This window comes from Crinia signifera, chromosome 4, assembly GCF_055691185.1.
Source record: "Crinia signifera chromosome 4, ASM5569118v1, whole genome shotgun sequence".
Classification (NCBI taxonomy): Eukaryota; Metazoa; Chordata; class Amphibia; order Anura; family Myobatrachidae; genus Crinia; species Crinia signifera.
Genome location: NC_139220.1, coordinates 19,094,452 through 19,238,630, shown reverse-complemented (window position 1 = coordinate 19,238,630; position 144,179 = coordinate 19,094,452). Strand labels below are relative to the sequence as shown.

At 46.0% G+C, this 144,179-nt stretch overlaps 6 protein-coding genes across 9 annotated transcripts; 2 read left to right on the top strand and 4 right to left on the bottom strand.

The window, feature by feature from the left end:
• Window positions 1–1,716: 1,716 nt before the first annotated feature.
• DNM1L (dynamin 1 like) lies at window positions 1,717–35,621 on the top strand. 4 transcript variants are annotated; one of them, XM_083181311.1, is made up of 20 exons: window positions 1,717–1,991; window positions 6,284–6,431; window positions 9,997–10,035; window positions 17,304–17,350; window positions 17,520–17,591; window positions 19,754–19,840; window positions 19,955–20,117; window positions 21,751–21,871; window positions 23,207–23,338; window positions 23,691–23,897; window positions 24,877–24,997; window positions 25,210–25,365; window positions 26,856–26,945; window positions 27,134–27,226; window positions 27,316–27,360; window positions 28,321–28,398; window positions 33,139–33,306; window positions 33,642–33,751; window positions 33,831–33,990; window positions 34,454–35,621. In XM_083181311.1, the coding sequence occupies exons 1-20, from the start codon at window positions 1,890–1,892 to the stop codon at window positions 34,508–34,510; spliced, it is 2,196 nt and encodes a 731-aa protein (XP_083037437.1). In that variant the 5' UTR covers window positions 1,717–1,889; the 3' UTR covers window positions 34,511–35,621. The 4 variants fall into 4 exon arrangements, with proteins under 4 accessions (XP_083037437.1, XP_083037438.1, XP_083037439.1 ...); XM_083181312.1 differs by lacking the exon at window positions 9,997–10,035; XM_083181313.1 differs by lacking the exon at window positions 28,321–28,398.
• A 25,327-nt stretch (window positions 35,622–60,948) lies between these two features.
• YARS2 (tyrosyl-tRNA synthetase 2) lies at window positions 60,949–67,020 on the bottom strand. Its single transcript, XM_083181309.1, has 5 exons — window positions 66,146–67,020; window positions 64,737–64,904; window positions 62,704–62,859; window positions 61,904–62,074; window positions 60,949–61,230 (listed from the first exon to the last, which is right to left on the bottom strand). Exons 1-5 carry the CDS (start codon window positions 66,970–66,972, stop codon window positions 61,071–61,073), a joined length of 1,482 nt encoding a protein of 493 aa, XP_083037435.1. The 5' UTR covers window positions 66,973–67,020; the 3' UTR covers window positions 60,949–61,070.
• Window positions 67,021–68,390: 1,370 nt separating this feature from the next.
• Window positions 68,391–96,495, bottom strand: TTC38 (tetratricopeptide repeat domain 38). The gene is made up of 14 exons (XM_083181307.1): window positions 96,342–96,495; window positions 85,996–86,073; window positions 84,118–84,199; window positions 83,108–83,279; window positions 81,540–81,713; window positions 79,040–79,115; window positions 76,964–77,083; window positions 76,210–76,269; window positions 75,413–75,451; window positions 71,494–71,575; window positions 71,200–71,365; window positions 70,880–71,039; window positions 70,347–70,420; window positions 68,391–68,914 (listed from the first exon to the last, which is right to left on the bottom strand). The coding sequence occupies exons 1-14, from the start codon at window positions 96,369–96,371 to the stop codon at window positions 68,821–68,823; spliced, it is 1,407 nt and encodes a 468-aa protein (XP_083037433.1). The 5' UTR covers window positions 96,372–96,495; the 3' UTR covers window positions 68,391–68,820.
• LOC146073820 (uncharacterized) lies at window positions 87,596–92,895 on the bottom strand. Its single transcript, XM_083181305.1, has 2 exons — window positions 89,982–92,895; window positions 87,596–89,129 (listed from the first exon to the last, which is right to left on the bottom strand). The coding sequence occupies exons 1-2, from the start codon at window positions 90,393–90,395 to the stop codon at window positions 88,557–88,559; spliced, it is 987 nt and encodes a 328-aa protein (XP_083037431.1). The 5' UTR covers window positions 90,396–92,895; the 3' UTR covers window positions 87,596–88,556.
• Window positions 96,496–96,555: 60 nt separating the features above from the next.
• On the top strand, window positions 96,556–99,401 carry CDPF1 (cysteine rich DPF motif domain containing 1). The gene is made up of 4 exons (XM_083181308.1): window positions 96,556–96,775; window positions 97,596–97,708; window positions 97,946–98,057; window positions 98,845–99,401. The coding sequence occupies exons 2-4, from the start codon at window positions 97,596–97,598 to the stop codon at window positions 98,959–98,961; spliced, it is 342 nt and encodes a 113-aa protein (XP_083037434.1). The 5' UTR covers window positions 96,556–96,775; the 3' UTR covers window positions 98,962–99,401.
• Window positions 99,402–104,100: 4,699 nt separating this feature from the next.
• Window positions 104,101–141,982, bottom strand: PPARA (peroxisome proliferator activated receptor alpha). The gene is made up of 8 exons (XM_083181306.1): window positions 141,797–141,982; window positions 127,920–128,023; window positions 123,448–123,702; window positions 121,906–122,066; window positions 120,156–120,294; window positions 119,287–119,486; window positions 115,699–116,146; window positions 104,101–108,177 (listed from the first exon to the last, which is right to left on the bottom strand). Exons 3-8 carry the CDS (start codon window positions 123,686–123,688, stop codon window positions 107,930–107,932), a joined length of 1,437 nt encoding a protein of 478 aa, XP_083037432.1. The 5' UTR covers window positions 123,689–123,702; window positions 127,920–128,023; window positions 141,797–141,982; the 3' UTR covers window positions 104,101–107,929.
• Between the last annotated feature and the right edge of the window lie 2,197 nt (window positions 141,983–144,179).

Genomic DNA, 144,179 nt, shown 5'->3' with positions numbered 1-144,179 from the left:
AAGAGATAAATGCAAGGGTGATAAAGAGAGATAAACATCCAGCCAATCACCTGCTAACTGCCATGTTACAGGCTTTGTTTGAAAAAAGTCATTAAGGAGCTGATTGGCTGGACGTTTATCTCTCCTTATCACCCTTGCATTTATCTCTTGTTAAGGCTTAATACATCTGCCCCTAAGACTGGTGTCCGGAGGGGTGGCATTCATGGACTATACAATGTCCGGGAATAGGCAGCTACTATTCCCGGACATTGTATAGTGCACCACCCCTCCGGACTCCATCTCATTTATCAGACTGTCCGGAGTAATCCCAAATGGAAGGTGGTAACCCTAATAATAATAATAATAGTTTTAGCAGCTCGATGTACAGTTCATAAAAATAAAATACAGTATAGTCAGAATTTTTTGGTGTATTATAGGAAAACATTATTTTTATAGAGGGCTAACTTTAATGGTGAATGGCAACTGCAAATGGAGGTAGACTACATCTTATATTTATAAGGCGGCACAAGTGGTACGCAGCGCAGTACATATAGAACACATTATGTACAGAACTAGACAAACAGTGACAGAAAACCAAAAATAGAGCACAAATATTGGTACACAATACAGCTGAGATATAGGGAAGTGAATGAGAATAGATGCAATTATAGATTGTAGGTGAGTAATGGTGTGTACACACGGTACTTTTTGCCTTCCGATGTTGACGATATAGTCAACATCGGATCGGAATCGGATGCAGATCGCAAGGGTTTTAACCCTTGCGATCCCGATCTGATTCCGATGCGCGTTCACGTATCGCAAGGCAGAAAGTCTTGTCTGCCTTGACTACATAGTGCAGATCTGCACTATATAGTCAGACTTGTATGCAAATTGGATGTGCCTTCAGATACTATCCACGATCCGATCTGATCGTGGATAGTATCTTAAGGCACATAAGAGAGCTGTAATTGAAAGGCAAGAAGAGTGCTGTGAGAACAGGAGGGCCCTGCTCTAAGGAGCTTACAATCTAGATGAGGAAGGGGGAGACAGACAGGCGACATGAGGCACAGGTAAGGAGACCTGAGGCAAGAAGTGAGCATGGCAGGGATGGGCAGGACATGAGGCAGCAGTTAAAGAGAATGGACAAAGTAGACCTCTCCCTCCTCCTATCCTCCTCTCCCCCCTCCTATCCTCCTCTCCCCCTCCACCTGCACCCTCGACCCCTAACAGCTTTGCACAGTGGCCCATGCCACAACAAACCCTGCTAGGGGGCAGAAAGCATGCAGATTGAATAGGTATTACATCTGTTAGTTTCAGTGGGTGAAACATTTTGAAGGGAGAGCAATAGGCACCCCAGGAGCATGCTCTGCTATCTACACTAGGTCCTTATCTTCCAATGTCACTGTCAGGGACCTTTCAAAATAAAAACAGAACTTCCTGGTTCACCTGACGTGTGAAGTACTTCCGGTCTCCTGTCTGCCACACAGCGGCAGACATACTTCTTGTGGGCAAAGAAACAAAATGTAGCCGCAGGACTGCTATGAAGCTCCACGTCTTTCTGTTCATTACAGTGTGCTATCACTCCATGCATCAGCACATACAAACAGAGCGGTGACTCCGTTTTGTTGCGTTACATTTCTACCCGCCTCAAATCTGTTTTCCCAAATGAAAGATGGCCGCCGGTCACGGATTCCCAGCGACGCATGGGTACTACATTACCCGGCAGCCGCCGCCGTCCTGCGCATGCGCGCCCGATCTTCCGCGCCCTCCCGCAGCAGCATCAGTCCTCCTCACTGCTGCAAGGGGCTGCGGGCCAGGTGAATGGTTGCTTAGTGGTGGTGCCGGCGGCAGAGAGAAGCGGCCGCTCCCCCCCAACCTCCTCCATCCATCGCCCGCCACAGGCCGGAGACATGGAGGCCCTCATACCGGTCATCAACAAGCTCCAGGACGTCTTCAACACCGTTGGAGCCGACGTCATCCAGCTCCCCCAGATCGTGGTGGTGGGGACCCAGGTGAGACTGGGGGGCTACTGTACCCCGACATCACGGGGTACATTAAGGTGGCATGTACATTGTGTGTGTGTGTATATGTATGTGTATATGTATGTGTATATATATATATATATATATATATATATATATATATATATATATATATATATATATATATATTCTGTATCTATAGCTCACACACCATTATGCTAATGTAGACATGTAAGTTGGTGTAGTTCCCACCCTTGTCTGCAAGGCACAATGATGCTGGGCACACACACAGGGCGATACATCGGTGGAGGAGTGTGTCAGCGATACGTTTGAATGACGCTGTTAACTGACGTATCGCGCCGGCCTTGCAGCTCAGCCAATAGCTGATATATTATTGTTACCAGTTATTTATTTAGCGCACACATATTCCACAGCGCTGTACAGAGAATATCTGAACATTCAGTCTCTGCCTCAGTGGAGCTTACAATCTATATTCCCTACCACATGTACACGCACACTAAGACATTCTAGGGTTAATTTGTTGGGAGCCAATTAACCTACCAGTATATTTTTGTATTGTGAGGAGTACCCTGAGGAAACCCACCCAGGAATGGGGAAAATATACAAACTGCACACAGTTATGGCCTTGGTGGGAATTGAACCAATGACCTCAGTGCTGTGAGGCGGTAATGCTGACCACTACACCGTCCATGCTGTACTTGAGGTTTTGGTCATCTGTTCTGAACACTTTGATATGTTATATTGAAAGCCCTGATGTCCCATTAATGGAATGAATGAAACTTCAGTTCTTATAGAATTATTATTAGTACTAGGTAGGCTGACACTGAAGAGGTGGACGTCCTAAGAGTAGCAGTGATTTCAGTGTTATGCATTTCCCTGTGTGTATTGTGTCTATATACTCCTATAGTAAAGGGGTGTGTGCTTTTTCCAAGTTGTAGTTACAGATACGCAGCGGCGTCTGGTACCTTATTCACGAGAATGTAGCCCATCCATTCCTTGCGTTCGCTAGACACCACTGAGGCATGAGGTACGAAGTGCCCCAGTGTTGTCCCGAATGAATGAGCAGAGTTATTCGCTTTGGTGGCTTGATTGGATGGATTTCAGGATTACCCATTTAAACCTGAATGTCCCAGGGTCCTGCTTTGGATAAACTAGTTGCTAATATGCGTCAGGCTTAGCAGTAGATGCCTGAGTACGAGAGGCTACAGAACACTTCTCCCTGGGAGCAGAGGAACTGCTGGGTCCTGCAGGCGAGGATTCCTCATTAGACACAGTGCTCATGACCCTCACAAGGTTATTCTGTCGCCCCATGTGTGCATAATCCTACAGTTGTTATTATTATTATGGCATTTGTAACGTTAGGTTTTGTCGTATTAGCTTTTTAACCTGAAATAGATTACTTTCAGTTTATACCATTAGTTCTCTCTTCCTTCCTTTATGCTGAAGTCCACATGGGAGCACATTGATCATAATCTGATAGTTATGGTTACAGATTACTTGCCTGTTACCCCGTACACCCGGTCTTGTGCCCCGCGCGACGGTCTTACTGGTTGTTGTAGTTGATATGCTCCATGTACAACGCTCTATAGCATGACTGCAGTTACAGAACAACATGTATTAATGCTAGAACTTCTCTCCTGTGTAGGGTCAGGAGTATCGTAGGACTGGGGGCAGGTGTGTAACAGCGTGTATACACCGGTATGCCGTGGGCACAGTCACCGCAATATCTCCGGACCAGCATTCATAGTGTTATGTATCGCACCCAGTGCAGGCTGTTTATTGTGTCGTCTTGTTTATAGTGGTGATCATGGGACTAGGAGCAAACGCAAGACACGTGTGATAATCTGTTTCTGGCCTGTCAGATTATCTGGTTCTTGTCAGATTGTAGCAGTGCGGTTCTAGGCTCATTCTTCATTTGTTATGTTTGTATCGCTGAGGGCCTGGACCTCTGCCAGCAGATCAATTCACTTTATTGTTTGCTCCACTTCCTATTTTCAAACCACCTGGACCTTTTGTATACAGTACTCCATTCCTTTCCTCACATCCTGACACGTGCAGCCCTGTCCTCACTGACACATCACTCATCTCCAGATATACTCTGTGCTGCTGGGGACTACTCCTCCCACTATATAACTCCCAGCCTGTGGCTTCCTGCTGCCTCCATTCCCCTCCTCACATCATGTCACATGCAGCCCTGTCCTCACTGACACATCACTCCTCTCCTGACATACTCTGTACTGCTGGGGGACCCTGCTCCTCCCACTATATAACTCTCAGCCTGTGGCTTCCTGCTGCCTCCATTCCCCTCCTCACATCATGTCACTGCCCCTGTCACATGCAGCCCTGTCCTCACTGACATATCACTCATCTGCTGATATACTCTGTGCTGCTGGGGACCCTGCACCTCCCACTATATAACTCTCAGTCTGTGGCTTCCTGCTGCCTCCATTCCCCTCCTCACATCATGTCACTGTCCCTGTCACATGCATCACTGTCCTCACTGACACATCACTCCTCTCCTGATATACTCTGTGCTGCTGGAGACTCTTCTCCATCCACTCATGTGAGATATAGCTATTTGACCGCACTAAGTTTAACAGTGCACAGACAGGGACATTATTGGAAACTGATGGAAAAGGAAAAGGCTATAGTTGCCAATGGCAGCCAGATATTTTCTAAACTGCATGTGATCATTATCCAGACTTCCGAAGCCTGAAATAGTTTAGATGGTTTCTGATCTGTGAGGAAACCTAGTCTCTGTCATACTGGATCACAACGGGGAGGGGGGCCTGACTGATAAAGTAGAGGGGGCTATCGGTTGGTAGAGGGCATGGTTTATAAAGGCTACTTGTTCCAGGAAGCCGGATCAGACCCAACATAGAGTATATTGCTGCCCAAGAATGAAGGTATTTTTCCCATTTGTATTTGCCATCTGTTAATGCGCAGTGTTACCGCCACCTCCCCATGTACGGGACTGACTGACTCCGCACTGATGGCTATTTCCCCTTTTGATGATGAATCTTTAGCTGATTTCATTCATCTCCACACCAGGCCCAGTATGGCTGAGGACTGGGGTCCCACTGGCTGCTGCCCTGTGACTCTGCTCAGCTGGTACTGGGATAATCTTCCCTGACATCACAACCCTCCTGTGAGCATCGGAAGGAGGAGAGTTTCAAAATCAAAACTGGCAGCCGGCTCTTGATGCACAGAGGATAGGTGTTGTTTCATTCTATTACGGTATTTCCCTCATCTTGTGTTAGTTTCCTCCTTCCCTTTTTTTGTCTTTTTAAACAGAAGTGTCAGCCAGACACGAGCATTTGTCCCCATACGATTCCTGCACCGATGTCACCGGCGACTCGCATCGCTTCTTTCCCATTGATTAGATGTAGATGCTCTAACTTGCCCCATTGTTGCTTAGCCATCCTCACCTCAAACTGTCCTACATGCTGACAATACTCTGTACTGCCTTCTAATGCTCTCATTGGCTGCAAATCGCTCCCGCCCAGACCTCAACTGTGCGGTGCACTGATACCAGATAATCTAACACAGCCTTTCTAATATTCGAGCTGATCAGCTGTGGAGAGTAAGGGCCAGAGGTATCAAGCTTCCACAGGTGTTAAACCCAGCCTGTAAAATGACAGTTAGGGGCTGATTGGCTGGCTGTTTGTCACTCTCCATTTTAACACCTTTCGAAGCTTGATGCGTCTGCCCCTATGAAAGTCTACAATCTGCTGTTCAATAAAATTATGTGAGTCGCACCGTGGTAAGTATCGCCACCTCACAGCGCTGGTTTCCAGAATTTAATTCAGTCTGTTCTGTGTGGAGTTTACATGTTCTTCCTGTACTTACATGGGTTTCATCTGGATGCTCCAGTTTCTTCAACGAACCCTAAAACAAAGCAGGATGTGTAATTGGTGTATGTTTTTATTGGGTGTGTGGTATGGCGGTCCGACTGGGGGATCCCAACGGTCAGTATCCCGATTTCGAAATCCCGACAGGGGGGCGTGCCCAAAGAAGCCCTTTGCTTGCAACAGGTTCTATTCTCCCTCTATAGGGGCCGTGGACCCCCACAAGAGAGAATATACCCTGTCAGTCGGGATCCCTTGTCGGGCAGTCATCCGGCATCCGTTTGTATTAGAGATTGTAGATCATATTCTCAAATGGGGATGGAATATTAAATATACTGTTAAATATTCTCTGTAACATATTCTCCCCATCGTATTTGGCTCAGTATGGCTGAAATACGCAGTTTCTCGCTGTATTGGTCTTGTGCTAAGTATCCTATGTTTCCTCTTCTATAGAGCAGCGGAAAGAGCTCCGTCCTGGAGCACTTAGTCGGCCGGGATCTTCTTCCTCGAGGCACTGGTATAGTGACAAGAAGACCTCTGATCCTACAGCTGGTGCACGTCGCCACGGATGACCGCCGTAAAACCTCCGGAGAAGAGAACGGTACGGTCACAAATATAACCAAACGTGAGATTTTCTTTCCTTTGCACCACTTTTCTGGATTGTGTCAGAAAAGTGGTACAATCCAGAAAATTGAATATTTAGAGTAGGGACCTGGTATGGACAATGATGCATGCAGTATGAATTTAATGTTTTCGTAGTACCGGTTGATCAGAAATTGTATTGTTGCCGTTCGTTACCTAGAGAACCGTTTAGATGACTAAAATATGCAACACGTGTCCCATACATATGATTCATTAAATGGAGAGGTCGCAGAACCTGAACAAGCCAATCTCAGACACTCATCATCCTCCGCATTCTGCATGATGGGAGGTGTAGTCTGAGCACTCTCGGGATGGACGTCTTCAGTATAACTCCTAGTATCAGGGCTCCTTGTTTGTGGTTTTCCTCTAATTGATGGAACATTTTTCAGCCTTAGAGCCAGTGTCGCAGCTGCAGAGAACACATCAGACTTCCAGTAAGTGCACCGCGCAGAAGTCATTATTCAGACATTGCTGGCAGCACGTCAGCATCTGTCCGAAATCTCCCCCCTGACGGAGACGAGGCGTTGTGTATTTGTGATCAGTGAGGGGACTGATACGTTCACACACTGCAGTGTTTTATTAAAGTGGTGGAATCAAACAATGCTCTGAGAAATTACTCACACAGATATAGAAATGTTGTAGACTTCGTTAAAGCGGTCTTGATGTCAGGTTGGTGCCTGCACTCTCTACAGAGTTGATTCCTCCTCGAGGTTTGGGATCTGATAATGGAACGCTGCTTTCACCAATGAAATGTTCTACGTTGGGTATATTGAAATATCGCCAATGATTAAAAAAGTTTCAGCCACTAAAGTCATTGCTTGGGATGTGGAAGTCAGGAACATTCTGACCGCATACCGGGTGACCAAGCGATAGGACTCCTAAAACTGTGACTCTATGGTCGGGATGAGTGCAGTTTTCTATGGTCCTTTGCCTCCTGTAAAAAGTCTCCTGGCCACCCATCAGTGTTACAATCCAAAGAGACAGCTGAAAGTAGCCACAGACCTGCGCCTTCCCTGGGGAGTATTTTGAAACATTGGCGTTCCCAATCACGGGTCTCAAGGCACTCTACAATCCAGGTATTAAGGATAGCCATACTTGAGCACAGGTGACATAATTAGTACCTCCCAATTATTTTGATTTAATCACCTGTTCTCAAGTATGGATATCTTTAAAACCTGATCTGTAGGTGTGTCTTGGGTACTGTGGTTGGGAACCTCTTCTCTACCCTCTTGCTTGCTTAGGTGTTACTTGATGGTCTGACTCCCTGTACCTGCCATCTACACCTCACCTGTGCACCCATGTTTGGTTCCTAGGAATTTGTGTCCCAAGACCAGGTTACCCCGGTGATCCACAGTTATGTCTTTGCCAAGTGCAAAACCAAGCTAACCATGGGACAGTTGTGCCTCCTTACAGCTAAAGATACTGGTGCCCAGCACACTGAGCCTGAGCAGTCAGCCCTTCTTATTGCAGGCACATTATGGAGCAGCGGCAGGCCAGGTTTGCAGGAAAGCAGTTTTTATATTTCGCCTTTGTCCGTGGCTGTAGGTGGGGTCGTTGAGATCTGAGGAAGCAGCAGGAGGTTAGAACACGGAGCAGCCAGTTCTCGCCTGTGCGCTAGGTTTGTGCTGATCGCATGGCTGTGGTTCCTCTCAGAATGGGAACCGCACACCTTGTCCTGAATGGTTCTCTGCTTACTCCAGTGCCTCCAAGCTATGTGCACACCGGCTGTAATCATTCCCTTTGTTCCATGATTGACAACTGAACAGAGGATTGCAGATCTCTATAGCAAATGCCGTTGCAGTGAACGTGACTGTCTTTCAGCGGCAAGGCGGGTGATGGAGCAGCACATACATAGAACATTCTCTGCTTTCCTCTATCCGCGTTTATTGTGTGAGGTTCTGCTTGTTCCCTGCTGCTGTTTAATGAGCAATCTGTGCGGACCAGTGCCCTCTGCTGAGAACACTGGCGATCTGACTAGATGACTGCACGCAGTCAAGATCTAGTCAGGCAATGGCGACATGTGGGACCACGCATCTCTGTCGCTATGGGGTGTATACACATGGGGTGATGTGTGCTTAATTTCTAAGCAATCTAGTCAGATTACTTAGAAAGAACACCTGAAAGCGCTCCGCGTGTGGGGCTTCAGTCCAACTGGTCCAGAGCTGCATTTCCTGACTGGTAACTCAACCCATGTTCACCGAAACTGGCTCTTCCCTTAAACTAAGACGACCAGTAGATGCTCATCTCCTGCTTATTGCGTAATATTGTCTTGCTCCAGTAAATAACAGTCTGCCCCACTTGTCTACTAACTCCCCTTACATCTGGGTGTCCCACCTAATATACCAAACTTGGCTGCTGTATCCCCTGGTAATTCTGATTCTGTAGCACAACCTAACTCGTAACTGCATCTTGAATCCACTCTGATTACACGTGGACACATCGGTATTACGAAGGCTCTCCCTCTCCAGTAGGGATAAAAACATTGGTACTCCAGAGGGGAAAACCTTGGAATGGGCACCTCCTAGGTCCTCATTAACTAAATACATTAACTGACCGATCCTAAATTTTGTACAGTAATGTTCAACATGTTGGTGGTTTTGTTCTAGAACCCTTAAATAACTTGTATTGCTATCTATATAAGTCTGTGTCCTTGTGTGTTGTAGCTGTACATATTTGTGTTTCCTTTCCTAAGGGGCTGATTGCCAGTTGCTGATCATCGGCGCCGATTACATTCAACACGGCGATAGAAATAACCGCTAAGCTGTCTGATTTCTATTGTCATTTTTGAAACCACTGGTGGCTTGGTCCCATGATCAGCAGCTCTTAGAACCTGCCCTTAGCAATTCTACCCCCTCGTGCTATTCTTTATAGCGTTAAAAACATAGTATGGTGTTGGAGTGTCGTGGTATATTCCATGATTGCTGCATTATAACCATACCGATCACTGGCATGGCCACATGCAATGAACGCGTTTCTCCGTATTTCCTGTATGCACCTTGTTCTCTGAACAGGGTTGGCCATTCATCAGTGATCTATGGGATTTGAAATAGCTGACAGGATGCTTAGTTTGGGCTTCGGCTCTACAGTCTGTTCCCATCACAACATCGTCCAGTTTAGCCACTGGCACAGGTGGGCAAATTAGAAAAGAGAACTTCAGGACTGAGGCATCATGACATCATCTGTAGTTGATCACACAAAAAATGGCGTCAGTTATCTTCTGCCCCCATTAACCCGGAGGTCACCTTATTTCCAAGAGAGTGTTGGGTGTTGTAGTCGGTATACAGCTGTATATGGCCAGTTGGCCATTATCCAACATGACTCAATCCAACGTACACATGTCCTGCACAGAACGTCCTATGCTATTACACATCTTCAGTATATGAATCTAATGATGTGTTCTAATAGTCTACATCTGTCTGACTTCTCTCTTATGAGGTTGATGGACCAGAAGACAATCTGCTGCTTAATAATTCTTTCTCTTCCTCTCTCCCACATTTGTTTTTTTCCTTTTTGTTTGCTTCCAGAACTGGACTCCTGGAAAAATCCAAGATCCTTAGCCAAAGGTCGCCTGTTTCCACATAACCCCTGTTCTCCTCTCACCTGCATGAGCTTTCAGACACTCCTGGGCTTTTCTATAGGTCACTGGCTGTCTCCTTCCTATCTTGTTGCTTCCAGCCCTCATGCCCTCCTCATGCCCTTTCTCACTGCTTACTGTAGCCTTGGTGTAATACGGCATTGGTTCACTCTTCTGCTTACGCTTTTCCTTGCATATAGGTTTCTTTGTACTTTACGTGCTTCTTTCTTCATTGTCAAACCAGCATAAAGTGTTTTTTTGTTTTGTTTGGGGCAGCGTTTTATAGAAAAAATGGGATTTTATTTTATTTGCACGTTTCATATTTGTTTAATGAGTGTCCGGTTTTGCTGGTTAATGATTATAGCAAGTATCGGTAAGTGGCATTGTATGTAATATTTGCTAATTATCCAGCGTTCTCAATATTTATACATAGTCTTTATGAATGGGAACATAGTCTACTTGTGTTAGATTCCTTTAGGAGAACTGCACATACCTGTTATATTTTTGGTATGATTATTACCAGTCATCGCTGTAATGTCCATCTCAATGTATAATGCATAACAACTTTTTTTTAGTAATTGGTAGGTTTTCTTTTACCGAGACCAGTTAGGCTGGATACAGACTACAGTGGCCAATAATGAAAGCATATATACTTACCGATCCACCGCTCGTTGTGTCAGTCCTGACATCCAACTGCATGGTCTGTGTATGGCGGTCAGAGGTCCGCTAATACACACAGATGTGTTTTTATATCTGCATGGCTGTGCGGCAGGACCGCCACAGTAGGTCTGTGAATTACGTTGTTCAAACATGTGTATGCTCCTGCAGATAATCTACAGATCTAGTGTGTGACGCTCGAACAAACCATATATGTCTAGAGCTTTGTTACAGCTAGTTCTTCAGATATGTATTGATACTTTTTATACATGGAATTATTGTTGGTTTCTATTGCTGCGTTGGCAGTACAGTTGTCCGATTATACACTGATAGGCATATCGGAACAGAACACTTTAATCTCTGATCAGTGGTCTATGACATCCAGTATACTTTCTTCCTACATGGGGTAATTCCTCTGATTGGGAGTACAGATGTGTCCTACACCAAGCTTTACTATGCTGTGTGTAGTGAGTGAGCTGTTACCAAGTGGTGCATCACAGGGACTTTGTTTAAGTGCGCGCCTTACAGCATAACACCGCTCCACCTGTACCAGTGGTGTGAGGCTGTAACTTAACACGGCTCATGTGATTAAGAGCAACGGAAGGAATACGGTCGAATTATCGACCACACTTAGGTCGATGGTCATTAGGCCGACACCGTTGGGTCGACATAGGTGAAGGTCAACCGGTGTCTAGGTAGACATGGGTATAGGTTGACATAGCGTTAGGTCGACATGGGTTATGTCGGAAGGTCGACATTTTTTTTTTTTTTTTTTTTGACTGTTTTTTGAGCCAACATGTGCCAACAGGCTGTATTTGATTCCCTACCATCTACTAGGGCGTGGTGGGAGTATAAAATAGTGTGCCCGAAGCATGGCGAGGCACCGACAGGCGGGATGTTGCAGCGAGTACGGATTCCTGTAGCATAATGAAGGGAAGTCTCTCAGTGAGCGGAGCTCTCCTTGCAGTTGGCTTCCTGAGCTGACTGAGCAGAGTTCTCGGGATCCCAGCGTGAGTGCGGCCACTGTCTGTAAAAGCTAGGAATTGCTTTTATGGTTGTGTGCTTGCGGCTAGGGATGCCAATCCCGGGGCATTTTTTCAATCCCGGGATCCGGGATTGAAAAATGCTCAATCCCGGGATTGGCATCCCTAATACAGTTCTGCTCCACCCATACCCACCCCCACACCGGCCGACCCGCACATTTACTTACATTGGCGGGCGGCCGGCCGGCCGGGAGTGGGTTCGGAGGTGCACGGTGCCTCCAGGCTCGTGCACCTCCTTAGCAGCCAGGCCGGAAAGGAAGCGGGCAGAGGCAGGCGGGCGACGTGCGGAGGAGACTGGAAGGGGGCGAGACTGGAAGGCTGCGCAGCGTGACCTCTACTGTCACGCTACGCATCGCCGCACGCAGGGGTCAGGATTCGGGAGCCGGGCAGCGTCTGAGCTAGTGCTCAGGCGCTGCCCGGCATTAGACTGCGCATGCGCAGTCTAATCCCGGGATTGGATAATCCAATCTCGGACTTTTTTAGGCCAAATCCCGGGATCCCGCCGATCCCGGGATTGGCCACCCTACTTGCGGCAATCCAGTGTGTGTGTGTTATGTAGAATATTGCACCAGATAATGTCCGCTGCTTGTTACTGGCCCAGTTCTGGGTATAACAGGAGGAATGGATGTTTCCTATAAGCTCCCAGTCCTGGTTATTACCAGCAGACTGATTCACAGCCTGACATGGGTGCTTTATACAGTAGCTTTACTGCAAATACGGCTTTATTCAGCTGTAATGTTTTATATTTCCCCAGCAAGCTCTGGTCTCCTTCCTCCTCATGGCACCGAGCACAGACTATAATGGCTGATAATGGTTTTCTCCTGTGCGGTCTAGCGTGGCTTTATCCACAATGCTATCCAAGAAGCCCATCTTACACTTGGCTAGTAGAAGTCCTAGGCCTGGTGGGAATTCTGCTGATGGTGTACTCGGGAGACCCAGGCTTGTGTCTTCCATTAGCGGTCATGGAAATATTGTTAGTGTAGGGGTTGTGGCCATTGTAAGGAAGGTGCTTCGAAGTGCTGGTGTCTAAAGGGTCCGGACTTCCTATTAGACAGCTTCGACCTGTCCCTAGAGTAAGCTCCATGTTCCGCAGATGGCTGAAGGAACAAAGGGGGCTTATTACTTCCCATTTACCCGACAGTGTTATGACACTTTGGGGCAGATTCACTTGCCCCTCAGATGCATCTGCCCCTTTATGTTCCGTTGAGGCTTATCTGCTCCGGTTTTCAGCTTTTATATTATCGCCTCTTCTATTTGATATGTGAGCTCACGCCGCATGGCTGTGGGAGGAGTTAAGGCAGGAGGCGGCATCCTATTAATATTCCCTGCATCCTCATGGCGGAATATAACCCCTGTATAGTGTCTGTGTCGCTCCCTTTAGTTGTGTCGGCTAGTTCCCTTTTTAGCTCACAGAATGTAGCAGAACAGTTGCTGACAAATTGCGGTACAAAAGCAATACTTATCCCCCCCCATAGGTAGAGCATAGAAACCCGCGCTGCATGCCATCTCCCTGGCATTGCTTCAGTCAGAGGCTGGGGAGAAGGGGGCTTCCTGTTGTGTGAACTTTAGACCCCGTTTCATTTGGTTTATTTTCTAGCACTACATAAGAGATGTATTGCCCAAGAGATGTTTTAACTCAGCGACTTCTCAAAGTACTGTGACTCCTAAAGCGGTTTCCATGTGTGGTCCTTTTACCTGAAGACAGGAAGTCTATTGCACATAGACAGAAAATCTTCCCCCGTCCTCTTTGTCCAGTCTCCCATTTCTGACCTCCTTACATCTACATACATGCGTGGTATTTGTACAGCATTGTCAGGCCTCTTAACTGGATCAGACACCAGAGTCCATTGTTTGGTATCCCCGTAGGTGTATTCCATTGTGGACCAGGTGGCGTTCCATGTTTAGATGCATCTGGCAGCCTACAGTCCCTTATCAAGACATATAAACCGCCAGTGACCCTGTGGCCTAGTGACGCTGCCTATATTTAAGAGTGGCAGGACGTCTGCTGCTGTGGCCTTCTGTAAGGTACATATATGATACAGCGAGTGCGGGTTGTTGCCTGCGAGCTTCTCCCTGGCACCTCCAGTCCATGTACGTGTATGATTGTGTCCTGCTGCTGCCTCGCTCACTCTGCCTGTGACTCAGCTCAGAGAGAAATGCCTGCGGCTGCTGGGATTAATGGCCGTGACTCATACTGTATTCCACTGCGTAACCCATCACCCGCACACCACGCTGCAGTCTCTTCCAGGCACTGGCAGCTCTCTGTTGCTAGTGTGTTTTCACCCTGGAAACTGCAGGGTGGGGATGCAGAACAGGAGTATCAATACCGATATAAAAGTAACTAGAAGGGCAATAAGTGAAGTGCGCAGTTTACGTACTTTTTCCGTAACCTGCTTACCCTTTAAACCTAGCTACGTGCGAACAAAGCGTAGCGCAGCGGACCTTTTCCGTGTATTATACACGCTTAATCGACACCAGTAATTGAGTATTCCTTCGCAGTACTTCGTACCTAAACTGCGAATACCCTTTAAGGACAATGTCCGTAATACACTTTATCGCTAGATGCAAATAATAGACGAGACCAGGATATAACTCAAAGTGAGGCGATAGATTCTCCAAATAGTGTATTTTAGTCCCTAGCGGACAGCAGGGGGTTACAGAAAGAGAGAACACAGTATAACACGTGATACAGTTAAATTAACAATACTAAGTACACTTTAAACTAACAGGGGAACAGAAACAGATACAGAATATAATCAGCCACATTACATAAACAGGAATACAAATGTTACCGTCATGGAATAGCGCAGCGCAGTCCGGTCGGAGCTCGCTATATTCAAATAGAACTATAGCCCGGTCAATGGTGAAGGGATAGATGCAGTGCCAAAGTGACCGAGCCAGCTCAGGGATAGCTAGCTTTATAGTGTCCAAACAAAGGGGGGTCAACGGCCGTTTCCATTGGTCAAGGGTTCAAATGTCAAGTCCTCAGGGATTGGAGCATGTACCAGTACTGCACCCAATAAGGATTGGTGCAGGGGGAGTGTCCTTTGTTTGTTGGCATCGTCGTCGGGGTTGTAAATCAGCAACAAGAACCGGTTATAGCCTGATTCCTTTGTCTTACACAGTTCTAACATGGAATATGGATTTTGTCCGTAATTATCGGACCTTATGATTTGCGAAGATTTCGCTACGACCGGAGTGGTGCGCATGAAAAACGGAACATACCGATACTAAACATGAACAGAAAGAATTGCATATTGTTAGTTAAACTATGTGTAGTGCACTAAACCTTTAAATAAACATCCTTTATTCTGTGTTAATGTGGGATATGAATTTGTGTCTTAGTATGGCGGCTCTTAAGGTTTGCTTCGCTACACAGAACCTGTGTATAATACTTTATTTGCACAACTCTGCGAACCAAAATGGCGGCCATACTATCCTAAAATGGCGTGTGTGCAACTCGACTTTAACAGGAGGCTGCTATTTGCAGGAACAATTTGGGGTAACAGCTGCGGGACACAATCACGCCTTGGGGCTGGTGATTGAAGTGTGCCCATTTGCGGTGCGGGTCTTGCGTGTTGTCGCACTATTACACGTGCGCCAGGATTTTTAGTAATCGAGTACAGGGTTCCGCGTCATTGTCGCTTATTTGCTAGTGAATGAAGGGGCGTAACTGGGCTTGGTCACGTAGGCATTTTCCAATAAGGCTGCGTTGGAGAAATCATAGGCTGGGCAAATGTGGCTAATTTAAATGTATATAGACTGTCCAATCAGAACACTTGGTCGGAAACCAATCAACTGACAAAGATGCGTATATGTACGGAAATATGTGACGGTTACCCTCGGAACTTTTGCACACAGAATTTTGAGCGTTTCCTGTCTCTTGCCTGATGCAGAGATATATTGGGTGACATTCGCACCAAATTGCACTTTTTAAAATCAAATTTTATGCCCGATATTCGCATATTTAATGAGAATTATTTTTTTTTGTCATGAAAATGTGCACATTTTCGGACATGTGCGATTTTGGGTAAAAAAAAAAAAAAGTGGGGGTCCAAGAGCCAGTCCTGGTTTCATAAAATCATGGGGAAAAACAAATATGGTTCCCCTAGATTTTATAAATCAGCACAGGCTCAAGGGCCGGTCCTGGTTTCCAAAATACGGGGGACAAAATGAGTAGGGTCTCCCACATTTCAAGAACCAGCACCGGGCCCAACCAGCCAGCAGGGTAATGCCACAGCCGGGGGGAGACTTTTTATACAAGTCACCCCCCCCTGACCGGTCAGCAGGGGGAGTGGGGACCCCCCGCAAAGAATGGTTCTCAACCAAACCCCCCCCCCCCCCCCCCCCCCCCAAAAAAAAACAAAAACTTACCAGTACATGCTGAAGCCTGGGGCTGTCCCCGATGCCCCTGGGCGGTGTGCATCGGGCTGATAAATGTGGTGTAAAAATAGAAAAACCTATTGTGTTTTGCTGCGGAACGATGAGTCCCAGCAAGCCTTTATACCCTACTTTATTCCTTTGTGCTTTGTCTCTGGATATACACTTTGGACTTTATTCTGGTTGATGGGCAAAGCTGCGAATTTCTCAGCATTGCGAGTCCACCAAACGTCACCCGCGCAGCCACCTGCCCCCACCCCCGAGTTTCTTTACACGTGTGTGAATGGATGTTTTGCATGTCTATTTGCATCTTGCATGCTTGCGTCGTCCATCGAAGGATTTTCTACAGCACTCACATATGTGAGACACCGCTATGGTATCTCACATCTACGAGCGCCCTGTGCAGGAAGCAGGTGGGCAGCTGCCCTACGCTGAGGCGTTCTCATGGGCGCAGCCCGTCGCTGACACCCCCACGCCCCCCCTGCCCGCACTGCTAGGTGCAAACGGGAGGACTAACAAGCAGTTTGCTTTGTCCACTCGCACCAAGCAGCTGCACGTGTGCATAAATCTCATGCACTCAACATCGCTCCCCTGCGTGCACACGCAGGGGAGCATATCAACTAGAATAACCCCCTTTTGTCTCTACGTAGAGCCGGCTTTTATTTCTCTGCCTGGAACATATTTGTACATTTCTGGGATGGACAGAATCTGTGTAATGTAGCATCCATCTTCGGTAACGATGATCTATATAAGATGACAACTTGTGGTACATTTACATAGAATATATTTTTTCCTTTTTTTTTCTTGCGTAATAATTCTGCACAATGTTGATCATGAAAGCCTAGTCCAGGGCTGGGCAATTGCGGCCCTCCAGATGTTGATGAACTACACATCCCAGCATGCCTTGCATCAGTTTCAGCATGGCCACATAGCAAAACTAATGCAAAGCATCATGGGATGTGTAGTTCATCAACATCTGGAGGGCCGCAATTGCCCAGCCCTGGCCTAGTCCCTCAGTGCGGTTGTGTCTGTGCGGTACCCAGCGCGTAGGCTGCAGGACTCTCCATCACTTTCTGTAGGAATGTCACGGCTGTACGTGTGTCCGGGGATCACCATCCCATACAGGGTTAGACGATTAAAAACTGTCATTGAAAACTTTTTTTCTTTTTTCTTCTAGGGGTCGATGTTGACGAATGGGGTAAATTCCTCCACACAAAAAACAAGGTATGACGCACTTGTGAATACCTAGGATTCCATGCCTGGTGCTTGTGCGCGAGTGTGTTGTACACAAGGCCGTTATGTATTCTACACTGTAACGAATGGGCGCTTGTCGCCAGCTCGCGTGGGAATCTCTATCGTCCTCCAGATGGATCTAATCTTTCATCTTTTTCAGATCTACTCAGACTTTGATGAGATCCGCCAAGAAATCGAGAATGAAACTGAGAGGATTTCTGGCAATAACAAAGTAAGAACAATATCTGTGCGGAGATGGAATGGGACAGGCGAGCCGCCTCTGTGGTGTCCCTGACGTGCATTGAGTCGACAGGGCTATGGTAGACAGGGTTGGAAGGTCAACACAAGCATTAGTTAGACAATGGGAATGTAGACAGTAAAAAGGTCAACGTTAATTTTTTACACTTTTTTTTTTTTTTTTTTTTGGTGCCGACAGAACCGAAGCGTACCCGTTACACTTTGACGGTGTTGACATTGGGGACAAAAGAAAAGTGAAAAAACACATGTCGACGTTAACTACACATTCGCAGTCCTTTTCCCCCAGTTATCACCATTTACAATACAGAGTGTTAATGACCCAAAAGATAATTCTTCTCAACTTCTCAACCCCCCCCCCCCGCATTTTAACATCCATGCGGCGTTACACAGGAGCGTCAGTTATACGCGTACATGTAAATATAGTCTGCTGTAAGGTGGATATGATTGCGCTACAAGTGTTCATGATCTATCCCTCTGATGCAACTGGTCCTACCCCTGTCGCTGGGGATATATGGATCGGTGACCCAATGTCTGGGTCATTGCAGGACACTGCCCTGTGGGGATATCACACATTTCTGAGTAGTGCATCATTTGCCTTATAGTAACGCGTCCCAGGCCGTCGCTAATGCCAGTGTGGAGTCACTGCGGAGAACACGCTTTGGAGCCAGGCCTAATGATTCCTGCAGAACGGCGCGTGCCCTCATTTATTCCCATTATTGCACTGTAATTTCTGAGCAGACTTCCTGCTCTGTTCTGGCATAATGACATTTGGTGCAGTCTGGATAATGTCATCTTGCCTTTCCCTAAGTGACTCCTAACTGCAACACAAAGGCTGTAAAAATGACTGGAGCCTTGGAGAGGAGGGATGAGCATCTTCAGCACTTCAGGGATCACACGGTGCTGCTATGTAGGGACTGAGTGATTGGTGTATCAGTGTCAGCGTTTGTATTCATGTTGTCACTGCTGAAATGTCTACAGCGGTTACAGTGATGACAATATGTTCCTTGTGATCCAGTGGTGACCTACCTGGTTCCCCGAGTATCCCTAACCCCTGATCTCTAATCCTCTGCATGCCACACTCTAACCTTCCCTCTCGTAACTGAACTCTAACCCCCCCCCCCCTCCCTGCAGGATATGAATATTTTCTATGTCGACATTTCAACAATGTCAACAAAACGGACATTTTAAGATTTTTGTCCTTTTATAGGTGGTTAAATGGATAAAAAACACGTGACTGTTGGTAGATTTGAAACCTCTCTAACATAGATCCAGAAAAAAATACTTTAGAAAAGTGAGACTCTAAAATCTATCACCCAGAATAAGAGGAGTATTTCTATTTGCAATAGGAGAGCAGGTGATGCACTGAACTCTTCCGTAGCCGAGGGCCTGGAATAAGTGTTGTTGTTTTTGTGCATATTGCACACGTGCAGGTACCAGCGTCCAGTTACAAGGAAGATGAAGACTCTGTAAATGTAACATTTTGTTTTTATACTTCCTTAATTTGAGAGTTACGGATCAATGCTGCAAAATCCAAATGACTTCATATCCGAATCTGCTGCACCAAAATCTGGTGTTCTGTAGGATCTGTGCATTGCCCAATAATTACTCTCGTGGGTGGATATGTGGTTCGTACATGGGTTTTGTAACATTTTTAGTTTGTATTTAGCATCCCTTTAACCCAGGGATGGGGAACCTACGGCCCTCCAGATATTGTTGGACTACACATCCCAGCATGTCCTGCAACCGTTTTAGTATGGCCAAATAGCAAAACTGGAGCAGGGCATGCTGGGATGTGCAGTTGAACAACAGCTGGAGGGTCAAAGGTTCCCCATCACTGCTTTCAACCCTTTGAGTGCCAAGGGAATTTGTCGAAATAGGTGTGACAATTGGCAAGCAAGCTTTTTTTTATTAAACCCTTTGAGTGCTAATGTTGCTCCGAGCAAAATATCTGTTAAAAATGCCAGCAACGTTGGAACACAAAGGGTTAAGGCTAGAATTTAGGAGCGATGTTCCCGCTGGTCACTATAGTTTGCCCTGATTGTGTCCTCTGTAGAATCCCGGTGTTTGCAGTGTTAGATCTGTCCCTTTTGCAGTGTGTATCTGAGATCTCTGCTGACGTCTCTATCCTCTTCCCAGGGCATCAGCTCAGAGCCCATCCACCTGAAGATATTCTCCCCGAACGTTGTCAACCTGACGCTGGTGGATCTGCCGGGAATGACCAAGGTAATGATCAGATAATCGTTACGTTTAGGATCATGCTATAATACCAGGCGGAAGGTACAGGTTATCCCTGGTGTGTGCTGTTAATATTTATACATACCCGTATTCCTTCGCCAGGTACCTGTGGGGGACCAGCCTAAAGATATTGAGCTACAGATCAGGGAACTTATTCTGCGGTATATTAGTAACCCCAATTCCATCATCCTGGCTGTTACTGCCGCCAACACTGATATGGCAACATCCGAGGCGCTGAAGATCGCCCGCGAGTGCGATCCGGACGGTGAGTGTGGAGGTTATGGGAGTGGCATATATTGGTTAAAGATTACCTATTGGTCTGAGCGATGTGTCATTAACCGTAACCGTTACGTGTTAATTGAGAGTATATAGCGATCGCTGGATTTGATCAGGTACAACATTATTACAGTATAGGAAACTGGGCACGCTCCGTGGATATTCTGTTCTGTAGTCATATAAGATTTTTCCGCAAATATTGTAATGATAATTGTATTTGTATAGCGCTCTTTCTCCAGTAAGACTCAAGACGTTTACCAGATAGTCTAAATGTAATAAAGTACAGGAACAATGAAGTACCGATTTTTTATTTTTTTTTTTAAATTTTTTATTTTTTTTAATAAACTATACTTAAGAGAATTACGGAAGTGCTTGAGTAAACAGGAAATGTTTTTGAAGGATTCTAGAGTGGGGGTTTCTCACACTGTGCGGCTAAATGAGTCCCATAGAGTCTGAGCCGCATGGGTAAAAGCTCTGCCCCCAGATGAATTACGGGAGGTTCTAGGTACTGCTAAAAGTCCATCTACCGATCGCAGTAATCGGTGGGACAGGAGCAGCATGGCGCATAATTAACACTTAAGCAGCCCATACACGCTGCTCTGTGGGCGTGCTGTACTAGCACGGATCACATTGCATTGCATGTGCATCCGTTGTGCATGCAATGCAATGTGATCCGTGCTAGTACAGCACGGAAAGCACGCCCTCATAGCAGCGTGTATGGGCTGCTTCAACCATAGCAGCCAATCGGATGCTTGCTGTAGGCGGAATAAAGTAGTTATTTGCTGATTGGTTGTTTCTCTTCAGTTCAAATCTTACGCCTACTGTACATAGTTAACCCCTGGAGTGGTTAGTTTTTCTGGGACAGGACAAACCTACCAGGGCAGGTTTGTCCTATCCCATAAATACCCACCACAGCATTTTGATGATGAGCGACAGGGTGTGTCTCTGCCTCTGACAGTGCAGTCTCGACTTACCACCCGGGTTTCTCCTGCCACTGCACCCGCCGCCATTCACAGACCGCAGTGACCAGGCGGCAGGCTCTTGAAGGTTCGGGGAACTTTCCGGAGCGGGACTTGCCGTCTGCTCACTGCTGTGAGTAGCGGTAGCGCCATGGGAGCCCCAGCATACAATCGCTGGGGTGGGGAGTCGGCACTGAGCAGGGGGAAGCGACAGGGGGGGTGCCCTTAGTGGTGGTGCACAGCTGGAGGCACCACTGGATTACACCAATTAATCAGTTGCCTGGCCGGAAATCTCTGACGCGCAGGCAGCGCAGCTCAGTCCGACTGATTTATATAGGCTATTTAGCACAGTGATCGTATATAGTCAAGAAGCTTTTCCAGTCAGCACTTTGCCCGTTTGGTTCTGGGATATGGCTCCAGCCAGTGCTGATCTTGTATCCCGCCTAGAGGAAAAACTGTTTGGTTTTGGTTTCTGCTAGAGCTCATTAGTGTAGGGTAGGGGTTTCCCACTCAGCAATATGACGTTCCGAAGCGTCTTACTAATGAATTGCAAATAAAAGTTGAACCATGAAATCTGCAAATAACCCACATCTGATACCCAGAAGCCAGGGCACCAATGAAGGAATTCCTTAACACTTGCATCCTATATCTCCTCCGGTGTAGGTCGCCGAACGCTCGCTGTCATCACCAAGTTGGACCTCATGGACGCAGGGACGGACGCCATGGATGTTCTGCTAGGGAGAGTCATTCCTGTTAAACTGGGCATCATTGGAGTGGTCAACAGGTAGGCATATCATGCAGCCTGGCAAAGCTTCTATGGGTTCTATAGAGATCATGTATCTGCAAGAAGGAGGCTATGGAGGACTGTGGTTGTTTTTTAAATACATATATCATAGAGTGCATTCATTTTGTGGCCATGTACTCGGCAGTTACATCTGTGTGTTATGCGGGCGTTGGCCAGTGACCAACTTAATGTGCTGGAAAAGAATATGGTCTGTAGTGAATCAAGGAATTGGCTGGATTTAATGCGCTGTAGTGTATCTGGTCTATTAGATGTAGCAGTGGTGTATTCCGAGGCATTAACGAGGATGTGTAAGAGAATATATATTAGTATGCAGGGGTGTAGGTTACAGTTATGCTCTGATCTGTGTTGCTAAAGAGATGTTGCACCCAGCTCGTTGTAAAATCCTTGCAGTTCCTCCTCCCTGCCTGGGGTGTCACTGTCTGCTGTGGTGTTTCTACAACAGTCAGGTTTGTATCTCAACATTAAAGGTGCCCATACACTAGTAAGATTTATCTTCACGATCTGGCTGGTTAGAACAAAAACACGGTTATGGATGAGTGACAGTTTTCCAGCATTTCCAAACATATGGCCAACTGTCATTCTCTCTCATCCATAACCATGTTTTTGTTCCAACCAGCCAGATCTGAAGATAAATCTGCGTGTGTATGGCCACCTTAAGATATAAACGAGACTGTTCTTGATATACCACAGCAGACAGCGACACCCCAGGCAGGAAGGAGGAACTGCAGGGATTTTACAAGCAGCAGGGTGCTAGAATGAACACTCTGTGGGATGATTTCCTCCATCGGTTTCACATATGACTGGTTCCAGAGCTTGCGTCCAGTATTTAGGAAGTGTGTATGGTGGGTTAGACAGTTAAATGTTCAAGTATATATCAAGTTCCGTAAGGGTTCTATCCATGGTCCCCAATGGGCCAGTTACTCGTGGGAATTGGCATTCCCGCATGTTTTCAGTAACTGTGCTATTCATCATTAGGAGCCTGATGTTGGCTGCCTTGTACTCGCATCCGAGTTTGTGAAGAGGGATCTGAGCAGATCCTCCTCCGCGGTGAGTGACCAGCGGCCATGCATGACCTCATGCCGCACAAGGCCAAACCGACCTTGGTAAGCATTGTTGCCTCTTCTGCAAGTGTTGTGGATCGCGGGGTACGCAGCCCCACCACCAGAGCGATATTAAATTCCACAACTCTCAGCCAGTTGAATTCTTAACCTCTTGGGAACCATGATAATTTTAGGCTTTCACATATGTATCCAGTGCTGAGGGCTAGCCACAACATGCACGTATCACAAGCTGAATGTTGTCTGTTATTTCCAGGAGTCAGCTGGATATTAATAACAAGAAGATCGTGGCAGACTCCATCCGGGACGAATACGCTTTTCTTCAGAAGAAATATCCATCTCTGGCCACTAGGAACGGAACCAAGTACCTAGCACGGACGCTGAACAGGCGAGTACCCCCCTGGCTTGTGTCTCTGGGTACCGATATGCTTTCAGTGGCTACAAAGTCTTATAATCAAATATTAATTGGTAGAACTATGGTTTTGTCCACTCATACCAAATCCTCTCCTAATCAGAGCTCCTCATTACGCTTGGCATAATATAGGAAATGTTTGGTACATTCCCTCCCCGATCGAGCTCGGTATAAGTTTTGTTCCTCATTGAAAGAGACAAGCGGCTTGGTCATAATCTGCACAAGCTCAGTCCGTGGTCTATCTTGGGTGGTATTCTATACCCTGTGCTCCTGAACGTGTCCTAAGTCAGTGTTCTTTATACATTGCGGTCCTTCTCTCTGTCTCCAGGCTCCTAATGCACCACATCAGGGACTGTTTGCCGGAGCTCAAGACCAGGATCAACGTTTTGGCGTCTCAATACCAGTCCCTGCTCAATAGCTACGGAGAACCGGTGGAGGACCAGAGCGCCACCCTGCTCCAGCTCATTACCAAGTTCGCCACAGAATATTGCAACACGATTGAGGGAACCGCCAAATACATTGAGACGTCGGAGCTGTAAGTGCGAATGAAATCTCTAATACTTCGTGGTGGTTTGTGATTGGTACAGATCATATTCAGAGTTTTTTTTTTTTTGTTTTGTTTTTTTAACTCTTATAATCTTGCAGAATTTTTTGAAACCGTACCGTGCCTTTAAACCGGGCCGCTCGTGAATTACGAAGGTTCTAGTGCTGATTAAAACCAAGTGAAATACATGCTTGAAATAAGACCGTCACGGAACCTGTGCAATTCGCTATGCAGTCAGTGTATAGACAATGTCTAGGTCGACATACCTTAGGTTGACACAAGCTTGTGGTTGACATAGGCAAGTTAAAAGGTCGTTATGAGTTTTTCAGGTTTTTTTTTTTTATTAAATGTAGGTGGTTTTTCATACTTTACTATACAAGTGGGCATAGAGTGAGAGTATAATAGTGTCCTGAGCGCAGCGAGACACCGCGCCCAAAGCACGGTGAGGAGACGCGGTACATATATACGGTGTCCATGTTGATGTACGATTACATAGACACCAAAAACTCATGTCAATCCTTTTGACTGTCAACCTTGCCTGTGTCAACCTTTTGGCAGTATCGACCTAAGGTACGTGGACTCTTTTGGTGTCTACCTAGTCACGGTTGAGAAGAAGAAAAATGGTTCAGAACGAAGTAAAATTAGTTATCTTCTTTTCCAGTTTATCGGGTACAACTAACCCGCTTTAGCAGCTCCTACTTAAAAACCACTCCTACTTTGCGCCCCTTGGTGAACACCCCCACACGGTGCTCACCAAACCCCTTGTTTTTTTTCCTAGTCACGGTTGACCATCAGTGGTTGACCTGGATATTGTCTATCATCTATACTGTAATCGTGTAATTCATACTAGTCCCAGTTTAGAGGGACAATATGGTAAGCCTAGTAATAACGGACTGTTACTCCCCACAGTAACTGACGGCAGCAGAATGTTTTGAATTGAACCATGTAGTAATTCTCTTTATCTGCCCAGGTGTGGAGGAGCTAGAATCTGCTACATCTTTCATGAAACCTTTGGGAGGACGTTGGAATCTGTAGATCCACTGGGTGGTCTGACCACAATCGACGTTCTCACAGCGATCAGAAACGCAACTGTGAGTTTTCTGTCACCTGTGTCTCCATAACCTCCCGTATATTCTTATGACGTTCCGTACTTTGATACATTATCAAGCAAATAGGCGGCAATTTGAGCAAAATATTAAATTGTTTTTATATAGCTATGAACCTCTTTATGATGGTTTTTCTGTAATGTGTTTATTGGATATAAGTTTGTCCTGAACTGACTGGTCACTGTCCCTGTGCTTAGGGACCACGGCCGGCCCTGTTTGTCCCAGAGGTTTCCTTTGAGTTGCTGGTAAAGAGACAAGTAAAACGGTTGGAGGAGCCGAGTCTGCGCTGCGTGGAACTTGTACACGAGGAGATGCAACGGATTATCCAGCACTGCAGTAATTATAGCACGCAGGTAATACACAGTATAGTACAGCACTGCAGTAATTATAGCACACAGGTAATACACAGTATAGTACAGCACTGCAGTAAATATAGCATGCAGGTAATACAAAGTATAGTACAGCACTGCAGTAAATATAGCATGCAGGTAATACACAGTATTGTACAGCACTGCAGTAAATATAGCATGCAGGTAATACACAGTATAGTACAGCACTGCAGTAATTATAGCACGCAGGTAATACACAGTATAGTACAGCACTGCAGTAATTATAGCACACAGGTAATACACAGTATAGTACAGCACTGCAGTAAATATAGCATGCAGGTAATACACAGTATAGTACAGCACTGCAGTAATTATAGCACGCAGGTAATACACAGTATAGTACAGCACTGCAGTAATTATAGCACACAGGTAATGCACAGTATAGTACAGCACTGCAGTAATTATAGCACACAGGTAATACACAGTATAGCACACAGGTAATGCACAGTATAGTACAGCACTGCAGTAATTATAGCACACAGGTAATACACAGTATAGTACAGCACTGCAGTAAATATAGCATGCAGGTAATACACAGTATAGTACAGCACTGCAGTAAATATAGCATGCAGGTAATACACAGTATAGTACAGCACTGCAGTAATTATAGCACGCAGGTAATACACAGTATAGTACAGCACTGCAGTAATCATAGCACACAGGTAATGCACAGTATAGTACAGCACTGCAGTAATTATAGCACACAGGTAATACACAGTATACTACAGCACTGCAGTAATTATAGCACTCAGGTAATATTACGCCGTGTAATACAGCTCTGCAGTGATTATAGCACGCAGGTAATACACAGTATAGTACAGCACTGCAGTAATTATAGCACACAGGTAATACACAGTATACTACAGCACTGCAGTAATTATAGCACTCAGGTAATATTACGCCGTGTAATACAGCTCTGCAGTGATTATAGCACGCAGGTAATACACAGTATAGTACAGCACTGCAGTAATTATAGCACACAGGTAATACTACTATACCCTATAATACAGGACTGCAGTAATTATAGCACACAGGTAATACAGAGTATAGTACAGCACTGCAGTAATTATAGCACACAGGTAATACTACACAGTATAGTACAGCACTGCATTAATTATAGCACTCAGGTAATACTACGCCGTATAATACAGCACTGCAGTGATTATAGCATGCAGGTAATATGCCGTATTTTACAGCACTGCAGTGATTATAGCATGCAGGTAATAATATGCCGTATTTTACAGCACTGCAGTGATAGCATGCAGGTAATAATATGCAGTGTAATACAGTACTTATTTTGTTTCCTTTGTAAAGTCTTGCTTGGGCTGTACATGAGCGTTCAGTGCCTATAATGCTTTATAACTACACGTTACATACAGCTAACCAGGCACGGTGTGTGTAACTTATCCTGTATATGTGCACTAATGGACCTTCTACACTATAACTTTCTGCAGGAGCTGATGAGGTTCCCAAAGCTACATGACGCCATAGTTGAGGTGGTCACAAGTCTCCTGCGCAAGCGCCTACCAGTGACTAACGAGATGGTAAGAGACCAGTCAGTCATAGTCGCACCCTCGTAGTTAGGGAATGTGGGGCGGTGTTGACCAATGCCTCCCTGGTGGGTTGGGCAGTGATTGTAGCAGCTGTTTTACTATAAATGACATCAATATATATATATCCGTACATGGAAATAGTGTATTCTAATGTCACTTGTGTATGGATTATCGCACAGGTACACAATCTGGTCGCCATTGAGCTGGCGTATATCAACACCAAGCATCCAGACTTTGCCGATGCCTGCGGAGTCATGAACAATAACATAGAGGTAAGAGACACTAGACTGTTAGAGACGCAGGTGCGACAAGTGCCATCCGTATGGGAGTGTAATGTGCTTTGTGTGTCTTGTGTACGCAGGAACACCGGCGGAACAGACTAGCGCCCTCCGCACCCAGGGAGAAGGTGAGTGAGACGGGCCTGTGTGTAACACATCACTGTACACAAGTAAAATGAGCATCTGTCCTGTAGTGAAGGGGTTAAGTGCTGCACTGATTGCACAAGTGTACGGATGGGATATCTGTACCATAACCCTTTCCGCAGCATCTTCATATAAATGGCGTCTGGATACGAAAGGGATTTGTTAGTGACTTTCTCCCGCTCTATAATCCAGTCTAAAATCCTATAATAAAAGATAACCTGTTGTTTATAGTAAGCTACAAGTAAGTGCAGCTCTTCAGAAGGCGTGCAGGATCCCGCGCTCCAGGTCAGCTGAGGTGACGGAGGGTGATCCTGGGTGTCTCCCACATTGAGGATTATCTATAAATGTCACTCCTCAATCTGTATTCTGTAGAACTCTTCACCTCTTTGGTTCCTCCTGCATCGTACATATTAACAATGAACACAATAACAAATCTGAGAGAGAGACGTCATGAAAGACAATGTTTATCGTAAAAAAGCCGTATAAGAGGCCGGCTTAGTCTTGTGGGAAGAAAGTCGAGCAAGTTGAGCTGCTGTTCTGTAAGATCTTGTTTGCCTACAGCTGCACCTATGTCATCCTCTGCTACCTTCCCGTCCTGCTGTTCATCCATAGGTCATGAACTTGTGACCTCCATTGGGGCATGAGACATTTTCCGCCTCAATGTCACTTTTTTCTAGCGGCATTTCTGTATTTCTTGCTGTAACTGCTAGATCGGACAGCAAGGACTACCCCACAAATCCCATTGTGACCTTGACGTCTGTCTCTCTCTTCATTCTCCAGTTACTTGGTAATTGGATGCGTGCTCCTGCTCTTATTCCCCCAGAATGCTAGGGGGCGCTGTGCATGTTTGCTAATCAGGACATCTCCTGCCGCTAGTCTGTGTGTATGGCGGAACCGAGTATTCTTAGTAATTTCTGCCTCTCTTGTGGTTCTTCTTCCTTTAGTCCACTAAAGCTCCAGGGCCTCTGCTACCTGACGCTCTGGAGCCTCCCTCTTCTGCTTCTGCTGAGACTGATGGCAAGGTCTGTGCCCGCTGTGATTTGCAACGCATGCCCACTACATCAGCATGAAATGACACTAGTGGCATCTAACCGCATGTCGTCTGGGGCTGTGTTTTCTTGCATGTTATATTTTTTATATATATTTTTATATATATATTTTAAAAATAAATTCTGCATGGCCAGTAAGGTTTTGGGGACCACGGTCTCTCATTACACTTTAGTAATAATATTATAATAAAAGTAATATTATGGTTTTAATGGTGTACAAGAACCGCTGCATGGCGTGAATGTGTGGGTGTAATGGATGTTACCGCTCAGCGCTGGAGGGGTTAAGACCTAATACATCACCATGCATGTTTGGTGGTGATGAGAATATGCAGGAGATGGAAGAAAGCAACAGGCAGTGCTCACAAGAGCTGGCAATCTGGAACTCTGCGCAGGGGAGGGTTGGTAAGCTGTGATGAACGGATGATTTATTTATTGGGGAGCTTTTGAGGTGGCCCTGATTACCAGGTGTGGGCCAAAAGTGAGCCTAGTTGGAATTGTGTTGAAGATATCTGAGAGAAGAGGAAATCTTGATCTTGGATTAGGCAGAGGGATGTCCGGGAGAGCAGGAGGGGGGGAGCGATTGGAGAGGAGCTGGGAGGCAGATGAGAGAGAATGGAGACTAGCTGGAGTGGGGAGAGACAGGTGAAAGAGAACGGAGACTAGCTGGAGCAGGGTGAGGGAGAGACAGGTGTGAGAGAATGGAGACCAGCTGGAGCAGGGTGAGGGAGAGACAGGTGTGAGAGAATGGAGACTAGCTGGAGCAGGGTGAGGGAGAGACAGGTGTGAGAACGGAGACTAGCTGGAGCAGGGTGAGGGAGAGACAGGTGTGAGAGAATGGAGACTAGCTGGAGCAGGGTGAGGGAGAGACAGGTGTGAGAACGGAGACCAGCTGAAGCAGGGTGAGGGAGAGACAGGTGTGAGAACGGAGACCAGCTGAAGCAGGGTGAGGGAGAGACAGGTGTGAGAGAACGGAGACCAGCTGGAGCAGGGTCAGTGAGAGAGAACAAAGACTAGCTGGAGCAGGGTGAGGGAGAGAGACAGGTGTGAGAGAACGAAGACTAGCTGGAGCAGGGTGAGAGAGAGACAGGTGTGAGAACGGAGACTAGCTGGAGCAGGGTGAGGGAGAGACAGGTGTGAGAGAACGGAGACTAGCTGGAGCAGGGTGAGGGAGAGGCAGGCGAGAGAGAACTAAGACTAGCTGGAGCAAAGTGAGGGAGAGGCAGGTGAGAGGAACTGGACAGAAGCTGGAGGCAGGTAAGAAAGGGACCGGAGACCAGCTGGAGCGGGGAGAGACAGGTGAGAGAGAACGGAGACTAGCTGGAGCAGAGTGAGGGAGAGGCAGGTGAGAGAGGAACTGGACAGAAGCTGGAGGCAGGTGATGGAAGGGCCAGAGAATAGCCGGCTGCGGGAGGTGAGCGTGAATGTGTTTTGGTTTGCGGAAGACTCAAATCCTGGCAGACTTATGAATGGGAAGTGACCGGATTTGGTAAGGGACGTGTGACTGGGAGGAGTCGGGGACAGCACTCTTACAGCGGTCATTTACCCTTTGAGTGCCAACATCTGTGAGATGTTCAAAATATCTGCTAAATATTCCAGCGTCGCCACATTTGTTATATAAATTCAAATAAAAAATGATGTGTAAACAAATATTGCTTCCTATATAAGGTAACATTACAGGTCATTATGATGAATACGAATGTTTGCTTGGCAATTTTCCCACCTATTTTGACAAATTCACCTGGCACTCAAAGGGTTAAGAATAGAGGAGAGCACGGTTCTGTCCAGGGGGAGAAGACCCTGCATACAGGGAGGATGACAAGTTCAGTGTTATGTAAAAATTAATTGTGGTCCAAACTTGTAATGTAGAAGAATATTAAGTGTTTGTTCCCCAGGGCTTATTAGATCTATTATGTAGTAATAGTGTATATGTAGAATGTGTTGTATTTGTAGTGCATCCATCCTCTGTAGCCAGAAGCGTCAGTCACTGCCCGTGTCCTCCACATGTCTCGCCTCAGCCAAATATGGACTTGGTTCTCATTAGAACGGATTAGTACAGTGATGGCTAACCTTGACACTCCAGCTGTTGTTGAACTACACATCCCAGCATGCCCTGCTGCAGTTTTACTATTTGGCTACGTGAAAACTGATGCAGGGCATGCTGGGATGTATAGTTCAAATACAGCTGGAGCGTCAAGGTTCGCCCCAGCTGGAGCCTCAAGGTTAGCCATCACTGGTGTAGCGTGTACCCTCGCAGTGATTGCGGGTAATAGTTAATCACCCTTATCCCGGATTGCGTATTATCTGTTCCCCACACCCGCGTACACTTACCCGAGGGCAGCCCTGGCTACAACCTTTTTTACCTATTGAGACTAAGACTGGGTTTGCATGCTGCGCGCTATATCGGAGTACTGAGCAGGACCCGTTTATCATCTGTACTTTACATGGATAAGAGAATGATGATAATTTCCCTGAATTCATCTGGGGGTCGAGCTTTCAGCGCTGCGGATCCAACTCTATGGAATTCGCTTCCCCGCTCAGTTCGAGAAGCTTCCACTCTGGAAGCATTCAAAAATAGACTCAAGACTTTCCTGTTCACCCAAGCATTTCACAAATGTCCCTTGTTAAGTTTGTTTTGTATTTTGTGCTGTGAAAGGCCAATGCAAGCACTTTGGGTCCTATTGGAAGAAAAGTGCTATATAAATAACAACATTATTATTAACGGTACTTGTTTCCTAGCACAGCGCCCGTCGGGGTACATCGCATGCCTTAAGTTAAGGTACTTAAGGCATGCGATGGACCCGATTTTCTGTCTTTAACTGGCTCAATTGCCGGTAAAAGTGAAAATCGCGTTCATCGCGGCCCCTTATTGGGCGATCAACGCGATTTCCCCATAGGGAACAATGTTAAAGTGAAAATCGGGTTGATCGCGTCCGTCGCGGGCCATTATAATGGCCCGCGATGCGATCAACCCGATTTCACATAGGTGACGATGTTAAATGGGCCAATATGGCCCATTTAACATTGAATATGTGTAAAAAGCATGGTTAATGGGGCGCCCCCCCCCCAATTTTAAACGCCACCCCGCTATTGACGCCAACCCGAAGCGTGGCGAGCGGCGGCGGTACGCGTCCTCCGACCTTTTCATAGTCGGCGTGGGGTTGAGAATAGAAAGTGTGGCGAGCCCGAAGCGTGGCGAGCGCAGCGGATACCTGTGAAGCCTGCGATGGGCTGCGATACCTGTGAAGGTATCAGTGTCCGCTCGCCACGCTTCGGGGTGGCGTTAAAATTGGGGGCCATTTCAAACATCAGGGGGGGTTTCTATTACAATGGGGTGTTTTTGGTCATTTCACGTTACAATTAATGAAAAATCGCGTCCATCGCATGCGATTTGGTTGGCATGCGATCGACGCGATTTTTTCCCAAGCAATGCTCACAATCAAAATCGGTGGTGCCGTGCTAGGAAACAAGTACCTTATTAACATTATTATGATAATGGTGACACTGTTTTGTATATTAAATCCACACCGGTTCCTCACACTAGTTATGTAGAAAGTAAGAAGGGGCGGTGTTGGCGTATTAAGAAGTTATAGGCATTTCTATTTAGCTGTAAGCTGAAGACTGAGGAAGCTCCTGGAGGTCTGGGATGAAGCTTTGCAGCGGTCTGGGATGACTCTCTGGGGGCTGAGATGAAGCGTCTGAGGGGTCTGAGATGAATCTATGGGGGAGGGGGGGGTGTATAGGATATTTAAAATTCAAAACACATTGTGCATAATTTCTATTTGTCTATTACAAATGGAAACTTTTTTTTTTTTTTTGTTACTTTCCTGGAATCTAACACCTAGGATCCGATATGTTTCTAGAACAGTGCGATGTCAAATGGAACCTAGGCTGCTGTGATTTCTAAGGAACATGGAATATGCCTTACCTGGACTGGAAGGGGTCTCCGCAGGTGGCATCTAGAACCTGATGCTATGTATTAAGCACCGTACAATGGTGCTATACCGAAGTGATCTGACTAGATCACTTAGAAAGTAAGCACACATCGCCCTGTGCACATCCCATAGGGACGGCGATGCGCAATTCCACACATCAATCGAGAAAACTTCTACTGCATGCACTCTCTATTTAGTCCTAACACCAGTGTTCTCACCAGAAAACACCGGTCCGCACAGATCGCCCGGCACACATCGCTGGTGCATGGCATGTGTGCTGAGCAATCTGTGCTCAAGCAGGACGCTCCCATCGCCCCGTGTGTATGGGGCTTATGCCTAGCTCGATAGGAACTTTGTCTACTCATTCTGTAAAATTCTGGGTGATTACTGTACTTGGTCTGTTGTGCTCCAGATTTAATTCTCATGATCTGATCAGTTTATTAGAATTCAGTTGAACCGCGCACCATGGTCAGCAGCGCAGTAGATGCACCGTTACCATAGCGACTAGTGAAGACCAGTTTACATTCCTGTTCTCACTTGCAATAAACAGATATAAGCTGACTGCCCTAAATGCAATGTTTATTGATGAGTAAATGGCAATTTATATATACTGTATTCCAAAATGCTTTTTGTTCAGAATTTTGTTCTGGGTTGTTTTTCAAGGAAACCTCATTTTCAGGCATTTGATCTTTTTATAACGCATTCATTTATCCTTTCACCATTTTCTTTTGTACCATTATTGTGCCTGGTATGCTATATTGGTGTTTGCTGTCATTTGCAGGCAGCCGCCGGTGCCGCGGACGGCGCCCCAGATGCTGGGACTGGGAACTGGAGGGGGATGCTGAAAGCCTCTAAAGGAGAGGACTCTTTATCAGATGAGAAGTACAGACCTGGCCCGCCGGGGCTGTCCAGCCCACAGCGAGGCCACGCTTTAAATCTACTAGATGTGGTGAGTCCACCGTTCTGATGCAGTCTCCGAGGTCTCAAGGGTAATAGGGTCTTAGCAACAAAACTGTGAGACGGAATCTTTATTCCAACAGCCGTTGGTCAGTCTTACTCATGTAGTGTTATTCTCTGACGTAAAGCAGAGTTGTGTGACCCGTTGGTAGGATGGTCTAGCACCATTGTGGGGGGAGATGTCTGCTTATAGCCATTATACAGCGATGAGATTGCTATGGATGTACAGGTTTTTACCTGTCTGGAATCAGGCCCTAATATAGGGGAATGTGTAACGTGATTATAATGCATCATTACCATGTATATTTCTCTCTCCTTTCCTTCCAGCCTGTGCCCGTTGCCAGAAAACTCTCTGCCCGTGAGCAGCGAGACTGCGAAGTGATAGAGCGCCTCATTAAATCCTACTTTCTTATAGTGCGGAAGAATATTCAGGACAGGTGAGATGAAGCCTCAGAGTCTTCTACCACGAAGCCATGCGGCCAGGGGCATAATGACCTGTATATTGTCTCCGTGCAGTGTGCCAAAGGCCGTCATGCATTTCCTAGTGAACCACGTAAAGGACACGTTACAGAGCGAGCTGGTGGGACAGCTGTATAAGTCCATGCTGCTGGAAGACCTTCTGACGGAGTCCGAGGACATGGCCCAGCGCAGGAAGGAGGCTGCAGATATGTTAAAGGTATTGTGTAGTAGTCTAGCACCTATGTTCTGTTCGGTTACACAGCGGAACGCCGATACTGCAAAAAGCTGTTCCGTAAAACCTAAAATAAGGTCTGTACATATCACTGATCTATGTAGATTAATTTAGCAAAATGTACAATATCCCAAAATGTCCCACTAGATACGTACCAGCCTGCATGGCTGCCCCCACATACGGCCCTAACTGTGTGGAGTTTGCATGTTCTCCCCATACTTGCGTGGGTTTACTTCCGGTTTTCTTTAACAATCCAAAAATATACTGGTAGGTTAATTGGCTCTCAGTGGTAGGGAATATAGATTGTAAGCTCCACTGGGGCAGGGACTGATGTGAATGTTCAAATAGTCTCTGTACAGCGCTGCGGAATATGTGTGCGCTATATAACTGCCGTTAATAAATAATTAATGTGTTACCCAATTGTGACTGTTGCTTTCTTCTCCTCCAGGCATTGCAGAGAGCGAGCCAGATTATCGCCGAGATTCGGGAGACGCACCTCTGGTGACCACCCGGCCATCTCACAGGCCCCATAAAAGCGCCAGACTTCACATCACTTGAGAACTGATAGGAGATTGCCAGTCAGTGTATGCTGGGTAGAATTTTATTTATATAAGAGACCTTCTAACCGTATACAATATGTGTGGGGAGAACAGATGTCCCGGAGGGAGCCTGCTGTATTTAGCAAGCAAAAGTTATATAATTCACAAAATAAATATTACGTCCAACTTATTTCCCCCACCCTGACGTCCTGTTGTGATTCAAGCTGACCAATCACCATGACGATGGAACAAAAGCATGCTGGGAAATCCTTAGTCATTCACCTTGGCTCACATTGACTATTCCTCGAGTATATATTTAAGTGAAGTATGTTTATGCAGCTCCCGTACAGTGACTTGGAAATGTGAGAAATGTACTATTGCACTTATGGATATATTTACACTTCACTTTCCTAAATAGGAGTAATTGGAGACTTGGGTTCGGCCCATAAATTGTCCTCGGCATGAGCGCCTTAAATTATCACCTGGGCCAATTTTTACACAATTCTATACAAAACTCTGTATTTTTGGCTTTAGGAAACGTCAGTTTTTTTGTTTGTTCAGTGCCTGCTGCAGAATTGGCCTATTTCTGTCAGATTTATAGCAGTGATTTCCCCCCCAATTTCAGTGCAAATTGTTCGGGCTTATTTTCAAGATGGCAGTTTCCTCCTGACAGATGTCTGCCATCTTGATTTACCCGCCACCTGCATTTGCAAAAAGATAAACAAACCTCTAGTTGCACCTGCAGTTTTTTTTTCTTTTGTGTATAGAATACTTTAAACGCATCATTTCTTATGAAACGTACCACTCGAGCAAGATGCAAGTTCTGTGTGTTTGTACATGTCCTGTTATTTTTCTACCTCCTGCGGTGTTGACAGAGTTGTGTAATATGATAAAGGGACCTGCACCAGATCCAGGAGCTTTGTCAATGTTTTGTAATCTGTCCGCTTCTGCACCCAGTCTCTGTGTGCTGGAGGGGAGCCCTGCTCGTCTTCAGCTGCCACCACCTGTCCGTACTGAGACATGATGTATGTTCTGAGATGTCTGTGTATCATTGTAAATAAACTGGTGCTGCAGAAAGGCTGTCTCCTGACTCGCTCGCTGGACTGGTAGAGACCTTCGTCTTGTTCCCTTAGGTGAAACGGTGGCTCTCTTGTCCTGGCATGACTGGTCACAGGGGTGGGCAAACTGTAGCACTCCTGCCACAGGTATATTGGGCCAGATTATGACTTTTTTGAAGCTTGATACACAACTCGCTAATCGGCTCCTACCTGTCATTTTTCAAACCCAGTCTGTAACATGGCAGGTAGGAGCTGATTGGCTGGCTGTTTATCACTCTCCATTGTATCACTTTTTGGAGCTTGATACATCTGGCCCAATGTGTCTTAAAAGAAAAAGCAGTGGCAAAGCAGTATGGGATGCAGAATTCCACATCATGCAGTGCCACAGGTTGTAACAGCATGGATTTGCTGACCAAGTGGGTATTCTAGATCAGTAATGTATTTCCTGGTCACAAATATAACCTTTTTCACTCTCTCTCCCCCCCCCCCCCTCCCCCCCCCCCCAAACACAAAATATTGACCTCAATTCTGGGTACTTATGTAGTATCTGGGCGCCCGATTTTAAGATCGGGTCGGAAAATCGCATGCGATTCGATTTTCCATAGGATTCAATGTTAACAAGGTCCTGTTCATTTCCCCACTATCCAAGTGGGCATAGAGTTGATGTTATATAGCGTGGCAAGCTCCGCGGATTACTTAATGTTTTCCGTGTCCCCACGCTATATAAAATCAACTCTATGATAGTGGGGAAATGAACAGGACCTTGTTAACATTGAATCCTATGGAAAATCGAATCGCATGCGATTTTGCCGAAAATCGTGTTGAATCGCATCTGATTGTATGCCTTAAGGTAAGGCATACAATCACAAAATCGGGCGCCCAGATACTACATAAGTACCCAATTCTGTTATTTTCTCTTTCAATGGTCCTGGTGACACAGCTCAACAATGGGATGTAGGAGCGTCCGTAGGAGCCAGGCACCTATCCTAAAGCTTTTGGAGGGTAGGCTCCTCCCCTACTGCATCCCAGATTCCTCAGTTCGTGTTAGGTGCCCACTGGAGTGGGTGCTATTCTAAAGGGCTGCCGGAGCAGCCGAAGGAGTAGAGTTAGTTAGGGTTTTTATTATTTTATTAACTTTTACACTAGCTAGGTAGGCACAGTGTGAGTATTCTCTCTAGTGAATCCTCACACTGACAGCGCAGCAGGAGCTGACAGAAGCGCGTCCTGTCAGCTCGCTGTGCACAGGGGAGACGCTGTCTGGCCTCCCTGTGCAGCGCTTACAGCTTCTTTTAAGAAGCTGCCTGGGCTCCGGAGCGCTCTGAAACCGGCTTCACGCTAGGTGGGGATCATAGGGGACAGGCGCTCCATGATGGCAGCGGCCATTTTCTGCGGAGCTTACACATGGAGCTCCTGTTATGAGAGGACAGCAGTGTGTTACAGGCATGTTCCGAGTGGTCCCCAGCTGAGGGGGAGATACTGGAACTAGGAGATCCTGCAATAGGAGCGGCTGTCTGGGGGTGGTTGGAGCCAAAAGTCACGGACCCCGCAGCAGCAGGGACTTGGTCTCTTCCCTCACTCTGTTTTTTTTTTTTAATTCGGTAATTTTTATTAAAGGTTTTGACAATAATAAAGAAAAATACCAACCAGACGTGGTACACATGGCACTGCATACATATGGGTTAGTTACACTGTCGTTAGATAACTACATACAAAGGAGCAAATCTATACCAGCAATGTACAGTGCAGCATGGGTAGCAATATGTCACGGTGTATTACATTCAGGTTGAAGATAAAACCAGCACCCGAAGGCGCCATTCGGGCAGGCAGTCTTGAAAAGGATGCAGCATAATGACAGAGTACCAAGTAGCATAGTTGGGGTATAACGACCGTTCCGTAACCAGTTGTAGTTAGAAGGAAATTGACACTTGCAGGCCCCAACATATAAGTAAAGTGGATTTTGAGCGTCTGGTTACTAACATCCTATATCCCTAACCTACCCTACCCTCTATTTGTCTAAATCTACCAAAAACAACCCACCCCTTAACCCCAACATAAACCTTCCCTTGAACCCCCCACCCTGTAATGCCCACCCCCAACTAAGGCGTACTTGGATCCCTTAACAGTTCCCAAACTATCTAGCACTAACACAAAAAGGAGTAAATTAGCAGCCACTAGCTATGTTTAGCTAGTCTAGCTTAGACAGAACTAATTTACCCCAACCTCCCATCCCGCCCACCCCCTAGTTCTATGCTACACTATCTATCTGATCCCCCCCCATATCCCCCCCTCCCACCCAGTCCATATAGAGGATATTAATAGAATGTGTTGACAGGGGCAGTGGCACAGCACATACAATATAGGAGAGGGTCCCGTAATATCCATTACTGGGCAGTATAGCAGAGTGAATAGCAATCATACAGTAAGATATATAGGTCTGGTAATCTAGTATAACGAAGAACATTTAAGTTTCGGGTGAGCAAAACAACAACCATGGTAGATCCAAACACCCCCCCCCCCCCCCCCCCCCCATCAAAGACAAAATGAGTAAAAAAGCAAAAGGAGTACCACAACTAAATTATGACAAAGTTCACTTAGTAGGATAAAACAAAGGAGATGTGCTTCAAGCGGGAATCGTCAAAAGGCATATAATGTTCCACATATTCCAATATAGAGCAAGTTAAAAAGTTAGTCTGGCCAAAGTGCATAGGTGAAATTTATGCCGGGCAAACATTTTTCTTTCCTATACAGTCCAGCATGTATTTCATCACGCATAGCAAAGCTAAGTGATGGAGCTTTTGAAAGAACCAGCAGAAACAAGGGTATTATTATTGGTAATCGTGCGGCCATCGCGTAGGATTGAGACATAGAGTTGGAGTTGCTGTAGGCCTGTAGATCAGGTGTAATCCCTGAAAGAAGATGGTCATCATCACACATAGGCACTGGCCTTTTGCGAATTGCAGAGTCACTACACGTAGCCATAGTGTATTCCTCGTCATATTTGGACACATCCAAGGTGAATGTAAGGCAGAGGGTATCCATTTTCACTACTGTAGGATTCATTGGAAACAGGGGTATAATTATCAAAGAAAGAAGTGCCCTTCCTGTCTTCCCCTGTCACAAAAGCACATGAGATGGAGGGCATTTTCAACAATGCATCTTCAGGATTTATAGGATGTATAGCATGCAGGTGCAACATCTGTAACACCCCCATCATCTTTACCAGAGTTAACTGCAGGGGGAAACTCATCCAAGTGTATCGCCTCAAGTTTGTAAAGGAGCCTCTGGGTTGATGCCTGGATATATTGGAGGAGATATGAGACATCCATAGTGCACACAATCTGCCACACACTTTGCACAGAAGGATTGATTGAGGAGGCCCCAAGATGGCCGCAACCGTTCCCCACCCACTGAGGCACCACAGCCGAGCGGCAAGGAAGCAATCAGGATCTGCTCTGTATCAACAGATAGTCTGCAGGTTCCGAGATCAGTCACACTACTCCGTTCAGAACCAAACTGGGGAACTCACCCACACAGCCCAGTGCTCCCGGATGACTGACAGTGCAGTCCGGAGTGACACGAGGAAGGGATAGCTACCGCCGACCAGGAGCCACCAGATACCGCAGGAGGAAGGTGGGCAGCCTCAGCGGCACCCCGGAGAGTGACCCGCAGGTGCGGCAGCAGCGCAGGAGCTGACTGGAGCCGCCGAGTGGAGAGGAGATCCAAGATGGCGCCCGCGACCAGAGCACGGAGCGCAACGGGACCCGGCAGACGCTGAAGCTCCCACAGGTTGTCTATGAGAGCCACAGATGGCACAGGAGGTGCAGGTAGGCCTCCAGAGGGCAGAGCGGTAAGGATTATGTGCCCACCGCCGCTAGGGTAGGATATTTAATCAGGATTTTATCGGAGCTCTCAACCCCAGCGTCCGCTCACACGTCTGGTCCCTCACTCTGTTTTGGCGCCATTCGGAACGCTTGCAGCGGAGCTGAGCTGGCTGACAGATCCTGGCAGAGTGTTTGGATTTCCTGGGCATCGCTTTCCCCACATCTGAAACCATCAGACAGATAAGTGACTGGGTGCATTGGCTCGGTATAAACGCTTGTACAGTGAATGTGCTGGGACTGTGTTAATTTACATCATGTCTGAGCATCAGTCTGTGGTTTTGGGGGAGGGAGCCCTTAGTACATTGAGCACTTGCAGTGTTTGTACACTGAAATTTGTCCCTGAGCAGATGGCCAAGGGGGGCTTGTGTATTACTTGCGCTGCTGTGAAACCCATGGGGAGTGAACCACAGAGGGTAGAGCAATTGGAACCTGCGTGGGCCAGTGCCCTTGGCAGGTCTGTGAATGCTTTATTGCAATTGCTGGACAGACAGAGTGATGTCTTGGTAGATTCTCAGAGACCTATGTCATCATCTCAGCAGTCCTCTGGCTCCTTGCCTCTGACCCAGGCAGATCCTGGCTTCCTTCAGGTCATGCAGGATACTGCAAAAGGAATTAGCAGGTTTAGTGAACTACTAGACAAAATAGATGTTGATTCTGTGGGGACCCCTAAAAGGTCTTATTCAGTGCCTTTGCTTGTTGCTGAAGAGGATGGAGAATATGCAGACATTCCCTGGGAGCAGGGAGATGAGTCTGAGGATTCCTCTGCCGCAGGGGTGGAGGATTTGATAACTGCTGTAAAACAGGCTTTAAATTTGTCTGTGGAAGATAAAACTCCTGCAAAAGGTGTGTTTAAACGGCAGCGTAAGGAAGCTGTTACCTTCCCTGCAGATAAAGGTTTACAGGATTTATTGGAAGGGGCTTGGAAAACGGCTGATAAAAGGCTGCAGATGCCAAAGAAATTTTTAAGTCTGTATCCCATGCCTGAGGCTCATGCAGACCTCTGGGAGAAAGTTCCAGTGGTAGATGCTTTTGTGGCACGCTTGTCAAAAGCCACTGTGCTACCAGTGCAGGGGGGAGCAGCCATTAAGGACCCCGTAGATAAAAAGCTGGAGGGTAACCTCAAGGCAATTTTTGAAGGGGTGGGCTACACACTCCGCCCTCTGATTGCTTCAGCCTGGGTCTCGAAGGCCATGATTGTGTGGGCCACTATTTTACATGCTGATCCTTGTGTGTTGTTACTTGCGGAGAAGCTTAAAGCAGCTGCAGAGTATGTGCTTGAGGCTGAGGAGGAAGCTCTCAAAATGGCTGCCAGAGTTTCCACAGTGTCTGTAAATGCCAGGAGAGTGCTCTGGCTTAAAGCTTGGGAGGCGGATAACGAGTCTAAGAAGGCCTTAGAGCAGGCATGTCCAACGTTGGCCCTCCAGATGTTGTGAAACTACACATCCCAGCATGCTCTGCCACAGTTTTGCTATTAGAGAATGCTAAAATTATTGCAAAGCATGTTGGGATGTGTAGTTTCACAACATCTGGAGGGCCAACGTTGGACATGCCTGCCTTAGAGGCATTGGCTTTTAAAGGAAAACTGTTGTTTGGTTCAAAACTAGAAGAAATTATTAAGCAGGCCACGGGTGGTAAAAGTACCTTCCTGCCGGCCCCTGCAGCCAAGCAGACATCAAGGTTTTCTGCCTTTAGGCCATCCTTTCGGCCCTCCCCAAGAGGAGGTGCGTCCGTTCGAGGACAATCCTTTAGGTGAAAGTTTCAGTCCTCCAGGGGCAAGGCCCCAAAGTCTAAATTTGGTTCCTTTCATAAGAAACCAAACACCAAAGGAGAGGACAAACCCGCCGCATGACTACCAGGGGATTTGCCAGGCGGTGGTCAAGGTGGGGGGGCGTCTGTCACAGTTCAGGGACGCATGGGCATTGTTAGACCAGGATTCCTGGGTATTAGACATTATATGCCAGGGTTACAGAATTTCCTTAAAAGGTCTTCCTCCGAGAAGATTCATTCCCACACCACTACCAAAGGAGGCTCGGCTCCGTACAGCTCTCTTGGGAGCGGCTCACTCTCTTTTAGAGAAGGGTGTGGTGATCCCGGTTCCCAGAGCGGAGTGGAAAAAAGGCTTTTATTCCACTCTGTTTCTGGTGCCCAAACCAGACGGGTCTTTCAGACCGATTCTCAATTTAAAGTAATTGAATATCCATTTGTGGGTAGACCATTTCAAAATGGATGAAAAAGAACAAAGGTTTTGGGATAAATCCACTATCAGCGCCACTACTGAGGAAGGGTAATATTAAAAGGAGATATACATTCCTTATAATCAAATACCGTTCCTCTTCTCCGTATGTGTCACTCGAGAATTCAATCGAAATGACAGGCAATTTTCAATATATCTTTCAGGATATCGTCCTGTCCCCGGGGTATTTCGTCCAGTGTATATGCAAGAAAATGTGCAAAGGAGATGCATATAGTGCAATGACCCTTTTTTATTTAAATGTAACACACATTGACATATACATGAACAATACACAAAGTGAGTAGTGGAGGGAAAGCTGTGAGAGAGAAGGTGGTCTGTAATTACCAGATCAAATTGAGAACTCCTTTTGGGGAAATTCTCAAATGAAGCGTGGATTGAAGGGATAGCGCTCTGTCCTGTCCGGATTCAGTCCAAGGCAGTGTCCCCCCTGCTGGTAGTCGCAGCCTCCGTTCTCCTCAGTGCCTCCACAGACCCCTACACCAACACGTTTCAATCGCTAACTGCGATCTTTTTCAAGGTTAAAAGTTTCTGGTTCTGTGCGGGTTTAAATCCCCCTCCCGATTACATTGCCCGCCCCCACGCCAGCCTCCTGGCGTCCCTGCGGCATGACGTCCTACGTTGACGTCCTCTAAGCATTCCCGGTTGCCAGGACGCGGCGTGACGTCTTCTGGGTATGTCCAGTAGTTAGGACGCAGCGTAACGTCCTCTCAGCGTCCCTAGTTACCAAGACGCGGCTTCCCAGCTTCTGAGAACGCGGTCACGTGTTCTCCTTACGTGGCCGCGTCATATGCCGGCGGAGGTTTATGAGTCTCTGGTTGCTAGGCGACCGCGTCTCCTGTTCCATACGCATTCTCTGTGCCCGTCCTCCAATACAATATGAAGGAATGCAGAATATATCTATTTCTCGGTTCCATGGGGACAATTCTTTATTCAAATTCTCTTTTGGTCCCGAGTAGTTTTGATCCTTTCTGCCTGGGGCTAAATTCTTTAGGGTAGTGACACTCGTACCCAGAAAATGAGAATGAAAATAAACACAGATGTTAAAAACCAAGTATAAAATCTTGTATTGTATATAAAATCGATAATGTGGTTTTATTTTAAAAATATGGTTTTTAGAAGGATGCTGAATAAAAATATATATAAAAATATGTACTTTACTGAATATATAGTTAAAATATATAGTACAAAATATATATAAAAAATATATATAAAAAAGTTTATGGTGTAAAGTGCGTATGACTAATCCTCCCCTAAACAGATATTGCACTTTCCCCACTCAGATAAAAGAGATGTAAACGTAGAAGAAGAAGGTGGAACATATAGGTCCCAAAAAAGTGCTGCAGGTAGGGTAGATGATTAAAAAAACAGAGATAAAAGTGGTTTTAAAAGGTGGTCTATAAGAACCATTTAAGCTCGAAATCAGAGTTTAGCCCCCCTGGCTTCAGAGTATTATGTTCATAGATGTAGCGCATCTCTTCTTTTGCCAGGGTACTTGTTAGATTTCTTTTTCTTGGGTCTAGAGTTACTGATTTGATTCCCATAAACCTTTTAATGTGTGCAGTGGAGCTGTTATGTTTAGTCTTGAAGTGGTGGGACAATGAGTGTGTCTCCAGACCTTTACGGATGTTGTTTAAGTGTTCACCCATTCTGGTTTTAAAAGGTCTGGTGGTCCGGCCTATATAGAATAAGTTGCACGAGCATTCTATGGCGTACACGATATTCTTGGTGTTACACGTTATAAAGTTTCTGATTTTACAGATTTTCCCTCCGATATTAACCTCTTCAATTTTCCTAATTCCACCGCTTTTAATCTCTCTACATCCCTTACAGTCCCCACACCTGTGAAAACCTTTGGTGGTGATGGTGCCTTTCTTAATTGATGGAAGGGCACTCCGTACTACATTGTTGCTGAGATTAGGAGCGCGTCTATATATGAAAGTGGGTTTGTCGGGGATGAAGTTCCCTATGGTGGTATCTTTCTTTAGGAGGTTCCAATGTTTTTTAAAAGATTGTTCAACTAGTTTGTGTTGTGAACTAAAACCTGTAATGAAGGCCCATTCTGTTTTCTTTTTATTTGAATTGATAGGATTTGGCTCTGTTTTATCTCGTAGCAAGTTACTTCTTTCTATATTTTCCACTTCTTCTGCTATTTGTTCTAAAGACTGTGGGTCATAACCACTGCTTTTGAATTTTAATATCATCTTTGAGGCTTGTTCTTTGTATATGTGATCCTCACTACAATTTCGTCTTATTCTTTTCAGTTGTCCACCCGGGATGGATTTGAGCCATGTATTATGGTGGCAGCTGTCTCTGCCTATGTAACTCTGTGAATCTGTAGGTTTTGTAAATGTCATAGTTTTTAGTTTGTTATCTTCAGGAATAATAACATTACGATTAAACCTGCTGACAAGGGGGGGGGAATAGTTCTGATGGATAGAGAATGGTATGTAAATGAAGTATTAAAGTATTAATAAAGTATTAAAGTACATAAGTATTAATGTAAATGAAGTATGTAAATGAAGTATTAAAGCAACTAAATGACACCACTACATATCAAAAACTTAGGATGGACCCAACCTCTAACACCCTAGAGAAATATAAGAACTTTCTGGGTAAATATAAAATGAATAATACAATAGAGGAAAGGGAATTTAAATTCCTTTTGATCACTGAACCAACTACTCCGGTGATTTACCTTTTACCAAAGGTCCACAAAAATCCAACCCACCCCCCCGGCAGACCAATCGTATCCGGCTTGAATTCCATTACATCAAATTTATCAGAATACATTGATCATCACCTTCAACCTTTGGTACTCACAAATAAATCCCATATAAGAGACACAAAAGATCTACTCAATTCTTTACTCACGGTCCCGTGGGAGAATGGGTATCTTATGGTGTCAGCAGATGTAAGGGCACTTTATACCATAATTAACCACATAGATGGTATAAGGGCGTGTGAACATTTCTTGAGAGAGCCAGATGGAAAAAGGCGTACAGGATTTACTCCTAGAAGGAATAGAATTTATTCTATCCCACAATTTTTTTACGTTTGAAGGCAATCACTACATACAGAAGGTCGGAACAGCCATGGGCACCAGATTCGCTCCTAGTTATGCCAACATATTTATGGGATATTGGGAATCCAACTATGTTTGGCAGAACAATCCCTTTGGAGCGAATCTGGTGTCCTGGTTTAGATATATAGATGATATCCTTTTCTTTTGGAAGGGAGATAGGGACACACTAAAAACATTCTGTGAATATCTAAATAACAATCCCTTTAACATCGAATTAACCTTCAATGTAAGTGAAGAAAGGATAGACTTTTTGGACATCAGCATCTATACCGAAGATAACAAACTAAAAACTATGACATTTACAAAACCTACAGATTCACAGAGTTACATAGGCAGAGACAGCTGCCACCATAATACATGGCTCAAATCCATCCCGGGTGGACAACTGAAAAGAATAAGACGAAATTGTAGTGAGGATCACATATACAAAGAACAAGCCTCAAAGATGATATTAAAATTCAAAAGCAGTGGTTATGACCCACAGTCTTTAGAACAAATAGCAGAAGAAGTGGAAAATATAGAAAGAAGTAACTTGCTACGAGATAAAACAGAGCCAAATCCTATCAATTCAAATAAAAAGAAAACAGAATGGGCCTTCATTACAGGTTTTAGTTCACAACACAAACTAGTTGAACAATCTTTTAAAAAACATTGGAACCTCCTAAAGAAAGATACCACCATAGGGAACTTCATCCCCGACAAACCCACTTTCATATATAGACGCGCTCCTAATCTCAGCAACAATGTAGTACGGAGTGCCCTTCCATCAATTAAGAAAGGCACCATCACCACCAAAGGTTTTCACAGGTGTGGGGACTGTAAGGGATGTAGAGAGATTAAAAGCGGTGGAATTAGGAAAATTGAAGAGGTAAATATCGGAGGGAAAATCTGTAAAATCAGAAACTTTATAACGTGTAACACCAAGAATATCGTGTACGCCATAGAATGCTCGTGCAACTTATTCTATATAGGCCGGACCACCAGACCTTTTAAAACCAGAATGGGTGAACACTTAAACAACATCCGTAAAGGTCTGGAGACACACTCATTGTCCCACCACTTCAAGACTAAACATAACAGCTCCACTGCACACATTAAAAGGTTTATGGGAATCAAATCAGTAACTCTAGACCCAAGAAAAAGAAATCTAACAAGTACCCTGGCAAAAGAAGAGATGCGCTACATCTATGAACATAATACTCTGAAGCCAGGGGGGCTAAACTCTGATTTCGAGCTTAAATGGTTCTTATAGACCACCTTTTAAAACCACTTTTCTCTCTGTTTTTTTAATCATCTACCCTACCTGCAGCACTTTTTTGGGACCTATATGTTCCACCTTCTTCTTCTACGTTTACATCTCTTTTATCTGAGTGGGGAAAGTGCAATATCTGTTTAGGGGAGGATTAGTCATACGCACTTTACACCATAAACTTTTTTATATATATTTTTTATATATATTTTGTACTATATATTTTAACTATATATTCAGTAAAGTACATATTTTTATATATATTTTTATTCAGCATCCTTCTAAAAACCATATTTTTAAAATAAAACCACATTATCGATTTTATATACAATACAAGATTTTATACTTGGTTTTTAACATCTGTGTTTATTTTCATTCTCATTTTCTGGGTACGAGTGTCACTACCCTAAAGAATTTAGCCCCAGGCAGAAAGGATCAAAACTACTCGGGACCAAAAGAGAATTTGAATAAAGAATTGTCCCCATGGAACCGAGAAATAGATATATTCTGCATTCCTTCATATTGTATTGGAGGACGGGCACAGAGAATGCGTATGGAACAGGAGACGCGGTCGCCTAGCAACCAGAGACTCATAAACCTCCGCCGGCATATGACGCGGCCACGTAAGGAGAACACGTGACCGCGTTCTCAGAAGCTGGGAAGCCGCGTCTTGGTAACTAGGGACGCTGAGAGGACGTTACGCTGCGTCCTAACTACTGGACATACCCAGAAGACGTCACGCCGCGTCCTGGCAACCGGGAATGCTTAGAGGACGTCAACGTAGGACGTCATGCCGCAGGGACGCCAGGAGGCTGGCGTGGGGGCGGGCAATGTAATCGGGAGGGGGATTTAAACCCGCACAGAACCAGAAACTTTTAACCTTGAAAAAGATCGCAGTTAGCGATTGAAACGTGTTGGTGTAGGGGTCTGTGGAGGCACTGAGGAGAACGGAGGCTGCGACTACCAGCAGGGGGGACACTGCCTTGGACTGAATCCGGACAGGACAGAGCGCTATCCCTTCAATCCACGCTTCATTTGAGAATTTCCCCAAAAGGAGTTCTCAATTTGATCTGGTAATTACAGACCACCTTCTCTCTCACAGCTTTTCCTCCACTACTCACTTTGTGTATTGTTCATGTATATGTCAATGTGTGTTACATTTAAATAAAAAAGGGTCATTGCACTATATGCATCTCCTTTGCACATTTTCTTGCATATACACTGGACGAAATACCCCGGGGACAGGACGATATCCTGAAAGATATATTGAAAATTGCCTGTCATTTCGATTGAATTCTCGAGTGACACATACGGAGAAGAGGAACGGTATTTGATTATAAGGAATGTATATCTCCTTTTAATATTACCCTTCCTCAGTAGTGGCGCTGATAGTGGATTTATCCCAAAACCTTTGTTCTTTTTCATCAATTTGTACAGGTGGGAGGGCACCTGAAGGGATATACCACATTGGCAGCCTAGTGCGCACTAGCAAAGTCACTTACACCAGTCTTTTTGCACTTCTGTACCTTTTCACCTCACCGTATCTGACTCACCTAGTGCAGCAAAATGTTCAACCATAGAGAACACAGAAAATCCATTATGGAGAAAATTTTCAAAGATGATGGAGAACATATTGATCTCTTAGACGAAAGTTTAGAGAACATTATGAAGAAAATAGAAAATCTACTCATCAAAGAAAATAAAATATGGTGGGAATCGGTCACCTTAGAAAAATATGTCACACATAAAATCATTCCCAAGGGTCTCAAAATTCAAAAAAGAGCCTCCTTTGAATCTGCTTCTGACCAATTTAGGGAAGATTGGGATAAAATAATAGATCAATGTTCATTTCGTTTAATGGATCTAATTATAGAGGAGCGACAGAGGGAATTAATTAGATTAGACAAAGAAATCACTAAATTTAAAGAATTAATTGCCCCACTATCAAATCAACCTGAGTATAAAGAATACGAGGAAAGAATTAACAACAATATGAAGAAATCAGAGAAAGTACTGATAGACAGAAAAATAAGGAAGTTTATGAGGGACAAACGGGAAATAGAGGAATTAGGGGAGGAAGAGAATGAAGACCCCCTAAATTACCATATACCTACCCCAGTCCCTATATTTAAAAAGAAACATTTCAATAGAAAATTGAGATTTACATCGGACGATGAGGGTAGATATACCCCAAGACCCACCCCAAGATGGAGAAGGGAACCCCAGAACAGAGAGGAAAGATATAGACACTCCCCCAGAAGAGGAGAGGGAAGTGGATATAGAGAGAGACAATGGGACAATAGGTCGTCAACCCATCCAGAAAAATATTTAGAATATAATCAAAGAAACAGACCAGAAAATAGAAAGGGACAAGAAATGGAATATAATGACCATAGAAATAACTATAGAAATGACTACAAAAGAGACCGAGAAAGAAATTTCCCATATAGACAGAGAGGATGGGAGGAGAATGTTCGCAATGGGGAACACTCACCCACCATGACTCAAAATAGATATACACCACTTCAAAATAGGCGGGATAGAATTCCTTTTTTAGGAAGAGGAAACAGATTCAACCACAGAAAATGACAAAAATTACACATAGGGGAAAGAGAGGATTTCTATCTAAAAAAAGATCAAATAGAAACAATAGAAAAAAGAAATCCAAAAAAAGGACAAGAAAGAAAGGGAATGAAATTGAAAAACACATAAACCCTGAACAAAACCTCGTCCAGGAGAAAGTTAAAATATTTAACATCAGTTCACATACCCTAACACCCTATGAAGAATCAGTCTTGGGCAAGGGTTTAAAGTATGCACCAACAGCATACATCAATAAATTCGATACATTCATCGATATTCATAAATTTACAAGAAAGCTTTGCTTAAAGAAGTTTTTTCTACAAAATCAAAACGATCAGTTAGATATGGATGAAGAAGTCCAACAATCAAGATTCAAACCTAAATCAATTTTTTACCCTGCCCACATAAAAGGTAATTTCATAGAAACATTCAGTGCCCTTGTACAGGAAGATGTCAAAAATATCTCTCAGCAAAATATGAAACATAATCTTACACTAAAGGAAAGGAAGGCCCTAAAAGACCTAAAAACGAATAATAACATTACGATTAAACCTGCTGACAAGGGGGGGGGAATAGTTCTGATGGATAGAGAATGGTATGTAAATGAAGTATTAAAGCAACTAAATGACACCACTACATATCAAAAACTTAGGATGGACCCAACCTCTAACACCCTAGAGAAATATAAGAACTTTCTGGGTAAATATAAAATGAATAATACAATAGAGGAAAGGGAATTTAAATTCCTTTTGATCACTGAACCAACTACTCCGGTGATTTACCTTTTACCAAAGGTCCACAAAAATCCAACCCACCCCCCCGGCAGACCAATCGTATCCGGCTTGAATTCCATTACATCAAATTTATCAGAATACATTGATCATCACCTTCAACCTTTGGTACTCACAAATAAATCCCATATAAGAGACACAAAAGATCTACTCAATTCTTTACTCACGGTCCCGTGGGAGAATGGGTATCTTATGGTGTCAGCAGATGTAAGGGCACTTTATACCATAATTAACCACATAGATGGTATAAGGGCGTGTGAACATTTCTTAAGAGAGAGCCAGATGGAAAAAGGCGTACAGGATTTACTCCTAGAAGGAATAGAATTTATTCTATCCCACAATTTTTTTACGTTTGAAGGCAATCACTACATACAGAAGGTCGGAACAGCCATGGGCACCAGATTCGCTCCTAGTTATGCCAACATATTTATGGGATATTGGGAATCCAACTATGTTTGGCAGAACAATCCCTTTGGAGCGAATCTGGTGTCCTGGTTTAGATATATAGATGATATCCTTTTCTTTTGGAAGGGAGATAGGGACACACTAAAAACATTCTGTGAATATCTAAATAACAATCCCTTTAACATCGAATTAACCTTCAATGTAAGTGAAGAAAGGATAGACTTTTTGGACATCAGCATCTATACCGAAGATAACAAACTAAAAACTATGACATTTACAAAACCTACAGATTCACAGAGTTACATAGGCAGAGACAGCTGCCACCATAATACATGGCTCAAATCCATCCCGGGTGGACAACTGAAAAGAATAAGACGAAATTGTAGTGAGGATCACATATACAAAGAACAAGCCTCAAAGATGATATTAAAATTCAAAAGCAGTGGTTATGACCCACAGTCTTTAGAACAAATAGCAGAAGAAGTGGAAAATATAGAAAGAAGTAACTTGCTACGAGATAAAACAGAGCCAAATCCTATCAATTCAAATAAAAAGAAAACAGAATGGGCCTTCATTACAGGTTTTAGTTCACAACACAAACTAGTTGAACAATCTTTTAAAAAACATTGGAACCTCCTAAAGAAAGATACCACCATAGGGAACTTCATCCCCGACAAACCCACTTTCATATATAGACGCGCTCCTAATCTCAGCAACAATGTAGTACGGAGTGCCCTTCCATCAATTAAGAAAGGCACCATCACCACCAAAGGTTTTCACAGGTGTGGGGACTGTAAGGGATGTAGAGAGATTAAAAGCGGTGGAATTAGGAAAATTGAAGAGGTTAATATCGGAGGGAAAATCTGTAAAATCAGAAACTTTATAACGTGTAACACCAAGAATATCGTGTACGCCATAGAATGCTCGTGCAACTTATTCTATATAGGCCGGACCACCAGACCTTTTAAAACCAGAATGGGTGAACACTTAAACAACATCCGTAAAGGTCTGGAGACACACTCATTGTCCCACCACTTCAAGACTAAACATAACAGCTCCACTGCACACATTAAAAGGTTTATGGGAATCAAATCAGTAACTCTAGACCCAAGAAAAAGAAATCTAACAAGTACCCTGGCAAAAGAAGAGATGCGCTACATCTATGAACATAATACTCTGAAGCCAGGGGGGCTAAACTCTGATTTCGAGCTTAAATGGTTCTTATAGACCACCTTTTAAAACCACTTTTCTCTCTGTTTTTTTAATCATCTACCCTACCTGCAGCACTTTTTTGGGACCTATATGTTCCACCTTCTTCTTCTACGTTTACATCTCTTTTATCTGAGTGGGGAAAGTGCAATATCTGTTTAGGGGAGGATTAGTCATACGCACTTTACACCATAAACTTTTTTATATATATTTTTTATATATATTTTGTACTATATATTTTAACTATATATTCAGTAAAGTACATATTTTTATATATATTTTTATTCAGCATCCTTCTAAAAACCATATTTTTAAAATAAAACCACATTATCGATTTTATATACAATACAAGATTTTATACTTGGTTTTTAACATCTGTGTTTATTTTCATTCTCATTTTCTGGGTACGAGTGTCACTACCCTAAAGAATTTAGCCCCAGGCAGAAAGGATCAAAACTACTCGGGACCAAAAGAGAATTTGAATAAAGAATTGTCCCCATGGAACCGAGAAATAGATATATTCTGCATTCCTTCATATTGTATTGGAGGACGGGCACAGAGAATGCGTATGGAACAGGAGACGCGGTCGCCTAGCAACCAGAGACTCATAAACCTCCGCCGGCATATGACGCGGCCACGTAAGGAGAACACGTGACCGCGTTCTCAGAAGCTGGGAAGCCGCGTCTTGGTAACTAGGGACGCTGAGAGGACGTTACGCTGCGTCCTAACTACTGGACATACCCAGAAGACGTCACGCCGCGTCCTGGCAACCGGGAATGCTTAGAGGACGTCAACGTAGGACGTCATGCCGCAGGGACGCCAGGAGGCTGGCGTGGGGGCGGGCAATGTAATCGGGAGGGGGATTTAAACCCGCACAGAACCAGAAACTTTTAACCTTGAAAAAGATCGCAGTTAGCGATTGAAACGTGTTGGTGTAGGGGTCTGTGGAGGCACTGAGGAGAACGGAGGCTGCGACTACCAGCAGGGGGGACACTGCCTTGGACTGAATCCGGACAGGACAGAGCGCTATCCCTTCAATCCACGCTTCATTTGAGAATTTCCCCAAAAGGAGTTCTCAATTTGATCTGGTAATTACAGACCACCTTCTCTCTCACAGCTTTTCCTCCACTACTCACTTTGTGTATTGTTCATGTATATGTCAATGTGTGTTACATTTAAATAAAAAAGGGTCATTGCACTATATGCATCTCCTTTGCACATTTTCTTGCATATACACTGGACGAAATACCCCGGGGACAGGACGATATCCTGAAAGATATATTGAAAATTGCCTGTCATTTCGATTGAATTCTCGAGTGACACATACGGAGAAGAGGAACGGTATTTGATTATAAGGAATGTATATCTCCTTTTAATATTACCCTTCCTCAGTAGTGGCGCTGATAGTGGATTTATCCCAAAACCTTTGTTCTTTTTCATCAATTTGTACAGGTGGGAGGGCACCTGAAGGGATATACCACATTGGCAGCCTAGTGCGCACTAGCAAAGTCACTTACACCAGTCTTTTTGCACTTCTGTACCTTTTCACCTCACCGTATCTGACTCACCTAGTGCAGCAAAATGTTCAACCATAGAGAACACAGAAAATCCATTATGGAGAAAATTTTCAAAGATGATGGAGAACATATTGATCTCTTAGACGAAAGTTTAGAGAACATTATGAAGAAAATAGAAAATCTACTCATCAAAGAAAATAAAATATGGTGGGAATCGGTCACCTTAGAAAAATATGTCACACATAAAATCATTCCCAAGGGTCTCAAAATTCAAAAAAGAGCCTCCTTTGAATCTGCTTCTGACCAATTTAGGGAAGATTGGGATAAAATAATAGATCAATGTTCATTTCGTTTAATGGATCTAATTATAGAGGAGCGACAGAGGGAATTAATTAGATTAGACAAAGAAATCACTAAATTTAAAGAATTAATTGCCCCACTATCAAATCAACCTGAGTATAAAGAATACGAGGAAAGAATTAACAACAATATGAAGAAATCAGAGAAAGTACTGATAGACAGAAAAATAAGGAAGTTTATGAGGGACAAACGGGAAATAGAGGAATTAGGGGAGGAAGAGAATGAAGACCCCCTAAATTACCATATACCTACCCCAGTCCCTATATTTAAAAAGAAACATTTCAATAGAAAATTGAGATTTACATCGGACGATGAGGGTAGATATACCCCAAGACCCACCCCAAGATGGAGAAGGGAACCCCAGAACAGAGAGGAAAGATATAGACACTCCCCCAGAAGAGGAGAGGGAAGTGGATATAGAGAGAGACAATGGGACAATAGGTCGTCAACCCATCCAGAAAAATATTTAGAATATAATCAAAGAAACAGACCAGAAAATAGAAAGGGACAAGAAATGGAATATAATGACCATAGAAATAACTATAGAAATGACTACAAAAGAGACCGAGAAAGAAATTTCCCATATAGACAGAGAGGATGGGAGGAGAATGTTCGCAATGGGGAACACTCACCCACCATGACTCAAAATAGATATACACCACTTCAAAATAGGCGGGATAGAATTCCTTTTTTAGGAAGAGGAAACAGATTCAACCACAGAAAATGACAAAAATTACACATAGGGGAAAGAGAGGATTTCTATCTAAAAAAAGATCAAATAGAAACAATAGAAAAAAGAAATCCAAAAAAAGGACAAGAAAGAAAGGGAATGAAATTGAAAAACACATAAACCCTGAACAAAACCTCGTCCAGGAGAAAGTTAAAATATTTAACATCAGTTCACATACCCTAACACCCTATGAAGAATCAGTCTTGGGCAAGGGTTTAAAGTATGCACCAACAGCATACATCAATAAATTCGATACATTCATCGATATTCATAAATTTACAAGAAAGCTTTGCTTAAAGAAGTTTTTTCTACAAAATCAAAACGATCAGTTAGATATGGATGAAGAAGTCCAACAATCAAGATTCAAACCTAAATCAATTTTTTACCCTGCCCACATAAAAGGTAATTTCATAGAAACATTCAGTGCCCTTGTACAGGAAGATGTCAAAAATATCTCTCAGCAAAATATGAAACATAATCTTACACTAAAGGAAAGGAAGGCCCTAAAAGACCTAAAAACGAATAATAACATTACGATTAAACCTGCTGACAAGGGGGGGGGAATAGTTCTGATGGATAGAGAATGGTATGTAAATGAAGTATTAAAGCAACTAAATGACACCACTACATATCAAAAACTTAGGATGGACCCAACCTCTAACACCCTAGAGAAATATAAGAACTTTCTGGGTAAATATAAAATTAATAATACAATAGAGGAAAGGGAATTTAAATTCCTTTTGATCACTGAACCAACTACTCCGGTGATTTACCTTTTACCAAAGGTCCACAAAAATCCAACCCACCCCCCCGGCAGACCAATCGTATCCGGCTTGAATTCCATTACATCAAATTTATCAGAATACATTGATCATCACCTTCAACCTTTGGTACTCACAAATAAATCCCATATAAGAGACACAAAAGATCTACTCAATTCTTTACTCACGGTCCCGTGGGAGAATGGGTATCTTATGGTGTCAGCAGATGTAAGGGCACTTTATACCATAATTAACCACATAGATGGTATAAGGGCGTGTGAACATTTCTTAAGAGAGAGCCAGATGGAAAAAGGCGTACAGGATTTACTCCTAGAAGGAATAGAATTTATTCTATCCCACAATTTTTTTACGTTTGAAGGCAATCACTACATACAGAAGGTCGGAACAGCCATGGGCACCAGATTCGCTCCTAGTTATGCCAACATATTTATGGGATATTGGGAATCCAACTATGTTTGGCAGAACAATCCCTTTGGAGCGAATCTGGTGTCCTGGTTTAGATATATAGATGATATCCTTTTCTTTTGGAAGGGAGATAGGGACACACTAAAAACATTCTGTGAATATCTAAATAACAATCCCTTTAACATCGAATTAACCTTCAATGTAAGTGAAGAAAGGATAGACTTTTTGGACATCAGCATCTATACCGAAGATAACAAACTAAAAACTATGACATTTACAAAACCTACAGATTCACAGAGTTACATAGGCAGAGACAGCTGCCACCATAATACATGGCTCAAATCCATCCCGGGTGGACAACTGAAAAGAATAAGACGAAATTGTAGTGAGGATCACATATACAAAGAACAAGCCTCAAAGATGATATTAAAATTCAAAAGCAGTGGTTATGACCCACAGTCTTTAGAACAAATAGCAGAAGAAGTGGAAAATATAGAAAGAAGTAACTTGCTACGAGATAAAACAGAGCCAAATCCTATCAATTCAAATAAAAAGAAAACAGAATGGGCCTTCATTACAGGTTTTAGTTCACAACACAAACTAGTTGAACAATCTTTTAAAAAACATTGGAACCTCCTAAAGAAAGATACCACCATAGGGAACTTCATCCCCGACAAACCCACTTTCATATATAGACGCGCTCCTAATCTCAGCAACAATGTAGTACGGAGTGCCCTTCCATCAATTAAGAAAGGCACCATCACCACCAAAGGTTTTCACAGGTGTGGGGACTGTAAGGGATGTAGAGAGATTAAAAGCGGTGGAATTAGGAAAATTGAAGAGGTTAATATCGGAGGGAAAATCTGTAAAATCAGAAACTTTATAACGTGTAACACCAAGAATATCGTGTACGCCATAGAATGCTCGTGCAACTTATTCTATATAGGCCGGACCACCAGACCTTTTAAAACCAGAATGGGTGAACACTTAAACAACATCCGTAAAGGTCTGGAGACACACTCATTGTCCCACCACTTCAAGACTAAACATAACAGCTCCACTGCACACATTAAAAGGTTTATGGGAATCAAATCAGTAACTCTAGACCCAAGAAAAAGAAATCTAACAAGTACCCTGGCAAAAGAAGAGATGCGCTACATCTATGAACATAATACTCTGAAGCCAGGGGGGCTAAACTCTGATTTCGAGCTTAAATGGTTCTTATAGACCACCTTTTAAAACCACTTTTCTCTCTGTTTTTTTAATCATCTACCCTACCTGCAGCACTTTTTTGGGACCTATATGTTCCACCTTCTTCTTCTACGTTTACATCTCTTTTATCTGAGTGGGGAAAGTGCAATATCTGTTTAGGGGAGGATTAGTCATACGCACTTTACACCATAAACTTTTTTATATATATTTTTTATATATATTTTGTACTATATATTTTAACTATATATTCAGTAAAGTACATATTTTTATATATATTTTTATTCAGCATCCTTCTAAAAACCATATTTTTAAAATAAAACCACATTATCGATTTTATATACAATACAAGATTTTATACTTGGTTTTTAACATCTGTGTTTATTTTCATTCTCATTTTCTGGGTACGAGTGTCACTACCCTAAAGAATTTAGCCCCAGGCAGAAAGGATCAAAACTACTCGGGACCAAAAGAGAATTTGAATAAAGAATTGTCCCCATGGAACCGAGAAATAGATATATTCTGCATTCCTTCATATTGTATTGGAGGACGGGCACAGAGAATGCGTATGGAACAGGAGACGCGGTCGCCTAGCAACCAGAGACTCATAAACCTCCGCCGGCATATGACGCGGCCACGTAAGGAGAACACGTGACCGCGTTCTCAGAAGCTGGGAAGCCGCGTCTTGGTAACTAGGGACGCTGAGAGGACGTTACGCTGCGTCCTAACTACTGGACATACCCAGAAGACGTCACGCCGCGTCCTGGCAACCGGGAATGCTTAGAGGACGTCAACGTAGGACGTCATGCCGCAGGGACGCCAGGAGGCTGGCGTGGGGGCGGGCAATGTAATCGGGAGGGGGATTTAAACCCGCACAGAACCAGAAACTTTTAACCTTGAAAAAGATCGCAGTTAGCGATTGAAACGTGTTGGTGTAGGGGTCTGTGGAGGCACTGAGGAGAACGGAGGCTGCGACTACCAGCAGGGGGGACACTGCCTTGGACTGAATCCGGACAGGACAGAGCGCTATCCCTTCAATCCACGCTTCATTTGAGAATTTCCCCAAAAGGAGTTCTCAATTTGATCTGGTAATTACAGACCACCTTCTCTCTCACAGCTTTTCCTCCACTACTCACTTTGTGTATTGTTCATGTATATGTCAATGTGTGTTACATTTAAATAAAAAAGGGTCATTGCACTATATGCATCTCCTTTGCACATTTTCTTGCATATACACTGGACGAAATACCCCGGGGACAGGACGATATCCTGAAAGATATATTGAAAATTGCCTGTCATTTCGATTGAATTCTCGAGTGACACATACGGAGAAGAGGAACGGTATTTGATTATAAGGAATGTATATCTCCTTTTAATATTACCCTTCCTCAGTAGTGGCGCTGATAGTGGATTTATCCCAAAACCTTTGTTCTTTTTCATCAATTTGTACAGGTGGGAGGGCACCTGAAGGGATATACCACATTGGCAGCCTAGTGCGCACTAGCAAAGTCACTTACACCAGTCTTTTTGCATTTCAAAATGGAGTCTCTACGGTCAGTGCTGCTAAGCCTGGACCAGGGAGAATTTTTGGCGTCCATGGATGTCCAGGACGCATACCTTCATGTTCCTATCCATCCAGAACATCAGGCTCTATTGAAGTTTGCGATAGGAGACCTGCATTTACAATTCCAGGCGTTGCCCTTCGGTCTGGCTACAGCGCCAAGGGTATTTACCAAGATAATGTCAGTAATGGCGGCGGTGCTTCGGCTGAGGGGAATCACTGTGATTCCATATTTGGACGACCTGCTGTTCAAAGCGGAATCAGCAGAAAAGCTAAAGAGTCACTTGGCAGAAGCCATCGGGTTTTTGCAGGCTCACGGTTGGCTTTTAAATTTACAAAAGTCTCAGTTGGTGCCTTCACAGAGACTCCAGTTCCTGGGAGTTGTTCTGGATACCCATCTACATCGGGTATTCCTACCAGAGGCAAAGGCCAGGGACCTGGCTGCCTTGGTCCAGGAGATCCTCGGGTCTCAGAGCACATCAGTTTGGAGGTGTCTCAAGCTGCTGGGGAAGATGGTGGCGTCTTTCGAGATGTTACAGTTCGCCAGGTTCCACTCTCGAGTGTTCCAGTGGAACATTCTGACAGCCTGGTCGGGAAATACTCAGACCATGAAGTCGGAACACATAGTGTTGTCTCCAGAAACTCGGTCTTCCCTGAAATGGTGGATGGAGGTGGATTCCCTTCAGTGGGGTCGGTCTCTGCAGTCCTAGAGCTGGCTGGTAGTCACTACCGACGCCAGTCTCAGGGGCTGGGGGGGCAGTAGTCTTGGACCTGCGCCTGCAGGGCTTATGGACCTCGGAGGAGTCTGCCTTGCCGATTAATATCCTGGAACTGAGAGCTGTGTGGAAGGTGATTTCTCTGGCAGGAGAAAGATTACAGGGGCTCCCTTTAAGGATTCAGACCGACAACGCCACAGCTGTGGCGTATCTGAATCACCAGGGAGGCACACGCAGCAAGCTGGCTATGTGGGAGGTGTCCCGGATCTTCTTGTGGGCGGAACAGAATGTTCCAGCGTTATCAGCAATATTCATACCAGGGGTGGAGAATATAGAGGCCGACTTCCTGAGCAGGAAGGAGCTGCTGGAAGGAGAATGGAGCCTGAACCCACAAGTATTTCTTCAGATTACACTGAAATGGGGAACTCTGGATGTGGACCTGATGGCATCAAGGTTCAACCATCAGGTGCCCAGGTTCTATGCCAGGACAAGGGATCCACTGGCAGAAGCAGTGGATGCTATGACCATCCCCTGGGAGGGGAATCTACTTTATGTCTTTTCCGCCAGTTCCAATGCTGGCAAGAGTTTTGAAAAAGATACAGGCCCAGACAATCCCGGTGATTTTAGTGGCCCCAGATTGGCCAAGGAGGTCCTGGTACTCGAGGCTTCAGAGATTTTCTGTGGACTCGTGGCGTCTACCTCTGAGCTCAGACCTTCTAAACCAAGGACCGTTCAACCATCTGGATTCAGCTCGGTTAAATTTGACGGCTTGGCTGTTGAAACCGCCATCTTGAAGAACAAAGGGTTCTCAGAGGCTGTGGTTAACACCATGATTAAAGCTAGAAAGTCAGTATTTTCTGCAAATTATTATAGGGTCTGGAAGAACTATATTCGGTGGTGTGAAAGGCAGAAGTCACACACATCGCGTTTTAGATTGGCTAAATTGCTTGAGTTTTTGCAAGATGGACTTTCCTCCGGGTTAAGCCTCCAGTCACTCAAAGTGCAGATTTCGGCCTTGTCAATTTATTTCCAAAAAAGGATAGCATTGTTACCGGAAGTACAGACCTTCCTACAGGGGGTTTCTCGATTGAAACCTCCCTACAAGCAACCAGTAGCGCCATGGGATTTATCTCTGGTTCTGGAGTGCCTTCAAAAGGCGCCTTTTGAGCCGTTAAGGTCAGCTGACCTTAAATTCCTTGCATGGAAACTGGTATTTTTGTTGGCGGTGGCGTCAGCAAAAAGAGTATCGGAGTTGGGAGCATTGTCCTGCAAGTCTCCCTTCCTTATATTTCATGATGATAGGGCTGTCCTTTGGACAGTACCCCAATTTTTACCAAAAGTAGTCTCTGCTTTTCATCTAAATCAGGAGATAGTTCTGCCTGTGTTTCAACCCCCAGAGGGTTCAAGGAAAAGGGACAAATTGAGGAATTTGGATGTGGTGCGCGCCTTGCGCGTTTATGTGGACAGAGTAAAGAGTGTCAGGAAGACTGATACTTTGCTAGTTTTGTATGATGTACACAAAATTGGTTGGCCTGCTTCTAAGCAGACCATTGCTAGGTGGTTGCGTCCTGTAATTGCTTTTGCATATACTAAAGTTGGTAGGCCTGTGCTGGCCAGGATTAATGCGCATACCACCAGGTCAGTCGCCACCTCTTGGGCGGTTCAACATGGAGCAACAGCTGAGCAGGTTTGCAGGGCTGCCACTTGGTCATCTGTTCATACCTTTGCCAAATTCTATAGGTTCCATGAGTTCGTGTCGGAGGACGCATCATTCGGGCGAGCAGTGATTAGAGCTGCAGACCTGAGCGTACCCACCCAAAGGACCGGCTCTGGAACGTCCCATTGTTGAGCTGTGTCACCAGGACCATTGAAAGAGAAAAAGGGATTTTTGTAAGAACTTACCGTTCGAATCCCTTTCTCTGATATGGTCCTGGTGACACAGCGATCCCTCCCTTACGCTCAGTAAGTAAGCCAGAAGTTTTATGATGTTCATGTTAAAATGGTTAAAAGTTAACAGTCTCTGTTATAAAATGTGCATATAATATGTGCAGGCGTTTGTACTGAGTTAATGTATTCCAGTGGCTTTGAAAGATTGAACTGAAGAGTCAGGGATGCAGTAGGGGAGGAGCCTACCCTCTAAAGCTTTAGGATAGGTGCCTGGCTCCTTCGGACCCTCCTACATCCCAGTGTTGAGCTGTGTCACCAGGACCATATCAGAGAAAGGGATTCGAACGGTAAGTTCTTACAAAAATCCCTTTTTTTTTTTCAATGTCGACCTATAGTGGTTGATATAATGAATGTCGGTCTTTTTATAATCAACCCTAATGTCCCATACCCAAAAGAACTTGGGTGGATACAGCAAATGATGACGTTCTGTGCACATTGTGTAGCGTCGATTGCACAGTACACAGGTGGGAGTGTCACTTTCCTGTGATTGAGCCTGGGGATATGTCCTCACTGTTACCAGCAGCCACCTAAGTAAGCTGGACAGGCTGAGGCTATAGCTGGAGACTTACCCTATGTACTACAGGAACCACCTTCAATCACCACTAATGGCCATTACCCCTTTCAGAAGAGGCTGCACAGATCACACTCCAGAGAGAGCCCATGTGCACTATTCAACTGATCCAGTTATTTATTAAAGTGTTGATTATACATTTACTTATTTACAAAGCATAATGTCTCACTCAGTGAGAATAACGTCCAGCGCACAACGCCAAGTGTCCAGCACAGGTCACAGATGCAGCCACTTCACTATGTAGAAGTTCCTCTTCCCAACTTTGATCAGCGACAGTCCATTGCGGAGGATGTGGCGACCGACCAAAAGGACCTCGTCTGGGTTTGTGACCTTGCTGTGGTTGATGCTAACACCCCCATTAGTGATTATTTCAAAGCTGAAACACAAAAATTCAATCAAATGTCAGCAAAGTGACTGGTCATAGCACACTGCGGCGATTGATGTGCTGTGGGAAGATACACAGTATCTGATTGGACAGGAGTTGCTGCCATCCAATCAGGAGCTGAATACTCAGACAATATCAAGTACAGGCGGCATCCCTCCACTGTAGTGGCTGCTTGTGTATATTACACACAACAAGTATCCCTAGCGCTATAGACAACGTTGTTGTAACCTCTAGTACAGGGATGGGGTACCAACAATGAAGGTATCTTGTCCTTAGTGCAGCGGTTCTCAAAGGCTATATTCACAGTATCCTAACATTCCAGGTTGTAAAGATATCCATGGCTCAGCACAGGTCGTTAAACCAGACTGACCGAGGGACGAAAAGTCACCTATAGCCCAAGCAGGTCTAGATTTAAAACCTGAACTTTTAGTGCCCTGAGGACCTCTGCCTTAAATTATATTGGGACTGATAAAATATGTCGACCTGGGGGTCCCAACCTCGGTCCTTAAATACCAATAACAGGGTTTTCGCCCTGTCCACCAACTGTCACATTTAAAAATCTACAGGTGACCAGGAATGTGACCTGTTTGGGGTACTTGAGGCCCAGAGTTGGGAACCACTGGTGCAGATAACAGGCTCACCCTTTCCTTACAATAATACATACCCACGGGCGCCGTCAGGAATCGCAGATACTTTTAAACAAGCGTCTAGTACTCTGGTGCCAGGTTCAAGCATTAATTCGGCAAAAGGTGCCTCTAGGAAGAGTTCCTGTAGCTCCTGGTCAGACATGGCTTCCAGGGCTTCAATGCTGTTATGATACAGAGCCTGGGTGCACCTAGGGGGAGAGAGAGAAGACACAACGGTCATATAGGAATAGTAATCTCCTTACTCTGTAAGCTGAATATGATACAGCAACATTGCATAGAGCAGGCATTCCCAACCACGGTCCTCAAGGCACACAACAGTGCAGGTTTTGTAGATATCCAGGCTTGAGCACAGGTGACTTAATTAGTATCTGAGTGATTCTGATTAATCCATCTGTTCTGAAGCCTGGATATCACTAAAACCTGCACTGTTGGTGTGCCTTGAGGACCGTGGTTGGGAATGCCTGGCATAGACAATAGACGCTATGGGTTTAGGATCTTGTCTAAACTAAAGAGAACAAAGTTAAGCCGCAGCTATTGTAGTAATTCCGGCTGCTTCACATAGCCGATTGGCTGCTGCATTATCACCTTCTACTTTATCACCTTCACCAGGCTTATTACATCTGCGCCTCTGGTAAAACAACAGATTCTAGAGCCTTACCCATTCACAAACAAGACATTCTTTAAAAACACCACTGTAGTGAGCCCGTAGTGTTCCAATATGGGTGTAGGACCTGTTGCCCTCCCATGCTCTGCGTTAGGGGGTCACAAGCACCTACCATGCTATAGACTGAACATTTGGGCTGTAGACCCCACTCACCTCTTGGCAGACTCCAGCCCTTCTTTACCATGAACGAGTTTCGTTACCTCTGCGGCCAGTCTCTTCTGGGGTAATCGCTTCTCGGGCTCCCTGGCATGTTGCTGCATGATGTGTTCAATCTCCGGCAGCGGGAGGAAGGTGAAGAGTTTTAGGAACCTAGAACAAGAAATGATTATGTGCACGAGGCTTCAGGCTGTAATCTGGATGAGCGACACGTTCACTGGCTCGGAGCAGTGATCATTATGGATCTGGGGCTCACTGACTGTCTGGTGAACCCTGCGTTGCAGCCAAACTTAATTAGCAAAAAACACAATTCAATAGAGGAGTATTTACAGATCTGATGCATTCTAATGTACTCATGGACAGCGACCATCAAAAGATGTGGGAGGGTCCCAGTGACATGCGAATGGATGTTTAATTCAATATTTTTTATTGATTTTGCAAGAAAAGAAAATAAGAAAATAAAACAATATCACAGACAGTGGCATCTTGGTACAACAGTATTTGTATAGTAGAGGTATATAATCTCTGGTGTGTTGCATCAGTACCTAAACATGTGTCACACATATTGACAAATGATATCCAAGATATAAACAAATAGTTCTACACAAGCCCGGAGGCGCCATTCGGGCTGTCGGGAGCCGATGAGTATGGAGAGGCACAGACATGTTGTATATGGTGTATAATACACTGCCAGCTTGTAGAATAGAATGACTGAATAGGAAAACACCACTGTCTAAAAGAAAATAAATGTAAACACGAAACAGCCCATATTAATGCTAACAAAGAAAAAGTCCAAAAGGACCCAAATCAACACCCCCCCCCCCACCCTGTATGTCCCGTGTCCCCCCCCCCCCCCCCCGTCCCCCCCCCCCCCTGTATGTCTCTCCCCCAACCTGGGAATACCTGGAGCCCTAAATCTAACATCTCCCCCCACTACCTAAAACACACTAAACTATCATAACAATCCCCCCATCCCAGCATATACAATATTCAAGAAGGATAATTAAAACAGGATGTGCTGGGGGCTATTAGTATAGGACCTTAAAGAATGTAGAGACATACCATCTCTTTCCTTTAAATACTGTATAACACTGCAGCACATGTAAACCAATAAACAGGATATGGTACATTGACCATAAATAATATGAATTGATCTTGGTCCACCAACCCAAGGCACCCCAGGATGCCTAGGCACACAGTTTGGGAACCACTGGGCTAAGGAGCAAAATCAAGGTGACCTAAGATTGTGTCTGCAGAATTTATTCTGTCCACTAGATGGTGCCAAAAGCCTCAGGATTTATATTCAAATCCAGGATTTTCACATAAGAATCCAGACAAGAAATATAAAGTGTAAAATGACATTAGGGGGGGATTCAATCCCAAGAATTTGTCAATTAGCGCCCATTTCCGACAATTAAGATTCGACTTAAAAAAAAAAAAAGCCGAATCAGAAAGCCATCAATGCTGTCGGAAACTGCAGCATTAAATAGAGGAGTTCCGCTAGTCCCGCTGGCAGAAACGGGGTTTTTACAGCATTTTTAGTTTAGAGAATCTCCCCCTTAGTATCTTTTGGGTGCAGATTATTAGATAGGCAGTCATTAGGTCTACCTCAAAAGGTCAACTTGGGAAAGATCAACACGAGAAAGACATGAGTGTTTCACATTTTTTGATGTCAGTATCAACTATTGACACGGACCGCCAATTAGTTTAACGCCTGCGCTCACCATGCTTTGGCCTCAGCCCTCTCCTTCTACGTAAGAACAATCCAGTAAAAAAAAAAAAAAAACTGAAAAACTTGTCACGTGTCCCTATCTTTTTAATATCGAGGTCAACGGTTAACATTGAAACGTTCGTCCATATTTTTGTGGTATAGCTGTCGACTTATTCTCAAATCGGAGTCCACGTGAAAGTATAAAAAGTACAAAAAAACGCTAAGCTCAGACGACCTTTTGTAGGCCTAGACACTGTAGAATACTACTATTTCCATGCACAGACGGCTGCCTGCTCCCCAGGGTAGGTGCCGGACTCACCTCTCTACACAGTTGTCCTGCTGCCGCACAAAGAACTGATAGAAGTCAAACAAGGGCGTGCGCTCCCTGCTCAGCCACACGGCGTTCCCAGCCGACTTCCCCAGCTTGTCCCCGGTGCTGCTCGTAATAAGAGGCAGCAAGATCCCAAACACGTCTTCTCCCGTCGTCCTGCACAGGGAAAAACAACAACAGTATGATGTATAAAGGTTACATAGGAAGCATCATCCTGTGTGTTACCTGCCGACCACCCAACATCTCCGCTGAGGGATCCCCAACACATAACATACATGACGTCCGTTGAGGGATCACCTTCAGAGAGGGATCCCCGTCATCAAAAATGAGATCTGAAGGAATCCCAATTGTCGCACACACAACCTCCATATAGGGATCCCCATTAACGTATAGATGACACATAAGGAGCATATTTCTGAGAACATACATGACACGCATACAGATGGATGACATACATAACACACGTCAGCCTGACAGGAGGATGAAGTCATTCCCGGACATGACACACACATACATGGGTGACCTATGTGACACACATACACACACAGACATTGGACTGACCTCTGGATTAAACTATGTCTGCACAGGAGGTACAGGGATGACCTGCGCATGAAATTGTGCCCAGACATGACAAACTCAGATTACATGCACATACATGTGGTGCTGACCTGTAGATAAAGTGGTGTCTGGGCAGGACACACACAAAGTCATTGATAACATACCCACACAAGAGACACATGGATGACATATGATATGCACAGTTGCACACAGATGACATACATGGCACACACTTGGGTGACCTAATATGCACACACACACACAGATGACATGACAAACACTGATGACATATGTGACGCACACATCAATGACATACATGACCAGTGGTGCAAGTAGAATTTTTTTCTTGGTGGTACTGATAGCCTCCACCAACAATGGGCGTGACCATGTGTCATAAGGGGGCGTGGTCACACAAGCTAGAGGAGTGACTAAATGACAATAATGGCGTGGCATCAGGGGACAAGGAATGGGAAATAGGGATGGCTGGGGGTGGGTTTGCTCTTGCTTGGCCTTGGGGGAGAGCCAGGCAGCTTGTGCTTACAATAGTGGAGCCTGCTCTTCATGCTGTCGGCGCCGCTGATGCCTGTCAGTGTGACAGGCTAAATCAGCAGTAGCCAGTAGCTGCATACAGCACCAATCATAATGCTGGGTGGGCGGGTTGCGGATGCATTATATTTAGACTTAAAATAAAAATAGAATTGACAGTGGGTCACGGGGTAAGTGGTACTGCGTACCTGCAACATCTTTCTTACAGGTACTCCGTACCACGCCGTACCCCCTTACTTGCAACACTGCATGACACACCGATGGCATACATGACACACATATGTGTGCCGCACCTGCTGATGAGGTCGTGCCCGGACATGAGGTTCCCCTTCTGGTCGCTGCCCCCCAGCTGGATGCGGCAGCCGTGCTCCCGGTGCAGATGCTGGAAGTCATAGGCCTGGAAGAGCTGGTAGCAGAACTCGCTGAGGCTCAGGCCCTCCGGGGAGCGCAGGCGGCTCTGCACGCTGTGCCGGCTCAGCAGCGCCCCCATGCGGAGGTGTCTCCCCTCCGAGGCCAGGAACTCCACGGCGCCGCGCTGCCGGTACCAGGTGCGGTTATCCAGCACCGTCACCCGGCCCCGGAGCCCGGCCTGCGCCGGCAGCAGCGACTCGTGGTGGCCGAAGATCCGGTCCAGCGTCTCCCGCAGCCCCCGCACGTTCCCCTCCAGCTGCTCCGGCCCCAGCGGCTCCCTGTCCCGGCTCCGGCCGCTCGGGTCCCCGATCTGCGCCGTGGCACCCCCGATGACGGCGATGGCGTGGTGGCCGGCCCGGTGGAAGTGCAGCAGCCCCAGCACCGCCAGCAGGTTCCCCACATGCAGCGAGTCCGCCGTGGGGTCGAAGCCGCAGTACACGGTCTGTGGGCCGGAAGCGAGCAGCTCCGTCAGCCGAGAGACTGCCGTCTCCTCCGGGAATACGTCCTGGAAGAGACCCCGCCGGGAGGCCGACAGCAGCGGCTCGGGGAGGCCGGACAGGCCGCGGGTGTGGGGCCGGCGCAGCCGGGAAACGGAGCGCAGAGCGTGCACCATGGGCGCCGCCATGTTGGGGAAACGCGGGGGCTGCTGGGAAACAGGATGTGCTTGCTTAAAGGGAGTCCTCCTGTCATCTTCCCAGCCATAACACATATCATATAGTAACTGCTACCGGGGGACTAGAAGTCCCAGCGTGCCCTGCCACATACTTGCCTACCTGACCCTCTCCATGAGGTAGAAAATGCTCTGTTCCTGGACTTCCCTGGTAATGTATGATTGCCATCACCTGTGGGGAGCTAGGTAATTGGTAAGAAAGGTGTCACCACAGGTGCTGGCAATCATCCATTGCCAGGGAAGCCCAGGAACAGAGCCTTTTCTACCTCATGGAGAGGGTCTGGTAGGCAAGTATGTGAGCCCTGCCATCACCATCCAGTAACTACTGCCGGGGGACTATAAGTCCCAGCGTGCCCTGCCATCTCCAGTAACTGCTGCCGGGGGACTATAAGTCCCAGTGTGCCCTGCCATCACCATCTCCAGTAACTGCTGCCGGGGGACTAGAAGTCCCAGCGTGCCCTGCCATCACCATCCAGTAACTGCTGCCGGGGACTAGAAGTCCCAGTGTGCCCTGCCATCACCCTACAGTAACTGCTGCTGGTGGACTAGAAGTCCCAGCGTGCCCTGCCATCATCATACAGTAACTGCTACTGAGGAGACATGAGAATAATGAGGAGCCCCATCTCCAAATACATGACCTCCATGGAGGAATCCCCCTCATGTCATATGTGACCTACATGGAGGGATCCCCATCATCCCATCCTTGACCGCTATGGATTAATTCCATCCAAACATACATGACCTCTATGGTGAGATCTCCATCTTATCATGTTATACATGACCCCTATGAAGGGACCCCATAATTTCATCTGTGACCACTATGGAGGGATCCCCATTGGCACATATACTGGACGAGACTATAAGCTCTCAGCATGTCCCTCTCCCCTTACTGACGCCTCTCCACCAACTATAACTGCGCCAAACCTTTAGGTGCAGCTGGCACTGCCTGTTTGGTTCTTACTGATGTTACAGAACCTCGTCCATGTCCTGCGCAGCTGGGTACACACCTTCCTTAGGTGCAACACGGCAGCTCAATGCATTGTCACATGCTGCACGTAACAACGCCGCGTTAGCTGTGTAACCGTCCCCTCGGATGTGCTGCACATGGGAAAATTCCACGGCCAGCGCAGGGTTACGTGCAGCACATATAATGCACAGCCGTCAATGGATTGGGTGGCTCTTAGGGTACACACTACGATGGGTGTTACGTTACAACACTGTCTGGTACGTCCTGTAGCCTGGAACCAGCTTCCGTCACTTTTCCTTGTTTCGTGCATCCCGTTTGTGTACTTTGTAAGGTGCTGCGGACACCTTGTGCCACCATATAAAGGATAATGTATTAGATAGCAGAGTATTGGTTGCTATGGGAAACACTCCACCCTTTTTAGTTTGATACATTTCCCCCTAAGCTGGCAATAGCTGCTTGAATTACAAATACAAAAATGAACAAGATGAACTACAGGAACCAGAGTGATTTATGGTAAAGAAACATCTTCAACAAAAACGTTTCCCAAAGGATTGCGGCATTAAGCATCGGCATAGCATCGATCTGCGAAGCGCACATGGAGAAATCGTGTCTGATTGGTACATTTCAGCAACGTTAGGAAATCACTGAGTTATGTTGCTTTTCCTCCACAAAAAAAAACTAATTACATTTATTGTCCTTTGAAAGGCAGTGTTGCTTTCCCTCAGCCTTGGGAACTATTCCAACATGTTATTTTCTCTTCCCACACAAACGTCTTATTGTAGCAGGTGATCATTTAAAAAATATTTTTTTAACAATTTCTATAGATTTTGTGTTATTGCTCTGCCCTAAAATGTGATCTGTGACTCATTGTTTTTCCTGAAGATTTGGTCACAGAGGTAAAAGACTTCTAGATACGGAGTCTATACGAGGTTATGAACAGCAGAAGCTTTCCTCATAAGTCTCTCCGTCATCGGTGAATTGGGTCTCAGAATATCTCTCTCGATTAAAAGGCATCTGCGGAACGAGAAATAAAATGACAGTAGTTGTGAGAGCGTCTTATACAGGTTACACATAACTAAAAACGAATGCTATCCCCAAGGAGGTTGAGTTGATTGGCTGCAGGTTGGTCTAGTCCCAAAAACCATCTAATTCTCAGATAGGGATTGCCATCGATAATTGAAAGTCTTCGATGTTTTATGGCCGATGTAGAATACTTTTGCTTTCAATGGGGAAGAATCAGATGGTTTCCTTCCATCATATGTATATTTTTTTTTAACGAAAGTTCAGAAAATGGAGCATGCTCCGCCCTCAACACCTCCTGAAGCCCCACCCCACATTCTAATTGGTCTACAGGCCAGTCAGTCAAAGAAAATGGATGATCATTGATAGGTAAAACTATTGATTATCATCCTTCGCATAGGCCCTTATTCAGATCTGATCGCAGTACAAATTTGTTTGGAAAATGGGCAAAACCATGTGCACTGCAGGTGGGGCAGATGTAACCTGTGCAAAGAGAGTTAGATTTGGGTGGGGTGTGCTGAAACTGAAATCTAAATTGCAGTGTAAAAATAATGCAGCCAGTATTTACCCTGCACAGAAACAAAATAATTCACACAAAATCTAACTCTCTTTGCACAGGTTACATCTGCCCCACCTGCAGTGCACATGGTTTTACCCATTTTCCAAACAAATTTGTACTGAGCTCAGATCTGAATAAGGCCCATAGTACATTACTATCGATGGCTAGTTGCAGTTACACCATCGATAACCATCCCTACTCTAGTCTGGTCTAGCCCCCAAAACACCCTAATGGTGTTCTAATACTCAGTTTGGCTACAGGATACTCTAGCCCAGAGCTTGTTTTAATGTTCTAAATCCCAGGTGTGGTAGACCCAAGGACATTCTAAAATTCAATTTGGCTACAAGTTGTTCTATTTCATCTAGTCCAGAGGATATTCTAACATTCTGAATGTCTCCAGCTGCCTCGAGAAAGTTCTACTGCTAAGATGGATGGCCTAGTCACAAAGATATATTAATGCTCTGATTGGCTACAGCTTGGTCTAGCGCCCAAGGGTATTCAACTTGGCTACTGGTTGGTCTAGACCCAAGGTTGCACTGATTGGCTGATCCCGTGAACAATTCAATTATTTTATCGGATACAGATTGGTTTATACCCCGAGGACGTTTTAATGCTCTGTCTGGCTAGGGTTTCAATGTACAGATGGATAGATCGTATTCAATACAATATGGTTGCCATGAAATAGGTGTACACGGTGAAAAGGCTGACATGACAATGGTCGGGAAGAGCCAACCTTTTGACCCTGTTGAACATATATGGGGGGGGAGGGGGGGGGGGTAACCCAATGACTGCTGCAGATCCTCTATACCACCCCTGTCTGGCGTAGTTCCAATGCTCAGCTCAGCAGGGATTTAGAGAATCTTGTACCTGGCTAAATTCTGGCACGATTTTGTGGTACTGTTAATGGCAGAGTGGATGAGAACTTGGGTGAAGACGTCTCTCTGGAAAACAGAATGGAGTCATAAGACCAAAATCAGCGCTCCAGTCTTTACAGCTGCACAATAAAAACTCTTACAAAACCGATAATTTGTTTTTACATGTATCTTTCACGGTACAGGGGGTTCCCAGGGCGATATCCTCCATCGTACTGCATGAACAGACAACGGAGGATGTCGCTGACGCCATAGCGGAGCATCAGCAACATTGTGCATATACACTGGATGATATTTCGATTTTGATGTTCCGACCTGTAGGAATCGGCACAACCGCTTAACATGTCCTGCATGTACCCGGCATTAGAATGTATACTATGTAACTAATGGTCTTTACTGTTCGCCTTTCAAAAGTACACGGTGTGTAAAAGGAATCTGAACCGCCAAAATGGATTTCAACACGACCATGATTTTGTGGCATGATCAATTCTATCTTAGACTTGTTGGAAAAGATGGGACAGCCATTACCTGAGCGTTACTGCCCCCTATGGTTGGTATCTTGTATCGAATCGGGTACATCAGCTCTACGGCCTTGTCGTAATTACCACTGTCGAACTCTACTAGGGCCTGGCAGAGCGGGAGGCCAAGATGACTGATCAGCGCGTGTTCATGGTTGTCACCAGGTGATCTGAAAATAAAGTTGTGTATTAAATAAAAAAATCCACCCTGGATTATATTTTTTATTTATATTCATCCCTCTCCTCTGGGTAGAAAGGCTCTGTGAGATGAGTTTTATTATTCTACTCGAGGGGGGTATGATGGAAACCCCTTAAAAGCCTGCTGCCTACTTGGAAAGCTCCCGCAAAGAATCCAGAAGCTGGGTGGTCATCTCGTGATCCTTTGAGCCCAAGGAAGACATTAAGAAGTGAAGGTCATTGAAAATCAGAAGGTGATCGTCAGTATGCTTCTTTGTAACTTGGAGAAGTTTTCCCCATCGGTTCCCCACGTCCACTCCTGGATAAAAATACAAAGTAACATATACTGTATGCCCCAAAGTGCCAGTGTCCCCTATTGCATGCAAGAGAACAATGGACTAGAACAGTCACTTAGCTGGATTCAGACAACGGCAAAAAAAACCATACCTTCCATCTGGAGACGTTGTAGTAAGGACGAATTATCGACAATATCCAGCATGCTTCCACTTGTAAAACTGGAAGGGGCGATCTATGGTAGAGGATATAATCCATGCCATTAATAAGCGACATTATATTTTAAGAAAATGGGGCAGATGTATTAGGCCTTAACAAGAGATAAATGCAAGGGTGATAAGGAGAGATAAACGTCCAGCCAATCACCTGCTAACTGCCATGTTACAGGCTGTGTTTGAAAAAAGTCAGCAAGTAGCTGATTGGCTGGACGTTTATCTCTCCTTATCACCCTTGCATTTATCTCTTGTTAAGGGTTAATACATCTGCCCCATTGTCTGCTAGCTATATAGGAATTATCACATGGCTGTTTGTATTCGCAGGTAGAGGGATTGGTTGTGTCAGTCGCACAAGATAATTATTGGAATTGCGGACCCCTTAATACAAATGATCTATAGTGATATATATGAGACCATAGGGGTGTGCTACCTTTAGACACAGAAGTTTAGGACAATATTTACAAAGAAAGAAAGTCCTTGATAGGGTGCACCTCGAAGAGAGTATTAAAAATTATCTTTTATTAGTACATACTTAAAAGGCTGCGAAAATTTATTAAAAAATAAACATGTAACATATAGGGGTAGGGTTCACACAGTTTAAAAACTATGGTGGCAGGCAGAGATGGCTATATGATATTGGTATTATGCTGATTGATGTGGGCTACCTAAATCCACCAGATATTGCGAATTTAAGAATAAATCGCGACTGCTGTTTGTGGAGCTAAAGATATATGGTGCCAGGTAGGAGTGGGTTAAATAACCTCTTCTAACTCCGGTGTACAAGTTTGGCGTATAAGCTAACCCGTTCTTCACAGTTAACTCCGGGTCTCTGATGCTGTGCCCGAGTAACTGTAAGATCACTTGGGTTGCTGGGATAGGCGTGGGTATAATACACCTCTAATTGCTCCTATTTGTCCCTATTGCCGATACTGCGTCTATGCCTGTATCGGGATTTTATCTGTAACTGGCTAGTGAGAGACGCACAAATATTGTGACGTGACCTCCTACGTATTACTGGGTATCCCACTAGGTTAATACACTAGGGGATCTCAACCCAGGGAGGGACTGGTCTCCTTAAAGTTTGAGAACCAGTGTATCTCACTGTCAGCCAGCGCACTAACACATAGACCAGGGGTCAGGAACCTTTTTGACTAAGAGAGCCATGAAAGCAAAATATTTGGAAATTTATTTCAGTGAGAGCCATATAATATATTTTAAAAGTGAATTCAAGTAAATGTCAGTATAAAACGCCTCTGAATTTATTCTTTTAAATAATGTTGTTATAATACTCACCATTAATGCGAGCAGTATAACACACATAATGCCCCCAGCAGTATACCCCACATAATGCCCCCAGCAGTATACCACACATAATGCCCCCAGCAGTATAACACACACATAATGCCCCCAGCAGTATAATAGAAGTGCACAGAATGCCCCCAGCAGTATACCACACATAATGCCCCCAGCAGTATACCACACATAATGCCTCCAGCAGTATAACACACATAATGCCTCCAGCAGTATACCCCACATAATGCCCCCAGCAGTATACCACACATAATGCCCCCAGCAGTATACCACACATAATGCCCCCAGCAGGAACACAGATAATGCCCCCAGCAGTATAACACACATAATGCCCCCAGCAGTATAACACACATAATGCCCCCAGCAGTATAACACACATAATGCCTCCAGCAGTATACCCCACATAATGCCCCCAGCAGTATAACACACACATAATGCCCCCAGCAGTATACCACAGATAATGCCCCCAGCAGTATAACACACACATAATGCCCCCAGCAGTATAATAGAAGTGCACAGAATGCCCCCAGCAATATACCACACATAATGCCCCCAGCAGTATACCACACATGATGCCCCCAGCAGTATACCACACATAATGCCCCCAGCAGTATACCACACATAATGCCCCCAGCAGTATAATAGAAGTGCACAGAATGCCCCAGCACAAACTTACTGCTGTAAGTTACACTCACCGTCAGTGTCCAAAAGCCTCCAGCACCCGTGTGGCGCGCAGTGATTCCCCACGTGTCAGCAGAGGTGGGGAGCCTATCAGCGCGGCGGGCAGCCTGTCAGCACGGCGGGTGTGGGATGTAGCTGGAAGAGCCTACAGTACACACTGCGGCGTATCAGCTCTTCCACCCACATCCCCCCCCCCCGCCGCCGCGCTGACGGCTCAATCCATTCCCCCGATGTCAGCCGCGTATCCTCATAGAAAGGGGATAAAAAATCAGGCAGTCTGCGAGCCATATGCAATCATCAAAAGAGCCACACCTGGCTCGCGAGCCATTGGTTCCCGACCCCTGACATAGACCCAGGCATGTATAGGTCTTAGGCAGCGGTTAAAGGGATGGTCACCAAACTGAACACACAATCAATCAAAATACAAAGTAAGAAAAATAATAACAGTTAAGCCATCTGCCTGCGCACCGCTAGCCGGCACGCGCTTCGCAGATTAGCTTCCTCAGGGCCAACGTTGGCCCTGAGGAAGCTAATCTGCGAAGCGCGTGCCGGCTAGCGGTGCGCAGGCAGATGGCTTAACTTTTATTATTTTTCTTACTATGTATTTTGATTGATTGTGTGTTCAGTTTGGTGACCATCTCCCTTTAACCGCTGCCTAAGACCTATACATGCCTGGGTCTATGTGTTAGTGCGCTGGCTGACAGTGAGATACACTGGTTCTCAAACTTTAAGGAGACCAGTCCCTCCCTGGGTTGAGATCCCCTAGTGTATTAACCTAGTGGGATACCCAGTAATACGTAGGAGGTCACGTCACAATATTTGTGCGTCTCTCACTAGCCAGTTACAGATAAAATCCCGATACAGGCATAGACGCAGTATCGGCAATAGGGACAAATAGGAGCAATTAGAGGTGTATTATACCTACATTATACCCACTCCTATCCAAGCAACCCAAGTGATTTTACAGTTACTCGGGCACAGCATCAGAGACCCGGAGTTAACTGTGAAGAACGGGTTAGCTTATACGCCAAACTTGTACACCGGAGTTAGAAGAGGTTATTTAACCCACTCCTACCTGGCACCATATATCTTTAGCTCCACAAACAGCAGTCGCGATTTATTCTTAAATTCGCAATATCTGCGTGGATTTAGGTAGCCCACATCAATCAGCATAATACCAATATCATATAGCCATCTCTGCCTGCCACCATAGTTTTTAAACTGTGTGAACCCTACCCCTATATGTTATATGTTTATTTTTTAATAAATTTTCGCAGCCTTTTAAGTATGTACTAATAAAAGTTAATTTTTAATACTCTCTTCGAGGTGCACCTTATCAAGGACATTCTTTCTTTCTTTGTAAATATTGTTTGTATTCACAAAAGTACTCGACTCTCACGCTGTTAATTAGCTGTGGTAAATTGTGGCATCTAATTCAATACCCCGATATCCATAACAATTATCTTCAATTAAATGTCATCATATTCTCATTTGCCTCTCTGAAGCGGTCGGTATAACGTGACTGACGTGTTTGTAGCCTTGCTTTCCTATAACAAGCTGCATAAATTAGTAAATTCATACACATAGGCACATCGGATGCCATCACAGCAGCTCAACTGACTGCGATTTCAGCTTTTTGCCCTGTATGTACTGTGGTAAAGATGCAATATGCGCTTCATCTGTCTGTAATAGATTGTGGTGGTTCTGCTTTCTGAGGTGTAGTGCAAACTCAGGGTGGCACCCAGCAAAATCTTTCACCATCCTATTTCCTATCAAATGATTTCAGATTTAAGGTTCTCCCTCCCGTTTGTATGCACTAAGCAGGGGCGAGGCACGCTGTAATTGGACTTTAAATTGCTACTTACATGATTATCATACACTGTCAGAGCAGCCTCATATTCACCCTGCAAAAAGGGGGGTTCAAACAGAGTGTTAGACCACAGTGTAACTAGGCCCTTCTTGGGTAATACTAGTTGTCGCCATATAATTCCTTACTAAGAAATAATAGGACTATCGATAGTTGTCATAGCAATAGAAGCAGTTGGACTTTTGTGAGGTAGAATCAATAGATGAAAGGGAGCAAATGATTGATCATTAACAGAATCAATCAGTCTTGTGAGACAGTGACAACAGTGTATTTAAAGACTGTTTTCACCCAAGGACAGTTGTACAGCAAAGTCGGTCTCATCCCCTGACTTAATGGGTGAAAATAAATGAGAGATTCAGAAAGTGAAAGATTTGGTAAGAAATCTCCAGTTTTTATTAAAGCGGCAATCATTTACACTGCAAAATCAAACTGGTTTTGCTGTATAAACGATTGCTGCTTTAAAAAAACTGGAGATTTCTTACCAAATCTCTCACTTTCTGAATCTCTCATCCTATTAAATCTCACCCAATATCTATGTGTTTATTGGCATGCAGGGATGTTTCACTTGTATTATAGCATTTTAATGTTCTATAGATTGAGAACTGACTTGCTGTCTCATAGGTAACACATTACATATACACTGTGGCAGAGGCATGAACGGATTATTGGAACTTTTCATCCTGACATTGTGTCACGTTTCAGCAATAAGAAACCATGCAAATTATTATAAGCTGATGACAGGACACATCTGCAATGTCTGAAATGTTTGGAAAATAAAATTGTGGAACGTCTAACCTTTTCTATATGATACAGGGCCCAGTGCCAGTATACATGGCAAGCAAGCATGTCGCTTCCCTAGGAGAGAATACAAGAAAAATAGTAACCCGTTAACCAAAAACAAGAAAATAGGGTAAATCCACGAAATATCGTACACAATGTATGACGATTAAGAATTTCACACAACTGCTAATATATAATTAAAAGGCTTCTGCTGCTCTCCTCAACTAGATGGTGTTAGATTCAAGTGTTCAGTTGTGCACAGCCGCTGGATCTACTATAATTTTCCATTAGCTCGGTCTGACTTTATAGAGCCGTTTTGTGCGAGACTTACCTGCAACTGTTCTACTCTATGTCGCATTTCCGTTGGGCCCCCCAAAAAAAGAGACTCTTTCGGCTCAAAAATAACGTCAGAATTCCGATCGGATTTACATTCGGAGCGTTAAAGAGGCGCATGTCATTACATTGGCCGAGATCCTTTATTATGGGGAATGCCCAAAAAAATGATCATCCAGATAATAGGCAAAGGATGGCATTGAAAGATTTTTGCGCCATGTGGTGTCTGATTCAGACCTGCTCGCTAGGGTGCGCATATTGGGAGCATAGTGAGTAGTGAGCCCCGGCGAACCGTTCATTCTTACTAGCTGGAATATGGTTTCCTTAGCTCTAAGGTTACTGCCAGACAAGAGGCTGCTGGTGGCAAGTCTACGGTGTGGTCCCATTTATTCAGGTGATAAAGACCCCGATGCCAACGCCGATTGGTTGATGTTACCTTCCAGTCGTTTTCAGTCTTCTGCATGAAGGACAGGCCGTCCTCTACATCCGCCTTCATCTCATGTACGTGGGCGATGGTGTGTACGGACCAAGCGTCCTTCTGGTTCATGGCCAGAGCCTGGACAACAGGGTGATACGTAGCAATGGATTACATAGGGAGGAACGACAACACTGTATGTATAGTAACTGCCCATAGTTGGCGTTATTGTGGAGAGGTCACTACAGCTGGGTGGTGCGATGGCAGCCACAAAAGCTCACAGAAGGGGGGTGAAGCACGCGGCACGGAACACACCTGCTCCACTACCGGCCTCTGGATGCAACATCAGCACAAGAACTGTTCATTAATAGCATCATGTATTGGGTTATCATGGCTGGACCGTAGTCACGCGCCATCTGGAGTAACATTGGAGTGCACACTTTCCCGACCTCGACCCCCGCAGTGCCTGGTCTGCGCCCTGCCCCGACCTCAACCCCTGCAGTGCCCTAGTCTGCACCCTCCCCCGACCTCAACCACACAGTGCCCTGGTCTGCATACTGCCCCTACCTCAACCCCACAGTGCCCTGGTCTGCGCACTGCCGCAACCTCAACCCCACAGTGCCCTGGTCTGCATACTGCCCCAACCTCAACCCCCGCCATGCCCTGGTCTGCACACTTTCCCGACCTCAACCCCGCAGTGCCCTGGTCTGTGCCCTGCCCCGACCTCAACCACACAGTGCCCTGGCCTGCGCCCTGCCCCGACCTCAACCACACAGTGCCCTGGTCTGCGCCCTGCCCCGACATCAACCACACAGTGCCCTGGTCTGCACACTGCCCCGACCTCAACCCCACAGTGCCCTGGTCTGCTCACTGCCCCAACCTCAACCCCACAGTGCCCTGGTCTGCGCACTGCCCCGACCTCAACCCCACAGTGCCCTGGTCTGCGCACTGCCCCAAGCTCAACCCCACAGTGCCCTGGTCTGCATACTGCTCCGACCTCAACCCCACAGTGCCCTGGTCTGCATACTGCCCCAACCTCAACCCCCGCAGTGTCCTGGTCTGCACCCTACCCCGACCTCAACCCCGCAGTGCCCTGGTCTGCACCCTACCCCAACCCCCGCAGTGCCCTGGTCTGTGCCCTGCCCCGACCTCAACCCCACAGTGCCCTGGTCTGCACCCTGCCCCGACCTCAACCCCACAGTGCCCTGGTCTGTGCCCTGCCCCGACCTCAACCCCACAGTGCCCTGGTCTGCATACTGCCCCAACCTCAACCCCACAGTGCCCTGTTCTGCACCCTGCCCCGACCTCAACCCCACAGTGCCCTGGTCTGCATACTGCCCCAACCTCAACCCCACAGTGCCCTGGTCTGCACCCTGCCCCGACCTTAACCCCACAGTGCCCTGCTCTGCATACTGCCCCAACCTCAACCCCACAGTGCCCTGCTCTGCATACTGCCCCAACCTCAACCCCACAGTGCTCTGCTATGCGCACTGCCCCAACCTCAAACCCCACAGTGCCCTGGTCTGCACCCTACCCCGACCTCAACCCCACAGTGCCCTGGTCTGCACCCTACCCCGACCTCAACCCCACAGTGCCCTGGTCCATTCAGCACTCTGACCTCAAGCCCATCAAACACCATTGTCATGAATTAGAATGCCGACTCCTTATCCAACCCAAGGGCCCGATTCTGAGGTGAGATATGCTAATGGCACTTTTGAAACATCCACTTGAAAAGTATTTGAACACCCCATTGGGTGTTATCCCTATTGTTATCCCTACACCTGTGGTTGTGGGGGCCTCTTGACAAAACAGATTCCATTCCTGCGGATGGAGGAGGAGACAGAAGGGAGAGTGATAAAAAAGAGAGACAGAGGGGGAGATGTATCAAGTCATGGAGAGAGATAAAGTGCAGAATTTGCCCAAAGCAACCAATCAGCTTCTAATTGTCATTTATAGCGCAGTATCTGAGATGAGCAGATTGCAGCGGATTGGTTGATTCTAGCAACTTTTCCGCTTTCTCTCGCTCAGGCCTGATGCATCTCCCCTACAGGGAGGAAGATCACCAGAGTGCATTGTGGACAGATAATATCGCTTTACCTCACTGGCCACTTTAAGGGCTTCATCATAAAAGTTTGTTTCAAGTAGCCCAAAAGAATACATGCCTCTCACATAACTACAACAAAACAAGAGAGAGAAACAGGTTAGGCCACAAGGTGGGGAATTGGCTCAGTGATCAGCTGATCCGGTCATGTGACTCCGGTCAGTGCTCCGCGTACATCCCCGAGGAGTCACGCATGATAGCAGTCACAATAGGCCCGATTCAGACCCGCGCGCTAGGCAGCGTACACACGCTCACCGCAAAGTGGGAGGGCCGCTTACAGACTTACTCAGCACTGCGAGCAGGGGGAAAATCCTTCCATGGTGTTTTCCCCCCGTGTGCACAGATGCGAATGCACAGCGGTGGGGAGACGGAGCTCGGTGGTGCGCCGTTTACCTGCTCCCTGGGTTCCTAACACTCGCAGCCCAGCGAGGTCTGAATCGGACCCATAGGCCTCTGGGCCTGAAGACCGTATAACACATTAGGCTTTGACAATCTACAAAATAAGTAATGTTGCCTATAGCAAACAATAAGATTCTGTCTATCATTTTCTAGTGTGCAATAGAGAAATGATAGACCGAATCTGATCGTTGCTATGGGCAACAGCACCAATTTTCACCTTTAGTAAATTTACACCTCAGTCCTGGTTCTCACCCATAGTGAAGCACAGGTAACATAAACCTCTTTCGCACTGTGGGGCAGATGTATGAAGCAGTGATAAGGAAGAGGTGAGCCAGAGAAGTGGCCCATGGCAACCAATCAGCTGCTCTGTATAATATAATATTATGCAAATTGTAGATGTTACTTCCGTGCTGATTGGTTGCCATGGGCCACTTCTCCTCCCTTATCACTGCTTCATACATCTACCCCTGAGTCTCTGACCCAGGGCAATCGGGTCCTGGATTGGTATAAAGGATCAGCCTGGGTTGTGATACCCAGGAATCTGACCCTGGTCCTGACCAGGGTGGAACCCAGCACTGAGCCGGTGTAAACGGTGCATCCCGGGTTATCCGCCCCGGGTCACACTAAGGGGGTTCATCTGGATGATACGCTCAGATGCGAATTCGCACCCTTACGAGTCAACCAGAGCCCGCCCTGCGAATGGTAGCATGCCGCCCCCTCACATGCCGCATATGTTCACATGGGTTGTGAATGGATGTTTTACATAAATATCCATTTGCAGGCCAGCAGGAACCTCCCACATCTTTCGATGGTCGCCGAATGTGCATGCATATCTAAGTGACTCTCAGCTCACTTAGATTTGCGTGCGCTCTTGGGAGGAAGTGGACGGACAGCTGACATTAGTGATGTCAGCTGCCCGGCCCCAGCCCGATTACCATGGGAACACCCATGAAACGCTGGGCGTTCCCATGGACGCAACTATACGCTACCGCCCCGCGCCCCCTGGCCGCAGGCTTGGGAGTGTGCACCCCGCAAACAGTCTGTTAGCCGTGGCCGCACGCACCCGGCATCTGCACATATGCAGAAATGCGGCTGCACATGCGCCACACATCGGTCCCCGTGCGAACCAACGCTGGCTGTGAATGGACCAGAATAAGGTCCTAAAAGTACACAGACAGTCAGATCACCGGCGGATGAACCACCAAATCGCTCAGGTCCAGCCTGCAGGGTACACATGGTTTCAAGAAGCATTGGCAGAGCTTACAACCGTGTTCAACCAATGCCGGACCGGGGTTTTGGGTGTATAAATCGGGACTTCTTTCCTTTTGATTTATACATTTGTGCTTAAGTAGGATAACCTTAAAGGGGACTTTGGTTGGTTGGGGCAATTGCTGCACTTGTCCACTTTTTAGAATTCTTGATACACCTCCACTACGTGTGATAATGCCGTTCTACTCATCAGTAAAACACTCATTATTTCCCGTCAGTATTCACTTCACGGCCCAACCGCAATGGGCGTATCATTGCTGAAATAGGCCAAGAGTCTCAAATCCAAGAACGGAATGCAAATCAAACAAGCAGTGAAATGACTGGGCATCATTGCTGTCTAAAAATCCATCACGGTTACCTAGAAGACCGCACGCCCATTCCAATGAAGGATTTTTAGGCCGTGGTAGCGTTCTCCTTGCACAATAGCATACCTGGCAAAATTTGGGCAACTGCAGTCGTTAGCATCATGCCTCACGGGACTGAGCTTACGACTTTGGTTTCAGACCACTGCATTATCTGTGTGGAGTTTGTATGTTCTATACATGCTTGCATGGTGCTCCAGTTTCCCCAAACACTCCCAAAACATATTGGTAGCCACATTGGCTTAATTAATTGGTGTGTATATGTTATAGAGAATATAGAGTGTAAGCTCCACCGGGGCAGAGACTGATGTGAACGACTGAAATATTCTCTGCCATATGCGATGTTCTATAAATGTGATAGAATGTGATTTTCGTTTTTTTTTTCAACCTCATTAGTCTCACCAGTAAAGGTACATCCATTATTTCAGCCATAATACCCACTAGTACAGAGACTGCGTTTACCTACCTACTTAAAGGATTACTTGGAACCCAGTACGGAAGAACGCGGGCGACAGAATCTCTCATCTGTGTTTGCTCTCCAAGGTAAAAATATGTATCATGGGCGAATTTCATAGCCAGCAAATCTAAGGGATGATCCCGCAGGATTCTCTCCCAGTATTCCGAAGCGTTAGGAAGATTTCTACAAAAACAGAACAGATTTTTAGAATGTCTCGCGCTGTTCACGTCTCTATTCATGTGAATCTTTCTAATGCTGTGTACACACGGTGCAATATGATTGCTAGCGATATATTGCTAGCAATATATTGCCAGCAATCATATTGCTCAGTGTCTCCTTTTCATCAGCGATGAAAAGGAGACACTGCTACGGGACGGAGGGGGAGTGCAGCAGCAGCAGCAGACGCTGCTGCTGTCACTTTGAAGGGAGGAAGGAGGGAGCAGCGGCACGGGGCTGGGGAGATCAATGCTGATCTCCCCGGCGCTGACCTCCGTGAAGGGAGGAGGGAGGGAGCAGCGGCACTGGGCTGCGCTGACCTCCCGGCACAGTGATTGCCGGGGAAAGCCGCTGGTCGCAGGAGCATGCTCCAGCGACCAGCAGGGAGTGCACACGGGAGCGCGCAGCTGGCGATTTATCTGCGCTCCAAATCACTGGCAATATGGCCCTCAGCGACCATATTCCCAGCGATTTTACCTAATATTGCTCCCGTGTGTACATACCATTAGGGGCATATCCATCAATGCTTAGAGAGAGAGAGATAAAGTATAGGCCCATCCGCACATAACTGCCATGTTACAGACTGTTTGAAAATGAACAGTTAGAACGGATTGGTTGGTACATTATCTCTCTCCAAACTTTGATCCATATCCCTCCATATCAACAATTCTAAAACGGTTTTCTATTTAGAAAGATTAAACTCACATAGCTGTGTCAATGGTAGAGGTCATAGGGTCAACTGCATAAAGGTCGACTTGGCTTACGTTGACACATGGCTAAGGTCGACAGGGTCCAAAGGTCGTGACAAGCATTAGGTCAACAATGGAAGTGTTGACAGTTAAAAGGTCAACATGATCGTTTCACTTTTTTTTTGCCCAGAATGTCGACATAGTCAACATGAACACCGCCTACGTGTACCACGTCCCCTCGCATGGCTTGGCACACTACTGTATTCTACCACCGCGCCCTAGTGGATGGTGGGGGATGAAATACCGCCTGTCGGCACATGTCGACTCAAAAAAACATATATCCACCTTCCCATTGTCGACCTAAGGCGTGTCGTCCTTCAGTGGTCGCCAATGCGTCGACCTTTATAGTGTTGACCTAATGACCATATCCCAGCGAATCCAGGTGCTTACCCACCACGCACCAGGGCAGATGTACTAAGCCTTGGATAAACTACCAAATAATACATTACCAACTGTCAATTCTGAAACAGAGCCTGTAACATGGCAGTTAGGAGCAGAACGGCTGGTACTTTATCTCTCTCCAAGACTACATTTCCCTCGCCCATGAATGAGGTCATACAAAAAAAATAAATAAAGGTGATTGTCCTGCATGGAAACGATAACCAGCAGTACCCTTTGGCAAAGGTCTCAAGTGCAGCGACGTGTAAACGTTCCCTCTCGGTCAGAGTCTGCGTCTTGGACAAATCGGACATTGCCTTCAAGCTGTTTGCAAATTCTTTATCGAGCGACGGGGACCGTCCCGTTCCGATCAGCTCCAAGCCATTAGCAATGACGCGTCCCATTACTGGAAGAGACAAAACGTGATGTTTGCATTCATGCCAACGTGGAACGTGAGGAAGGTCTACGTCCAATTCCTCGCTCGCGACCCCCCGACTGACAATAAGATGGTGGAAAAGTAGTTATTTCACTTTAGCCTTCAGGTTAAACAAAGCTCTTCCATGTGATGTACACAGACAATGAGGTGTATTTGCTAAGAAAGTGTATTTTTAAGCAAACAGTGAATTAGGAGGTCATTCTGGTTCACACGCAAAGCTGTGCGCCCCCAGCACCTACATCATTGCCGAATTACCATGGGAACGCTCATGCAGCTCTGGGCGTTCCCATGGGCGCAGCCCCTCGCCGCCGACCCAGGCCCCCTACCCACACTGCTAGGTGCGAACGGCACGGCGAATAAGCAATTCACCATGCCCGCTGGTACCAAGTGGCTGCACATAAATGCTTATCCGCAGAAGCTAAACTTCGCTCCCCCGTGCCAACGCGCGGGGGAGCGATCACATTAGAATAACCGCCTTAGAACACTGCTTTGGGGAGCCGATAAGGAAGACGGATTTGGGTCTCATGCTATAATGCAGGACTGGCTGGAGTTGGGGTACTCGCCACACTATATAAAATCAACTCCATGCGTAGTTGGATAGTGGGGGTATGAAATCCCCCATGGGTGACTATACAATTAAAAATCGGGTCTTTACAATGAAAAATCGCATTGCAAGAATTGTATGCCACTATAGTGCATGCAATGTGATGCGATGAAATAAATCGGGCGCCCAGATATTACATAAGTACCTGTTTCTAGGTAATATTACACAATTAAAATGTGTGCCAGGCATAAATAAGGTACCTACCAAAATTTGGATCAGCTGCATTAATTTTGGATAAGCATCCATCGATTCCTCCCAGGGTTTTGTCATTGGTCCAAGTAGTGTACTGAAACAAAATAACAAAAAGTAATTAGGCAAAAACCGCGAAGGCCCAAAGTTTGGCGACTCCCACATGATAATTAGAATATGTTAGCGTAGGGCCCCGTATGAAAGAGGCCACTTAGGCATGGCAGACTGGCATCCATAATCTGATGGAAATATGCATCTTGGACCTCATGTTTACTTTATGGATTGTAAGCTTGCGAGCAAGGCCCTCCTACCTCTATATCAGTCTGTTACTGCCCAGTTTGTTTTATCACTGTTTCCAATTGTAAAGCGCAATGGAATATGCTGCGCTATATAAGAAACTGTAAATAAATATAGTGTTCAATCTAGGATTTTGTGTGGGCAGGGCGCCGGGGGGCGGACCGGGCCCGCCTTACGGCACAGTTGTGGGCGGTCCCGGGCCGCCGATGTCACAAAAGGGGCGTGCCCAGGCCGTGCCGTCAGGAAAAGGGGCGGGCTCGTCAAAGTTGCTGTGCTGCCGGGGTAGCGCCGGGCATCGCCGTCTACGGCTGCACTGGGCTTCCCCGTGCACACCGTCGGGGCAGGCACCAGGCTGTTTTAGCGGGGCGTTGCTAGAGTGGCAGGGTGCATTTTGCCCTTTAAAAATCGTGCAGGGCGCAGCGTCCCGCTAAAACTGCCTAGCGGGAACACTAAAATAAATGTTTATACTACATGTGAGTTTATTGAATATTATTTTTGACGCATCCAACAGATATTTAATTATTGTCTTAGGGGCATAATTCAACTACATTATGGCTTCCGTAGTGGAGATGCACTAAGCTTGAAACGTGATAAAATGGAGAGTGATAAACCACCAGCCAATCAGCTCTTACCTGCCATGTCACATTCTGTGCTTGATAACAGGGAGGAGCTGATTGGTTGGTGGTTTATAACAGTACATAGAGCCCTTAGAGAAAAAGTGGTAAATTTGCCCATAGCAACCAAACAGCATCTAACTGTCCTTTTACAGATATTGAAAATAACAGTCCCCTGAATCCAGAAAACAGGAGCCACCACGAACTCCCTGTACCCATTTCTTCAATACTCAACTCACCGGTGTCCCACGTAGGCAGTACCGACATTTTCCCGGTGTTTTGCCCCTGAACCGGTTTCACAAACCCTAAACAGGTGGTAACTGGCAAAACATTACCCTCGCTAACATTTGTAATGACGCAGCTGGGACCTTGTGCGCGCCAACACTAATTACAAATGCCACACGCCGTCCTATTTAGCCGCGTGTGGAGATCCGCCTGACTTCCGTGTGACCCTGAATAGCTCTGCAGACCCTTAGATATGTAAGTGTTCGCCTCAGAGGCTTGCGTCTGCTTTGTGCGGCTCGGAACCAGCCCGATAGCAGTCTATTCAATTACGTGCAAGGCAACACTGCCGTTAATTGAATCTCATCCATGGCATAGGCGACACAACTGGAGAATTTTCTCTCCAAAATAATTTTAAAAATAACGATTTCCGCCTGCACTTTTGTTGCTTCTGCAAATTTAATGAGTACGGTGAGTCAGCAATACGGACGTGTATGACCCATGTCTCCAGCTGTCGCTCAGCCAGGAACCAAAGGCCATTGTTGGAGAAGTTGGCGCCAGTAACACGATCAGTCCTGAATACTGCATTTGTACATTTGCAATTTGTTGAGTTTATAATCCATGAGATGAACAGAGTCCTTGCTCCATTGCGGTGTAGGAGGGTCAAGGCCAAGTTTGGACTGTGAAACGTGGATTATGGAAGGCGGAATGAGACAAATACTCTGTGACCATGTATGGATCCATTGCAAACATGCCCTACCTGAAATAAAGTGGCATCAAACAGTTTGCAGGCTTCATTACTGGTAGTAGACAGGGGCATCCCAGCATCCTGCCATGCCTGCAATATAATAAACACATTATAAATATACAAATGTACTTTCCTACTAGCAAGCCAGCCACGCCCACCTACTGGCAAACCAGCCACGCCCACCTACTGGCAAGCCACCTACTGGCAAGCCAGCCACGCCCACCTGCTGGCAAGCCACCTACGCCCACCTGCTGGCAAGCCAGCCAAGTATACTTACCTGACCCCTGTTGGGATTCCTTAATGCGGCACTATTATATTTTATTTATAAATGGCACCACAAGCGTCTCGCAGCGCCATACAATGGATGCCGATGTCGGTATTCTGAACACCATCATCCGTATTTATCCCTGTGTAACACTAATCTCCCCGAAAGACTCACATTCCCTATATAACACTAATCTCAGGGGCATATTAAAAAGGGGGCTTGTTAGAAGATTTCCGTGATGCTCTGCCCAGAAAAAAATGGCGCTGGTACATTAAATAACATAGCCGTCTATGTACTAAGCATTGGAGAGAGCTAAAGTACAAGCTTCTAATGGGGGTGTAATTAACCCTTGGGGCGGGATGTAATGCTGGCCGTGTTCTGCGGCCATGCGGGATGCCAGCCAAACTGATTTTTTTAAAGGAACAATCATTACAAAGCAAAACCGTGCCTTGTAAAGGTGCCCACACACTAGAAAGATCTGCGATCATAAGATGTGCGCATAAATTAGCCTTCAAATCTTTTGTCCGATCTGGACAAAAGATTTCAGGCAAGTGCACATCTTTACCAAAGATTTTTCTTAAGATCCCGTGTGCATTCCTATGGATCTTTTGTTAAATCTTCTGATCTTTTGTGCAGCACGCAAGATCAGAAGACTTATGTAGGGTACACACCAGGACGACCACCGTCGTCCACGACCGATAGACGACCATGGAACGATTTCCCTTGGACTTCCCGGGAGCTCCCAGGCAGTCCCCAGCAAACGATTAGCAAAAATTGTGGTTTTTTGGCGGAACGATCCAGATCCGATCCCGATGCGCCCGCGATGGTCGTTAAGACGGTCGGATCGCTGGTTTTTGTTTTTTTGCAAGAACACATGCGACCGTCGTCAGATTGGCCTTTGAAATTTGAATGAAGGGGCTGGACTAGCAGAGGGGGAGGACTAGCAGAGGGGGATAGGAATAGCAGCAGCCATTTTAAACCAGTGTATTTCTGCTTTGTTACTAGTGAGGCTTGGTTTATACCTGCTGAACGCTGGACATAGCTATTTACACATTACTTTGTTTTGCCTGCCATTACAAAGTGTCTTTTAACCCTGCACTATGGAGAATGCAGTGATGGGTAGTCACCAGCAACAGTACCTGCTCTATTATGCAGTGTTGAAGCTCAGACGTCAGAGAGCCCAGCGCAGGAGAAAAAGGATCATGCTGGACAAAGCAGTGGCTACTTCAGCGTCAGACTCGTTCGCACATGCCACTGCTCAGGGACATCAGGGAAAATAACCCAGACGATTTTCGTAACTTCTTGAGGATGGATGATGCCACATTCCAGGAATTGCTGCGTCTGGTGACTCCCCACATCGAGAAGCAGGATACCAAGTATCGCATGGCTATCCCTGCTGAGGAACGGCTGGTGGTGACCCTGAGGTTTCTGGCGACAGGACGGTCTCTTGCTGACCTAAAGTTTGGATCCCTCATCTCCCCGCAAGCTTTGGGCCTTATCATCCCGGAGACCTGCAAAGCCATTGTGAAGGTGCTGCAGTACCAGTATTGCAAGGTAAGGATGAAATATACACCGTACACTTTATTGTGCAAACAAAATATTTTTATTTATAATTTAGGCCTAGGACAGAAACAGGTTTTTTAGGCCTTTCATAGGTAAAACATGTAAAATAGTAAATAGATTTATTGTGTCAACACAAATATATTATAATACCATATATAAAAGATATTGTACAAAAACACTATATATAAAGATTTAAGTATGTATGACCCAGTTTAAACTTTCCCAATAAGTACGGGCTACTGTGTGGCAGAGGATGTCTGCCGCAGATATGTAAAGGCTGCAGCCCACATGGTGCATGGCGCAGATGCAATGGCCCCGGCCCCATTGATGTGCGCCATACACCATGTGAGCAGTGGCCGTCACATACCTGCAGCTGAGACCATGTCTTCCGCACAGTACCCCATACTATTGGTAAAGACAAAAGGGCAATAAATGGAGTTTGCTATCCAGATTGAGGAGAATCCTGTTCTCCCTCTGGTAATGCAGATACAGGTAGCAGCATATAAAAATACAAAAAAACACACTCTGGTAACTTCTGGAACAGGCACTTACAACAGTAGGGATAAGGTACTGTGTGGCAGAGGATGTCTGCTGCAGATATGTAAAGGCTGCGGCCCACATGGCGCATGGCGCAGATGCAATGGTCCCGGCCCCATTGATGTGCGCCATACACCATGTGAGCAGTGGTTATCACATACCTGCAGCTGAGACCATGTCGATGGTAAATGATAAAATAGCCTATTTTTTAAGACAGATCCTCAAAAACAGGAGACTCTGGATCTTCTATCAGTAAAGAACTGTAGAATTGACGGTACTGGGGGGGTTGAGAAGGCTGTGTAGGTGTTGACTGGGTATGTGTTGGAATTGTGCTCGACTGGCCTGCTACGGTGGCAGGCGGAGTAGGCACTGGTGATTCTAATGACAGTGGTGTGTCTGGTGCACTACCCATGCCAACTATTTTAGTGCCACTGTTGAGATACTCTAAACTGCCATTATACACCAACTCCATGCATAACTTTTCAAAAGTAAGTTGCTGGTCCGGAGCCATGTTGCGAACACACTCTGCCACATAAGTGAAGTAGTTGTCATGTTTGTCCGGGTTTCTTTGCAGGACTTGCTGTGCCCGCATCATAAATTCTTCATGTGCTGATGCTTCTCCTTTTTTTCCTTTGCCACGCATTTTTTTGGCACGGGGGAGTGGTAGAGTGGGTTCCAGGGTGGGTGGCGGAGTGCGTGCCGGAGTAGGACCTTCGCTCGATGTGCATGCATTATCAGATAGAACAGATAGGTCTGGGGTTGCAGGTGGGTAGTCACCAAGCTGTAAAGAAATTGAACATGTTTACTAATCAATTCAATTTACTTCTAATTTCAGTTCCCTACCAGCGTGAATGAATGGAAAGTCATCGCAGAGGAGTTTGAACAGCGATGGAACTTTCCAAATTGCGGTGGAGCCATTGATGGCAAACATGTCCGCATAGCCCAGCCTATCAATAGTGGTTCCTACTATTTTAATTACAAGGGCTATTTTAGCATTGTACTAATGGCTGTGGTGAATGCGAACTATGAGTTTATCTTCCTGGATGTAGGAAGGAATGGCCGTGCATCGGATGGTGGCACTTTCAAGGACACAAAGTTCTACGAAAGGCTCATAGCGAACACCCTTCACTTGCCGTCTGTCCAGGAAACTAAACAGGGGCTTAACTTTGTTTTTGTGGCTGACGAGGCTTTTGGCCTGCACGAGCATGTCATGAAGCCATATGCGCAAAGGGGCCTGAACCATGACAAAAGGATCTTTAACTACAGGCTATCCAGGGCACGGCGTGTTGTGGAAAATGCTTTTGGCATCCTGGCTAACCGGTTTCGCATTTTCCACACTGCCATTAACCTGAGGGTGGACAAAATTGACTGGGTTGTCACGGCGTGCTGTGTCCTGCACAATTTGCTCCGCAGAAAAGCCACACAGCAAAGGGCTACAGGCACAGCACTCCAAGAAGACCAAGAACTGCCAGAGGAGGTAGTGCAGATATCCTCCTTGCAAACCCCAACACAACACTACACAGGGAGTGCACGAGCCAAACAGGTGAGGGAAGAGTACATGGCCTACTTTAATGGGGAGGGCGCTGTGGATTGGCAGGAGGAATCAATTAGATAGCCAAAAAAATAGACTCACCGATGCAGACTGCGAATTCTCCTCCTCCTGCGCCGTGACTTCTTGGTTTTCATGTTCGACCATCAGGACTACTCCTGTCCTCATCGACTCCTGGCTGAGGGTGAATGTCAACCGATCATAGTACCAAAGCGATGTTTGATACATCTCGTCGACTCCAGCACCAGACTTCTTTGCAGCCTCCACCTTCTTGTGTTCCTTTAAGAACACCGTGCGCAGATTCTGGATGCGTTTCCTCACCCATTCAACATTGGCCTCTGGGTGAAATGGAAGACTGTAGCGTGCCAAGTCCTCCAAGGCTTGGTTTCTTTTCATTTTGTTCGAATACTCCTTGGATTTTGTTCGCCACAGGCATTCGTGTGAACGATATTTTTCAATAAACCCTTCCAAAAACTCTTGTTCCTTTGCGTTGGACATTGGGACTGTAAAAAGATAAAACCATTTTAGTTGTTATAGTTATATCCATGTTTTGTTTCATATTAAAATTTTTATAGTTATAGTTATATCCATGTTTTGTTTCATATTTAAATTTTTATAGTTATAGTTATATCCATGTTATGTTTAATATTTAATTTTTTATAGTTATAGTTACCAGTTTACCTAGTTCTTATTATGTTTTAAGTATTTAAAATGTTAATAAACTTTTATGAAAACCACTATACATTTTATTGTGCAGATTGCCATTCACACACACAGGTGAATGGGGCCTAGCAGAGAGGAGTGCATGGAATACTGCAATGGTGGACAATGGTTATATGTATATATACACAAACTAAACACACACACAGGTGAATGGGGCCTAGCAGAGAGGAGTGCATGGAATACTGCAATGGTGGACAATGGTTATATGTATATATACACAAACTAAACACACACACACACACAGGTGAATGGGGCCTAGCAGAGAGGAGTGCATGGAATACTGCAATGGTGGACAATGGTTATATATATATATATACACACACATGGGGCCCACCCGAGCAAACAGTGACATGGTCGGGTGCACGGTTTCCAAAACAGTGCTCTATACACACTATATACATTGGTGGCAACAGTGGGCATGCATAGGAGAGCATTGGGAGTGCAAACATACCAGGTTGTTGTTCTGGGAGATAAGACAAGAAGGAGAGTCCAACTGCTGCGCCAGCGCTGTTTGCTATGTGGAAAAACATGGCGCCGGGGGAGTGTTTAGGAAATGCCACTCAAATAGGCTGGATCAAACGACGGACGCACCGACCTGTGGACGACGGAGGCGGCAAAAAACACTCACGATCTGCATACGATTGACGGTTGGTCGGCCTGGGATTGCCGGATCCTACCTGCAGCACGTAGGACCAAAGATGCGACCAAACGAGTGGCGTGTACGCGCATTGGATCGGAATCGGATCAAATAAATGGCAAAAACACACGATAGTACATACAATCTGCATACAACCGGTCGGAATTGGATCTAAATTGACAGAATCGGGCCCTTGTCGTCCTGGTGTGTACCCAGCATTAGCAAAAGATCCACGGGAGCGAGCATCGAACGATTTTCGACCGATTTCCGACCGATTATCGGTAAATATCGGCCGATTTATCGGCCGATTTATCGAAAATCGGCCAATCGGCCAAAATTCGTTCTAGTGTGTGGGCACCTTAAGAGTTTGCCCCGTATGAGTTCGGCCAGCATCACACGTGTGTGGTCAGCTGTCTGCACATACATGTCAGCATCGTGGAGATACAACATGATGGGAGGAGTCTGAAGTAACAGACAATTGAATGTATTTCTCAGACTCCATGGATCACTGACAGATTAGAGAAGTCATCAGCCTGACGGTCAGCAATATGGAGTCGCGACCCCATGCTGAGGCTGTCAGTGCCAACGGTTTGAGAAGCGTTGTTCTAATCGGAGCAAATAAAACCTGGTCTCCAAGCGTCTTCTTCTGCTACCCAGTGATGCCACTAAATGATATCATTAACTATATCGTTCAATGTGTATGTACTATATCGTTCACCCGGGAGTGCCTCCGATAGCGTTAATAATATCGGCTTTGCCGCAAATCATCCAGTGTGTACGCACCTTGACATACATAGTATACAACCATCGATGGCCATTCCTAGGTTATACCAGTGTTTTATAACTGGTGATAGAAGTATAGAAACATTATCGCTTCTGAAAGAAATTGAGGTGAGAGGGCACAGCACAGAGAGCAGATTAACACTGAAGTCTGCAGCACATCTCATGTCACAGGCAATCTGCACCGATGACCCACCGACAGTCAGGATTCGGACAGTCATTTCTCCGACATCGGAATCCCGACATACACAGGCTCTTTCCCAAGACCCCCATAGAGGGAGAATAGAATAGGTGGCCAGCACAGATCAATGTGTTCGCCCCACTGTCGGGCTCCTGACAGTTGGGATTCCGATGTCAGAGAAACGACCATCGGTAATTTATACCATACCCATGTGCACAGACTCCTCTTGTTACCCAATGCTGCTGCTGCGGTCACACTGTGTGCAGGTCCCCCATCACTGAGGTGTGTGCGGACACTGGCTAAGCTGCACAGACTCCTCTTGTTACCCAATGCTGCTGCTGCGGTCACACTGTGTGCAGGTCCCTCATCACTGAGGTGTGTGCGGACACTGGCTAAGCTGCACAGACTCCTCTTGTTACCCAATGCTGCTGCTGCGGTCACACTGTGTGCAGGTCCCCCATCACTGAGGTGTGTGCAGACACTGGCTAAGCTGCACAGACTCCTCTTGTTATCCAATGCTGCTGCTGCTGTCACACTGTGTGCAGGTCCCCCATCACTGAGGTGTGTGCGGACACTGGCTAAGCTGCACAGACTCCTCTTGTTACCCCCAATGCTGCTGCTGCTGTCACACTGTGTGCAGGTCCCCCATCACTGAGGTGTGTGCGGACACTGGCTAAGCTGCACAGACTCCTCTTGTTACCCAATGCTGCTGCTGCTGCTGTCACACTGTGTGCAGGTCCCCCATCACTGAGGTGTGTGCGGACACTGGCTAAGCTGCACAGACTCCTCTTGTTACCCAATGCTGCTGCTGCTGTCACACTGTGTGCAGGTCCCCCATCACTGAGGTGTGTGCGGACACTGGCTAAGCTGCACAGACTCCTCTTGTTACCCAATGCTGCTGCTGCGGTCACACTGTGTGCAGGTCCCTCATCACTGAGATGTGTGCAGACACTGGCTAAGCTGCACAGACTCCTCTTGTTACCCAATGCTGCTGCTGCGGTCACACTGTGTGCAGGTCCCCCATCACTGAGGTGTGTGCAGACACTGGCTAAGCTGCACAGACTCCTCTTGTTACCCAATGCTGCTGCTGCGGTCACACTGTGTGCAGGTCCCCCATCACTGAGCCAGACACTGGCTAAGCTGCACAGACTCCTCTTGTTACCCAATGCTGCTGCTGCGGTCACACTGTGTGCAGGTCCCTCATCACTGAGGTGTGTGCAGACACTGGCTAAGCTGCACAGACTCCTCTTGTTACCCAATGCTGCTGCTGCGGACACACTGTGTGCAGGTCCCTCATCACTGAGGTGTGTGCAGACACTGGCTAAGCTGCACAGACTCCTCTTGTTACCCAATGCTGCTGCTGCGGTCACACTGTGTGCAGGTCCCTCATCACTGAGGTGTGTGCAGACACTGGCTAAGCTGCACAGACTCCTCTTGTTACCCAATGCTGCTGCTGCGGTCACACTGTGTGCAGGTCCCTCATCACTGAGGTGTGTGCAGACACTGGCTAAGCTGCACAGACTCCTCTTGTTACCCAATGCTGCTGCTGCGGTCACACTGTGTGCAGGTCCCTCATCACTGAGGTGTGTGCAGACACTGGCTAAGCTGCACAGACTCCTCTCTTTACCCGATTATGGTATAGCAGATCGATGCTGTGTAGATGGACCAAGTTATGGTCAACCACCCTTATGGTGTGTACACACTTGTACAATCTGCATGAGATCCAGATGAGATTTTGACTATATAGTCAAAATCTCATCTGGATCTCATGCACATTGTATGGGTTTTAACCCTTGCGATCCCGATGTGTGCTCCCGTATCGCAGCCAGAAAGTCTTGGCTGCATAGACTATGGGCGGTATTCAATGAGAATACCTGCGAGGTGCAGCGAATCCTTTTTTGAATTCGCTGCACATTCGCCACGTTCCGGAGCCTCACCGGCTCCGGTATTCAACGAGTCAGGGGCAGCGAGCCCCTGACCAGCGAATATGAGCTCCTGCGGCGGACGCCGCAGGGAGCATGAGGACGATGGCAGGCAGGGAGATGGAAGTCTCTCTGCCTGCCCCAGAACGTTTGTGGGGGGGAGGTGGGCTCCCCGGGTGCTAGGCAGCACAGGCTGCCCCCCGGGGGTGCCAGCAGGGGACCTATATTCACTACACCCGATCGTAACGATCGGGTGCAGTGAATATATGAATATGTAATGAGCGGCTCGGCTCCGGCGCCCCCTGCTGGCTGCTGTGTAAAATAAAAAAATAAACATTTTTTTTTAAATTAAATATATATTCATGTGCTTACAGCACATGAATAAAAGTAGCATGCCCCTCCTCAGAATAAAATTCCTGATTTTTTTACACCAAATGTAAAAAACAAAACACTTTATTTTAAAAGTTCACATTCCACTTCTCCATCAAAAGATAGCGATTGCTACTCGGTGAATCATGGCGAAAAAAACCTTCAAATGTATTCGCCATCTGGTCATTGAATAGGGTGATTCACCGTTTTAGTCCAAAATTCGCCAAACAGCACAAATTCGCCATAAAAACATGGCGAATCAGGCTCATTGAATACCGGTGTGTACACACTTGTACAATCATGACTATATTACAATTTAGACTATCTGCATACAATTTAGACTATACAGTATAGTGCAGATCTGCACTATATAGTCTATGCAGCCAAGACTTTCTGGCTGCGATACGGGAGCACGCATCGGGATCGCAAGTGATAAAACCTGTGCGATCTGCAAGAGATCCAGATGAGATTTTGACTATATAGTCAAAATCTCATGCACATTGTTACAAGTGTGTACACACCATAAATTGTATGCAGATACTCTAAATTGTATACATAGTCTAATGCAGCCCACACACGCGCCGATGCCGGCGGTGCGATGCTGTACGATGGGGTGCGCGCTCCCGGGGCACCTCATCGTACAGTACAAAAAGTATGTGCTGCACATACTTTTTGTACTAGCTTTTTCTAGCACAGCATCGCATCGCATGCACATCGTATGCACAAGGCATACGATGCGATGCTATGTGTGCTAGTTAAGCCCACAACGCACGCTGGAATCGGTGCGTGTGTGGGCTGCATAAATTGTAATATAGTCTAAATTGTACAAGTGTGTACACACCTTAAGTCGGGATGCGGTCATCTATTAGAATGAACTTAGGTCTACAGTCATTAGGTCTACCCCACTAGGTCGACTGGCAGGAAGGTCGACCTGACTTAAGGTCGACATGGGCCAAGGTCAACATGACTTAAGGTCGAATTTGCATAAAGGTCGACATGAGGAAGGTCGACTGGTCATAAGGTCGACATGGGTTTTTCACTGTTTTTTGAGCCGACATGTGCCGACAGGCGGTATTTCATGCCCTACCATCCACTAGGGCGTGGTGGGAGAATAAAATAGTGTGCCGAGCGCAGCGAGGCACCGTGCCCGAAGCATTGCGAGCGAAGCGAGCGATGCGAGGGTCCGATTCTCATTGCCAACTGTGTCCATGTCGACTGTGTCGACATTCGGATAAAAAAACAGTGAAAAACCCATGTCGACCTTATGACCAGTCGACCTTCCTCATGTCGACCTTTATGCAAATTCGACCTTAAGTCATGTCGACCTTGGCCCATGTCGACCTTAATTCAGGTCGACCTTCCTGCCAGTCGACCTAGTGGGGTAGACCTAATGACTGTAGACCTAAATGCAGTCTGACGAATGATCCCATTCCCTTAAGTCAAACCCATCTATTTAGACACATAAATATAGTTGACTGTGTCTAGACCGACAGGAGCGTGGTTGACGGTCACATTGTCGAGTTTTTCATGTTTTTTTTTGGGGGGGGGGGGGGGGGGGTGGATATGTCAACATTGGTGGACGTGGGAACTGTAAGAACGCAGTGTCCCCTCGGGAGAACTCTCCCCTGTCTGCAGTGCACAGGTGGTGCTGGTGCCAGGCTGGCTGGTCTCCTGTCTCTCAGTCACACCTAGCAGGTGACTGGCACTGCTGTGGCAGGAACTAATGCAGATCTCCAGTATGTTGTACCCAGATGCACAGCAGCATGGGGCAGGGAGCTGTATATTGGGGAGGGGGGGGGGGGGGTGACAGGTAGCTTGCCCTTGCCACCTACCTTGCAGTCTCTCAGACAGGCAGAGGCCATCCTTGGCACCAGCAGGACCTTGCAGCATGTACTCAGTGTGTGTACAGTACAGTACAGTTGGTGGGTCAGGTGAGGTGTCAGATGTATCTGTGTGTATTACCCCATAGCCCAGCCCTTTGCTGGGAGGAGACCTGGGTGATTGTGAAACACTGGGAGGAGCGGAGGGAGGCTCCTTCTAATACCTGGCACAGGAGGAGCAGGATCACGTGATGTACTTCACCCGGACCACCACGTGACCTGCAGCCAAGCCAAGAAACGCGAGGCACGCACGCAGAGAGACGCCATAACATCACGCACCCTTCCTTATTGAGACAGAGAGGCGGGGAAGGGGGGAGGGTATTGCGTCTGTTTCACCCGCGACTCAGTGAGAGCGACCGAGGGCTGCTCAACTGCCTGCAACCGGGGTAAGTGATGATCGCTCGGCGGCCATCTTTGTTTCTGGAAAACGCCGGCTCAGGTAAAAGGCTGCCCACCAGGGTGACGAACTGGGGGCGTGGCTTTGCAAGGGGTGGATTTAGAGCTCGTGAAGCCTCGCCCTTAACACTAAGCCACGCCCATTAAACGAGTCTTTCAAGGATTTTTAAGTGTAAAGTGGGCGTGGCCTGTGACTGTGTTGATGGCTGGATCATAATATGCCTGAGGGCCTGTGGTGACAGGAGGGTGGCATTTGTTGCTGGGTATAATGCTTATAATGTTGGTGATAATAAAAAGTAAAATGTTCCTGGCTGTATTGGGCTGGCAGTGTTTTGTGGCACTGGGTCTGGCCCAGGTGATAATGCCAGGGTCACTTGCTTGTGGAGAGCAGATTGCCCTGATGCAAACACATCCACCTCCATTTGGTCGCAAGGAGATTATTTCTCCTGCCTTCCAGCCCAGACTGACTTTTTTTAGAGCCCACTGTCTCCCGAATTCAGGTCGGGCGATGACATCATATGACGCCACTCCTGAATCAGCCCCTTAGTACCTCACCTAAGATTTAAAAAATCTGTTGTTACAATGCCAGTGTCCCTCTCTACCAATGCCTTTCAACAGGTGTCTTCCTCAGGGCATAAGGAGAGTGTCCCCGATCTTATTTATACCCCTGTGTGGTCCATCACCCTAAAAGGGGCATGGTTCCCATTTTCTCGCATGATAAGATTTTTATAGCCACCATAATATCCCTACATTTCTCTGCAGCCAGATTTATGTGTAGTGAGGATTAATGCATCGTATATCCCTTTTCAGATGGACCTTGATGAATCCCACACTCCGAAAGGAATATTCGAGTGCCACCTGTGCAATTTAGCCGTCCCATATACGTACTTTGGCCAGAAGCCCCCAAACACGAAGTCTGTGATGTAAGTAAGACTGGGTGTAAAAAAAAAAAAATAGGGGGAGTCTTGGACCCCAATGCTGGGATATTTGATAGAAGAAAGTATAACCCTTTTCACCAGCAAAGAGGACACAATAAGCCCCAATATTGTTTTTTTATGTGACATCGGTTTGAAATCATTGACCAGCAGCTATTTAAACGTGATGAATCAAGAGAATTAGGATGTTCTCCATTGTATTGTATTGTATTGTATTTATTATAGTCTTCTGGAGGAATGCTACATAATGATGGATCCATTCACACCCGACAAAGAGAAGTTCCTCATCCTCGGCTCCCCGTGCAGTCTGTGTAAGAAGGTTGTCTGCGCGGACACGGTAAGCCTCCATTTGTTGGCGGTTATATCCTTTTCCTCCAGGCCAGTTGTGCAAGTAGCATACGGCCAATCCTTTATTCATTTAGGGAAAGGATTTGGCCACGGCTCTAGTTTCACCCGCATCCTTCGTTGCTCCTGTGCCAGACACCCTAGCAGTCCAGGTTATAAAGCCATCAATGCTTCTGCACAGTAGGTTTAATTAGTATTGCTGCCAGGTTCATTGCAGCATCTGTGCCCAAGCAGGAATATCCGTAAAAGCTGGAGGTTATTCAGTTAACGCCAAATGCAACCCGTGTTTCACAGGGATTTCTTTATGCAACTAAGCAGAACCAAAAAGAAATCCCTGATAACTGTCCTGTTTTTGGGTGCCATGCTCTTGTTAACTCATGGGTCTGGGAACGTATCTGGGACTGTTTTACTGCTCTAAAATAACAGGTGAGAAAGGGGCATCTCTAATTGAATAGTCCCAGGTGTTAAAGATTGAAAGCTACCTCCCATAATGCACCCCTGTTAAATGAACAGGCCTAAGTGAATTCCCCCTATGCTGTGTTAATGATGAGGAAGTATCATAAATGACATATATTGAGATTTGCAGTGGAAAGGCCGACAAAAGGGCTCACATGGAAGCGGTAATGGTTCCAGCCTCTTATCTCGTCTGGTTGAGGATTTATTACCAGCTTTAATTGTTTCATAAACCAAACAGAACAATAGGAGACATTCGTTCCGGTAGACTCAGGACACCCCCGGCAACCCCTCTTGATGGCTTCTTTTGTGTCCTGTCTGTTTAGGAATGCAGCCTCTTCTACTCCAAGCGGTTCTGTCTGCCCTGTGTCACCAAGAACAGAGACCGTTTCCCAGAGGAGATCCAACAGGACTTGGACAAGAGGAAAGGCAAAAGACAATGAGAAGGGTAAAAGGAGGATGGGTCATGTAGAGGAGGGTGGTCGACATAGTGTTCTTGGGTCATCGTTGGGAGAAGTCCAACATTACGCAATACCTAATGCTATGCCTACAAGACAGATGGACTTTACAAAATCCGATAACATTTTACATCAAGAGTTTTATGCACCAATGTTGTCTTTGGAACAAATACAGATTAATTTGTAAATCAGTGTAACATCGGCCATATTGGATTTAACGCAGGAAGCCGGCAGATACTCAAGGAGGAAACACTTTATTTAGTTAGGGGCTGCAATAATAACATCCCGCGTCTGAGATCCTGGTGTTTGAAGTTTTACGGACACAGCCTCATTTTTGTAAATATATTCGCTCAGATGTCTATTTTTCATTTACAATGACTTACAAAAACAAAATGTATATGAATAAACACGTTCTAAATATAAAACATCCCATGAAATGATATGGCAGAGCTACGCAGGTTGCCAAAATAAATTTATTTTTCAAAATGTTAAGGCAAAAACAGTACCTCGTAGTTACACGCAAGTCATACAGGACAGATTGATCTAACACCTAGGAGAAGGGCAGGAACCAAGAATTGACATTATTCGCTCTAACCTTTAAGACAGCCGCAGCGTTGTGCCGTGTCTTGTACATAAACACAGGATTTTATCTTGAGTTATTAGTGCATTAATATTCTTGTTTGATTATTATAATGTGCAATCTGCAGTCATTGTTTCTTTTACACAGAAAAGCAAATTACCGGGTCAAGAATTTCTACCTGGTAAGTTACTGAGAAACACGGGTATTTCTGTGTGAAAAGGTCAGCCTGGGGCTTCAACCCTGGTAAAAACCAGGATCGACGTCCCAGGAACTTCAACCCAGGTTGACAGTTTCATACAAGAAAAAGGCCCGCTTTGAACGTCAAATGTTTGACCCAAAAATGTGCTTTTCTGTGTGAAAAGGGTATTATTGTGAGAATATGATCAGAACAGATCACACCAATTTCAGAGACAACAGGGAACGCAGTCACAGCACCAAACTTCTACTCTCAGTAGATGCCAACGCTCGGTACCTCTGTACATTACCTTGAAAGCCTACAGACATGTCCTCAGACACTGCTGCACAAGTTGCGACAAATAGCCCTTCTCGAACGGCAAGCTCATGGGGATTCCAGCCGCACAGATAATCTCTCACTCACAATATGCATCTTATCTGCATAAATAAAACAACTGGGAGCAAACAAACTACTTTGCCAGATAACAAGGATCACTTGAACATTGGTGTGCTACTGAATCTGCTTAAAGGCTCCTATGCAGCTATTTCTCGGGCCAAGGTCCGTCTTGCTTTATCTGTGACTTTGTACGTGTATAAAAAATAATTTCTATGGAGCCCAGCATCTCTAATACAACGAGTAGTGTAAGATTGCATCTGTCATGCAAATAATATTCAAAAATGAAAGAACATTTCAGTCAGGATGAGCTTGCATTCTCCTCAATGCTGGTTCACAGAACAAAATGGCTGCCGTCTAAGTGGCTAGCCATTTTTATGAAAGCAAAATAGGCGATTCATATAGTACACTCACATGGGAAAACCTAAAAATTCATTCATCTATTAACAGGGAGAGAACAATTTGGGCATCAACTGGTTAATAGTCACATTTCAGCAATGTAGTTTGATCAGGAAATGTAGTTGGTTTTGCTAACCCTCGGCGAGAACATGGCCTGAGGTGTTCCGAGGAGGAGGTTTGGCTGCTATTGTCTGTTTTTGTTGCATTATCATCTACTCTAGGGGATTTTACAAACAGTTTATCAAATACTAGTTAAAAGGAAAATATTGAAATATTGAAAAATGAGAATCCTCACAAAATTGCAGCAGCTGTCACAACACACAACCTCAGCACACTTACACTTTGTAAAGGGAGTCTATAAATACCACCACCAGCTGAAGTCAGTCAGTCCTTCCCAGGGCCATGATTACCTAAGCTAGAAAGGTCCTGGTTTATGCCCTGAACCCCAACCCTCCCCCCCATCCCCTCCAAGTCACATATATAATGTATTCTAGAAAAACGGCTACACAAGTCACGCGCAATAAGAAATTGACCCCATTTTGTAGAACGGTGCGGGATGCCACCCCCTAAACTCTGCAGCATATCAACTTAGGAAAAAGAATTGCCATCAGCCGCATAGCAAGGGAAAAAAAATCTACTTAAATTTAATGACCCCATTGATTGATATGTCGGAATGAACAGATGCGTCAATTCCCGAATTTAAAATTGCTTGATATATTTAATCTTAAAAATAAAAAGCGATGAGTTTTATTCTGAGGTCATGTAAAGGACTTGTTCTAATGAGGAGCCTGCAATTAAAGGTTTACAGAAGTGCCCTCCTACATAATTCCTGCAGGTGTGGAAAAAAGCACCAGGTCCCGCGAGTCTCAGATAGCAGGACGCACCAGGACACTGATTTAATTTGATATGAAACACTTGGATATGTGTGTGCGACTGAGTCTCTGCATACGAAGTGCTGCAATGCAGACACCGCTGATTCCGCCCTACCCAATACAAGTTTAGTTGTGATCCACATGCAGACTCCGTCACACACAGATATACAAGTGTTGCATATGGATTTAAGCCGAACTGACGCCTGGCGAATCCTTGTCGCATCATATTGTGAATAAGACGCATTTTTGCCAATAAAAGAGGCATGAGGCTAGCGGAGGGGTACAGGACCCGCCAGCTAACTAACGTCTGGTATCTCACGCTGTGTAGCGCATTGAGGCTAGATGGAGGACACATCGTGTCTGCCTGCTGAAGCGCTACATGGTCCCAGTAAAAGTAATGGATTGTTTTGTGCTACTATAATACTACTCCATACTATAAGCAAGGTCTTATATTCCGCCTTAGTAAACCTTTACTCCTCCGCTAATGTTTAATTCTTTAAAACTGTCCGGTCCCTGCAGAACTCTGGACGCACAGCGCGTCTAAAGACAGTTTTGCGCACCCCAAAAGATTTGCACAAGTAATTTGGCCAGACAATGGCCATTATTCTGGTTCACTAGAAAAGGCAAATTCCTTCTCAAATGGACAAAACCATGCTGCACTGCAGGTGGGGAAGATGTAACATGTGCAGAGAGAATTAGATTTGGGTGAGTTATTTTGTTTCTGTGCAGGGTAAATACTGACTGCTTTATTTTTACACTGCAATATAGATCTCACTTTGAAGTAAACCCCACCCAAATCTAACTCTCTCTGCACATGTTACATCCCCTGTAGTGCACACGGTTTTGTCCATTTGAGAAGGAATTTGCCTTTGCGAGTGAACCAGAATAAGGGCCAATATCAGGCGGTCAGGTTGTCTCATGATCAATGCTTCCAGATTGTGCTGTGGGTCTTGCTAGGCCACTTCCCTGTGCACACACGTGAATTTGCAGGTCAGGCAAGGACTTCACACACACAGACCTATGGGCTAATTTACAGTTGCAAACAAAGCACACAGCTGGGAAAAACTATACAGCACTGCAGGTGGGGCAGATGCAACATGTGCAGACAGAGTTCTATTTGGGAGGGGGTTATGTTCAAACTGAAATCTAACTTGCAGTGTAAAAAATAAAGCTAACAGCTGGTGGCTACATGCAAAAGCAGCCAGTATTTACCCTGCACAGAAACATTATAAGACACCAAATTATATATTCATCTGCACACATTACATCTGCCCCACCTGCAGTACAACATGGTTTTGCCCAGTTGCGCGCTTTATCTCTGAAATCGGCACGAGTGTCTTATTTCCCTAAAACGTGCAACTGTCGTACGGTCACACCCCTTTAGGTTTGTAGGATTGCGAATGCCGCGGTTTAAAAACAATAATTATGGCAGATTGCAGACAAAATAGAAGACTGAATTTGGAATAGCAAAGATTAAGATAGGTATATATATATATATATATATATATATATATATATATATATATATATATATATATATATATATATATATATATATATACCTGATTTACAGATTCTCCTTTCAGAAGCAAAAACTCTCCTATGTTCTATAGGACTCAGTCTGCCGCACTCACCTATTCAATGCTGCAGTTAACAACAGTTAGGTGTCAGATCTGACTTTTTAAAAAGTCGGATCTCTTTGGTCAGAAACGCCCGGGGATTGTTGAATTCACTTTTTCGACAATCTGCGGCCGTTTTGCTGATTTCAGGACTTTCCGTCACTCGACAGCCGGAACACTGAATTCCGGCTGTCGAGTTACAGTCGGAAGAAACTAAAACGGCCCTGGATTCTGACTGTCAGGACGTTCCGACAGCCGGAAACTCGGATTGAATACCCCCAATATCTAGGTCAACAACACAAGCAAAGGCTTCCATGGAAAAAAGGCTGACACACGAAAGGCTGTTTTTCTTAATATTTTGGACTTTACTTTATCATCCACTTGGACGTGTGGCGAGTGCATGGACACACAAAAAAAAAAAAAAAAGGTAGAACCTCCCCCAAATCACGTTGACCTATTCATGTGTCTAATTCTTCCACGTAGATTTTTTACTTGTGTCGACCTTGTGCGTGTAGTCTTCCACCTGCCGACCCCGTCATCTGTGAGCTGTATCCCACCCGAACATCTCTACATTGTAATAACAAGAAAACTGAGCAAGTCCATTTTCATTTTTCGATACAGATTTTGACACATTTTTCTGACATATACGGTATGTCTCATGGAACAATCATCGCCTTGTTTCCCCCAAATCATAGTCACAGAAATCCGGTTGACATTTTATTGTAATAAAAAGAAATGGTCGCAGTTCCGACAAATCATGACGGGAATTCTCATTTCCTTCTGTTGTGTCTTTGTACAAAATGTATATTTATCATCGCTATTCCAGAGACTACGAGGTAAATTTACTAAGATGGGAGTCCTATTGAAGATGAGAGGTTTCCCATAGCAACCAATGAGAGTATCGATTATCTTCTAGAATGTGCTAAAAAAAACAAAAAACACTGACATTCCACCTTCAACAGAACTCCCATCTTAGTACATTTACCGCTACGTGGCTAGTAACACATTTGTGACCCTATAATATTTGTTTGTATCACATGATCCACACAGTAAATGAAAGCAGCAACTCAATAACGAGGCAGGAGCCAAACTTAAAAAATATATTTCTCTGTTGTAGAGGACAATAAAATATAAAACAGTTGCTTCCTGGAAGTAGGGGGAAGAATTTCCCTTTGCTACTTGGAAGTAAAACAATAAAGTTTTGTTGAGACGGAACTCTAAAAAAAAAAAAAAAAAAAAAGTTACAGCTATCAAACGATTGTGCACCCAAAAAAAAAATCTGTTGTTGTAGAAAGTATTTAAACCTCAACCATACTCTATAAGCAGCCTTTATATAGGATAAAACATAACATATACATCATATACTTCCAGATCAGGTGCGGCTTACACAATAATCCTCCGAAAAACATTTAGCGCCTGACTCCAAGCAGCAAGTAATGCGAACGCCGCAATGTCGTCTGGAAGCTGCAACAGGATTGTGACTATCCGCCCGTATTTTCAGTGGTGTGCATGTGTCAACGCATCGCCCCCTCCCTACCTACGTTGCAAGCCGCCATTGCAAACATTTGGGTTTTGCCTCCCACCGGTTAGATGCAGGCAGGCAGACTTAATTTAGCAGTCCACAATGCACATAAGACTAGTAACTTTTGCTACGTGTCCATGACACCCATAGACTGGGTCTCTACATGTGATCGCATTGTTGCAGTCCAGTTTCCACCCAGAAACGCCAATTTAGCGGTTGTGGCAGATATGCACACCACTCAGCGGCCTTGTTCGGATTTGTTTATAAACCCAGTGGTTTATATACAAATTGATGGTGTGGGATCTGCGCAGGCACAAGACCCATTCCGCGTACGTGCAAATGGGTCTTGCGACATCGCCAAGTTGAGTTGGCATCCAGAACTGTTCAACAAAATGGGGTCATGTCATCCCCATTTATAAATGTAGCGGCTCCATGGTCTGGGTCATCTGACGTAGACTTCCAGGACCTGGGTGTCCGGGTGAGACCGCCGGCAGGGGTAAGCTTCAGCATACACAGGCTGGTGGGGCATAAAAACATTGCAAATCACGACCGATGGTCACGATGGTGATTAGAGCTTGCATTCTCAGACAGCACTTGGACCTGGCAGATGTTTGTAGGCATAATCTATCTCCTACAGACTCCAACTGCTGCATTTGTATTTTAAGTACATGGGATTGCTGAGTCGCTTCCTTGCAGCTGTACAATTCCTTTCAAACAAGGCCCTAAGACCGTACGTCCGCTGAATACTTCAACAAAAAAACATTCTGCACAATAACAGGCAGACACCTGCGCAGACATAATTAATTTCACAACCTCAAAAGCAATACACCCCTGCAACATAAAACGAAAGGGATTCAAGGACGTTCGACAAAGCCAAAAAGTTGTTGAAAATCCTCGAGTGTTCGGCTAAATCCCAAACTGAACCCGGAAATCAGTGCATTCCTAATAGCGTCGAAATTCCTTTCATTAGTAAAAAAGAAAAAACACATGAATTCTAATTACTTTGTTACAATGCCCCGCTCTTCCTCCTATATATAACTTTATATACAATATATAAACAAATACCATTGTTTTCTTAATGCCATATCTCTGCCTACAAATAGTCATAACCATGAAAAATGCAGTTTCCAGGGCTTTTGAAATGATATACTCTAAGAATTATATGTATTTAAAAAAAAACCCAACTCAGCAGCCCATAAGCTAATGGTGGACACTCACCACACTGATGAAATCTGATTGGCTCAGAATAGCCTTCAAACGCTGCAACCGCAGGTCTGCACAGGTTTATCAAACCAATATTTTCCATGTATCTAGTTAGGAACTATGGACCAATTTGCATGTCTCTACCCACAATAATGGATAGTTTGCATGTCTCCACCCACAATCCACAGGGAGGTTTACGGGATTGTGCCAACCGATGAACGCACCCAGTGCGACAAGAAGCACCCAGTGCCTTTTGTCATCTCTAGAAGATTCTAACATCTAACTGAGGAAACCTAAAGTGAGGTGTTTTTAATTAGAATCGAACACCAAAAGTTAACTTTTAGGGCTGTAAGTGTAAAACGAGCCGTTAGATCATGTTGTTAAAGAAGGTTCTTTTAGAACAACTATACTGAAATGAAAAAGCAGGATAAAAAAAAATTCTATATATACTGTATATCCCTGAGAGAGAAAAAAAACATAAAGCATTAACTAAAATCACCAACTGTGGACCAGGACATAAAGGGTCAATTCTCCGCCATGTGCCGCCATATCAGGCAGCGAAAATTACCGCTTATTACGGTAAGTCGCCTTCGCTCTTTTTTTTTTCCTCATCTCTATGGAGCAAGAGGAAAGATGAGCAGGGGATGCTACGTCAACGGGGGAGTGCCATTATGACCGGTCCAGGGGCACACAGCGGAGAATTGAATTACCCCTACAATGTAACAATAGGGACTATGGGGCAGATGTATTAAGCCTGGTGAAGTGATAAAGTGGAGATAAAGTAGAAGGTGATAATACACCAGCCAATCAGCTGTGTTTGAAAAAGGACAGTTAGGAGTTGGTTGGTTGGATGGTGCAGGATCACCTTCCACTTTATCACTTCACCAGACTTAATACATCTGCCCCATGTACTAAACTGTGGACAGAGAGCGAGAGATCAAAGATATAAATTACCAGCCAATCAGTTCCCAACTTTCATGTTACAGGCTTTTGTGTTTGGAACCTGACAGTTAGGGGCTGGTTGATGGTACACAGTGGGGCAGATGTATTAAGCCTGGTGAAGTGATAAAGTGTAAGGTCATAAAGCACCAGCCAATCAGCTGTGTTTGACATATAACAGTTAGGAGTTGATTGGCTGCTGCTTTATCACCTCCCACTTTTTCACCACTTTATCACTTCCCCCGGCTTAAAACATCTATCCTCTTGATCTCTCACTAAAGCTTGTAACTGGCAGTAAGCACGGCTCCTTCTGTGTCCTAAAGGCTTACAAAATGATATTATTTTGTACATCGGAGTACCTCACAAATATATATATATTTTTGTATCTCTGTATCTTTTTATAAATCTCCACTATAATAATATAGTTTTCTATTTCTTGCTAGTGTTAGGAAGCCTGAAAAGAACTTCAGATCTAGCTCCCCATTTTGGGGAGGTATAATTTTATAAAGCCTCAGTAGAGCGTCCAAATCCACCATCGTGTGCTCCGATAGAGCCAGTCACTATGGCCCAGGCTGTACACGTTATGGTTTCTACATTAGGAACATCTTGACCGTAGAGCGATTAATTTAAATCCAATTCAACGTAACCATCGCTACTTGCATCCAGGAGGAACATGAGAGATTGGCATGTTCACTGTAGCGCCTTCCTGAATTAGGTTGGACGGCGGCGATCTACAGTAACAGCAGACAGAGATGCGCAAGTGAGCGATATCCGGAAGCTTCGACAATCCACAATAAAGGAAGGCGGAGTTTACGTATATCTCCACAGCTCGAGTGTCCCGAATGTGGCGCTGTACCGTGACACCGAGGACTTTGTCCCTCCCACCAAGAGGCCAACCTGAGATATCCTGAATTAAAATTCTTTCAAACCCGGTAAAGGGTTCTCAGACAGGAGAAGTATTTGTGGAGGTTTTTTGTTCTAAAAATCTTGTAAAACCATACATTTTATCTTAGTTCTATAAATATAACGAGGAAGACGGTTGACTGTTGTGTAGTGTGTAAGGTTCCAGAAGACACAAATCTTAAAACCAAGTGGAAATATTTGTCCTTTTTTTTTCCACCGGCAAAGGAGAAGGCACAGACGCTTTGAACCAAACTCGTCATGGGTTGAAAATATATATACATATATATATCTTCTATATATATTTGCTCCCATCTAAAAACACAACCCTGAAAAAATAGCTTCTGTCCCTCAGTACATGTCCCTGTAGATCTCTTGGAGCAGCGGATGGAGGGATGCATCTGTTTCGGTCTTCTTAATAGTCTGCACCAGGAGGGCGTGCTCGGTCACCAGCTGCCTCAGGTCGGCCATTTTCTGTAGGAGCTTGGGGAAGAGGAAGCAGTCATCCGGGTGGTTGGATTGGAGGTGGAGCTTTAGAACATGGACAATGTTCTCCTGCATCTTCTCAATGCTGGGTACGTTCACCAGGCCGGGGCGGTCTGTAGGGACACGTTAGGAGACAGTGGGTACGGGACTAAAAAAAGTGCATGGATCGGTCTCACAACTTGACGAATGGCTACCAAGTAACCAAGGAACATAGTGACACCATGACAACACTATGGAACCTTAGTGGCTTGTCCATTTTGTAGGAACAGAATATAAATATCCCATATACAACTGCAAACGTCCAAATTATTTTAGTCAAAAGGCACCAACATGTCCAAACACTATATATCATAATACATAGGGCAGCAAGGACGGTGTAATGGTTAGCATTACTGCCTCACAGCGCTGAGGTCATGGGTTCTATTCCCACCATGTGTTATATATACGGGGCAGTACGGATGGTGTAATGGTTACATTACTGCCTCACAGTGCTGAGGTCATGGGTTCTATTCCCACCATGTGTTATATATACGGGGCAGCACAGATGGTGTAATGGTTAGCATTACTGCCTCACAGCGCTGAGGTCATGGGTTCTATTCCCACCATGTGTTATATATACGGGGCAGCACAGATGGTGTAATGGTTAGCATTACTGCCTCACAGCACTGAGGTCATGGGTTCTATTCCCACCATGTGTTATATATACGGGGCAGCACAGATGGTGTAATGGTTAGCATTACTGCCTCACAGCACTGAGGTCATGGGTTCTATTCCCACCATGTGTTATATATACGGGGCAGTACGGATGTGTAATGGTTAGCATTACTGCCTCACAGCACTGAGGTCATGGGTTCTATTCCCACCATGTGTTATATATACGGGGCAGTACCATACCTCCCAACTGTCACGATTTTAGAGGGACAGTCCCGATTTTCGGGTCCTGTCCCACCCGCGGCAGGCATTGTCCCGCTGCGAGGGGTGGCAGTTGGGAGACCCCCCAATCTAGTAGAATAGACGCTGTGCGCATGCGCACAGCGTCTATTCTCGTATGAAAATGAGGTCGCGGCTAATTAGCATACGCCCTCATTTGCATACGCCCCGCCCCCTTTTGGGGCGCTCGCGCGGCTTCGCCGCGTGAGTGTCCCTATTTCATCCGGACACAAGTTGGGAGGTATGCAGTACGGATGGTGTAATGGTTAGCATTACTGCCTCACATCGCTGAGGTCATGGGTTCAATTCCCACCATGGCCCTAACTGTGCAGAGTTTGTATATTCTCCCAGTGCTTGCGTGGGTTTCCTCCGGGTGCTCCGGTTTCCTCCCACAATCCAAAAATATACTGGTAGGCTAATTGGCTCACAACAAAAAAATTAACCCTAGACAGGGACAGGGAATATGTGTGCGCTATATAAATAACTGGTAATAATAAATAACAATGTAATCATAATGCATATGTACAACACATGGAAATGCCATATCCCAAGAGAAAATCTAAGCCAGTGAGAATTATTCTAACAATTCTCTATTTGAGCATGTACATTACATAACTATCATTGTTCAATGGGCCTTTTGTCACACCTGTCCATGCTACACTGGAATAAGACACCAGGGGGCGACATTTCACTTATCTAGTCCAGGTAATCATTTATAGTGGAAAGATTACATGTTTATAACACCCTTTTTCCACCAAAAATCCCAGGTCTGACCTGGGCAATACAACACAGTGTCACAGGTGCTTTAATGCACATTATTATTATTATTATAATTTTATTTATAAGGCGCCACAAGTGTTTCGCAGCGCCGTACAAAGGAACAATACAGGGAAACAAAACTTGGCATAACATTGAATAAATAACAAAAATACAGTACAAATAAAGAGTGCCACAGATCAATACACATTACAGCTTGGATATAAGTAGTGAGGACTCAATCAACATACAACTAGAGGCTTGAGGCCAATGATGGAGAGGAGTATGCAGATGAAGATGGTCACTGAGTGTTGGAGTAAAGGAGAGCTGTGAGTGAAATGTGAAGAGAAGTGGGCTTTGACAACAGGAGGGAAGAGGGCCCTGCTCAGAGGAGCTTACAATCTAGTAGGAAGGGGAGACAGACAGATTACAAGAGGTGCAAGCGAGGGGGTGGTGGTTAGATAGCAGGATGTAAACAGGCAAGGGGTCGGAGAACCAGCTGGTTTATGCAGTGGAAGGGTACGCTTTGATGAATAGGTGAGTTTTCAGTGCCCGTTTGAAGCTTTGCAAGGTCGGGGAGAGTCTAATGAAGCGAGGGAGTGCGTTCCACTGAAGGGGTGCAGCACGGGCAAAGTCCTGTACTCTAGCATGGGAAGCAGTGATCAGGGTGGAGGAGAGACGACAGTCGTCAGCTGACCGTAGAGGGCGGGAGGGTGTATGAATGGAGATGAGGTTAGAGATATATGGAGCAATGGAATTAGAGATGGCCCTGTATGTGAGTGTGAGGTGTTTGAAGAGGATTCTGTAGGGGAATGGAAGCCAGTGCAGATTTTGTTGAAGGGGAGTAGCAGAATTAGAGCGGCGGGAGAGGAAGATAAGCCTGGCTGCAGCATTGAGGACAGATTGGAGAGGAGCTAGTTGGGATTGAGCAAGGCCGGTGAGAAGAGCATTACAGTAGTCAAGCCGTGAGATGACCAATGAGTGGATGATCAGCTTAGTTGCACTCTGTGAGAGAAAGGGCCTGATGCGAGCAATGTTGCGTAACTGGAACCGGCAAGAATGGGCCAGCGTTTGGATGTGGGGTGCAAAGGAGAGGGAGGAGTCAAGAGTGACACCCAGACAGCGGAGTTGGGGAACAGGGGAGATGATGGTGTTGTTAACAGTGATAGAGATATTAGTAGGGGGCATAGCTCTGGGTGGGGGAAAGATAATAAGTTCGGTTTTGTCCATATTCAGCTTCAGAAATCGCTCAGACATCCAGGTAGAGATGGCAGCGAGGCAGTTGGAAACTTGAGAGAAAACAGTGGGGGACAGATCAGGAGAGGAGAGGTAGATTTGGGTGTCATCTGCATAGAGGTGATATTGGAAGCCAAAGGAGTTAATGAGTGCACCCAGAGAGGAGGTGTACAGAGAGAACAGAATGGGGCCAAGGACGGAACCCTGAGGGACCCCGACAGGAAGGATAGAAGGTGGTGAGGTAGAGCCAGAGGCAGAGATTGAGAAGGAACGGTTGAAGAGGTAAGAGGAAAACCAGTTGAAGACTGTGCCAGAGAGGCCAATGTTTTGGAGTGTGTGGAGGAGGAGAGGGTGATCCACAGTGTCAAAGGCAGCAGATAGGTCCAAAAGGATAAGCAGGGAGAAGTGACCCTTGGATTTGGCTGACAGCAGGTCATTGGTGACTTTCACTAGGGCAGTCTCAGTGGAATGAAGTGGGCGAAAGCCAGATTGAAGGGGATCTAGGATGGAGTGGTCAGACAGGTAGCTGGTGAGACGCCTGTAAACCAGCCGTTCTAGTATTTTAGAGGCAAATGGGAGAAGAGAGATAGGGCGGTAGCTTGTGGGAGAAAAAGGGTCCAGGTTAGGTTTTTTAAGAATAGGCGAGACCAGAGCGTGTTTGAAGGGTGAGGGAAAGATGCCAGTAGAAAGAGATAGGTTAAAGAGGTGAGCAAGGTGGGAGCAGCCAGTGGGGGAGAGGGAACTGAGGAGACGGGAGGGGAGAGGGTCCAAGGGACAGGTAGAGGGGGGAGAGGATGAGATGAGGGAGCGGACTTCCTCAGCTGTAGTAGGGCAGAAGGATGACAGAGTGGGGTAGTTGGTAGGGGAGGATGATTGGGGTGGGTGGGCAGCAGAGGGGGTATGGAAGGAGATATCATGTCGGATTACCTCAATTTTAGAGAGGAAGAAGGAGGCAAAGTCAGTGGCAGTGAGGGATGAAGGGAGGAGGGGTGGTGCAGGGCGAAGTAGAGTGTTGAAAGTTTCAAAGAGACGTCGGGGATTGGAGGAATGGGAAGAGATGAGAGATTTGAAGAAAGATTGTTTGGTATAGGAGAGAGCAGCGCTGTAGGAGGAGAGAATAAACTTGAAATGGAGGAAGTCTTCCAGAGAGTGAGATTTCCTCCAGAGGCGTTCAGCAGAGCGTGCACATTTTTGCAAGAAACGAGTTATTTTGTTGTGCCAGGGTTGTGGTTTAGAGCGTCGAAGGGGAACAGTGTGGAGGGGGGCTACAGAGTCGAGAGCAGAGGTGAGAGAAGAGTAATAGAAAGAGGCAGCCTGGTTGGGGCAAGTCATGGTTGAGAGAGGAGAGAGGAAAGTCTCCAGGGAAGACAGGACAGTGGGGTTAAGAGACCCGAGGTTACGTCTGGTGACTGTGGGTCTGGGCAATGAGGGGAGAGGGGAGGATGAGAGGGTGAAAGAGAGCAGATTGTGGTCTGAGAGTGGGAAGGAAGAATTAGAGAAATCAGAGAGATTACAATGGTGGGTGAAGACTAGGTCAAGGGAGTGTCCGAGATTATGAGTGGGGGTGGAGGTCCATTGAGAAAGTCCAAAGGAGGTGGTAAGGTCAAGAAGGTTAGAGGAGGCAGCATTATTGATATCAATAGGAATGTTAAAGTCACCGAGGATGATAGAGGGGAGGTCAGAGGCGAGAAAGTGTGGAAGCCACGCAGCAAAGTTATCAAGGAAAGGGGAGCAGGGGCCAGGGGGGCGGTAGATTACAGCCACAAGGAGGTGAATGGGGTAGAAGAGGCGGATAGTGTGTACCTCAAAGGTGGAGAATGTGAGGGAGGGCTCAGGTGGGATGGCGCGGAAGGTGCAGTTGGGGGAGAGGAGGATGCCCACTCCTCCACCCTGGCGGCCATCCGGTCTGACCGAGTGTGTGAAGGAGAGGCCTCCATAAGAGAGGGCAGCAGGGGAGGTAGTGTCAGATGCGGACAGCCAGGTTTCAGTGATGGCAAGAAGGTTAAAAAAGTGGGAGATAAAGAGGTCGTGGATAGTTGGGAGCTTGTTGCAGACTGATCTAGCATTCCAGAGAGCACAGGAGAAAGGAAGGGAGGGGACAAGTGAGATAGTAATTAGGTTGTGAGGGTTGTGGGTGCGTGTGAAAGGTGTGGAGGTTGAGAGGGGGTGAGACCTGATAGCAAGGACTGGTATGGGACTGGATCTAGGAGCCATATTACTGTGTAAAGTTGATCAGAGTAGTGATATAGAATGAGGTTGGAGTGGCCTAGAATGGGTAGTGAGAGGGTGATATACTGGAAGCGTGGAGAGCCTACAGGAAGTATAGTTAATGTATAAGGGAGACAGAAGCAGTGTGTGACAGCATTTAGTTCAGCATGGAGATCAGTGTCCAGGTTGTCAGACTGTAGGTGATGCTGGGTCAGGAAACTCACTGCAGTATGTTGATTGCTGGGGTTGCAGATGGAGGACTAAGTGTTCTTTGTCCTCCTGTTTCCCTCCTGTTCATCTCCTGTATATCTCCTATGTTATATTACTAAAGTCATAGTATATATATTACATTCATATCACACACACACACACACACACACACACACACACACACACACACACACACACGGTAGTCCACTCTCTGTAAACATTAATAACTGCTGCTCTCGAACACTTCACAAGTGCAGCCGTTTTACTGATACTGGTTCTGATTGTTCGAGAGCCTACAATCATCCCGGGTCCAAACTCAGTTACATCGCGTTTTTTGCCCATTTCTTCGCAAGCAACACAGTGCAATTGATGCTTCAGTCGTCCTCAATTCCCTTTTTATAGCTATCTCGCCCTCTAGCTGCAACAACGTGAAGTTATGGCCGATCTGCGTATAAGTGTCAAGTGGTCATAATAATTTGGTCAATCAGGGTAGATAGATAGATAGATATAAGGGGTTGCAGGCTCCTTGCTCAGGGGGAGAAAAATCTTTTTATTGCGGGGTGAATCGGTGCAGTGGAGGCACAGAGTCTCTGACCCTGTGCCCCTCCAAAAATGGCCACCACCGCAAAGGAGACAGACGCTAGAGATTCAGGAGTACTTCTAGTGTGTCTTCTCTGTGGCGACGGATATTTTTGGAGGGGCATAGGGCACCACCCCTCCCCCTCGCATTAAAGATCAATGGGTGTTAAAGTGCTGCGGCTTTAACACAATAATGCGCCCAGCACTAATAAAATTATATATATATATATATATATATATATATATATATATATATATATATATATATATATACATACATACATACATACATACATACACACACACACACATATACACACACACACACACAAATACAGGGACTCAACACTCACCATAATGAACTAACTCACCTTAGTATACAATCAAATAAATAATGAGGTTTTAGTTCATGAATTGATCAATGGATTTAAGCTTGCAGCCCATCGCCAAGGGACCCCATTTAACTGCAAGTCCTACACTAACAATTGTCTCTCAAGAGCCTGGCAGCTGCTGACACATCATAGCTAAAGTGGACGTGTGTTTTTTTTTGTTTCCTGGTTTAAAGCTCACCTGCCAAGTGCCTTATGGCTTTTAAAGAGGCAGTCACCTAACACAACACCTGACTTAGAATTAGCTCATCGATGGGCTGCAAGCTTAAATGCATTGATCAATTCATGAACTAAAACCCCATTATTTATTTGATTAATTGTATACTAAGAAGAGTTAGTTCATTATGGAGAGTGTTGAGTCCCTGTATTTGTAATTATTAGAGCATGTGGTTACAGGCCACTTCACCCCAACCTGGGAAGGGTGCCGGACGGGTTCCCGACAGTCGGGATCCCGACAGTCATTTACCCGACGTCGGGATCCCGACAGTCATTTACCCGACGTCGGGATCCCGACTGTCAAAACGCCGACAGCCGGGTGCCCGACGGCCACCCACTATTTTCCCTCGTGGGGGTCCACGACCCCCATAGAGGGAGAACAGAATAGAGCCACCCGCAGCGTGGCGAGCGCAGCGAGCCTGCAAGGGGCTTTTTTGCGCTCGCCATGCTGTCTGACTCCGGCCAGTCTGGATCCCGACGTCGGTATAATGACTGTCCGGATCCCGACTGTCGGAGTCGCATACCACACCCCCTGGGAATGGCGAGTGCTGCTTGCACCCCATTCGCAGGGATGGCGAGTGTTGTGGTACTCTGTATCTATATCTATCTATATATTATATTTTATTGGAATGATTGTGGCTATGTAAAAGTAGCAATATTAACTGTAGATTTAAATATACTCATTACCGTCTTTTAAAAAAAAATGGTTATTAGCAGGCAGCTGTTACTGTGTAATATGTGTTGTGTAATGTAAAATGGAGGACAGGTGAAGGCCCACCCCACATCTCTGGCACACATGACGTCATGACCTCACACAACAAGAGTCGTCCTCTGCCGTTGGGCCTCCTCCCAGACTCTGCGTCACACGCTTCACATTACTGCCACCAACGATGAGAGAGACAAATGTTGTGCAGCCTCCCAACTGTACAGTCACGGCCCCCTACATGTACCTCCACCAGACCTTGAACTTAAATTTGAAAAAAAAACTATGTCCATGTAAATGTTCCTGTTTGGGAATTAATCAGGTGCATTCATCAATCCAGCACCGGAGATCCCGCCCACCAAGCTCCACCCCAAATACCATCGCCCTCTGCACAAAGAAATACTTACCACCACAACAAATGAGGGCCGCAACAAACAGGGATATATCGCTATCGTCCAGTTCCAAAGCGTTGAACTTCATGGCAAACTCAAACTTAGGTTCCATCATGTCCCCGATGGGCTTCCGTAGACTCTTCAAGAACTCCCGGGTAATGAAACCGTTCCCATAAGCCACCAGCATCCCGTCTTTGTTCATGACGGAAGCCAGCATGGCGAACATGGCTTCGTAGACTCCGTACTTTAATAAAGTAACCTGGTCGTTTAGGTCCAGTTCAGTAAAGCCCGGGATGGACTTGGCAAACTCCGTGAGTTCGGTGACCGTTTCCACCGACGTGCACTGGCAGCAATGGAAGATGCGCACTTCGGCCTCCTTGTTCTGTATGCCATTGGCCACTAGCTTGGCGACCAGCGTCTTCTCCGCCATACATAACGTTTCCATGTCGTGTATGACGAACGGCTGCAAAGACAAACAGATGGATTGAAACACTCATGCCGACCTTTTTGACTGTGGACCTAGCCATTGTTTACCTAATGCTCGTGTCAACCTTCCAACACTACATACTGACATACATATTCTAAAACGATACTCAACCTGTGCACTGGTTTCCTCCGGTCCCCCCTCGACTTATTTAAATACGACCTTCCAACCCTGGAGACCTATTTCATGTGTTGACCATAGGCCACGTCATCCTTTAGCGGTCGACACAATGCATGTCAGCCATACTGGGAACTCACTGTAGAGCCCATACACACTAGAAGATAAAGTGAAAGATATATAGCCCATTCTAAACGATATCTTTCACAATATCATCTAGTGCAGGCATGTCCAACCTGCGGCCCTCCAGCTGTTGTGAAACAACAAGTCCCATCATGCCTTGCCACAGTTTTGCTATTAGGGAATGCTAAAACTGTGGCAAGGCATGCTGGGATGTTTAGTTTCACAACAGCTGGAGGGCTGCAGGTTGGACATACCTGATCTAGTGTGTACACGATGCGGACTCCCCCATTAACGATGCGTGCTCCCCCGCGTCAATGATGACTGATATCTACCAAACACGCAAGTCCATTTGTCAATATAGCCAAAAATCCCACATGTTTAACAGGCCCCACACTGAACGAGATCGGCTGCAGATATCGTTCAGTGTGGACGCATAATATCGGCCCGTGCCAGCTATGGTTGACTATATAAGCCGGGGCCCCCTCAGCTTTTGCCCAGTGCAGGAACAGACTATAAATGCAGCCTGGATCTCTATAACACCTGGGCAGCGGAGGGTTAACCCGAATCACGGCGCAGAGAGGTGAATAAGTTTACTCACAAACTCCTCACTTGTACTTTGTATATTGACTCTCTGTATTTATTAACCAGGCAGCAATTGCTACACTAGACTTTTTGCTTTAACAGTTTAGAAACAGAGGTCAACGTACCATCAGTCGTCGTTGACAGGTCGACATATGACCATGTCGATCTTAAGCTTGTATCGACCTTCTGTCAATGGCAACCTATGGTAAGTTGAGCATTTCAAAGTGTCAACACAGATACTGTCGACCCAGGGGCCGCAGACCAAATTGTTTGTGGGGATTTTTTTCTGCACATTTTGTATTTGCTAAATCTCATCGCAGTGATTTCCTCGTCCTGTAAGAACGTCTTTGTCAGCCGGGACAGGGCCCAATAAACAGAGTTATTTGGTGGAGATCATCGGAAATAAATAGGTTGTAAATTTTAGGAACTGATCTAAACAGAATGAAATCTGTAGACAGACACGGAGGATGTGTTCCAGGCCGTATCGCAGCCGCGGGGAGCGGAGACGTGCCAGAAGCAGCAGCCTGTGCTGACTAACTATGACATGCAACTTCAGATGCTGGATGTCCGCTGAGATGCAGGAACAGGGACTCGCTAGTCTTCTTGTACAAGAATGCAATGTGCATCCGAGCGTGAATGAAAAATGCAACCAGAGGGTAAATGGAAAAATAAATAAATAAATTACATTTTGGTACTGTGGCAGAGATTGCTACAAATTTGCAATGCCACAGCAAGGGGAACAGGCCTGCAAATGCAGCTCCCTTCCCCCCTACAGGAAACAGGCCTAGATGCAGCTCCCTCCCTCCTACAGGAAACAGAACAGGCCTACAAATGCAGCTCCCTCTCCCCTACAGGAAACAGGAACAGGCCTACAAATGCAGCTCCCTCTCCCCTACAGGAAACAGGAACAGGCCTACAAATGCAGCTCCCTCTCCCCTACAGGAAACGGGAACAGGCCTGCAAATGCAGCTCCCTCTCCCCTACAGGAAACGGGAACAGGCCTGCAAATGCAGCTCCCTCTCCCCTACAGGAAACGGGAACAGGCCTACAACTGCAGCTCTCTTCCCCCTACAGGAGACGACAACAGGCCTGCATGCAGCTCCCACCCCCTACAGGAAACAGGAACAGGCCTCCAACTGCAGCTCCCACCATCTACAGGAAACAGGCACAGGCCTCCAACTGCAGCTCCTAACCCCTACAGGAAACGGGAACAGGCATGCAACTGCAGCTCCTAACCCCTACAGGAAACGGGAACAGGCATGCAACTGCAGCTCCTAACCCCTACAGGAAACGGGAACAGGCATGCAACTGCAGCTCCTAACCCCTACAGGAAACGGGAACAGGCCTGCAACTGCAGCTCCCACCCCCTACAGAAACGGGAACAGGCCTGCAACTGCAGCTCCCACCCCCTACAGAAACGGGAACAGGCCTGCAACTGCAGCTCCCACCCCCTACAGAAACGGGAACAGGCCTGCAACTGCAGCTCCCACCCCCTACAGGAAATGGGAACAGGCCTGCAACTGCAGCTCCCACCCCCTACAGAAAACGGGAACAGGCCTGCAACTGCAGCTCCCACCCCCTACAGAAACGGGAACAGGCCTGCAACTGCAGCTCCCACCCCCTACAGGAAATGGGAACAGGCCTGCAACTGCAGCTCCCACCCCCTATAGGAAACGGGAACAGGCCTGCAACTGCAGCTCCCACCCCCTACAGGAAACGGGAACAGGCCTCCAACTGCAGCTCCCACCCCCTACAGGAAACCGGAACATTCCTGCAAATGAAACCTCCTCCTGGCCTAAATCAGTATTTTAGCAAAAAAAAAAAAAAAACAACTTTAAATGTTCAAATCAATGAAACGCGTCAGTTGACCATATAGACATGGCAGGGGGAAATTATTACGCGATTTGCAGAAGTCTGCAATGCGCTCTGTAAAGGAAGTCTCCAGATACTAGACAACACTTGGTTTTATTTTAACACCTAAAATTATTCTTTTTTATCTTTATTTAACTGATGGCAGAAGAGGGGCTTTACAGATGTAGCAGATTTATTTAGGTTTCTAACATGGCACGAAGCCAACATGCCTAGATAACTGTACCTAGAAAGGGCTTATCTCAGTAAATGTTTATGGATGTGGTGCAGGGGGGGAGCACAGGGCTGCAGCTGGAGAGGAGCAGGACAAATAGCACCTGTCTCCATACAAAGACCAGTTCACAGAAGGTCACAGCGACCTTGAGAGCAACAAGTCATCGTTAACACTACTGAAATCTCCGGCTGAGGGAGAAAGGAAAAACACGTACTGGATTGCTGCCCTTCCCGGTGAGGATCGCTCTGGCTTTTACTTTGTTCATATTGAAGTTCTTCTGATAGGCTTCATGGATCAGCTTGGCCAGGGACAGCAGGTCCGCCATCTGGGTGTCCTTTGTGTCCTGGTCACACGTTAGGATCTCCGCCGTCAGTTTCGCTTTCTCCGAACGTGGCATCCTCCCGAAGCGAATGGCTGGAAAGACACAAGGTAAATAATGACCCGGAGAGTCTACGTCGCTTATGGTATGAATGGTTGACAGTGTCTAGGTGGACTGACACTAGGTCGACACATCAACATACATTAGGGCAGCAGGGTCAAAAGTCCACATGGAATAAGGTCAACATTAAATTTTTCAGGGGGGGGGATTGGTGTCAACATGGACACAGTCTTAGTGTAACGCTTCGCTCACCATGCTTCGGTCATGGGGTCTCGCTGCGCTTAGCACACTATGCGGGATGGTACGGTATGAACCAAGTCGGTCTACACCAAAAAAACTGTGAAAAACACATGTCGACCTTGTGGACCACGCCCAAGTCGGTTAAAAAAGTAAAAATAAAAAATCATGAAATACTCATGTCAACCTTTTTCAACATAGACCTGTTGGGTGTGTCAACCTTTTGGCCAAGTTGACCTACTGCATGTCAACATTTTTCATTTGTCGACCTTCCGTCTGTCAACCATTGGTCGATCTAGTGACGGTCGACCGGTTGACCTAGTGACCGGATAAGGCAGCAGAGATACACCGATACATAACGCCAAGCGTAGAGAGATACACATGACACCCTGCAGATACTATGCCGAAATCCTATCCATCCACCCTCGCCTAAACACTCCCGCGCATATCTTATTTTGGCGCCTTACCGTTATGCGACATTCCCACACTAAGGCACTTCTCGAAGCGGCAATATTGGCACTTGTTTCGATTCTTCTTTTGTATTTTACAGAGCCGTTCACACCGGTCATACGCCAGCTTGAGTCGTATTGTTCTGCGGAAAAACCCCTGTATAAAAAAAAAAAAAACACAAAGTAATTTCAGACAACACTGGAAACAGAGGAGGTGAATGAAAGCGCCACGAGGTTTCCATAGTAACCTCGCATGTTAGATTTCTGCTTCACGTGTGGGGTGTACACACGCAGAGATGTGTGCTAAGCAATTTTGCGAAGCTATTTAGGGTAGGCGATTTCCCTCTATCCAGATCTCCCATGGAGAGCACATACACACGCAGAGATGTGTGCTAAGCAATTTTGCGAAGCTATTTAGGGTAGGCGATTTCCCTGTGTCCAGATCTCCCATGGAGAGCACATACACACGCAGAGATTTGTGCTAAGCGATTTTGCAAAAAAAGGCCGGGTAGCGGTTCAGAATGAGAGATTGCGATCAGTATCTCTCATTCTGTACACACAGAGAGATTTGCAGTCACTTGCTAAGCAATCTGACTAGATTTTGACTGCATGCACTGACTTAGTTAGCAAGAGATAATTAATCTCTTTGGGCATACACATGGAGAGATCTGTGCTTACTTTCTAAGCAATCTAGTCAGATTGCTTAGAAAATAGCACAAAATCGCTCCGTGTGTACTGTATACCCCTTAAGACTGCATGATGCTTGGCCTAGTTTTGAAAATGTTATTGAAACTTAGAATTTTTATTAAATCACTGAAATTGATTAAGAAACACGGAGCCGCCTACTAGGGAGCCTTGCGGATCAAATTAATTACCCCCCACCCATATTCTGGACTAGATTATCATCTAGGCGTGATGTAATCAAGTCCGAATAGGGCGAATCCAATTTGCCCTAAAAATTTAGATATTTCTACAGCTCAAAAAAAAAAATCGCTCAACAATTGAATCCTCCCCCGATGTACGGTTATGTATATATGTCTGAGAATGTCACAGTTTATCACTTTCATACAGCCTCGCATCTTGGGTTTAGTGGTCCTTAATGGTGCCAGTAAACACCAAAATTTTTATATAGGGTAGACAAAACTATTCTGTAGCTGGCTGTTTGGAGTCTAATGGGTGCATTCGATTAAAATCAGATCCATTCTGACATGCATTTGTCTGAATGGATCCGACAATACCTAGTGAATTGTGTGGCCAAATCCAACTTCGGATTTGCCTACTGGTGCTGCTGCTTACCCACTCACCACCGCAGCTGCTCACACAGCGACGTCCTCTCCACCTCCTCTCCTCAATCCAACTTTTTTTTTTTCTTAAGAGTTGGATTGAGATTGTCGGAAACGGGCCAAAATCGAATGCTGTCCTGTTTCCGACAAAGGCATTCGGATTTTTTTTTTTTTAAGAGTTGGATTGAGATTGTCGGAAACGGTCCTAAATCGAATGAGGTCCTGTTTCCGACAAAGGCATTCGGATTGACAGCTATTCTGCCAATCCATTTGTTTTCCGATAGGTTGGAACATTCCAACCTGCCAGAAAAAACGATTTAAAAAAAAAAAAAAATCAAAAAAATTTGAACAGGTCGAACCATGAATTAGACTAAAAAAAGTCAGGAACTGATGTTTTCCAATAAATGGCCTTTAAGTGAATAGACTCCAAGTTGGAGATGATGAACACGTGAGATAAAACACGCCATGCAGAGTTGGACATGTACCTTACAGCCTTCACATGCGTGTACTCCATAGTGGAATCCCGAAGCCTTATCTCCACACACGCGACATTCTAGACTTAGTGACCTGCAGCTCTGTTCTTCTGTGCTCCCCGGTGCAGCGGGGAAGGTGATAGAGGACGGGCTCGATGCTGGTGACAGGGTGTCTACAATAAGTACAGAAAAATAAGAAGGTCACATTCGCACAAGTCATGAAGTGCATTCGCTATGAAGTCAGGCTCCTCACCCACATCCCTCCTCATTCTCCATACCATCACCACTTTGTGCCAATCCCAGTATATGAACGTTACCTAAACATAATGTTAACTGATATAAAATAAAGGTCAACCAGGCCCGAAGACTAAGCAATAAGAAAATAGTGGCGCTCGGATATGGATGGCGGCTATATCTTCTCAACATCTCTAAGGCCAGAGCCATAACCTCCAAGACCCGCACATTGTCACTGTATACAAAAAGTCATCTGCAACTGATAAAGTAAAAACCACTTTTACAAAACAAGTCAACAACAGGGGTAGAAGAGCTAAATCGGAGCTGTCCCAATATAGGAGAGTATCCAAGTAACCAAAAGGAAGGAAGCTGAATGCTTTTCAGGCCCGGTGTACAGTCTAGTCTATAGGGTTATAAACATTGGGGTCGTAAAACATCTCTTAGGTGACGGAATCTGGCGCTCGTCTTTATTTTAAAGGAAGCATTAGAAGCTGGTATGAGTCATCTGTATCAAGGTGTGTGAAGGCCGACACACATTATTCGACAATGGGAAGTTCAGTCAAAGGGGGGTGCGTGAGAGGAAGAAGGGAAAATAAGCAGGGGCGCTGATGGAACACCCCAGAATGAATCATGTGCACCAGGATGAAAAAATGAAGAACAAGAATTGCACAAATCTGCTACGCGTTTCGCAGGTACAGTTCCCGCTGAAAACCGTGACAGATCTCTGCAATACTTCTTCCGTACGTATCATAGGAGTTAATGTTCTCCTATCCACTACTGTGACATACGAATCATTTGTTGCAAATATGTAGGGAACTTTTAATAAACTTGAAGCCACTAAGTGGGATCGACTTTGGCAACACCTGCGCCGAAAGGAACTCTAAACTCCGGATCCATGGGGGTCAATTTCCAGAAGCTTGTAAAAATTAAAAGAGTGGATGTTGCCCATAGCAACCAGATTCTGTCTTTCGTTCTCTAGGAGGCAATGTTAGAGAGAATCTGATTGGTTGCTGAGAGCATCATCCCCTTTTTAGAAGTTTTAGGAAACTGACCCCGTAATGAGAGCGTCTGGACCCCTCCCTTACTTTTTGAAGGCGCAAATCTTTCCTCAAAAGTATCCAGATATGCGCCACATGCTTTAGTGAAGTTGTTTAAGCAATTTTGGGAACGGCAAAGGGAGCAAAGGAACCTTAATCATTGAGATCTCACTATACAGGTCATGGTCTTTGGGGGGGGGGGTGTCCGTAGATCCTGCCTGCCCAACAGACACCTAACAAACCAGAATATAGATACCCGCACGCATCTGCTTCCCCCGCTCACCTGTCAGGTCTGTGCTGACTGATCCGTTCGAGCCAGGGCTGTTCCCCAGATACTGGTATTCGGCTGCACTGAACGAGTTGGAACCATCGTCTTCGATGCCGTGGGAGATGTCCTGGATGTCCTCAATGCCCTGGAGGAACTCCCCGGGCAGCGGGCTGCCAAGGTCATCGTCCACCAAGGGAGTGACGGAGCAGAATTCTCCATTGGCGTCTACCATGATGGCAGACATGGCAAAATGCATCTGTGACCATTACACTGCAGGGGGATAAAAAAATAAATAAAATTAGAATTTGACGTCATATAAGAACCACTTGGCCCATCTAGTCTACCCCTTTTTAATTTATTTAGTTTCTTATATAGCGCAGCAGATTCCGTTACAGTTTCTTATATAGCGCAGCAGATTCCGTTACAGTGTCTTATATAGCGCATCAGATTCCGTTACAGTGTCTTATATAGCGCAGCAGATTCCGTTACAGTTTCTTATATAGCGCAGCAGATTCCGTTAGTGTCTTATATAGCGCAGCAGATTCCGTTACAGTGTCTTATATAGAGCAGCACATTCCGTTACAGTGTCTTATATAGCGCAGCAGATTCAGTTACAGTGTCTTATATAGCGCAGCAGATTCCGTTACAGTGTCTTATATAGCGCAGCAGATTCCGTTACAGTGTCTTATATAGCGCAGCAGATTCCGTTACAGTGTCTTATATAGCGCAGCAGATTCCGTTACAGTGTCTTATATAGCGTAGCAGATTCAGTTACAGTGTCTTATATAGAGCAGCAGATTCCGTTACAGTGTCTTATATAGCGCAGCAGATTCCGTTACAGTGTCTTATATAGCGCAGCAGATTCCGTTACAGTGTCTTATATAGCGCAGCAGATTCCGTTACAGTTTCTTATATAGCGCAGCAGATTCCGTTACAGCGTCTTATATAGCGCAGCAGATTCCGTTACAGTGTCTTATATAGCGCAGCAGATTCCGTTACAGTGTCTTATATAGCGCAGCACATTCCGTTACAGTGTCTTATATAGAGCAGCACATTCCGTTACAGTGTCTTATATAGAGCAGCACATTCCGTTACAGTGTCTTATATAGCGCAGCAGATTCCGTTACAGCGTCTTATATAGCGCAGCAGATTCCGTTACAGCGTCTTATATAGCGCAGCAGATTCCGTTACAGTGTCTTATATAGCGCAGCAGATTCCGTTACAGTGTCTTATATAGCGCAGCAGATTCCGTTACAGTTTCTTATATAGCGCAGCAGATTCCGTTACAGCGTCTTATATAGCGCAGCAGATTCCGTTACAGTGTCTTATATAGCGCAGCAGATTCCGTTACAGTGTCTTATATAGCGCAGCAGATTCAGTTACAGTTTCTTATATAGCGCAGCAGATTCCGTTACAGTGTCTTATATAGCGCAGCAGATTCCGTTACAGTGTCTTATATAGAGCAGCACATTCCGTTAGTGTCTTATATAAAGCAGCACATTCCGTTACAGTGTCTTATATAGCGTAGCAGATTCAGTTACAGTGTCTTATATAGCGCAGCAGATTCCGTTACAGCGTCTTATATAGCGCAACAGATTCCGTTACAGCGTCTTATATAGCGCAGCAGATTCCGTTACAGTGTCTTATATAGCGCAGCAGATTCCGTTACAGTGTCTTATATAGCGCAGCAGATTCCGTTACAGTGTCTTATATAGAGCAGCACATTCCGTTAGTGTCTTATATAAAGCAGCACATTCCGTTACAGTGTCTTATATAGCGTAGCAGATTCAGTTACAGTGTCTTATATAGCGCAGCAGATTCCGTTACAGCGTCTTAAAGCAGCACATTCCGTTACAGTGTCTTATATAGCGTAGCAGATTCAGTTACAGTGTCTTATATAGCGCAGCAGATTCCGTTACAGCGTCTTATATAGCGCAGCAGATTCCGTTACAGCGTCTTATATAGCGCAGCAGATTCCGTTACAGTGTCTTATATAGCGCAGCAGATTCCGTTACAGTGTCTTATATAGCGCAGCAGATTCCGTTACAGTGTCCTAGCAGATTCCGTTACAGTGTCCTATATAGCGCAGCAGATTCCGTTACAGTTCTTATATAGCGCAGCAGATTCCGTTACAGTGTCTTATATAGCGCAGCAGATTCCGTTACAGTGTCTTATATAGCGCAGCAGATTCCGTTACAGTGTCCTATATAGCGCAGCAGATTCCGTTACAGTTTCTTATATAGCGTAGCAGATTCCGTTACAGTGTCTTATATAGCGCAGCAGATTCCGTTACAGTGTCTTATATAGCGCAGCAGATTCCATTACAGTGTCTTACATAGCGCAGCAGATTCCGTTGCGCTTTACAATTGCACACAGTGATAGAACAAACTGGGTGACAACAGACAGACTTGGAGGTAAGAGGGCCCTGCTGGAAGCTTATAGGGTGTTAAGGTGCTCACTAAGCACCGAACAAACACTACCTAGTTAGCCAACCTGAATTAGTCCCTATAAGAGAATCGTCTGCTAGTTCCTCTGTCTGATGGTATTTTTAACCCTTGGCAAATCTAGAAGAATCCCCATCACAAGCTTACAGATTGCCATGAAACATGTCTGCAGCATCCAAGCCAGGACATTCTATTTCTATGGTCTGCGTTGTTGTTGCAGTTACTGGTGACAGAGAGCAACGGCCGTCACCTGATCCTCCACATACATATAATAGCTGTGTACACGGAACGCTGGCAGATAACACAGGCTCAAGGTCACACACCATGCAACATACGAGCGGCATCTCTACCAATGGCTCCTCACTGACAGTCATCACCCTGCGTCATGAGAGATTCCCACAGCCGCCCATCCCTGCCGGTGCACACGTCCTAAACAGGCTGCACCGATAAGGGGCATACACACTGTGAGATTATGGCTACGATTTTGACTATGAGCACTTGCGATTTTAACGGTGGACCAGATTCAGACCTCGTATCAAGGCTGCAAATTTTCACAGATGGATAAAACCATGCTGCACTGCAAGGGGGGCAGACGTAACGTGCAGAGAGAGAGAGAGAGAGAGAGAGAGAGAGAGTTAGATTTGGGTGAGTTATGACCCTTTCCCACAGGGGAAAACCCTGTGTAATAGATTTCCTCTCCTGTGTAAAGGGGTCTGACAGCAGCGGCCGAATAATCCAGCGCTACAAATACCGGGTAATTGCCGGGTTACTCGGTCGCCACTGTGACTATTCTGATTCCCAAGTATGGGGCATAGGGTAGACACTACGAAGGTCACTGGTACGGTGTCCATGTCAACTTAAGTCGAAATACGGGACAAAAAAAAAAAAATTGTGTAAAAATTCATGTCGGCCTTTTTACAGTCAACCTACCCATTGTCTACCAAATGCTTATTTCATCCTTCCGACTCTGTTGACCTTAGCCAAGTCGACTTATTTCATGTGTCAACCTTTATAGTGTCAACCTAGTAACCATATCCCCTTAATCACGGTATCCGTTCAACAGTCACTATGTTGACCACTAATGGTAGACGGTGATTAGGTCAACACCTAAGAATGGTCAACATACACTAGGACGACACACACAAAAAGGTTGACAAGTTTTTCTTAATTAAAAAAACAAAAAAAAAACATGGGCATAGTCGACACCGGAAAAGGATTTATTTTTTTGTGTCAATGTTGACATAAGCGCTGGACACCTTATTCATACTTTACCATCCCAGTGGGCATAGAGGGAGACTATAATAGTGTGTCGATCACATATGTCGACATCGACACACACACACAAAAAAATATATATATTTTTAAACTTTTCCCATGTCGACTATGTCAATGCCAACATTTTGCTTGTGTCGACCTGTCAATGTGGACTAGTGTATGTCAACCATTCTTAGGTGTTGACCTATTCACTGTCAACCATTAGTGGTCGACCTAGACACATTAATCAACCATATAGAACGTAACCCTGATTCACGGCTGTTTGTTAATGCTGCCAAAGATGCGATTTTTTTAGTGATGTACGAAAATGGCACAGTAGCCAGAATTTGTATAGAGGCGCCCAACAAAGCCCTCTCATTGGTGTACAAATGTGCAACACAGACAGAGATCCAGGAAACATCGATGCATCGATTAAAGGCCCTCATACATTAGGAAATTTCCCCATGCCCTAATAAACGGGTCAGAATATGTAAACATTTAAAAAAAAATAATAACAGGATTTCAAGATTCCGACCAGAAATGGCAAAACCGAGATGCCAGCAACGTGATTCCTGCGCACAGGATTGCAGTCGGTAACGGATAGGCCCAAAAACAATCCAGACACGCCCACATTTTTACCGCCACTCCCTGCTACCTCCCACAAAAACGTCCGCCCCCTGTCAATCACTTGGCGATTGAATTGGAAATCAACCAACAAATCAGGCCCTGCATTTATAGTTCCTGGGGGCCTGTACAGCACACTGGGCTTATTAATGAAATCACTCTTACCATCCTATACTCTGCAGAGGTTGGAAAGCCTGGAGGTACCAGCATCCCAATCGTAGACATTACATTTCCGGGGGGGACATCGCTGTCACTGGGCAATCATTCCTCTGGAAAGAAGGTAAAAGTAAAATAATAAATCAGAAATGCCCCAAAATTACAATAAAATAAAATAAAATGTCATTTGCAGAGCAGAAAGCAGAGACGCGGGCCGGTGCGAGACAGCCGGTGTATTACTGAGCCACGGATTCCCTCTCTCAGAGCGATTAGCAGTGGCTAATGGATTAATCATTACAGATCTGCGTGAAATCATTAACCAGCTGACACGTTCTGCCTGCTAAGGCAGCAGAATTCCCCGGCGTATTCCTGGTGTGACACTGGAGATCCAATCAGTAGCGTTACTTTTTTGTCCAAAAACAGGCTAGATCACGATTTTAGTCCATTGTTCATTATTGGGCTATCCCCAATAATAATGAATCCAACCCCCCCCCCCCCCCCCCCCCACACACACACACACAAACCAATCTGTCCTCCATGCTGCTGCCCGGCTCATCTTCCTCCCCTCTCCTATGTGCTGGTCCCTACCTCTGGAATTCTCTTCCTCTCTCTACCTCTATAACAGTGCTTCTCAACCTCGGTCCTCAGGACCCCGCACAGCTCACATTTTCCAGATCACCCGGCAGGTGCTCAGGTGCACTCCTTACTCACTGACACATTTTAAAAGATCCACAGGTGGAGCTAATTATTTCACCTGTGATTCTGTGTGGAGACCTGGAAAATGTGCACTGTTGGGGTACTTGAGGACCGAGGTTGAGAACCACTGCTTTATAACACTTCAAATGGACTCTTAAATAAAGACCCTTTACCAAAGCCCTCCAGCTCTCATTCTATCCCACTGCTCCATGCCCTGGCTCGCCATCTTTCTCCCCATCATCTATCATGCGTAGGGGAGGTGTGGCCACAGCACTGTTTGCTTCCCGCACTTATACTCCACTCCCCCCTTTAAAGCCAAAAATAGCATGTACCATCTTTTCACTTATCTAACACATTCAAAACTGACTCTTTTTAACCGGGCACAATTCTGCGGCCTTGTGCAGGTGCAAACCCTGAACCGGATATACAATACTGTGCGGATTGCCAACGAAACAGTTTTATGAATTAGTCAAATCTATATGTTTCATTATATTTCTTTCTGAAATTAATCATATTTCTATGTATTTAATGCGCATATTTTAATTTGTGATGGCCATCATAATAAATTAGTATCTTAATTTATAAATAAATATTATTATTTTTGTATCAAACTGGTTGGTCACTTGAATTGATACATGGTATAAGGACAATAAGTTCAGCGCAGTGCTTCCACCCCTATTCCTATTTGTGTTCACACAGGTCCCAGTGCCACCATATACAGGTAGTGTACATTCTAGCACCCGCCAACTTTGAAAATCCATGCAGTTCCTCTTCCCTGCCTGGGGTGTCGCTGTCTGCTGTGGTGCGTCTAGCATAGGTCTGGTTTGGTTTGCATATCAGTGCTGATATACAGACCACACTGTGCTAGAAGCACTACAGCAGACAACGACACCCCAGGCAGGGAAGAGGAACTGCATGGATTTTCAAAGTTGGTGGGTGCTAGAATGAACACTGTACAGGCATGTGCCCACTGCACAGCCCCATACCCAGAATACCAGCCTCTATATGCTGCAAGCCTCATACCACAACCTCTCAATATGCAGCCTATGCCCCATTCACATCAAATGCAGCCCTGTGCCAGCCTCCGTTGCCACCTCCCCACATTTCCCTGAGCTTCTGCCCTGCTCTCCATGCTGGTCACAGTGCGATCGCTGAGTACCAATTATACCACATCATCCCTCGCTGCTCCCCAATGATAATCATTATATTTATGTTTACAGAGCCTGCGTTAACCTTCTCTTATATATAACCATAGGTTCCCCCTCCCTATACACAGGCATAAAGTTTAATGTCCTCCAATCCCATTATAAATCGCTCAGATGCTGACTGGGCTACTTGTAAAGAATTTACACTAATCCACGTCCTATTTGCTCCCAATGTAAAACAGATGCTAGCAATTCCCCATCAAAACGGCACCAGGTTCACCCCTGCCGTGCAACGCACATTAAAATGATGCTAAACATCTATTACCCTTCTCACTAGTCACCAGAAGACTTCACCACATGCGTCAGATACACGAGAAGGATTAGTGTGGGGGGGGGGGGGGGGGGTTGGAAGACTGCAAATCATGCAGATCATAGGCTAGCAGGAGGGGAAATATACCCATATACGCCAGTTACAAGGGTCTTATATATCTGTATTTATAATCTTTTACAACAGTCCGGACACTAGAACCACAGATCACAGAATATACACCTTTAGAACAGGCCTCCTACACTGGGCCTCAGTACAGACAAGCCGCTGTTCCCACAACTAAGGGTTGTTCAGGTGGTTTTAAAATTGGTATTCTGCCCGTGATTTATGGCCCTGACCGTGTGTTATTATATCATTAAGTTTTGAACTGCGATGCACCAAGACTGAACTACAGCTATGTGGGGAACAATTACCGGACAATCCAGTTTTACAGTATGATGTTCGGGTTCATTCCAGTTCATAATTCACAGAGAAAAAAAAAATATATAGAACGACAGATGTGACACCAGAGACACAAACAATTGTAACCGCATAAAACGTAGCAGAACACATATGTAGCAAAATAATAAAGAACAAATTAAATTAAACGCCCTTATGCTCAGATATAACCCAATGATCGGTATCTGTACAGCTCACAAAAAGTTGCGCATTTTGAAGACTTATGCAACATATATAAAGCAACGCGTTTCATTCAAACAAATGCGTTGGTTACAGAGAGATTCCGGCGCGTGGTAGAAAGCGTCATTATATTATTTTTAACAATAGTATATGCTTCTTAATACCTGTTCATTGCAATTTGGCATTACGCCTGCGTTAGATATTAGGGGTTGCACATTAGTCTGTGAATGAAGAATAGTTCCGATTGTCAGCTCTGCGTTATAGTTCTGCCCCGGCGTATGAAGAAGTGGATGTTCGAAGTTTACTTTGGTTACTGTGCAGCCAGGTTCCAAGGTCCCACTTGAGCCCAGTGACATCTCCTTATGAATGTTTAACACATTGACAAACATCTTCCTCCTATACAGGCGGACATCGCGCTTCACTGCAACCCGTGTATGAATACTTCTACGTGGTCAATGAACAGTAACATATAGACCCATTGTATTGGATGAAGACTCCCAGAAAAGCAATTTAGGTGCCACATTTTGTTTATTGACCAAAGCGCAACGCGGATGGACTGTTGGGACCAGGTGCGTTATTCCACCGGTTCCCTATCCGCAACATAAAAGGTAACACAGGTAAATGTGACCAGGTGGCGAGTAAGGGTAAAAAAGAACACGTAGCTTTTGACCGCAGACATTGATTTTGGATGAGTTAATGCTAACCTGGTCATAATATTGGGGGCAATGGTCCTACCACCACCTCCGGGGGGGTAGGCCATATGTTGCAGTTACTGACAGCAGCCAAAGTGATCGAAGAGAGAGTGAATAAAGTACCAGCCAACCTGCCCCTAACTGCCATTTTCCAAACACTGGCCAGATGTCTTAAGCCTTAAATAAAAAAGGGATAAAGTTGAGGGTGATCGAGTGATAAACGTCCAGCCATGCAGCTCTTGTCATATTATAGGCTGTGCTTGAAAAATGGCAGTTGGGGGGCTGTTTGGCTGGGCGTTTATCACTCTTTATCTCCCCGGTGTTTATCTCTTTTTACAGCCTAATACATCTTCCCCATTGCCCGTAACATGACAGTTAGGAGCTGATTCGCTGCTACTTTAACTCTCTCCATTTTATCACTTTTTTAAAGGTTAGTACATCTTGCCTGAAATATAACTTTAACACCTCGTCAATAGGGGAAAAGTCAATTCTGAGCAATATCCGACGAATGCTGCCAGTTCGGACAAAGGTAATCTAAGCAAGGATTGCCCGCCGTGTAAAACCGCCAGTGTGTGGGTATCACCGTGCTGTCCTCGTTGGCACATCACCCTGAACGGAACACAGTGTATTAAGCTGGCATGAAATAGATGAACACAACACTTTTACAGTACAAAGACAATAAAACAGCATTTACTGCGCAGCAAAGATACGGGCTACAGGTCTGAAAAAAAAGCAGCTGGCTTCGTTACAAGGGGTGTGAAAATAGGTTAATCACCCCCGGGTGGACTCGTGATACAGCTTGACGTTGCACGCAGTGATTACAGTAAGTCACACCTTGTGTGTTCAAAGATCAGATACTGTACAAAGCACAATTACACAGCGCTGCTCCAAGAGCTTGTGACTACGAAACGTACGTAGAATAAAAACTATATAATACAATAGCTTGGCGAGAGTAATGCGGGGGACCCCTCCCCGCGGATCTCCGTCACACAGCACCCTGACAATTGATCGTGATGACACTCAGCCTAAAACCTGGCCTGGGAAAATGAACTACACACAACGGTTAAAAAAGCATCACAATCGGTTCAATGGTTTCGGAGTTTGCCGCAATCAGACATACAAACAGACGCTCTCATTTATAAGATGTATAGAGATATAGAGGATGTAGGTCTCTCTTTAGTGAGAGAGACTTTTCCCATTGCCTGTATACTCGGGAGGTCATTTAGAAAGTGCAACACATCCGCTGTGCAGCGCAAAGCGCTCTTTTGGCCCCACCGCGCCTCAATCCACGTAACTGCCACAAGAGAGGACCGAACTGGCCTGCAGAGCAGGACAGGGGTGTGGATCGTTTGGTCTACACCAACTAGGTTGACAAGCATTGGGTCGACACCACTAGGTCGACATGGGGGTTTTCACTGTTTTTTGACCCGAATGTTGACAGTCGACATGGACACAGTTTGAAGTGCACCGCATCCGCTTGCTTCGGGCACACTATTTTATTCTCCCACCATGCCCTAGTGGATGGTAGGGCATGAAATACCTCCTGTCGGCACAAGTCGGCTCAAAAAAAAGTGAAAACCCCCATGTCAACCTTTTGACTGTCGACCTAATGCTTGTGTCAACCTAATGTCATATCGACCTAGACCCATGTCAATTTAGACCCATCTCAACCTAGTGGTGTCGACCCAATGCTTGTCGACCTCATTGGTGTAGACCGAATGACCGTATCCCCAGGACAGCAGCATCCGCAGCGCAATAGCACCAGTGGTTAATGTTTACTGGCTCCACCCACATTATCGCTGCCTCCATCCTGTGTATACAATATATAATAGAGCAGACTGAAGGGTTTTGTGGATTGCTTTCATTAGGAGTCAGTTATCATCCCACCAGTTTCCACAGACAGGAATCCTGAAAACATGGCCTGTTGTGTGTATACTCGAGGCTTGGAGAACAGTATTTAGGAAAAGCTGTTAAATCATCCTAAATCCAGACACATTTGCTTGTTGTTCCCGCCCCTACACAGGAAATGTGCTTCTTTTGTCATTGCTCAGCAATTTCTTCTTTTTTACTCTCGCAAGCAAAAAAAAAAAAATGTAAAATATTTTTTTTTTTAGAAAAAGAGAGTCACCTGCTTTTCTGTCAGGAAGGGAACCAAGATGTGTGACCTCATTTAACCCCGTAGAGATAAAGGGACTCAGAAAACCTAAGTGCTTTGTCATTGCTGACTGTGCGGCTGGGACTAAAGTAGTGGGATGTTTGGTTGTTTCATGAACTGTGCAGAAAAATAGCAGATTTAGGACCTTATTCTGGTTGATTCCACCAGACGCCGCCCTGCGTTTGAAGATACGAACTCCCTTCAACCCCTGCATGCCACGTCATACTTGCCTACCCTCCCGGAATGGCCGGGAGGGTCCCGCAAATCAGGTCCCCCTCCCGGTCCCCAGGGAAGGGGGGAAAGTCTCCCGCATTTCCCTACAGCCCCGGCTCCCCCTCTCCCCGCGGTCTAAAAACTATGACTTTCGCGGGTCCGTGGGGAGGGGCTAAATGACGCAATTCGCGTCATTTTTAGCCCCTCCCCCCACCCACGGACCCGCAAATTGAGGCTTCAGCCCGTCATGGGGGCGGGGCTTGATGACATCACCCGTGCCCCGCCCCCTTTCACTCCTCTCCGGGCTTCTCCCGGAAAGGAGTATGCCAAAATCGGCAAGTATGTGCCACGTTCGTACGCATGGCCTGCGAATAGATGTTTAACACAAACATCCATTTGCAGGCTACGGGGGGGGAACACCCACATCATTCGATGGACGCCTTAGATGTGCGTGGGCATTCAGAAGGAAGTGGGCGGGCAGCTGACATCCGGTGATGGTTGCACCCACCAATATACCCTCCCATCGTTATCACACACACACCTAGCAGCACCGCAGGGGGTCCCAAATAGGCAACAGCTGTGCTCCGACGGTCCGTGATGTATGAAGCGGCGATAACTAATCAGCTTTAAAGGTAGCATTCATCACGTGTACGCTGTAATATTATAGACAGTAGCTGATTGGTTGCCACGGACAACTTCCCCACTTTTTTTCACGGCTACATACATTGCGCCCAGTATTTTGGACAACCGTTAAAGGTGCCGCCGGGACTTGCGCTGTCCAGAAATTCTATTAACACTATTAAAGGCTGTACATGGAGCTGGACCCCAGACACGAGGGCGTCAGTCAGATGGGGGTCATATTTTCTAAGCAGAGGGCCAACAGCCGCTAACCACTGACAGCTGCATCCGGGTTATTTAAAACAACGGCAACGGGACTAAAATGATCATTCGGGCTTGTTTAGCATTTATTTCTGTTGGCGGTTGAACTTGAAATCATAGTTGCCAATGACTTTGACAAACTGCTAGTTAGTAAATATATTCCATGTTGTCGCTAGCGGTTGGCACCTATACGAAGACCCCAAGAATGATTGGGATAGGCTCTCTCAGGGTCTGGACCATAAGGTAAACAATGATCAGGTTGACAGTGTCTAGAGTATTCATTCTAGCACCCTGCATCTTTGAAAACCCGTGCAGTTCCTGTTTCCTGCCTGGAGTGTCGCTGTCTGCTGTGGTATTTGTAGACAGCGACACCCCAGGCAGGAAACAGGAACTGCAGGGGTTTTAAAGGTGCAAGGTGGTAGGATGAACCCTAGTCTAGATTGACCTTGAAAAACTTGAAGGCAGCATAAACAAAAGGGGGGGGGGTCAATTTGTAGATTTAAGCACACAGACCCCTCATGAATGGTAAGGGATTTAATGTGTCGATAATTGCCATGTTGACCATTTTACCATATGCCTGTGGACATTATGGTGCCGACCTATAATCTGGTTCCCGCGCTCTCAGCCCCTCCCCCCAGACCTGGTGTACATGTGCAATATCATGTATTAAGACTTGATCCTATCAGTATTAAAGACAGGATTCTGAAATATTGATACAGGACCTCCGATTGGGCATCCATACCCCAGGGCTGCACAATGGTGAGATGAGTCATCATGCAGACCTGACTATATTTATATATGGCCACCCCACGGTGAGAAGATTTGCGCCCCCACATGGTGGGAGCAGAGATGACTGGAGCCACGTCATCATTGCCCGGCCACCTACTTCGCAAGGAAAAGTTCAGGCAAACACAGTGGCATAAGAGAGTTTCCAGGCTATCCCGGCCACTAGGCTAGTGCGGGATATCTGGTTCTGGTACTCAGGGGTGGATGTGTGAAGCAGTGATGAGGAAGGAGAAGTGGCCCATGGCAACCAATCAGCATTGACGTAATATCTAGAATTTACATAATATAAAATTATACAGAGCAGCTGATTGGTTGCCATTGGCCACTTTTCCTCCCTTACCACTGCTTCATACATCTACCCTCAGGAAGGTGAATGGGAGGATATTCCACTGACCATACACTGTTTATCTCATGTTACAGGCGCCAGCAAGTGCAAGCACTCACACAGGTGGGAGTCACAGCGTTACCTGTCCGACAGTAACGTGTCCCCGGAAAGTCACATGGTTGGGAAAAAGCAGTCTGTGATCCCTTGACGCAAGTGCATATGTAGTGACCGGTATCCCTGCACAGTCCTGGAGGAACACTGGGAGTTTAGTTCTGAAAACCTGCCATGCCTGATTCTCTCCTGCCTGGCACGCTGCTCGGAATAGTTCCCGTCAGCCGCTTGCCAAACTCTGCACGGGGCCTGGGATTGCTGCTGCCAATATCACGGCATGTGACAGGGTGACAGTACTGGAAAGTTAGGGGACAGCAGAGGTAAAAGGATGGAGTCACAATGACAGACGCACTGCATTGTGGGGTCCCCACTTACATGTCTGCCAATGGCATCGCTACAAAGCTCTTCCACATAGATGAATTTTAACTCAAGTCTAAATATAAACGGCTAGAAGTATATATTATACAAACGTATGAGTGCTGACGCACGGTGTGCTCTGCTGGGGATCACCTGAGGGGGGTGTCCCACTCCCCAGCGTCGGCAGACAAGATGATCATATCGCTGTGGCTTCCTGCTTCTCCACTAAATTCTATGTTTTGGACAGTGGATACAGGCCGGACAGGAAGGACAGGAGGTGCAGGTTCCACAACACCTTGGAGGCACTGAAGAATTCCCAGGTGTCAGTCTAGAACGTATTAGCCAGACGCGAGCAGTGTGTCACATACACAACACTGTGTCCCAGATACTGAACAGGTAGAACACCCCCCCCCCCCACCAGCAAATCTGGGACTCCATCACCAGGGAGCAAGACTAGGAGACGGGAAAGAGACGGACGCAGACGGGAGAAGCTCGCCAGATGGGGATGATACGAGACGGCATTATGGGCCTAATTCAGGTTTCAACGCAAATGTAGTTACAATATTCTAGGCTACAGATCCACTAATGTCAGCAAGTAAAGCTGCCGGCCAGGAATACAAAGGTGCCCTCCATAGCTACACGCAAAAAGTTGACATGAGTTTTTTCACTTCTTTGGTGTCAATGTCGACACCTGAGCATGTATATCCCCGATTAGTGTACTGTAATGTCCACTTGCACAGTGTGTAGGAGACAGGTGCTCAGCACATGAATGACAATGACTGTGCACCTAATATAGAACGCTGGGTTGGTTGGAGCAGCACTTCCCGTCTGGCCCGGCAGTGTGATAGAGTGCACCGTATACATACGTAGTGGCCAGGAAAGGCTGCAGCTACTTAATGCAGATTGTTCAGCGCAGTTACACACAGACTTTCATAGATATTAATATTGTCTCCGTGAATGGGTATGGCGAGCCAAGCAAACAACCACCATCTCCCAGAGTACTGCCCAACCAAACTGCAATAGGAACGGATGTAAACCACAAGGATGGAATACGAAGTTAGCACAGTAGCTGGAAGGGGGAACCGCGAATAAGTCATCCGATCATCTGGCGAGGCAGAAAATTGCTCCTATATAAATATTTCCCGAACTTATTTACTAAACCTCGGACGGAAATAAAGTTACAAACAACCAGCCCCTAATGGCCATTTTTCAAACACAGCCTGTAACATGACATAAACTGGGTCCCCAGAGTCACCCCTGTTGTAGAAGCAATCTCTTGGATTGCATGCAATATATTGCATGTAAAAGGGGCGCATGCGATATATCTCATGTGATCCTGCGACCTGGGAAGGTCCTGGGTGGCTCAAGGGAGCACTAGTAATGGCCATCGATGACAATAGTGCAACTGGCCATGGATAGTGCCATACTATGTAAAGGATGACCCATCATCCATTTTCTTTGACTGATTGGCCTGCTGATCAAACAAAACATGGGGGCGGGGCTTCATGGATGTCCAGGGCGGAGCTATGCTCAGTGTCCCAGCCCCTTGGTGAATAAAAAAAAAAAAATATTCGTTCATGCTCAACATAGATGGAGGGAAACCACCTGGTTTAAAACTATTCTACATCGGCCATAAATCGCCAATAATTTTGAATCATCGATGGTCGGTAGCCATCCCTCGGGAGCACTGAGCGTGACTTCTCCGAGGAGAAGCCACCGCAGTGTATGGAGGCCTTTAGTAATTAGACCCCTTACACAGCCAACAAATGAAAACTCTGCAACACTACTATAACACATGGGTGTGGCATAGGGGTCCGACAGTCATTATTCTGACGTCGGGATCCCGACTGGTCGGACCCAGACAGCATGGCGAGCGCAACAAAGCCCCTTGCGGGCTCGCTGCGGGCACGGTGGCTCGCTACACGAGCCACCTATTCTATTCTCCCTCTATGGGGGTCGTGGACCCCCACAAGGGAAAATAGCCGACGGCCGTCAGGAACCCTGCTGTCTGTGTTTTGACAGTCGGGATCCCGACGTCGGATGAATGCCTGTCGGGATCCCAACTGTCGGGACCCCGTCCTGCACCCCATTCCCATCCCATTCTCACTGCAGGCAAATTCCCGGGTCTAGCAGGTCAACCCGGGAATTTGCCTTTTAACACAGGTTTTTTTGCAGCGTGAACGGGTCGCATACACGGATCTCATACACAGGTGTTTGAGATCCGGGTATGCAGACACGGGTTGACCCGTTCTCACTGCATAAAAACCTGTGTTAAAAAGGCAAATTATTGAGTAGAACTTCTTCACCCGGGAATTTGCCTTGCAGTGAGAAAGGGGGTCCGTCCCTGCAGTCCCCGACATTTTAATGCCGGGTAAAAGCCGTGTATTTCTCACTGGCAGCGAGAACACAGTATAAAAGTAATTGCGTTACCTCACCGGACACGTGATCCTAGCGGGCGTTGTAAACTTTATGGGATTAGAGGGGCGCTCATTCAGAAATCAGTGCGTCTTATACAGGTTAGGAGCGAGGAATTGCTGAATGTGCACAATCTGCATTCATAGGAACAGCCCTAGACTTGGGTTTCATGTCTGAGGCCGGCACTGTCTCACATTCACAACCAGTTGTGTGAGCCGGGTGGGGGGTTTCCTGTAGAAGTACAAGGGTTAGGAGTGCACGGTGGGGGGATGCACTTCGGCATACAGACTGCAGACTGTGTGTGTACAGGAGTGGCAGCTCACACACCCTGACTGTGTGATACCTTATTCCTGAGCTCCGCACTTTCATTGTGTCCAGTAAGACCAAGTGTAGACTGACAGAGGAAGCAGTAAAACAGGACTTGGGGAACGTGAATGATCCAGAACTGTATACAAAGTAAAAAAGGCAATAACGCTTGCACATATAAAAGGTTCTATAGTCCAAGGTTACAGTCACAACAATATGTAGGAAAAAAGATGCTCGTTTTAGACTATTATAGGGTCAATAAAAATAGGAACGAATTGGAGAACGTGAGTTCATCTCAAGAAATCCGCACCCGATAAACGCGATCCATTTAGCAACGCCCGGAACCCGTGGTGCATATGCATACATCGTTCGCCCGGGAGTTCCCCTTGAACGATATAGTGCATATCGTTCAGTGATGTCACCCAGCCGCTGTGAACATGAAGCATGTGACAACATAGTTAAACTGAGCTGCATGTACAGACGGCGGTAAGGGGGTGGGGCCTTAACGACGTGCTCTGCCGCGGATCGTTAAGGATGTGGAGCCTGCACACTAGACGATATTGCAAACTAGGTCATTCGGAAGGGTCAAAATTAGTAATACTGCTTATATCATGCGATATGCCAGCTGTTTAGTACCCTAGTGCGGCACAGACGGCATCACGGCAGGGCGTTTAAGTCGGAGAATGCCGCTTCTAAGGACTAAACACCCTGTTTAAAAGGTCAGAGAATCTGCATTTTCCAACATAGCAGAGGACTGAATTGAATAGCTCTGGGACCTCCTTCTATACAATTAGCATTTAATTGAATTGACCCCAATTGTGTAGCACATATGATGCATTATATAGAGCTGCTTCGAGGCGGTATACAAGGTGTAACATATATAGGAGGTTATTCTGGTTGGCACGCAGCGCTGGGTCTCTTTTTGAGCCTGTCCGCCACTCGCTTTGCCGCCCGCTTCCCTACGCAGGGCTGCCAATGGATTTTTTACATAAACATCCATTTGCAGCCTAGGGGGGCGAGACCCACAATATTCAATAGTCGCCGACCCTTGAATGGCATGGAGCGTACACGCAAAATTAAGGCAAGTGTCTTAGCTTTGTGGGTGTCCTGTATGAGGACAGGTCTGGTGATGTGAGCTGCACGCCCTCGGCAACCGCATCATCGGGGCATTACCATGGGACGTCCATGAAACGCTGTGTGTTCCCATGCCCCGGCCTGCCGCCCCATGCCCCCTCACTCGCACTGGTGTGTGCAAACGCCCGGCGAACACTCTTTTTTATTTGCCGCGGCCGCTCGTACACGCACATGTGCAGAAGAAACACGCTCGTACACGCACATGTGCAGAAGAAATACCATTGCCCTCCAGTTCGCACGAGAGCACATCAACCAGAATAAGGTCCATAATGCAGTATATAGAGCTGCTGGAGGCTGTATACATGGTGTATACACATAAAATGCAGTATATAGAGCTGCTGGAGGCTGTATACAGGGTGTATACACATAAAATGCAGTATATAGAGCTGCTGGAGGCTGTATACAGGGTGTTTACACATAAAATGCAGTATATAGAGCTGCTGGAGGCTGTATACAGGGTGTATACACATATAATGCAGTATATAGAGCTGCTGGAGGCTGTATACTACACATATGATGCAGTATATAGAGCTGCTGGAGGCTGTATACAGGGTGTATGCACATATGATGCAGTATATGGACATGCTGGAGGCTGTATACACATATGATGCAGTATATGGACATGCTGGAGGCTGTATACAGGGTGTATACACATATGATGCAGTATATAGAGCTGCTGGAGGCTGTATACAGGGTGTATACACATATGATGCAGTATATAGAGCTGCTGGAGGCTGTATACAGGGTGTATACACATAATGCAGTCTATAGACATGCTGCAGGCTGTATACAGGGTGTATACACACATGATGCAGTATATAGAGCTGCTGCAGGCTGTATACAGGGTGTATACACACACATGATGCAGTATATAGAGCTGCTGGAGGCTGTATACACACATGATGCAGTATATAGAGCTGCTGGAGGCTGTATACACATATGATGCAGTATATAGAGCTGCTGGAGGCTGTATACAGGGTGTATACACATATGATGCAGTATATAGAGCTGCTGGAGGCTGTATACAGGGTGTATACACATATGATGCAGTATATAGAGCTGCTGCAGGCTGTATACACATATGATGAAGTATATAGAGCTGCTGCAGGCTGTATACAGGGTATATACACACATATATAGAGCTGCTGGAGGCTGTATACAGGGTGTATACACATATGATGCAGTATATGCACATGTTGCAGGCTGTATACAGGGTGTATACACACATACGATGGGGTATGGGTAAAATCCGGAATCGGATAAGACACCGGAATGCCGGACTGGACTTCAAACTCTGCTTTCCGGAGCATGTAGTATCCGGTCCGGGGGTGTCCTGTCCGGGGGTGCTCCATCTGATGGGGCTGCTCTGACACCTGTAACCTGGGAGAGGAGAGGGGGGAGAATACAGCCTCACCGCATGGTCCGGGGGTGTAATAAAAACTGGAACGGTCCAGACCACACGGGGAGGCTGTAATCTCCCCTTCCCCATGTCCCTGGTGTGAGCAATCACAGGCATCCCCCCGGACAAGACACCCCCCGGATGGGACACCCCTCGGACCAGACACTATAAGCTCCGGAATGCAGAGTTTGATGTCTGGTCCGGCGTTCCGGTGTCTTATCCGGGTCCGGTTTTTACTTAGTCCCCATACGATGCAGGCAGCACAGGGGGAAAGTTCCCATTGCAGCCATGCTGAGGAGTATGAGCATTGTGACCTATATACCTCACCTCATATACCTGCCCCCGAGTGCACGGAGCCCGCCAGATGCATGCACCCGGTGCTGGGGTGCGGGGTCTCCGGGTCCCCGGTGCCGGTCTAGGTCGCGATCTCTCCCGGCTCGTCCTTGTTTGTTCTGTCCTGTGACAGCGGCGGATGTGACGCCCGGGCCGGGGAGGAGGCCGAGTCCTGTCCCCCTCACACACCTCCCAGCCCGGCCGCTGTCATTGGCCGCTCCCGGGGAAGGAGGTGACTGAGACCTGGCAACCAGCAGCTCCAGCTGGGCATGGTGCTGGCACCCACCCACTCATGTGTACATGTGGTATAATACTAATGGGCACGGTGCTGGCACAGCCATGTGTACATGTGGTATAGCACTACTGGGCACGGTGCTGGCACAGCCATGTGTACATATGGTATAACATTACTGGGCACGGTGCTGGCACAGTCATGTGTACATGTGGTATAACACTGCTGGGCACAATACTGGCACAGCCATGTGTACATGAGTTATAAAACTACTGGGCACGGTGCTGGCACAGTCATGTGTACATGTGGTATAACACTACTGGGCACGGTGCTGTGCTGGCACAGTCATGTGTACATGAGGTATAATGCCTCTGGGCACGGTGCTGGCACAGTTATGTGTACATGAGGTATAACACTACTGGGCACGGTGCTGTGCTGACACAGTCATGTGTACATGAGGTATAACCAGTGCTATTTTTCAGTAGGAACCAGCAGGAACTCAGTTCCTGAACCTCTAATTAAATATGACATCATCAGGAACTAAAAATGTACTTTCCATAAGATAAGTTTTATTTTAAAGTCACCTGTGAGTGCCTTTGTGGTACTCTTTACCTAGAAGGGCGCCAGCGATTGAAATCGCGGGCATCGGGGGTAAAAAATCGCGGGTAAATCGCGGGTACATTAAAATCGGGTACCCGCGATGACCGCGATTTTCCCATAGGGATCAATGTTAAAAACGGTGATTGACCGCGATTTTAATGTTAAATGCCTCAATGCCCGCGATTTGGCCATAGGAATCAATGTTAAATGGGCCACAGAGCCCTAATAGTCACCGTGAACTCTGAAATGGCCCCCACAATTGTTAACGCCACCCCACGATCAACGTCAACCCGAATCGTGGCGAGCGCAGCGAGCCCGCGAGGGGCGGCGGTACGCGTCCTCCGACCTTTTCAGGCCCTACTATCCACGTCGGCGTGGAGTTGAGAATAGAATAGTGTGGCGAGCGCAGCGAGCCACCGAGGCCCGAAGCGTGGCGAGGGGACGCGGATACCTTCACAGGTAAACGCGTCCCCTCGCGGGCTTCACAGGTGTCCGCTTTTCGCCACGGACACCTGTGAAGCCCGCGAGGGGACGCGTATAACTGTGAAGGTATCCGCGTCCCCTCGCGGGGCTCGCTGCGCTCGCCACGCTTCGGGCCTCGGTGGCTCGCTGCGCTCGCCACACTATTCTATTCTCAACTCCACGCCGACGTGGATAGTAGGGCATGAAAAGGTCGGAGGACGCGTACCGCCGCCCCTCGCGGGCTCGCTGCGCTCGCCACGCTTCGGGTTGACGTTGATCGTGGGGTGGCGTTAACAATTGTGGGGGCCATTTCAGAGTTCACGGTGACTATTAGGGCTCTGTGGCCCATTTAACATTGTTTCCTATGTAAAAATCGCGGGCATTGAGGCATTGAACACTAAAATTGGGTCCAATCTGATTTTTAACATTGGTCCCTATGGGAAATCGCGGCCATCGCGTCGCACCCGATTTTTAGTGCATTCGATGGTCGCGATGGGCGCCCTTCTAGGTAAAGAGTACCGCCTTTGTTTCTAAATACAATATATACATCTATCTATACATCTATCTCTCCCTCCCTCTCTTTATTATACATATTATTTTTTATTTAATTGATCCGCCCCCAGACCTGGAGTTCCTGGACCTATTTTTCCAGAAAAATAGTACTGGGTATAACGCCTCTGGGCACGGTGCTGGCACAGTTATGTGTACATGAGGTATAACACTACTGGGCACGGTGCTGTGCTGGCACAGTCATGTGTACATGAGGTATAACGCCTCTGGGCACGGTGCTGGCACAGCCATCTGTACATGTGGTATAACACTGCTGGGCACGGTGCTCGCACAGCCATCTGTACATGTGGTATAACACTGCTGGGCACGGTGCTGGCACAGCCATGTGTACATGTGGTATAACACTACTGGGCACGGTGCTGGCACAGTCATGTGTACATGTGGTATAACGCTACTGGGCACGGTGCTGGCACAGTCATATGTACATGTGGTATAACACTGCTGGGCACGGTGCTGGCACAACCATGTGTAAATGTGGTATAACACTGCTGGGCATCGTTCTGGCACAGTCAT

Excerpts from the sequence above, each read along its gene's own strand:
- DNM1L (XM_083181311.1), top strand. The coding sequence starts at position 1,890 with ATGGAGGCCCTCATACCGGTCATCAACAAGCTCCAGGACGTCTTCAAC. Across the intron at positions 23,898-24,876 it reads TACATTGAGACGTCGGAGCT|GTGTGGAGGAGCTAGAATCT; the intron begins GTAAGTGCGAAT and ends TTATCTGCCCAG. Across the intron at positions 33,307-33,641 it reads CTTTAAATCTACTAGATGTG|CCTGTGCCCGTTGCCAGAAA; the intron begins GTGAGTCCACCG and ends CTTTCCTTCCAG.
- YARS2 (XM_083181309.1), bottom strand. The coding sequence starts at position 66,972 with ATGTGTTATGGCTGGGAAGATGACAGGAGGACTCCCTTTAAGCAAGCA. Across the intron at positions 62,075-62,703 it reads GGGCTGGAGTCTGCCAAGAG|GTGCACCCAGGCTCTGTATC; the intron begins GTGAGTGGGGTC and ends CTCTCCCCCTAG. Across the intron at positions 61,231-61,903 it reads ATTCCTGACGGCGCCCGTGG|CTTTGAAATAATCACTAATG; the intron begins GTATGTATTATT and ends TTTGTGTTTCAG.
- LOC146073820 (XM_083181305.1), bottom strand. The coding sequence starts at position 90,395 with ATGTCCAACGCAAAGGAACAAGAGTTTTTGGAAGGGTTTATTGAAAAA. Across the intron at positions 89,130-89,981 it reads AGAATTCGCAGTCTGCATCG|CTTGGTGACTACCCACCTGC; the intron begins GTGAGTCTATTT and ends ATTTCTTTACAG.
- TTC38 (XM_083181307.1), bottom strand. The coding sequence starts at position 96,371 with ATGGCCTCTGCCTGTCTGAGAGACTGCAAG. Across the intron at positions 71,040-71,199 it reads TCTTTGCGGGAGCTTTCCAA|ATCACCTGGTGACAACCATG; the intron begins GTAGGCAGCAGG and ends CTTTATTTTCAG. Across the intron at positions 70,421-70,879 it reads TAGGGGGCAGTAACGCTCAG|AGAGACGTCTTCACCCAAGT; the intron begins GTAATGGCTGTC and ends TCTGTTTTCCAG.
- CDPF1 (XM_083181308.1), top strand. The coding sequence starts at position 97,596 with ATGGACCTTGATGAATCCCACACTCCGAAAGGAATATTCGAGTGCCAC. Across the intron at positions 97,709-97,945 it reads CCAAACACGAAGTCTGTGAT|TCTTCTGGAGGAATGCTACA; the intron begins GTAAGTAAGACT and ends TATTTATTATAG. Across the intron at positions 98,058-98,844 it reads AGGTTGTCTGCGCGGACACG|GAATGCAGCCTCTTCTACTC; the intron begins GTAAGCCTCCAT and ends CTGTCTGTTTAG.
- PPARA (XM_083181306.1), bottom strand. The coding sequence starts at position 123,688 with ATGCATTTTGCCATGTCTGCCATCATGGTAGACGCCAATGGAGAATTC. Across the intron at positions 122,067-123,447 it reads AGTCAGCACAGACCTGACAG|ACACCCTGTCACCAGCATCG; the intron begins GTGAGCGGGGGA and ends TACTTATTGTAG. Across the intron at positions 116,147-119,286 it reads CCGGGAAGGGCAGCAATCCA|CCGTTCGTCATACACGACAT; the intron begins GTACGTGTTTTT and ends TTGTCTTTGCAG.